Below are 144179 nucleotides of genomic sequence, written 5' to 3'. Positions count from 1 at the left end.
GTGCCTAGAGCACAGGTTGTTGACATATCATAGTTTTCAATTTTTCAAATGCTTCTTGACAAGGCACTGTCCACACAAACTTATCATTCTTCTTCAAGAGGTTAGTTAATGGAAGGGCAACATCAGCAAAATTCTTACAAAATTTTTGGTAATATCCTACCATTCCCAGGAATCTTCTGAGAGTCTTTTTTCCAGTTGGAGTGGGGATCTCTAAAATTGCCTGAACTTTTGCCTGAACAGGAGCTACCTTACCTTGACCCACAACATAACCAAGGTAAGTCACAGTGGCACGTCCAAATTCACTTTTAGCTAAGTTAATAGTTAAGTTAGCTTTTGAAAGCCTTTCAAATAATTCCTCTACCACAGTAATGTGTGCTTCCCAAGTATCATTTCCTGTCACCAAATCGTCAATATAAGCATCTGTATCTTTTAATCCCTGAATCACAGAGTTAATCATGTGCTGCAAAGTATCTGGAACATTCTTCATCCCAAATGGAAGAACATTATATTCATATAATCCAGGTGGAGTTACAAATGCAGAAATCTCTCTACCTCTATCCGTTAATGGAACACACCAATACCCTTTCAATAAATCAATCTTGGTAAGGAATTTTGCTTTTCCGACTTTATCTACACAATCATCTACTCTAGGAATTGGATAGGCATCTGTTTTCGTCACAGCATTCACCTTCCTGTAGTCCGTACAAAACCTAATACTACTGTCTGACTTAGGCCATAACACAAGGTGAACTCCAATTCGAGTTAGAAGGTCGAATAATATTATTCTCTAACATATATTTTCAAACCCTTCAAATCCCTGGAGGAGGAATTCAAAGTTACAAGAGCCAGAGAAGTGATACAGTACAGGGACTCAAGTGATCCGAAGGTGGCTAATGAACCACTGGTTCATTATGCAATACCCAATCCAGTACAGCCAATCCCCTAGTGGGCTCAACAACAAGCTGTTCTAAAAAGCCATCTCATAGACATTCTACAAACTCTCTCTCTTGAGATCCAGTGCCGACCTGATTTTCCCAATCCACTCGCACGTTAAAATCCCCCACAATTATCATAACACTGCCCTTCTGGCAAGTCTTTTCAATTTCCTGTTGTAATTTGTAGTCCACATCACTGTAGCTGTTAGGAGGCCTGTATATAACTGCCATCAGTGTCCTTTTACCCCTGCGATTTCTTAGCTCAACCCATAAAGATTCTGCACCTTCTGATCCTATGTCACCTCCTTCTAATGATTTAATATCACTTCTTACCAATGAAGCCACGCCATCCCCTCTGCCTACCTGCCTATCCTTCTGATACACAGTGTATCCTTGGACGTTCAACTCCCAGAGACATGCATCCTTTAGCCACAACATCATACCTGTCAATCTGTAACTGTACGACAAGATCATCCACCTTATTCCTTATGCTGCGTGCATTTAATTATAACACCTTAAAACCAGTATTTGGTACTTTTTGCTTTGATTGCCCTGCAACTCACCCCAATGGTTGCAAATTTGCCCCACCATCTGCCTGTCTTTCCTGACATCTTTACTGCTTATTATCTTAGATTTATTTCTGTTTTCCCCCTCCTCTGCTCTATCATTCCCGATCCCATCCCCCTGTCAAATTAGTTTAAACCCTCCCTAACAGCTCTATTAAACCTTCCCGCCAGGATATTGGTCCCCTTCGGGTTCAAGTGTAACCTGTCCTCTTTGAACAGGTCATACCTCCCCCTGAAGAGATCCCAATGATCCAAGAATCTGAAGCCCTGCCCCCTGCACCAGTCTCTCAGCCATGCAATTATCTGCCTGATCCTTCTATTCTTGCCCTCGCTAGCACGTGGCGCAGGTAGCAATCCTGAGATTACTACCCTGCAGGTCCTGCTTCTCAGCTTCCTTCCTAACTCCCAGAAATCTCTCTTCAGGTCCTCCTCCCTTTTCCTCCCTATGTCATTGGTACCAACATGTACCAAGACAGCTGGCTGCTCGCCCTCTCCCTTCAGAATATTCTGGACCCAATCCGAGACATCCCGTACCCTGGCACCTGGGAGGTAACACACCATGTGAGTATCTCTATCAGGCTCACAGAATCTCCTGTCTGTTCCCCTGACTATGGAATCCCCTATGACTACCGCATTCCTCTTCTCCCTCCTTCCCTCCTGCACAACAGCGCCAGGCTCAGTGCCAGAGACCTGGTCACCGTGGCCGTCCCCTGTCAGGTCATCCCCCTCAACAGCATCCAAAACGATATACTTGTTGCTGAGGGGGGCAGCCACAGGGGTGCTCTCCACTATCCGGGCATTTTCCTTCCCTCTCCTGACAGTCACCCGGTTTTCTGACCCCTGTAGCCTAGGGATGGCTACCTCCCTGTAGCTCCTGTCTGTCACCTCTTCACTTTCCCTAATAAGCAGTGAGTCATCAAGCTGCAGCTCCAGATCCCTAACACGGTCTCCGAGGAGCAGCAGCTCGGAATATGCATACAAAATGCATGCTGTGTTTGTAGTTCAGAGCCCCCACCCCACCCGTATCATCTGATAACTCCCTCCCATACGCTAGCTGGAGCCACCACAGCTTTTGAGGTCTAGTGTGCATTACAAGCACATACAGAATATTAGTAACTCCCCCGATAGTAGTTCCCCCAATATATGTGGGTTTCTGCTGGGTGTTCCTATTTCCTCCGACATTCCAAAGATGTATAAGTTAGAGTTAGTAAGTTGCGGGCATGCTCTGCTGGTGCCAGAATCATGGTGACATTTGTGAGCTGCCCCCAGCTCATCCTCAGACAATGTTGGTCATTGACACAAAAATGGTGTCTCTCACTGTATGTTTCGATATACATGTGACAAATGAAACTAACCTCCCTATCTAAGGGGTTCCCAACCTGGGATGCACGGACCCTTCGGTTAATGGTAAGGCTCCATAACATAAAAAAGGTTGGGAACCTATCTCTATTCTTAATATATTTATAAAGAAAGTACATTTCACATATTCCACTCTGTCCGCTCCACCAAAGCAGTATTATAGAATTTTAAATCTCTCACTAATACTATCCTATTATGTTTACAAGTAGTTGCAATCTCTCTACATACCTGCTCCTCTGATTCCCAATAGCTCATGGGGGTGCCTACAGTACAATCAGGAGTGACCATCCTCTTCCCATTCCTATCCATGTACCTTCACTGGATGATCCCCAGTAATATCCTCTATAATGAAGACAATTACCCCTCCTCTCTTACCCGCACCTCTGGTACGCCTGTAGCATCTGTATCCTGGAATATTGAGCTGCCAGTCCTTCTCCTCACCTGCCCGTCACCTCCTTTTGGTTCCTCTCCTCCTTCCCTTTCTTCCATAGTCCATTACCCTCTCCTGTTAGATTCCTTCTTCTTCTGCATCTAGCCTCAACTGGGCCGTGTAGATGAGCAGGTGCCTCTGTGTCTTTTTGCACTAATGTCTTCCACAGTCTTTTTTTTCACTGCTTTGTACAACTTTATATTCTCTGTGTGTTGTATGCACCCACATACCTGCACTGCAACTGCAAGCAGATTTTTCACTGTACAATAAACTCGAATTGACTTGGCATTTCCAGAAAAGTTTCCACCGATTGGAAGCAGTATAAGTGTGTATCGTGACCCATTGACACGATGACAAAGCATTTCAGTCTGCACCTTTCGTTATATTCATGTGCCAACTGCAAAGTGGTGTTGGCTTACCACATGATTCTTCTCCTAGCGAGGAGTCCTGTGGCGATTGCCTGGTTTCTATAGCCACCTGTTCAGCAGGGGAGAAACCTGATACACACTGACTGAACCCAATCATCTGCCGGCTCTTGACTGTCATAGCTCCTCTCACAGGGACTACCAGGCGATTGTAGCTGTCCTTACGATTCTCTGCTGGATAAAGTCATGCATTGATCCTGAACCTGTTCATTAAGAAATGTCTTCCACAGAGGTGAGTGAACATTTTGTGATCAGGAGTATAAAAAGGAGCTTCTTTTGAAAACGTTTTGTGCCATGTGTGTGCTTTTAGATTGTTCAAATTTTTCATGATTTTTAATTCAGACTGCTGCAAGGATGAAGAAAAGTTTTCATATGCACTGAAAGCCAAGAATTCCTTGTGCTTTCTAATTGTTAAAGAATTTCTAAAGCATAGTTGTAGTTTTACTGTGGGGAAACCCAGTCGCCAATATGAACTGAGAAACTCACCTGAGTACCTTTGCCTGAGGCAATCCTTTGTGATTAAGGGCGATTTGCTGTCCTTGTGCCTTCTGAGGTGGCTGATAAGCCCAATGTGGGAATCGCAGAAGACTTTGAGCCACATCCTTGACAGAAGTTGGAATAAAGTGTATCTTTTGGGAATTTGATGCAGAATATTGTCACAATCAAGAGAAAATCTGCATATGCTGGAAATCAACCTTGCCTCCGACTTCTACCCTGCCCTCAAATTTAACTGGTCAGTTTCCAACACCACCCTCCCCTTTCTCAATTTCTCTGTCTCTATCTCTGAAGACACCCTGTCACTTGTAAAAAATGTCATCACCTTCTCTCAATTCTTCCGTCTCCGTCACATCTGCTCTCAGGATGAAGCTTTTCATTCCAGAATTAATGAGACTCCCTTTCTTCAAAGAAAGGGGCTTTCCTTCCTCTACAAACAATGCTGCTCTCACCAAACATTTCTTCCATTTCATGCACATCTGCCCTCACCCCATCCTCCTGCCATCCTACTAGCCTCCACGTCCAGCACATAATTCTCCAGAATCTCCACCACCTCCAACGGAATCCCACCACCAAGTACATCTTTCTTCTTACCCTTCCCCACCCCACTTACTGCTTTCTGCAGGGATCGCTCCCAATGCAACTCACTTATCCATTCGTCTCTCCTCACTGATCTCACTCCTGGTACTTATCCTCGCAAGCCGAACAAGTGCCACACCGGCCCCTACACCTTCTTCCTCACTACCATTCAAGACCCCAAATAGTCCTTCCAACTGAGGTGACATGTCACATGTGAGTGTGTTGGGTTCATATAATGTACCTGGTGCACCTGGTGTGGCCTCCTGTACATCGATGAGATCCAACATAGACTGGGAGACCACTTTTCCACGCACCTTCACTCCATCCGCCAGAAAAAGTGAGATCTCCTGCTGGCCACCCATTTCAATTCTACTTCCTATTCCCCCCATTCCCACATGTCAGTCCATGGCCTCCTTTACTGTCATTATGAGGACATACTCAGGTTGGAGGAGCAACACCTCATATTCCTTCTGGGTAGCCTCCATCATGTTGGCATGAACATCAATTTCTTGAAGTTCCAGTAATGTTCCCCCTCACCATTCTCCATTCCATTTTCCTCTCTTTCCTTATCTCCTTACCTGCCTATCATCTCCATCTAGTGCCCCTCCTCCTTCCCTTTCCGCTATGATATTCTATCGTCTCCTATCAGATTACCGCTCCTCCATCCCTTTTATCTCTTTCACCAATCAACTTCCCAGCTCTGCACTTCCCCCCTCCCCCCTCCTGGTTTCACCATCACCAACTACTTTCCTCCCCTGCTTCCACCTTCTTACACTGATTTCTCATCTTTTTCCAGTCCTAGTGAAGGGTCTTGGCCTGAAACATCAACCGTTTACTCTTTTCCATAGGTGCTGCCTGGCCTGTTGAGTTCCTCCCGCATTTTGTGTGTGTACTGCACAGATCTGGCCACCTCATTATATGGAGGACGTGGAAGCATTAGAGAGGCTGCAGAGGAGATTTATCAGGACGCTGGCTGGATTAGAGCGTATGTCTTATGAAGAGAGGATGAGCAACCTAGTGTTTTATTTCCTTTGGAGCAAAGGAGGACAAGAGGTGACTTGATAGTGGTATACAAAATAATAAGAGGAATGGATAGAGAGAACAAACAGACTTTTTTTCCCCCAAAATGGAAATGGCTAGCACAAGTGGGCATAATTTTAAAGTGATGAGAGGAAAGGCTGGGGGGATGGCAGTGGTAAGTTCTTTACACAGAGATTGGTGAGTGCATGAAGCACCCTGTCAGGTGTGGTGGTAGACATAGATACATTTGGACCATTTTAGAAACTCTTACATGGATGATAGAAAAATGGAGGACTATTTAAGAGGGGAGGGTTAGATTTATCTTAGAGTAGGTTATAAGGTCGACACAACACTGTGGGCTGAAGGGTCTGTACTGTGTGCTGTAGTGATTATGGTCTAATAAGTGAAAGACTCAGCCTACCTAAAAGTAGTTATGGTCTCAGTGTTGGAGATGTTGGATTGAGTGATGACAGGGACGTTGGTTTAGCCAGAGGGCATGCATGAATGCTACTTGGCAAACTGCGTTGTGTGTGCTGGTGAGCTGGTAATAGGGGACAAATAAATGACAGATAAACTGAATGGGTACTTTGCATCTGTCTTCACTGTAGAAGATACTGGCAGTGTGCCATAGTTCCGTGAGTGTCAGGGAGCAGGAGTGAGCGCCAGGGAAACTGAAAGGTCTGAAGGTGCATATGTCACCTGGACAAGATGGACTATATCCTAGACTCCTGAGAGAGGTTGCTGAAGAGATAATGAATGCATCGGTCATGATCTTTCAAAAATCACTTGATTCTGGCATGGTGCCAGAGACTGAAAGATTGCAAGTGACACTGCACTCTTTAAGAAGAGAAGAAGGCAAAAGAAAGGAAATTATAGGCTGGTTAGCCTAACCTCAGTGGTTAGGAAAGTGTTGGAGTCTATTATTAAGGATGAGGTTTCGGGGTGCTTGAAGACTAATGATAAAATAAGTCAAAGTCAGCATGATTTCTGTGAAGGGATATCTTGTCAGACAAATATATTAGAGTTCTTTGAGGAAGTGACAAGCAGGGTGGACAAAGGAGGGGCAGTGGATGTCATTTACTTGGATTTTCAGAAGGCATTTGATAAGGTGCCACACATGAGGCTGCTTAACAAGATAAAATCCTATGGCATTACTGGAAAGATACTGGCATGGATAGAGGAATGGCTGACAGGCAGGACGCAGCAAGTGGGAATAAAAGAGGCCTTTTCTGGTTGCTGCTGGTGACTAGTGGTGTTCCTCAGCGGTCAATATTGGGATCACCACTTTTCACATTGTTTGTCAATGATTTGGATAATGGAATTGATGGCTTTTTGGCAAAGTTTGTGGATGATACAAACATAGGTGGAGGGGTAGGTAGTGCTGAGGAAGCAATGAGGTTGCAGCAGGACTTAGACAAGTTGGAAGAATGGGCAAAAAAGTGGCAGACGGAATACAGTTTTGGGAAATATATAATAATGCATTTTGGTAGAAGGAACAATAGTGCGGACTATTATCTAAATGAGGTGAAAAATTAAACGGCTGAGTTGCAAAGGGAATTGGGAGTCCTTGTGCAAGACTTTCAGAAGGTTAATTCAGAGGTTGAGTCTGTGGTAAAGAAGGAAAATGCAATGTTGGCATTTATTTCAAGGGGAATAGAAAATAAAAGCAAGGAGCTAATACTGAAGCTTTATAAGATATTAATCAGGCTGTACTTGGAGTATTGTCAACAGTTTTGGGCCCCTTATCTCAGAAAAGATGTGCTGTCATCGGAGAGAGTCCAGAGGAGGTTCATGAGGATGATTTCAGGAATGAAGGGGTTAACATATGAGGAGTGTTTGGCTGCTTTGGATCTGTACTCGCTGGAGTTTAGAAGAATGCAGGGGGATCTCATTGAAACCTACCAAATATTGAAAGGACTAGATAGGGTTATTGTGGAGAAGATGTTTCCTATGGTGGGGCTATCCAGAAATAGGGGAAACAAAACTGAGGGGCAACCATTTAGAACAGAAGTAAGGAGGATTTTTTTAGCCAGAGAGTAGTGAATCTGTGGAATACTCTGTCACAGACTGTGGTGGAGGACAAGTCAATGTGCATATTTAAAGCAGAAGTTGATCATTTCCTGATCAGTCAGGGCATCAAAGGATATGGGGAGAAGGCAGGTGTATGGAGTTGAGTGGGATAGAATGACAGAGCAGACTCAATGGGCTGAATGGCTGAATTCTGCTCCAATGTTTTATGGTCTTATGGTCTTGATCTTGATCTTCAAGCACTGCACTCACTGAAGACTTGTGAAATGTTAAATCCTAGATGAGAGGCCACGTGACAGGCCAAAGTCATAAGTAGATGCCATTTCCCCTTCTCTTCCATTAATAAGAATGGGAATCAGGTTTACTATCAGGAAATTTGTTGCATTCTAGCGGCAGTAGAGTACAAACATTAAACATTACTATAAGTTACAAAATAACCAAATATTGCTAAAGATAAATAGTGGGATAGTGGGATGAACCATTCAGAAATCTGATAGTGGAGGGAAAGAAGCTGTTCTTGAAAATCTGAGCCTCCTGTAGTTCCTTCCCAGTGGTAGCAGTGTCAGGTTTAATATCACTGACATGCGTTGTGAAGTTTATTGCTTTGGGGCAGCTGTACAATCAAAAAAACTACTATACGTTACAATAAAATATTTTTAAAAATAAGCAAGTAGTACAAAAATAGAGTGAGATAGTGTGTTTTCATGGGTTCATGAATTGTTTGGAAATCTGATGGCAGAGGGGAAGAAGCTGTTGCTGAAACATTGAGTGTGCATTCTCAGACTCCTCTACCTCCTTCCTGATGGTAACAATGAAAAGGAGGGATGCCCCGAGTGATGGCAGTCCTTCATGACGGATGCCCTCCTCTTGAAGCATTGCATTTTGAAGATGTCCTTGATGGAGGGGAGGCTGGAGCCCATGGTAGAGCTGGCTGGAGTTTACAAACCCCGCAGCTTTTTCTGATTCTGTGCAGTGGCAGCTCCATACCAGACGATGATGCCCCCAGGCAAAGCAAAGTAATGCAGAGCGGGTATGTCCGAGATGGTAAGGGTCTTTAATGATAGCAAAACATAAGTTCTGATGCAAATTTCAACAATTCATTTGCTTCCACAAATGTTGCTCAATCTGCTGAGTTCAAATAGATTGTTTGATGTTCTTTCTGATTCCATTAACAATACCTTCAGTAAACATCTATTCTGGATTTCCTTAGACCAGAGGAACATAACACATAATCATTATTATCATCATTACGTGCTGTGTCGTATGACTTGGGCGATCATGGTCTATCCATGAGCATGATTGTTCTTGTAAATTTTTCTGCAGAAGTGGTTTGTCATTGCCTTCTTCAGGCTAGTACCTTTACTAGACATGAGACCCCAGCCATTATCAATATGCCTGCCTGGCATCAGTGGTCACGTAACCAGGACTTGTGATGTGCACCACCTGCTCCCATGATGTCATGTGACCCTGATCGGGAAGGGAGCTAAGCAGGTGTTAAACCTTGCGAATGGTGACCGGTAGGCTAGTGGAGGGAAGCGGCACCGTTCTCCTCCTTCGGTAGAGATGCATCTCCACCCTGCCACCCACCATAAGACACAGGAGCAGAATTAGGCCATTCGCCCCATTGAGTCTATTCCACCATTCCATCATGGCTGATTTATTATCCCTCCCAACCCCATAACAGGCCTTTTGGACCATCATGTCCATACGGACCATCAAACAACCCTGTAAACTTTGAAATCCTTACTTATTAAGAACCTATCAACCTCTGCTTTAAATATACTTAATGACTTGGCCTCTGTAGCTATCTGTGGCAATAAATTCCACTGCTTCACCAGCCTCTGGCTAAATACATTCCGCTTGATCTCCTTTCTAAGGGATGTCCTTCTACTCTGAGTTTGTGCCCTTTTGTCCTAGACTTCCACACTATAAGAAACATCCTCTTCACGTCAACTCTATCACTTTCTGTCCTTTCAATATTCAACAGGATTCAATGAGATTTAGCTACTTAATTTTGAACTTCTGACATCCACAGTGGATTTGAAACGGTGTCTCAGGATCACTGGTCAACATTGCCGATATGCTCCCAGTACAGGTCACTACATTCCCACTCCCTGTTGGCAGTAGTGCTGTGGCAATATCAATAATTATTTTTTCTGTCAGGCACAGGCTGAGCCAAAAAAGAAAGCAGATGATGGTGCAAGAATTGAAATCGTGTCAGTGACAGAAGATGAACTGCCCACCATCGAACTGCCCAGCTCCACACAGAGGGTCCCCAACATCCTTGAAGCAAAAGTGTTGCCTGTTGAGGCAGGTAATTGGATTTCTCTGTTTACTGCTCTGCTGTTTGAGGTCTGAACGAAACGTATGGTGTGTTCTCAGAAGGGAAACTCTCTCCCGAGAATGATTCTGGGAATGAAAGGACTAATGTATGAGGAGCTTTTGATGGCTGTGGGCTTGTACTCCCTGGAGTATAGAAGAATGAGGGGGGTTCTTGTTGAAACCAATCGAAAATTGAAAGGCTTAAATAGGGTGGATGTGGAGAGAATATTTCCTATAGTGGGGGAGTCTAGGACCAGAGGGTACAGCCTCAGAATACAAGGATATCCCTTTAGAACTGAGGTGAGGAAGAATTCCTTTAGCCGGAGAATGGTGAATCTGTGGAATCCATTGCTACAGATGGCTGTCGAGGCCTGATCTTTGATACGTTTAAGGTGCTGGTAGATGACTTCTTTATTAGCAGGGCGTCAAAGGTTGTGGGGGAAAGGCAGGGGAATGGTGTTTAAAGGGGAAAAATTCAGGCAGGTGTAGCAGGCTCAATGGGTCGAATGGCCTCATTCTGCTCCTATGTCTTATCACCTTATGAGAACACAGACTGTCACAGCAAATGGAGACACAAAAGACAGCAGCAGCTGGAATCTGGAACAACAAACAATCTGCTGGAGGAAACCAGCAGGTTGAGCAGTGGACAGAGGAACTATCACCCCTGCAAGTCAAAACGCTGTATTGGGACTAAGTGGAGAAGTGAGAGAGCCAGTATAAAGTGGGGAGGAGAGTGGTAAGACAGGGCATAGATATAACTGGTGGAGTAAGTGATGAAGGATGCCGGGCAGATGGATCGAGGTAGGGGAGAGAGACAGGTGAAACTGGGTTGCCGGACCAACGTAACATGTCCACAACGTCCAGCTGAACAACACAGGCAGCAACAACAATGGAACGAACTACAACAACAGAACAAGCCCCTTTTACCCGCTACCCACCCACTCAGATAAACAGATATCCAACCACAGGACAGGTCACCCTGACACGCTCATAGACATTGGACATCTGACTTCCACTGTGGACTTGTATTCCCAGGGCTTTGGCCATCGGGCAGAGATTTCTTCAAGCTAGATTCAATAATATTTCGCACCTCAGAGTGACACGTGCCGGGGTACACTCCTTCATTCTTATTGATCACAGCATTTAGTTCAAGTGCTAGCTCAATGTCTACCCAGGGTAAGAAATAGACTATAGTCAGGATGATGATGGAGAATTCCTTCAGCAAGGGGATTGGTTGAAACTTGCCATCAATCCACACCCAGGCCATGCTCACTTTTCACAGCTACCATCAGACAAAAGGTTCAGGAACCTCAGGACCCACACCACCAGGTTCAGGAACAGTTATTACCCCTCAGCCATCAGGCTCCTGAACCAAAGGGTGTAACTTCACTCAACCCATCACTGAGCTAATCTCACAACCCCTGGACTCTCACTTTCAAGGACTCTTCATCTCATGTTCTTGATGTTTATTGCTTATTTATTAATATTGCTGTTATTTCCTTTTTCTTATTTTTTGTATTTGCACTGTTTGTTGTCTTTTGCACACTGGTTGGTTATCCATCTTGTTGGGTATGGCTTTTTATTGATTCTATTGTGTTTCTTGGATTTACTGTGAATGCCCGCAAGAAAATTAATCTCAAAGTAGTATATGATGACATATATGTACTTTGATAATAAATTTACTTTGAATTTTGATTTCCGCTGTCTGATATTCCAGCTTGGAGAAGGAGGAATGGGTCAAAACTGCCAAGTCCAAGCACCACAATGAGTTCTGGTAATTTCTCCCCTTCCCCCCACCTTCTCTCTATTTCCATTCCCCATTCTAACTTCCCTCTTACCTCTTCTATTTTTCCTCACCTGCCCATCACCTCTGGTGCCTCTCCTCCTTCCCTTTCTCCCATGGTCCACTCTCCTCTCCTATTTGATTCCTTCTTCTTCAGCCCTTTACCTTTTCCACGTATCATCTCCCAGCTTCTTATTCCTTTCCTTCTCCTCCCTCACACTCATGATCCCTCCACCACCTCCATCTGTTTCTCTATGTCCCTCCCACTGACCTCTCCTAATGGATTCCCTCTACTTCAACCCTTTACAACTTCTACCATCACTTCCCACCTTCCTATTTCATCCTCTCCTTCAATCACCCACCCACCTGCCCCTCATCTGGTCTCACCTAACAACTGCTAGCATGTACTCCTTTCCCTCTACTCCCACCTTCTTATTCTGGCTTCTCCCCACTTCCTTTGAAGTTCTGATGAAGAGTTCAGTCCAGAGCATGGACTGGTTATTCCCCTCCATTGATGCTGCCAGACTTGATGAGTTCCTCTGGCATTTTGTGTATGTTTATCATAAAGCAGACACCTCCTGATGAAGGGTTTCGGCCCAAAACGTCGTCACTACCTCCTCCCATAGATGCTGTTTGGCCTGCTGAGTTCTGCCAGCATTTTGTGTTTTTGTTTATTTCCAGCATCTGCAGATTCACTTCTGTTACCTCTGGTCATCCCTTATGTAACGTTGTTGTCTAGTCCATGTGGTGAATCGTGAAGCCCTCATGCTAGAGCACTATATTAGTAGTGTTGGGAATGAGCCTTTGTGGAAATAAAAGAACACCACAGTTCTTCATGTCTCTCTGATAAAGCAAACTTGCTCTGAGGTTGTCAGTCGTGTTTTCTAATGACTACACATTAGTCATGAGGATGTTGGAGAGGGAGATAGTGGAGAGCCTTTGGGCCCAGCACTTCAGTCTTACTAGAGACCTCCCTGAGTTTTCAACTACTCACCGTCTCGGTGGTCTGCTCTGAGTCTGTCTTGGGTCCTAGCATTACTAATACACAGACATGTGGATGAAAGAAAATTGGAGCGTTAGGCAGTGTAGGAGGGAATGGCTAGATCGATCATGAAATGGGTTTTAAAGCTTTTAAAACATTAGCTTTATTGCCATATGTACATTAAAAAAACATCGAAACAGACAATAAAATGCGTCATTTTTGTCAATCAAATATTGAGCCATTCAGTAGTTTATTAACAAAAGGTTGAGGATATCCTTGAGCCTGGTGATAAGGCTTTTGTATCTTCTGCCTAATGGGAATGGAAGAAGAGAGAGTGTCCATGCTGGATGGGATCTTTGAATATGGCTGACTGCTTTACTGAGCCAGCGAGAAGTGTAAACGGAGTCCATGGAGGGGAGAATGATTACCATGATGTGTTGAATTGTGTCCACAACTCTCTGCAGTTTCTTGTAGTCATGGGAAAAGTCACTGAAAATTTAAAACAGCTGAGGGCGTGCATTGACTAAAAATAACCAGTGTGTTATGCAACTATAAAGAAGGCAAGGCAGCGGCTATATTTCATTAGGATTTTGCAGGGATTTGGCATGTCAACAAATACACTCAAAAACTTCTATAGTTATTCCATGGAGAGCATTCTGATAGGCTCCATCACTGTCTGGTATGGGGGGGTGGGTCGTTACTGCACATGACCGGAAGAAGCGGCAGAGGGTTGCAAATCTAGTCAGCTTCATCTTGGGTACTAGCCAACAAAGTACCCAGAACATTTGCAGAGAGTGGTGTCTCAGAAAGGCAGTGTTCATTGTTAAGGACCTCCAGCACCCAGGGCATGCCCTTTTCTCACTGTTACCATCAGGTAGGAGATACAGAAGCCTGAAGGCACACACTCAGCGATTCAGGAACAGCTTCTTCCACTCTGCCATCCGATTCCTAAGTGGACATTGAACCTTTGGACACTGCCTTACTTTTTTAATGTACAGTATTTCTGTTTTTTGCACGTTGTTTAATCTATTCAATAAATGTATACTGTAATCGATTTACTTATTTATTATTATTCTTATTTTATTTTTTTCTCTCTTGCATATTGTGTACTGCATTGAACTGCTGCTGCTAAGTTAACAAATTTCATGTCACATGTCGGTGATAATAAACCTGATTCTGATTCTGATTCAGAACTATTCTTCATTCAAATAATCGGCTGAGTCCACCTGTGCCAAGCCAATGCAGTCTCATTATTAGGCTGGGACAGCCTAGGAAGCTGATCATTTCACCTTCTATTGGTGGAATCCACTGGGAGTCCAATGTCAAAGCAAATTCTAGAAATATACGGAGGTTCACCCAGCTTCATTGTAAGACTCCCACGTTATGGTGGAAACCCTGGAGTTGCTGTCCGTTGGGGAGATCGGTTTCTACAAGCCCTCCCAGTATTTGAGCCATTCTGGTCAAGTAAAACAGCGAAAATGGTGGAAGCTAGTTTGATTACATCATTTAAGTGAAATTCGGATAGGTACCTGTATGAGACAGATGAGGTCCAAATGTGGGTCGATGGAACTATGTGGTGCAACAGTTTGACGTGGAATAAAGGATCTGTGTCAATGCCTCTGAAGGAATCTTTTTCCAACTTTTTTTTAGGAAAACATGACAGAACCACTTCAAAGTGCCACATTTTCACCTCCAAGAAGTTCCTGATCGTAGTTATGGCTGGAGTGGTAGTCACCTCTGTATTAGTTATAATAGCCATTACTGTGGGCGGTAAGTACACTCCCTGTACTCCAACCTGAAAAAAAGTATACGTGTTCGGCTCTATTTGAAATCCTCATCCATTTTGTTGGTTTCAAATCCCTGTTTAACATTTTCAGTTTTACCAGGGTTGGACATGGGATGGGGAAGGTAGAACTGTCTCCTACAACTACCTGGAGGTGATGTTAATTAGTGTTGTAGCAAATTAAACTGTATTTCGAAATTCAAGTAGCTAAATTAATTTCCTCTCAGAATGCTCTCTGCTCATAAGCTAGGGTAATGGTTACCCACCCCACCTGTAAAATACAGGAGGCTGGGTGACCATTACCCCCATTTATGAGCAGAGACCATTCTGATTGGTTGCATCATTGTAATGAGATCTAGTGCATTGAATCAGAAAAAGTCAGCTCCATCATTAGTACTAGCCTCCCAACATCCTAAGGCCATCTTCATCCTAAAGAAGGCAGCATCCATCACTAAAAACTCTCACCTCCAGGACATGTCTTCTCCTCATTGCTATCTTCAAGGAGGAAGTACAGGAGCCCAAAGACACACACCCAATGTTTTAGGAACAGCTTCTTCCCCTCGGTCATCAGATTTCTGAATGGACTATGAACACTACTTTACTTTTTACTCTTTTTTTGCCCTATTTATCTATATTTAATATATTTCTTATTGTAACTTACGGTATTTGTCGTGGTTGCAATTGAACAGCAATAGGCATCCAAGTTTTGATGCTCCAGTTCCCTGGAGTACGTTTAGCTGTTGCTGTCCCTTTAAAACTTGGATTGTCAATTATTGCTTGCCACATTCCTTCATGAAAAGTTTGTACTTAAAGGCCTGTGCTGAGCACTCAGTACTCAATCATAAGAGTTCCATTCCTAGTAATACTGTTTGTGATTTCACCATCATTTTCATGTGTGTGGTCTTGTTATTTCTGAGTCCGAGTTAATTCTAAACCTTCCTCTCCACTTGGATTCGCCACCATCCATAGCCCTCTCATTACAGTATTTTGTAATGTACTGTATTGCACTGCACTACTGCTGCGTAACAGCAAATTTCATGACCTGCGTCAGTGATAATAAACTTGAGTCTGATTCTGAGCAGATATGTGGTGGTCTTCCTGCAGAATATGTCTGTGATTAGGATGCATGAATGTCAAGTTCAGTCAGATACTAGATAGGATTAGGAATGCTACAAAGAAGAAGAACAAAGCATATGTTAGTTGAATTTCAAAATGAGCCCTTTGCTTGATATTAGGTTGCTTTATAATGAAAAGGTAAACTTGATCTGTTTATCTCACTGGAGGAGCTTATCATCTAGCTGTTGTATATAGTATTATCCTGGCTAGTATTACTCACTCTCTGTCACTCATGTTTCAGGAAAAGCTCCATTGGCTTACATTCAAGGCATTTATGGGATTTATAAAATATATTAGTTATTATTTCAAAGTTTACAATGCATCAATTATCAATGTATACTGTATACAGCCTTGAGATTCTTCTTCTTGCAGACAGCCGCAACGAAATACAATAGAACCCATTAAAAAAACTCACACAGCAAAGACTGTCAAGCACCCAATGTGCGATTAAAAAGAGCAAATTGTGCAAATGATAAAAATGAAAACAAATAGCATACAGAACGTTAATCACAGAGTTCCCGAAAGTGAGTCCGCAGCCACGGAGCCAGTTCTGCGCTGAGGCGATTTAAAGTGATCCAGGAGCCTGATGGCTCAGGGCCATAGTCATGGAGCCAGTTCTGCGCTGAGGCGAGTTAAAGTGATCCAGGAGCCTGATGGCTCCGGGCCATAGTCACGGAGCCAGTTCTGCGCTGAGGCGAGTTAAAGTGATTCAGGAGCTGATGGCTCCAGGCCATAGTCATGGAGCCAGTTCTGCGCTGAGGCGAGTTAAAGTGATCCAGGAGCCTGATGGCTCCGGGCCATAGTCACGGAGCCAGTTCTGCGCTGAGGCGAGTTAAAGTGATTCAGGAGCTGATGGCTCCAGGCCATAGTCATGGAGCCAGTTCTGCGCTGAGGCGAGTTAAAGTGATCCAGGAGCCTGATGGCTCCGGGCCATAGTCACGGAGCCAGTTCTGCGCTGAGGCGAGTTAAAGTGATTCAGGAGCTGATGGCTCCGGGCCATAGTCATGGAGCCAGTTCTGCGCTGAGGCGAGTTAAAGTGATCCAGGAGCCTGATGGCTGCAGGCCATACCACCCATGGAGCCAGGTTTAGTGCAGAGGTGGTTAAAGTGATCCAGGAACAAAATGGCTACAGGTCATAGTCACAGAGCCAGTTCTACGCTGAGGTAAGTGCCAATGGCTACAGGCCACAGCTGCAGATTCAGTTATTTGTTGTACTTTATATGTTTGATACTTTCAATGAATTCATTCATTTTAACAGTTAACTCCAGCCACCCTGCCTATCTATACTAATCCCACCCATCTGCATTAATTCCACATCCTTCTAAACTAGGGGTTCCCAACCTGGGATCCACAGAACCCTCTGTTAATGGTATGGGTTGAGAACCCCTGATCTATTCTCTCCTCATTCAAGTACCTGCCAGGATACCTCTTAAAATATAGTTATTGTTCTTGCTTCCACCACCACCTCTGTCAGTTCCTTCTTAATACCTGTTACTCTTTGTGTAGATGTTTTTCTCTTAGATCGCCTTGAAACCTTCTCCCTCTCACCTTAAACCTGTGGCCTCCAGTTTTCGGTTCATCCCACCATGGAAAACAAAGCCTAGCAACCTCTATTCTGTACACTCAGTGGTTATTTTATTAGGTATATCTGTACACCTCGTTTATGCAAATATCTAATCGGCCAATCATGTGGCAGCAACTCAATGCATAAAAGCATGCAGACATGGTCAAGAGGTTCAGGCCAAACATCAGAACAGGGATCAAATGTGATCTAAGTGACTTTGGCAATGGAATGATTGTTGGTCCCAGAAACAGGGTGGTTTAAGTATTTCAGAAAATGCTGATCCCCTGGGACACACACGGCAATCTCTAGATTACAGAGAATAGTGCAAAAAAACAACATTCGGTGAGCAGCAGTTCTATGGGTGAACATGCTTTGTTAATGAGAGAGGTCAAAGGAGAATGGTCAGACTGGTTCTAGCTAACAGGAAGGCACCAGTAGCACAAACAAGCAATTGTGTTACAACAGAAGAGCATCTCTGAAAGTACAACACGTTGAACCTTGAAATAGAATGATTACATCAGCAGGAGACTACCAACATCATCGATAGATGTATGGGGGAGAGTACATGGACTAGATGGTTGCATCACAGCCTGAAATGGAAACTCCAATGTTCTTCAACAAAAAGGTCCTCAAAATAGTGGATATGGCCCTAAACAGCATGGGTAAAGCTCCTCCACCACCACCAATGAGCACCATTGAGAGCATCCTGACAACCCACAACCTATGGTCTCACTTTTAAAGACTTGTCATTTCATGTTCATGATATTTATTGCTTATTTATTTATTATTATTATTATTACTTAGCTTTTTTCTTTCTGTTTTTGCACATTGGTTGTTTGTTCATCCTTTTGGTTATAGTCTTTCATTGTTCTTATTATGTTTAATGTGAGTGCCCACAAGAGTCTCGGTGTAGTATATGGTGGCATATATGTGCATTGAGAATGAAGTCACTTTGAGTTTTGATCTCTGAACATACTTTGAACTCAGTGGCAACTTTATTAGGTACCTTAGAAAGTCAACACGGAGTATAAATCTCTAATTAAATCAAACTTGAACATATATTTGGCCTATAAGCAGCCTACTCAAGTTTGGACATCTCCAATCAGACCTTTCATTAATACTGCATACAAAAACGTCAAAGGTCAAGTCAAGTTAAGCTTATTGTCATTTAACTATATACATGTATACCATCAAATGAGACAATGAACCAGGGTGTAAAGCACGGTAGTAAACATAACAACATATGAAAGTAAAGATGAAATCTGCAGATACACATAAATAACCTAACTAAAGTGAATAAATTAAATATTGTAGGGTACAGAACAGATTAACTGGTGATACTTTGAATGCGATGTGGCAGGGAGTTCAGAAGTCTAATGGCCTGAGGGAAGGAACTGTTTCCCCTCCTGACTGTTCTTGTTTTTATGCATCGGAGTCTCCTGGTTGATGGTGGAAAGTCAGAGAAGATGCTGGATGGATGGGTGGGGTCCTTGATCATTCTAAAGGCCCTGCGTACACAGCACTCTTGATAAATGGCCCCAATTGCTGCTGGGGAGATCCTTGCGATTCTCTCAGCCATTGTCACTGTCCTTTGTAGGGACGCCATGTCCGATGCTCGGCTGCACCCATACCAGATTCGGAGGCAACTTGTCAGGGTGCTGTCAATGGTGCTTCTATAAAATGCAGTTCATATGGGGGTGGGGGAGCCTCGCTTTCCTTAATCTCCCTGTAAAGTGGAGATACTGTTGTGCCTTCTTGTTCAGGGAGGTGATATTAAGGGACCAGGTGAGGTCATCCATGATGTGAACTCCCAGGAACGGAGCCATGTATCCACTGAGAGGGATGGTTCACCTGCATCTTCCTGATGTACACGATGACTTCCTTGGTCTTCTCCATGTTCAGACTTAGGGGAGTTTGTTGAGTTTGTTGAATTTATTGTCATACACACAAGTGCGTGATTGGATTATTGCAATGAAAAACTTACTTGCAGCAGAATCATACACATAGCATTATATTAGCAGCATTCACAAGAAAATGATACATTTCTACAAGGAAGGACACAATTAGAACAAAAAAGGGATAAAATCCCCTTTTGTATAAGTTGTCATAGTGTGGCTGTATTGGGTTTTTCTGGTTGGTTCGAGGACCAAAGGGTTGAAGGGAAGGACTGTTCCTGAACCTGGTGGTGTGTGACTTCAAGCTTCTCTATCTCCTGACTGATAGGAGCTGTGAGAAGATGGCAGTGAATGTTTGATGGTTGATGCTCTGTCATGTACAAATGTGACTCAATTCTTCACTTTCAGAGGATGGAAAGCAAAGTTGACGCTTACAGTATCTTAGTTCATGCTATTCTTTAGATTTTATTTCTCTGTAAGAGCATAGAAAATTAAACTCTCTAATGAATATCCCACCATTTAAAATCTTTTCAGTGACCTACAGCTGCATCGGTAAATTCCAGTGCTCGGCATCTTCTCTGTGTCTCTGGTACTCAGCCCGGTGTGACGGTGTCAAAGACTGTCCTTCAGGGGAAGACGAGCTGGGATGTGGTAAAGTAGTGAATTAACTTCCTTACATATGGTACCTTCCAAAGTAAAATAACAATTCTTCAATAAGGGAAACGCCACACCTATTGTATAACTAGATATGCTGGGACTGGGTCTAATGCTGAGTCATAAGGAAAGATTGAATAGGTTAGGACCTTATTCCTTGAAATGTAGAAGACTGAGAGGAGATTTGAGACAGGTATGCAAAATTATGAGAGGTACAGACAGGCTGAAGACAAGCAGGCTTTTTCTTCTGAAGTTGGGTGGGAGTACAACCAGAGGTCATGGGTGAAGGGTGAAAGGTGAGAAATGTAAGGGGAACATGAGGGAAATTTCTTCATTCAGAGGGTCATGAGAGTGTAGAACCAAGTTGCCAGTGCAAGTGGTGCACACAAGCTCAATTTCAGCGTTTAAGAGAAGATTGGATAGACACCTGGATGGCAGGGTGGTTGAGGGCTATGGCCCAGGTGCCGGTTGATGAGATTATGTAGCTTAAATGGTTTGGCATGGACTAGATGGGCCAAAGGGCCTGTTTCTCTGCTGTATTTTTCTATGACTCTATGACATTAAATGGTCATTACACAAATTGCCTCATCGGTTCTCCACATATACAGTATATGAGCTACAAAATCCACTGACCAGAACAATTGCAAAGATAAACTTAAATCATTGTTCTATTTTAATACTTATTTTATTTTTTTATTTTACTGAGATGCAGCACAGAACAGGCCCTTCTGGCCCTTCGAGCTGCACTGCCCAGTGACCCCCAATTAAATCAGCCTAATCACAGAAAAATTTACAATGACAATTAAACTGCCATCCAGTATGTCTTCGGACTATGGGAGGAAACCAGAGCACCCAGAGGAAACCCATGCGGTCACGGGGAGAACATGCAAACTCCTTACAGGCAGCAGTGGGAACTGAACCCAGGTCGCTGGTACTGTGAAACGTGTGCTAACCACTACACCATCGTGCCACACCTATTATTTCTATTCTCTATTATTAGTGAACATAAATTAATAAATTTATAATTAGATTTATCATTGTCACATGCACTGAAGTATGGTGAAAAACTTCATTTTTATATGCCAACCATATAAACAGCACTTGGACCATAGAATAGTGCAGCACTGGAACAGGCCCTTCAGCCCACAACATTGTGCTGACCTAATTAGTTTCCTAGGGAAGAAAATATGGTGTGTGATTAACGCACAAGTTGCCACCAAATTCATCAGAAACTTTTAAGTGGTTTATTCTACTTCACTGTTGGTTCATGAAAATTGCATTTTGTCCTCAGTCTCCCTTTTATTTAAGTTAGTTGCTCTATTTGTGAATTAATTGGATTAAATTACTAGTACAGTACTAAGTATAGATATAAAAAATTGTGCCTAAGACTTTTGCACAGTACTGTATATTTACAACATGGAACAGACTGTGAGTTTGTAAATCTGGTGGGTATGGTGAGGGTGGAGCATCACAGGAGGGGTATGGGATGGGTGATAGAGAAGGAGAGTGGTGCGGGTGCAGACACACTCAGGTCTGAGACACAGGCAAGGTCATTTGATTCCAAACAAATGTTTCATTGATCATTACAGAATGTCTCTCTGGTGCTTCCCGCTCCCTCCCCTCTCCCTTCCCATTTTCCAACCATGATTCCCCTCTCCCTGCCCCCTTCCCACTCTCAGTCCACAATAGAGACCCATATCAGAATCAGGTTTATCATCACTTACATTTGCCTTGAAATTTGTTTGTTTTTGCTGCAGCAGCAGTACAGTGCATAAAATTACTACAGTAAAAAGCAGAAATCTTAGTCACCTTATGCTCTTTTGTTTTACTGCTTTACTGGTCTTGACCCTGTGATTCGTGACCCCTGGTTTGGACAGCACTGCCCATATATCTAGGCTCTTTAACCCTTATGAGTTCTGTGTACTTCAGTGAGATCACCATTCATCTTTCGAAACAAGACTTTTACAGCAGCTTGATGGAAGACATTAGCTACAGTACTTCCATCCAGGTGGAAAATAAGTCAGCCATGATCAGATATTGGCACAAACTCATTGGGCTGAATGGCCTAATTCTGTTCCCATGCCCATCTGCCACAGTAGGTGTGATTTCCTGCTGACTACTAATTTTATTTCTACTTCCCGTTCCAACATGTCGGTCCATGGCCAACTCTACTGCCACGATGAGGCTATTCTTGGGATGGAGGAGTGTAGCTTTACACAAATAAAATAGCGGAGGCATTTTATGTTTCAGAAAAGCCATAGCAACTCATTCATTGAACACCAAAAAACTGAACGCAAAGCGCGCAAAAAGTCCTTAACATGATTACATCATCATGTCAAACCAGACTCTTGAAGTGAAACCCCAACTCAATGTCAGTGATTGTGAATTCTGTACGTTTCCTATTACATTACCGTACAGGACCAACAACCCATATTCCATCTGGGTAGCATGATGGCATTCAACCTGATGGCATGAACATCGATTTCTTGAACTTCTGTTGACTTTCTTCTCCCTCCCCTGCTCTTTTTTTCATTCCACATTCTAACTCCTTGCTTATCCTTTCCTTTCTCTGCAGCTTCCAATCCCCTCCCTCTGGTATAGTTCCTATCTCAGCCCTTTACCTATCCCATCCTATGTTCTCACTTTACCTCCACCCCCCTGGTCTCACCTATCCCCAGCCACCTTGTACTCCTTCCCCTGTTCCCCCACCTTCTTATTCTGGCTTCCTTCCCCTTCCTTTCCCGTCCTGATGAAGGGTCTCGGCTTGAAACGTCAACTGTTTCTAAACCTCAGCTTTGTTAGTTTAAGCACCTTTGAAAGCTTTGTTGTGTTATTTATTTATTTGAATATCATTCCCATGGAACTTGGCAGAGTACAACATATAACCTTTGGTCCACAGAGTTTGAGTTAACCATGATGCACACTGGACACTTGGTTCAAGAACCTACTGATTTAGGGGTAGTAACTGATCCTGAACCTGGTGGTGCAAGTCCTGAGGCTCCTGTACCGGATGGACTGCCAAGAATGAAAGGGTTAACATGATGTATGATCAGAGTTTGATGTTTCTGGGTCTGTACTTGCTGGAGTTTAAAAAAATGAGTGGGGAATCTCATTGAAATCTATCAAATATCTAAAGGCCTAGATAGAGTGGATGTGGAAAGGATGTTTCTTAAAGTGGGTGTAGTCTAGGACCAGAGGGCACAGCCTCAGTATAGAGGGATGTCCATTTAGAACAGAGATGATGAGGAGCAATGTCTTTAGCCAAAGGGTAGTGAATCTATGGAATTCATTGCCACAGATGGCTCTGGAAGCATAGTCATCGGGTCTATATAAAAAGGAGATTGATTGGCTCTTGTTTAGTCAGGGTGTCAGAAGTTACAGAGAAAAGTAGAAGAATGGGCTTGAGAGGATAATAAATCAGCCCTGATGGAATGGTAGAACAGACTTAATGGGCTAAATGGCCTAATTCTTCTCCTATGTTTTATAGTCTTAACTGTCTATGTAAAAAGACTTGCCTTGTATATCCCCTTTAAACTTTTGACAAAGTCTATCTTATTAACAGCATCACTTCTATCCAGTTTGATTTTTCCAATCAATTTTCTTTTGGGTTACTTTATCACTCTCTGTAGTCATCTTATTAGGTATACCTGTACACCTGATTGTTAATCCAAATATCTAGTCAGTTAATCACTCAATGTATAAAAGCATGCAGACATGGTCAAAAGGCTCAGCTGCTGTTCAAACCAAACAGCAGAATGGGGAGAAATGTGATCTAAGTGATGCTGACTGTGAAATGATTGGTGGTGCCAGATGGGGAGGTTTGAGTATCTCAGAAATTGCTCATCTTCTGGGATTTTCACACATAAGTGTCTCGAGTTTACAGAGAATAGTGCGAAGAACAAAAGTCATCCTGTAAGCAGTAGTTCTGTGGTTGAAAATGTCTTGTTAATGAGAGATGTCAGAAGAGAATGGCCAGACTGTTTCAAGCTGACAGGAAGGGTACAGTAACTCAAATAATTACACGTTACAGCAGTGGTGTGCAGAAGAGCTTCTCTGAGCACAGAACAGGTTAAACCTTGAAGTGAATGGGCTACAGCAGCCGAAGAGCATGAACATACAATCAGTGGCCACTTCATTAGCTGCAGGAGGTAGCTAATAAAGTCGGCACTGAGTGTATTTTAAACTATTATTTTAACATGACTAAAACCAGCAGCCTTTATGCGTTAATGGGTTGTCTGTTTTCTGTGATATGATGGTGTTACATCTGGTTCAAATACCATAAACTCTTTTTCTCTTCAACTAAGAAGATTACACATATCCACAAGGATTCTCTTGAAATCCGCTACAGAGAGTATCCCAATGGATGGCATCTCAAGTTGGTATGGCAACTACTCTGCTCTGCACTGAGGGAACCCGCAGAGTGTGGTAAACGCTTCCTCGACTATCACAGGCACATCATTCCTTCCATCCAGTCCCTCTTCATGGTACACTGTTTCGGGAAGACAAGCAGTATCGTCAAGGATTCCTGCCACCCTGGCCAGTCCCTATTCTCAATTCTGCTTTCTAGGAGGAGATACAGGAGCTTGAAAGCCCCGACAACCAGAGTCAAGAACAGCTTCTTCGCAATTGCTCTCAGAATTCTGAACCAGCCACTTTTCACATCCTGTTCCTAATAGTGCTACCACGTTCTCAGGCACCTAATTCTACCTTTCACTATTGACTAAACAGATACACCCAATTCTACCTTTCATGGCAGCATTAAATATCTGTGCTTTAGATAACATGTCTTCAGTAGTTTTATTGGGAATAGAATAACTATTAGTCAACATTTAAGAGAAGTCAGGAAGGAGTTACAGAAGCCTGAAGGCACACACTCAGCGATTCAGGAACAGCTTCTTCCCCTCTGCCATCCGATTCCTAAATGGACATTGAACCCATGAACTCTACCTCATTACTTCTTTATTTGTTATTTTGAACTACTTATTTTAAGTTAACTATTTAATAGACTATATATATATAAACTTAATGCAACTCTTTTTTTCTCTATAGTTATTTATCATGTATTTCATTGTACTGCTGGCAAAAAGTTGACAATTTTCATGACATATACCAATGATATTAAATCTGATTCTGAAGTAGATGTTCTTCCATCCAGGGAGATCCTGGAGCCAAGTTAGAACTCAGACCATGGAGCCTAGAACATTACAACACAGTGCAGGCCCGATGGACCTTTGAACTGACTCTAAGATCAATCTACCCTTTCCCTCCTACAAAGCCCTCCATTTTCCTATCATCCAGGTGCCTATCCATACAAATATCTAAAAGTTTCTTAAAAATGCCCTTGTGTATCTCCCTCTACTATCACCTCTGGCAATGCATTCCATGCACCTGCCGCTGTCTGTTTTTTAAACTTCATATTTGCAGATACAGCACATTAACAGGCCCTTCCTGTCCAATGAGCCCACACCACCCAATTACACCCATGTGTTACCAATTACCTATTTACCGGTACATCTGGGAATGTGGGAGGAAACCAGAGCACCTAGAGGAAACCCATGTGGGCAAGTTCCTTACAGACAATGCTGGGAATCAAACTCGGCCATTGGCACTGTAATAGCATTATGCTGCTATGTTACCATGCCAACCCAATCTTCTTGTTTCTTTTTGTGTTTGTAAAAAAAAATCTTAAATCTGTGATCACAAGTTATTACTTTATCATTTCTTTTTGAATTATTTCAGATTGCAGTACATTCTATTCACCATTGCACATTGTGGGACCTGGTGATTTTTCATTTCCCAGGTTCTTTTAGGAGTCCGTGAATGAGTGAAAACTTGTTGCTTCATGATCGTTTATTTGAAGTTTAAAGAAAGGAACAGAGTCAGGGCATGTGAAACTGAGAGAAGAAACCCAAAGCAAAGACAAAGAAAAGATGGTGATTTTTGCAGAGTCTGACAATTTGTACAGAATTAAGGCAAATTCCTAAGATAAATAAAGGGCAAAGTAAAAGATTTACGGTCCCAGCACGCGTCCTGAGCCAATACAAAATGAAAAGGTGGTGTGAGTGTTATATTGCTTTACCACCAGTAGGTGGAGACAAACGCCACATAGCGTGAAAATATACAAGTTAAAAATGTTGGTAACTACAATTTTATTATGCTTTTAATAAGGTATTAGTTGAATTAATAAGGTTTCTAGCAAGACTAAGGAGAAACCGTTTCCCCAGAGAGTGGTGAATCTGTGGAATTCTCTGCCCAATGAAGCAGTGAAGGCTACTTCAATAAATATATTTGAGACAAGGTTGGAGAGATTTTTGTATAGTAGGGGAATTAAGTGTTACGGGGAAAAGGCAGGTGGGGATGAAGCCATGGCCAGAGCAGCCTTGATCTTATTGAATGGCGGAGCAGGCTTGATAGGCCAAATGGCCCACTCCTGCTCCTATTTCTTTATAAAAGAAATGGATATGTTTTTATAAAAAAAATCGATTGAAACATGTTGTCTTTTGTCTGTTGCTGAGTTTAATAGTAGTACATGTAATGTTTATTCTGTGAGCTTCATGTAGTCAAAGAATTTCATTATACCCTGGTGTATATAATAACTTATAGCCAAAAACAAACTCTCTGTCTAACAATCTTGTCCCACGTCAGTGCGAGTGAGCGGGAAGAATTCTGTGGTGCAGATCTATGCAGGTGGTGTGTGGAGGACAGTGTGCTGGGAGGGATGGAACTCCCTGCACGGGACTGCAGCCTGTAAACAGCTGGGATACAGCAGGTAATCTTAAATCACAACCATCTTTCAGCCCTAACCCTCCTCTGCCCGGTTAGTCTACAGCTTTCACCCTGCTATACCAGACTCTTGAAAGGACGTCTCACATACTAAAAAAAATGTTTGATCTCACTCAGAACACACACAAAATTCTGGAGGAATACACCAGGTAAGGCAGCATCTATGGAAAGGAATAAAGAATCAGTGTTTCAGGTTGAGATGTCAACTCTTTACTCCCCTCCATAGATGCTGACTGACTTGCTGAGTTCGTCCAGTACTTTGTGCGTGTTGCTCAAGATTTCCAGCATCTGCAGAACATCTTATGTTTATGCTTTATTTTTTTCTGCCTGTTCTGTACTTGATTTGTGACTGTAACACTTCATTCTGCATTCTGTTTTCTTTCTCTCCTACCTTGATATAATAATAATTTGGTTCATTGTTTAGAGGGGAGGTGATTTATTGGTGAGTACTTCTCCTCAAAACTTAACGCCTTTAACTCTGTCCCAAGCTTGTGAGAGGCGACAGCATCTTGGAGTGGGTCATTGAGAGGTACTTGGGCCCTTGGAATCACTGAATCCACTCCAAAGATGAACCACCCACTTACACCCACAAACAAAAGAGGTCCTGCAGATGCTGGAAATCTCGAGAAAAATACACAAAATGCTGGAGGGGCTCAGCAGGTCCAGCAGCATCTACGAAGGGGAGTAAACAATTGACATTTGGGGCCGAGACCCTTGATCAGAATGTAGTACCCGTCCTTTCATACAAGGCTTCAGAGGTAGGTCTTTTACACAAGACTCTGTAATGCACTGCAGAGTGTGACGGTACAGGCTGATACATCAGGGACATTAGATAAGCAGATGGATGATTGAAAAACAGAGGATTATGGGGCTGATGAAGGGTCTGAGCCTGAAACATCAAGTATTTACTCCCCAGGGGAAATGTTGAGACCGGCACACTAACAACATTTAAATGTACATGAGCAGGAATCGTTTAGAGCAGGAGTTGCCAACCAGAGGTCTATGGACTCCTTAGTTAATGGCAGGGATCCATGGCATTAAAAAAAAAAGGTTGGGAACCCCTGGTTTAGAGGGAAATGGGCCAAATGCAGGTGGATGGGACTAGCTGAGTTGTGAATAACTCCACCATGGATGGTCCCAAATTTGGCTTCAAAAGGAGGAGGGTTGGCAACGCCTTCTCATAAAAACCCAGAGCTATAGGAACTCCAACAGAGACTCCAAAGACCTTATTCCTGGGAGAGATGGGCTACACCTGGGATAACATGAAAGATTGGCCCTGGATGGAGGATTCTGACAAGCTGCTGTTCGTGGCCCCATAGCCCTAAGTAAACGAGTTTGATGGGAATTGACCAGTTGGGCCAAGGGGCCTGTTTCTATGCAGTTTGACTCTATGACTCTATGGTCATCTGTTAACTTTCCTGCCCTCTCCCTTTGTCTTCCCAGCTACATAAGATCCACAGAGCTTCCTGTCGCATCCATCGAGGAAACACTGAGGCACAACTTTGTGGAAGTAAATTTCAGCCGACGTGTTATCCGAGTCCAAATGGTGGTCTCCCTCAGGTACATTTTCACGCTCAGTTGGATTTGCAGTGTGTCTTTATTTCATAACATTTGTATAAGTTGCTTCAAATTGTACAACAAGGAAATCACTTAGATCACAGTCTCCATATCAATAAGCTACCACAACAACTTAATCAGTCCCACTCCACAGCTTTGCAAATCTTTCCTCACACGTAATATCCTGTTCCCTCCTGAGGTGCTGGAGGATTGGATCATAGTTAATATTGTTTTGTTGTTTACAAAAGGCTCTAAGAATGAACTGAGAAATTATAGGCCAGGGAGCCTGAAGTCAGAGGTGGGTACATTATTGGAAGGTATTCTAAATGACACAAGAAAATCTGCAGCTGCTGGAAATCCAGAGCAGCACACACAGAATACTAGAGGAACTGAGCAGGCCAGGCACCATCTATGGAAAAGAGTGTAGCTGACGTTTCAGGCTGAGATCCTTCATCAGGACTCAAACAATCAAATCAGGAACTGATTAGAGTTAGTCAATGTACATGTTAGATCATGTCAAACCAATCTTATTGAGTTTTTCAAGAAGGTTACCAGAAGAAAAGGCAGTGGACGTATCCACAAGGACTTTAGCAAGGCCTTTAATGATGTCTCACATGGGAGGATTGTCACAAGGGCTCAGTTGCTTGACATTCAGGATGAGGCAGTAAACGGAAATAGACATTGGCTTCATGGTAGAAAACATAGATGGTTGCCTCTCTGACTGAAGACCTCTGACTAATGGAGTGTCTCAGGGATCGGTGCTGGGCCCATTCTTGTTTGTCATCTATATGAACAGTCTGGATGATATTGTGGTTAACTGGATCAGCAAATTGTAGGTTAAGGGAGAAAGGTGAAATGTTTAAGGGGAATGTGAGAGGCATCATCTTCACTCAGGGGATGGAACGAGCTGTCAGCAGAACTGGACAATGCAGGTTTTGTTTCAAGATTTAAGAGAAATTAAAGAGATAGTTTGTTGTCTTTTGCACACTGGTTGAATACCCAAGTTGTTGTGGTCATTCATTGATTCTATTGTGGTTATTATTCGACAGATTTGTAGAGCATGCCTGCAAGAAACTAAATCTCAGGGTTGTATGTGGTGCTGTATATCTACCTTGATAATAAATTTACTTTGTGCTTTGGACCTTCTAAAGACGGATGGGATAGGGTAAGTAAATTGTAAGTTGGTGCTGGAAGCATGGCAATATTATGGGTTGCCCCCACCCCTGCACAACCTCAGACTGTGTTGGTCATTGACGCAAACAATGCATTTCACTGTATGTTGCAATGTTCTGATACACGTGATAAATAAAGCTCATCTTAATCTTATTTTAGATATGGACGTGTTTAGGTAGTCTCGAATTACTGCAAAACTCCTCAATGTTCATTTCCTTTGGGATAATAGAAACTTCGGAGAAACTCAATTATTTCTGACTGCGGTGTTATTTCTAATCTTGATGTCTTAATATATTTTCTGTTCTTTTAATCTCCCTGCAGTGACTGTAACTCGGGGAGGGTGACTTCACTGAAATGTTTGGGTAAGTCATTTTAATTTTAAGGGTTGTTTTATCACTAAGAACGATTTGCATTGATATGGTGCTTTTAACATTGAACAGAAAAATGCCCCCACCCCACACTAAATAGCCAGTGGGCCATGGATAACTGAAACCAAGAGACAGAGCCTCAGAGTGGCACAGTTAGTGGAGCTGCTGCATCACTGTTCCAGTGATTCAGCTTTCCGGTGCTGTCTTTGTGGAGTCAGCATGTTCTTCCCGTGTGGCTTTCCCTCCGGTATCACTGTGGCATAACACTTTACAACATCGGCAAATAGGGTTCAAGTTTTCCTGCTGTCTGTATGGATCTTGTATGTTCTCCTTGTAATCACGTGGGTTTCTTCCGAGTACTCTGGTCTCCTCCCACATTGCAAAGACGTATATGTTAGGGTTAGCAAGTTGTGGGCATACTATGTTGGCACTGGAAACGTGGCAATACTTGCAGGTTTTGGCAGCCGGTTCAAGAACCGAGTGGTTGAAGAGATGTAGTTGCCCTTGAACCTGGTGGCAAGAGAACTGGGGCTTTTGTATCTTCTGCCCAATGGTAGCTGCAAGAAGAGGCGTGGCCCAGAGATGGTAGGGATCTTTGATGTTCATCACTGCCTTCTTGAGACAATGCCTCCTGTAGATAGTACTAAACAGTAGAGAAGTTGAGAAGTGATGGTGAAGGAGATGCAGTATAAAGTTCTGGAAGTGTAGTCCTACTTCCTATAACCACTATGACTTTGAGAACCCCAGTGCAGTCATCACAGGGTCAACTTAACAATGGACAGACCACAACTAAAACAACAGATGGTGCTTGCATCATATTTACACAATGAGACTATTATTTTGTATGTCCTTATGATATATTTACATTGATACACCAATTGTTCAAGAGCCTAAGGGTAATAAATCATTCAAAGAGGAAAGTGGCAACTTAGTACAAGGGCATGATGAATGGCCCTCTGACATGTCTTGGTCAATGATTATTGGTTATTATTGATTAATTATTGGTTTATCATAGATTTATTATTGGTGTATGATTGACTTATCATTATGAATCTGCAGTTTCTTGGACTGAGTTGTTCCACGGGCAGGTGAGCTTTTTTCACAGAGGAAGGATCTGCCCCGACTGGAGGCTGCTGAGCATTTCATTTCACTTTAGAAAAGGCTGAGAAGGTTAAGGACCAAGTGCTGTCAAATGGGACCAGCTTTGACGGTATTGGTTTATTATTGTTACATTTAACAAGATAGGGTGGCACGTCAGCATATTGGTTAGCACACTTTACAGGACCAACAACCTGAGTCCAATTCCCGCCACTGTCTGTAAGGAGTTTTATATATTTTCCCTATGACCGCCTGGGTTTCCTTCCGTCCAGAGACATACCAGTTGGTAGGTTAATTGGTCATTGTAAATTGTCCGGTGATTAGAGTAGGGTTAAACTGGGGCTGCTGAGTGGTGCAGCTCTAAGGACCAGAAGGGCCTTAATTAATCAATTCGTAAATAGATAGATAGAGTGAAAACCAAGAGAAAGTCTGCGGATGCTGGAAATCTGAGCGACACACACAAAATGCTGGAGGAACTCAGCAGGCCAGGCAGCATTTATGAAAAAAAACTACAGTTGACGTTTCGGATTGAGTCCTGCTGAAGGTTTTCGGCTCAAAACCTCGACTGTACCTTTTTCTATAGATGCTGCCTGGCCTGCTGAGTTTCTCCAGCATTTTGTGTGTGTTGAAATAGAAGTGAAAAGATTGTCTTGCATACTGTTCATATACTAAAAGTCAAATGTATGGTCAAACCAGACTGGAAAAATAGAGATTAGACTAGGCTCACTGAAAATGTAGAGAGAGTTGGTAGGGCAGACATGCCTGTGATACTGGAAGATGAATTTGCAGCTGAACATTCAGAAAGAATTAAGATCCATTATTACTGGTCTTGGTTTATTATTGACCCGTGTACCAAGATCCAGTGAAGAGCTTTTCCTGTGCAGTATACTGTTCTTACCTAATGCCCTTCTCTTGGACAACGTCGGTGGCATGGAGAGGGGAGACTTGCAGCTTGGGCAACTGCCGGTCTCCCATACAACCCTGCCCAGGCTTGCGCCCTGGAAAACTTTGCAAGGCGCAAATCCATGGTCTATGGAGAGTAGCGGAGGCCTACTACTGTTCTTACAGTGCACGGAGGTAGAAGGCGGTAAAACAATAACAATGCAGATGAAAGTGTGAAAGCTGCTGAAAGAGAGCAGTGATGGTGCCAATAAAGCGCAAGATCATAACGAGGTAGTTCGGGAGACGGGCTGATACACGGCAGCTGGATTTTAACAGGTAAGTGTGAGATGCATTTTGGTCATACGGGGGGTAGGATTTACACAGTGAGTGGCAGGGCACTGGCAAGCATTGTGGAACAGATGGTGTACAAGTGCACAGATCACTGGAAGCATCTGTGCAAGCAGACAGGGTAGTGAGAGGCGTTTAGTGTGCTGGCCGTCATTAGTCACAACATCGAGGTCAGGGTAGAGACATTGCTGTGAGACCGCATTTGGAGTATTCTGGACAGTATTTGTCACCCTGTTATAGGAAAGACATTGTCAAGCTGCAAAGGGTGCAGAAGAGATTTACAGGTATGCTGCCTAGGCTAGAGAGCCTGAGTTTATGGAGAGGTTGGCCACACTGGATTTTAATTCCCTAATTCCCTAAAGTACAGGACAATAAATCCATAAGATATAGGGGCAGAATTAGGCCATTTAGATCATTGAGTTTGCTTCACCATTTCATCATGACTGATCCGCTTTCCCTCTAAGCCCCAATCTTCTGCCTTCTCCTCATATCCCTTCATGCCCTGACTAATCAATAACTTGGCCTCTACAGCCGCCTGTGGCAACAAATTCCACAGATTCGTCACTCTCTGGAAAAAGAAATTCCTCTTCATCTCCATTCTAGACGGACATCCCTCTATCCCTGAGGCTGTGTTCTCTGGTCTTAGACTCCCCCACTATAGGAAACATCCGCTCTACATCCAACCTACTGAGGTCTTTCAACATTCCATAGGTTTCAATGAGATCCAGTGAGTACAGGCCCAGTGCTAACATATGACAAGCCTTTTAATCCCAGAATCATTTTTGTCAAACTGCTTTGAACAGTAGCCTAGCAGTTAGCATGGCGCTATTACAGTTTGGGCTGTCTGGAGTTCAGAGTTCAATCACGGCATCTTCTGTAAGGAGTTTGCACTTCTTCTCCGTGAATGTATGGGTTTCCTCCAGATGTTCTGGTTTCCTACCAAAGACGTACCGGTTAGTAGGTTAATTGGTCATTGGAAAATGTCCTGACATTAAGCTAGGATTAGATAGATGGGTTGCTGGGTCATATGGCTCTTTGGACCAGATGGGCCTGTTCGGTGCTGTATGTCCAAGTATATTAATGTTTATCCCATTGAATGAACCTGGATTCAGTACCACTTATTGACTCTGAGTGGCGCTGTTGAGACTTTTGACAATGGTGGAACATAAGTGCCGTCTACTGGGATGTGGGGGAAATAGATGGCAGACTAGGGAGCGGGGAGAACCAAAGCAAATGGACTGAGGAAGGGAGAGAAGAGGAGAATTGAAGGGAAGACTTTGTCCTAAATCATTTTTTGTCTTCCCTTGTGCAGAGTGTGGCTCCAGACCCAGATACTCACCTCGGATTGTGGGTGGGAATGTCTCGGTGGCCGGTCAGTGGCCTTGGCAAGTTAGCCTCCACTTGGACGGGCAACACCTGTGTGGAGGATCCATCATATCCCCAGTGTGGATCGCAACTGCTGCGCACTGTGTTGTTGAGTAAGTCTCTGCCTCGCAAATCCAGCCCAACGGACAGGGACCTGATCTGGTGTATGAGCGTGGGACCAGTGGCTTTTGTAATATTTAGAGCAGGGGCCTTCAATGATTAGTGTATTGAGTATAAAAGTCGAAACGTTAAGTTGCAGCTATATAAAACGTTGGTTGGACCACACCTGGATTGTGTGCAGTTCTGGTATCCCCATTACACGGCTTTGGAGAGGTTCCCCAGAATTCAAAGATTCAAAGTACATTTATTATCAAAGTATGCACACAGCATACAACCCTGAAATGTGTCTTCTGCACAGACAGCCACGAAACCAAGAAGAACCATAGAACCAACCCGTTCAAAGAAAAACATCAAACCTGCCACCCACGTGCCAAAGAATTGCGTAAACAGCAAGAAAAAGCCACAGAATATAAGACACAAAATCAAAAGGCATATTGCAATTCACAACAACTCAGTGTCCATGCCACCTTGATTGAAAAATCACCCAAAAGCCGTAATTAAAAAAAAGAGTGACAAGAACCAGAACTGGAAACTAAACACATTATAACCCTGAATTAGACTCTAAATCTGCAACTGAACCTTGCTCTGGCACCATCCGCCGACCGCAACGAGGGAGGAAGCGGTCACTCAAACTCCAGGACCTTCCTTCAGGAGCGAGGAGCGAGCGACTACCTCATGCTGACTCCTTCCTTCAGCAGCAGTGAAAGAAAGGCTAGTAGAAGGTGCCAAAACCTCGCTCGCCTTCCACAAATGCTTGGATTATTTCAATCTTCCTGATGCCTATATTAGAGATTATGTATTATAATGAGAGTTTGGACAAACTTGTGCTGTTTCATTTGGAATATCAGAAGCTGAGGGGAGCCCTGATGCAATTTATGAAGTTTTGGACAAACAGATATAGGGTAGATGGTCAGTCTTTTTCCAAGGGTAGAAATGTCAAATTCAAGAAGGAAGGCATTTAAGGTGAGAGACAGCAAGTACAAAGGACTCAATTGACACATTTCACTGTATCTTTCAAAGTACAAAGCAGAGGTCATGACTGGCAATTCTGCTCATTCATAGAACATCGAACAGAACAGGAAAAGCCCACAATGCCTATGTTGAACACAATACCAGATTAAACTAAATCTCTTCCGCCATTTCCTGCATTTTCACACGTTATTCTAAAAGCTTCTTAAACACCACCATTGTATTTCCCTCTCACACTGCCCCCACCGACAGTCTGTTCCTGGCACTCACCCATCATTCTGTGTGTTTAAAAAAAAGTTGCCCAGCACATCTCCTTCAGATTCGGGTTTATCACATGAACACTGAAACATAGAGTGAAACACGTGTTTGCAGCTTCCCTCTTTCAGCATAAATGCTTCTCTTCTGGTGTTTGAAAGGTTGGGAAGCCCTGGCCTACCCTATCTATGCGTCCATAATTTTATCAAAGTTGTCAGGTCTCCCCTCAGAAGACAACCCAAGAATGTCCAATCTCTCCTTGAGGACAAGCCCTCTAATCCTCTGCAACTTCTACCTTCCTTAAAGGGATCTGACTACCAAACATATCTTTACCTCCCTCCCTCTCTGCTTTCCACAGGGTTGACTCCTTAATTCCTTTGTTCGTTCACCCCTCCCCACTAATCTCCCTCCAGGTGCTTATCCCTGCAAGCAGCCCACGTGTTGTCCCTGCCCATTCACCTCCTCTCTCACCTCCATTCAGGGCCCAAACATTCCTTCCAGAATCATTCTTGTGAACCTCGTCTGGACCATCACCAATGCCTGCACATCTTAGATGTGCTGATACTAGGCTGAAATAAAAATTACTGCTGACTCCACCTACCCGAGCGGTCAATTCAGCAAATTGCCACCAGGGAGACTCCACAAATCCACCTTCACCAAGACTACACATAATGTCTGAAGTTTCTTTCCTGTAGCTATCATACTTCTCAACAAAATTTATTCAGGTGTAATACCCTAACTGTCCCTGCACAATATCTGTTAAACTATCTTTCCTGCTTTCCTTGTCCTGTTGATAATTATTGAGTCTGTTCATATGTTAACATATATTTAAATTTGATTGCTGACATCCCATAATTCACCATTCTGCTAATTGTTGATCGCTCATGGCTGTTTGTACTGTTGTCTTGTAAATTGTTTGTTCCGATTGTGTTTCCTGTAATGGTATTATCCTGAGCTTTATGATTGGCGCCGAACCACAATCAGTTCTGCTATATTTCACACATTGGCAATAAAGTGATTCTGAATCTGATAAGGGACCCAGAACTGCTCATAGTACTCCAAGTGGCTCATAAATCCACAGTATTACACAATATTTTTATATTCTAGTCCTCTTGAAATTCACGCTAACATTGCATTTGCCTTCCTCACCACTGACTCAACCTGCAAGTTAACCTTTAGGGAATCCTACACAAAGTCCCTTTGCAGCTCAGATTTTTGAAATTTCTCGCCATTTATAAAATTATCTACTCCTTTATTCCTGCTACCAAAGTGCATGACCACACATTTCCCTACTCTGTATTCCACCTGTCCATTCTCTTCATCTGTCTAAATCCTCGTACAGACTCCCTGGTTCCACTACACTACTTGCCTTCATATCATCCACAAGCTTGATCACAAAGCTATTAATTCCACCATCCAAATCACTGACATATAACGTTTAGAAGAAGTGGTCCCAACACTGACCCCTGCAGCATACCACTAATCACCAGCAGCCAACCAGAAAAGGCCCCCTTTTACTCCCACTCTTTGCCTCCTGCTAATCAGTCATGCTAATATCTTTCCTGCAATACCATGGGGTCTTATTTTATTAAGCAGCCTCAGGTGTGGCACTTGTCAAATGCCTTCTGAAAATCCAAATAAACAACATCCACTGATTCTCCTTTGTCGACCCTGCTTGTTAATTCCTCAAGGAATTCCAACCAATGTGTCAGGCAAGATTTTCCCTTAAGAAACCATGGTGACTTTGGCCTATTTTGTCAGGTGCCTCCAAGTAACCCAGAACAGCATCTTTAATGATCGACTCAAACAGCTCCACAGTCACTGCTGTCCCGATTCCAACCCCTGCAGAACTCTACTAGTCATCGTTATTGCCACATACACTGAGATACAATTAAATAGTTTTTTTTGTATGCTGTGCATAAAGAAATCATCACATCGGTACATTGAGGTAGCAGAATGCTCAATAAAATGGTAGAGTTAAGAGAAAGTGCTCTGCAAGGCCTTAACGAGGTAGACTGTGAGGTCAGGAGTCCATCTTATTATACTAGGGGTATGTTCAATAGTCCTAGAACAAAAGCTGGAAGCCGTCCTTGAGCTTGCTTGTAGGTGAATTCAAGCTTTTGTATCTTATGCCCTATGGAAAAGAGAGAATGTCTAGTAGTTTTTTTTCCAGGAATTAAATAGTTAACGCATGAGTTGTGTTTGATGGCTCTAGGCCTGTACCCACTGAAGTTTAGAATTATGAGGGGGATCTCATTAAGACCTATCAATTATTGAATGGCCTAGAGAGAGTAGATGTGGGGAGATGTTTCCTATAGTGGGGGAGTCTAGGACCATAGAGCACTGCCTCATATCTGGAGGATCATCCATTTAGAACAGAGATGAGGAGGAAGTTCTTTAGCCAGAGGGTGGAGAATCTGTGGAATTCATTGCCCTGCAGGCCAAGTTATTGAGTATATTTAAAGGAGAGGTTGTTAGGTTTTTGATTAGTCAGCATATTAAAGGTTGTGGGGAAAAAGGCAGGAGAAAAGGATTAAGAGGAATAATAAATCAGCCATGATGGAATGGTGGAACAGGCTTGAAGGGCTGAATGGCCTAATTCTGCTCCTGTGTCCTATAGTCATGGTTTTATGGGTGGGGTCTTTGATTATGCTGGCTGCTTTACTGAGGCAGTGAGAAGCGCAGACTGAGTCTATGGATGGGAGGCAGGTTTCCCTGATGTTAAGGGTGATGCATGTATGAACAGCAGAATCATTGGATTCCCCAGAGACCACTGATGCTGGGATCTGAAACAAAAATTAACCGAGTTTGTGGGAACTCAGTGGACTGAGCAGCCTCTTGGATCAAACGGATAGTTATCCATTCAGGTCGAGGCCCTGCACCGGTGACACAAGAGTTTCTGAAGTTACTGGAAATCCAGAACAACATGTACAAAATTCTAGAGAATCTAACTTAGCAGTTCAGGCAGCATCTATGAAGAGAATAAAGAGTCAACAGTTCAGGACGAGACCCCTCATCAGGACTAGAAAGGAAGGGATTGGAAGCTTAACTCTGGGGGAGGGGGAGGAGAAGGAGTGCACACTTACAACTGATGGGTGAGACCAGGTGAAGGAGAAGTGTGGGTGGTGGAGGGTAGATGAAGTGAGAAGCTGAAAGAGGTAAAGGGCTAAAGACGAAGGAATATAATAGATCCTGCATCAGGACTGAAATCATTGAATTCACTAATTTATCAAATACTCAAGCCACCCCATCTGGCACCAGTAATCATCCCACAGTAAAAGTTGCTTAAATTACATTTCTTCCCCATTCTGATGTTTGGTCTGAACAACAACTGAACTGCTCAACCATGTCTGCATGTTTTTATACATTGACTTCTATAGGCTTGATATTTTCCCTGAATTCAAGAGAAACCCTTGCTGAACTTAACGTTTTATTTAAATTCTGCCTGTTGCTTTCAGGTTTTTATTTCTCTCCTCGTGGAAAGTATATGTGGGCATCATAGAACAGCCTCTGACGGAAAGCTCGTCATACGCTGTGGAAAGGATCGTGCACCACAAGAAGTACAAAGGCCACACTTACGATTACGACATTGCACTCATAAAGCTGGAAACACCACTGACGTTTAATGGTAATTTTACACACGTGGAAAGTACCTCGAGCTTCACTGGGTTCCTTCCTAAATTTATATCCAAAGCACAATTATGTTATGGAACAACATATGCAAAATGCCGGGGAAACTCTGCAAGTCAGGCAGCATCTATGAATAAACAATTGCTACTTTGGGCAGTGACATTTCCCAATGAGAATGTTATGGAGTGTGTCAGCAATTTGTTTTTTCTCATTAGTAATTGAGATCAGGGATTTAGAGGTCTGCATCAGAGATTTAGCCATCTGGAGTAGAGATTTACTCTTCTGGATCGTGGATTTAACCACCTGGATCAAGGATTGGTAGTCTCAAACAGGGATTTGGCCATTTCATTTGGGGATTTGGTCATCTGGATTGGGGATTTGGCAGTCTGGACCAGCAACTGAACAGTGATTTATCCCATTTGTGAAAAGTAGTTGTAACTTTGTTGGATTCTTTCTGAAATTTATACCTAAAACCCAATTATGTCATGGAGTGCATTAGCAATCTGTATATTTCTCATTGGTAGTCTGGATCAAGGAGTGAAAAAGGATGAGCAATGACTTGATAAAGGTGTACAAAATGATAAGAGACATAGATCGAGTGGACAGCCAGAGACTTTCTCCCCAAGACAGAAATGGCTAATATGAGGGGAGATAATTTTAAGGTGATTGGAGGAAAGTACAGGTGAATGTCAGAGGTCGGTATTTTACACACAGAGTGTTGAGTTTTGTCAATGGAAATGATAGTGGCCAATACATTAGAGGCATTTAAGAAACTCTAAGATAGGCGGGAGGATGATAGATAAATGGACGGTTATGTAGGAGGGAAGGGTTAGATAGATTTTAGAGTTGGTTAAAAAGTCGGCACAGCATTGTGGGCAGAAGGGTATGTGCTGTGCTGTAATGTTCTATGTTCTAAAACTGATTTGATCACCAGAGCCAAGTTTTTAAGTGTCTTGGAACAAAACTAAAATACAGCAGATACTAGAAATTCAAAATTAAAAAGGAACATGTCAGGATTAGTGATAGGTCAAGCAGCAAGTGCAGAGCAAGAAACAAGAGTCAAAATTACAGGTTGAAGGTATTTTATCTGAACAGTAAATGTACTTCTCCCTCCACAGATGCTGCCTGACTGGGGAGTACTTAGACCATAAGTCTGTAAAAGCAGAATTAGGCCATTCAACCCATCGAGTCTTCTCCGCTATTCCAGCATGGCTGATCCCACGTCCCACTCAACCCTGTACACCTGCCTTCTCGCCATTTCCTTTCATGTCCTGACTGATCAGGAAACTCTCAACTTCCGCCTTAGATATACCCACGGACTTGACCTCCACCAAAGTCTGTGGCAGAGCATTCCACAGATTCACTACTCTCTGTTCTAAAAGGTCACTCCTCAATTTTGAGGGTCTGCCAGAATATTCCGTGCAACACCATAGGATTGTATCACATTAAGCAGCCTCATGTGTGGCACCTTATCAAACATCTTCTGAAAGTCCAAGTAAATGACATGAACTGCCTCTCCTTTGTTCACCCTGCGTGTTACTTCCTTGGAAAACTCTAACAGATTTGTCAGGCAAGATTTCCCTTTACAGAAACCAAGTTGCCTTTGACTTATTTTATCATCAGTCTCCAAGTACCTCAAAACCTCATCCTTAATAATAGACTCCAACACTTTCCCAGCCATGGAGGTTAGACTAACTAGCCTATAATTTCCTTTCTTCTGCCTTCCTCCCTTCTTAAAGAGTGGAGTGACATTTGCAATTTTCCAGTCCTCCGGGACCATGCCAGAATCACGTATCCTTCTCCAGTCCACCTGGGCAAGCTCCTCTCTCATGCCTCTGTAATTCCCTTTATTTCATTGTGATATTGATACATCTGATCTCTGCTTCTCCCTCTCAAATTGCAGTATGAATTCAATCATATTGTGATCACTGCTTCCTAAGGGTTCCTTTATATTAAGCTCCTTAATGAGATCTGGGTTATTACACAACACCCAGTCTTAGAATAGCCTTTCCTTGAGTAGGCTCAAGCACAAGCTGCTCCAGAAAGCCACCTAACAATCCATTCAACAAATTCCCTCCCTTGCCATCTGACACCAGCCTGTTTTTCTGAATATTGAAGTCCCCCATTACAATTGCAACATTACCCTTATTACATGCCTTTCCCATCTTACTTTGCAATCTCAGCCCCACATCTTGGCTACTGTTTGGAGGCCTATATATGATTCACATATAGAACATAGAATAGTACAGCACAGTACAGGCCCTTCAGCCCACAATTCTGTGCCAACCCTTAAACCCTGCCTCCCATATAACCCCCCACTTTAAATTCCTCCATATACTTCCAGCATTCTTTGTATTATTTGAGAGAAGTGGTTATTGACTGTACTCTCTTCATGAAATATAACACTGTTAATTAGTAATGGTTTATTATTGTCATATATACCAAGATCATGAAAAAAATGTTTGTGTACTGTCCAGGCAGGTAATTGCATACAGAGGTGAATCAAGGAAGTAAAAATGTAAAACAGAATGTAGAATATACACTCAGTTTTCACTTTATTAGCGGCGTGTGTACAGCTGATCATTAATCAAATATCCAATCAACCAATCACGTGACAGCAACTCAATGCAGAAAAGCAAGCAGACATGGTCAAGAGGTTCAGTTGTTGTTCAGACCAAACATCAGAATGGGGATGAAGTGTGATTTAATTGGCTTTGACTGTGGAATGATTGTTGGTGCCAGATCCGGTGGTTTGAGTATTTTAGAAACTACTGATCTTCCGGTATTTTCACACAGCACAGTCTCTAGCCTTTACAGAGAAAGGTGCCAAAAAAACAGCCAGTTCAATGGGGGAAAAAACATCTTATTTTCATGCACAACAATCTTTGGAGCTTACAGAGAATGGCGTGAAAAACAAAAATAAACATCCAGTGAGTGGCAGTTCTGTGAGTGAAAACACCCTGTTAATGAGAGGTCAGAGGAGAATGGCCAGACTGGATCAAGCTGACAGGAAATTGACGGAAACACACTCACCATGCTTTGCAATACTGGTGTGCAGAAGGGCTGTGTTGAACCCGGAAGTGGATGGGCTACAGCAGCAGATGACCACAAACACACACTCAGTGGTCACTTCATTAGGTTCCGGCAGTAAGTATTAAAATGACCACACAGTCTTGTTAGAGAAAGAGTGCAGGGCAGGCAAGCAACATTCAGTGGTCACAAAGAGGTGGATTGGGAGATCAAAAGTCTCTCGTAGTGAGAGGTCCATTCAAGAATTTGATAACAGCAGCATAGAAGTTGTCCTTGAGTGTAGCAGTACGTGCTCCTGGGTTTTTGTATCTTCTGGCTGATGGGAGAGGGGGGAAGAGAATAAGACTTCCACCACTACCTTAACATGCTCCAAGCATATATCACTCTCTGTCTAAATAGAAAAATTGCACTGTGCATTCCAAGAGTCAAAGAGCAGTACAGCGCAGAAACCTTTGGCCCATCTAGTCTGTGCCGATCTGTTATTCTGTGGCTGAACCCCTCTCCCACTTTAAATCACTGCCCTCTAACATTTAACATTTCTATCCTGAGAAAAGGACTCTCTTTACCCTATGACTCGGTGCTGGGTTCTATTAGAGCTTCCCTCAGTCACCGGTGCTCCAGAAGAACAACCAGAGTTTGTCCAGCCTCTCCTTATAGTTAACACCCTCTACTCCAGGGACCATCTGGGCGAACCTCTTCTGAGCCCTCTCCAGAGCCTCCACACCTTTCTCGTAAAGGCTATATACAATACACCAGGCAAAGTCCTCATCCATCTCAGTAACCTCCCTCAGAACTGGCATCTCTCTGGCATCCTTCAGTGCCAATTTCCATGCCTCCACCATTGACAACTTTACCCTCAACTGCTCCAATGTGTCTCTTCTCCAGCTGTCTCATTGTGCTGCGAGACTCCAGCTCCCCGGAAAATGATCTCCACGTCTTGTTTCAGATTGGATCCAGCCCATCTGTCTCCCAAATTCTGGGCAGGAATTTCCGGATGGCAAAGCCTGCTGGATCTCGGGCTGGGGTCTGACCAATGAAGGAGGTAAGGAGAGTTATGGAGGTGGGTATGTGTCAAAACCAGTGGTCTTGGGGTCGTAGGAGAAAGGTCAGCTGGACATAGCAATACAATCATTCCGCTAAGGTTGTCATTGTTAGGGATGGGGAGGAAGTGGGGATAAGTTCCCACGACCTATTAAATGCTCCTAATGTTGTGCATCTCCAGTAGCCTCTAACAACCAGTTCCAGCTCCTGGCCTTCACGTGTGGCTTAGTAACTAAGGCTGGAGGAACCGTTTCTACAGACAGGAGAAGGGGCGAAGGCAGCTTACTGGCACCTTAACACCACTGGGGTTGGGCACGTGGGGCTTGTCAGCTGTGGTTGGCAGCTCACCTAGGAGAAGGAAAACTCTGATCTCAAACCTACACTTCTTGCAGCTAGACCCACTCAGGTGGAGGGCTTGGGAGTAACCCCCAAGGAAAAGTCTGGAGCTGGAGTCCCAGAGGCAGTCCGACATTGAATTAGACCATAAGAGCAGAATTGGGTCATTCACTCCATCGAGTTTGCTCCGCCATTTCATCATGGCTGATTTATTATCCCTCTCAACCCCATTTTCCTGCCTTCTCGCCATAACTTTTGATGGCTGATTCCAGTTTAAATATACTCATTGATTTGGCCTCCACAGCCGTCCATTGCAATTAATTCCACAGAGCCACCACTCTCTGGCAAATGAAATTCCTTCTCATCTCTGTTTAAAGTGGATGTTCCTCTACTGAGGCTAACTCCCTCTATTCTGATCCTCGACTCCCCAAACATCCTCTCCACATCCACTCTATCGAGTCCTTTCAATATTCCATAGGTTTCATTGAGATCTCCTATCATTCTTCTAAACTCCAGTGAATATAGCTACAGAGCCAAGCAACACTCCTCATATGTTAACCCTTTCATTCCCAGAATCATTTTTGTGGAACTCCTCTGGACACTCCGATGCTAGCACGTCTTTTCTTCGAAAAGGGACCCAAAGCTGCTTACAAAGCTCAAAGTGTGTTCTGACCAATTCCTTATAAAGCCTCAACATCACATCCTTGCACTCATATTCTAGTTCACTTGAAGTGAATGCTAACATTGCATTTGCCTTCCCCACCACCAACTCAACCTGCAAGCTAACCTTTTGGGAATCCTGCACAAGGACTCCCAAGTCCCTTTGCGCCTCTGTCTTCAGAATTCAATGTTGACTGGCAATTTCTGCAACACCAAACTGTTTCGGTCTCTGCCATTCCTTTTGATTTATCTGCGGCGTGGAGAGGGGGAGTCTGCTACATGGAACACAACTTGTCCATATTTTACTGTCCTGGCTTGTGTGTGACAGCTAGGCTGCAACATCCATGGTCGTACCCTCCCCTCCACGTGCTCAGTGACTGACACTGTAGAGCTGCTGCCTTCAGCTGCAGTGACCTCTGTGCATTCCCAGTCTTCCTGAAACCAAATGGACAATCAAAGATCAAGGATCAGCATTATTCACTGTATGGATTTACACGTATTAGGAATTTGCTGTGGTGTGTTGGTCAACAAGAAACAACAACATTCACCAATTGTAAAAAATAAATATATATAAATGAAGTTTGATGTTACAGTATGGACATGGAATAAGATATGCACAAATGTAAACAGCGTTAAAAACAGTGGTTTCAAGTGTTTGCAATGCCGTGGAGCGACTGAGATTAAAGACAGAGGGGGCGGGGTGGCTAAGTAGAATATTTGATCAGATTAATTACCTGGGGGAAGAAACTTTTAAAAAGGACTGAAATCTAAATGGATCGCTCACTATGTCAATCCGGAAGATCAATAGTGATCCAATGAGGGACAGCAGATGAAGACACACTCTAAGCAACTGTACGAGACTATCTGTGTGCTTAAGTGTTCATTCTTTTAGCTGTAGTCAGGACTGTATGTGTGCACAGGCGTTATAGAGGCATACAATGTGGAAACAAGCACTTTGGCCCAATTCGCCTATAACAACCAAGTTGCTTTCCTGAGCTAGTCTGACTTGTCTGTGTTTGTCCCGTATCCCTCTAAACTTTTCACACCCCTGGCCCTGTCCAAGTATCTTTCAAGCACTGCATTTGTACCCATTACCACCTTCCTCTGGCAGCTCATTTCAATTGCCTGCTATCTGGAGGAAACCCATGTGGTCATGGGGAGAATGTACATACTCCTCACAGACAGCAGTGGGAATTAAACCCAGGTTGTTGTTCACTAATGCTTTAATAATTTTATGCTAACTGGTACACTATCTGCCCACCCCGTTTTCATTGGCCAGTGTCCAAATGCAGCGGCTTTGTAAAACTTCTTCAGGAGTTACTTGTGCTAATTTACAAGACATGGGAGTAGCCAATTGCTACTGACGAACTCAAAGAATCAGATACAACTCCAGGATTAAAATCTAAGACAATGGCTCTGATGCTGGGTTCCATCATGTGAACTATCATAACAGCGTGCTTTTGTCATCCAGCAGAGGAAATTTCTCTCAGTCTAAGAGAGGCCAAGGTCCCCCTGATTCCCAATCACATCTGCAGCCGGCCTGGCATTTACCACAAGAGAATAAGCTCCCGGATGATCTGTGCCGGCTATCTGCAGGGAGGTGTTGATACTTGTCAGGTAAGGTCCCAGCCCGCACAGGGCATCTGTTCAAAGATCATAGAGTCATGGAGCCATCAAGGATCAAGCATCAACTTTATTCACCTTGCCTGTTGTCTCAGGGCTGGATGTGTCTGCACCCATGCCACCCCCTGCCCCTGGAACTTGTTCTCTGCCACCTGTCCCACACCTCTCCCATGGCACTCCACCCTCACCATTTCCAACATCCATTCTTTCCACCAGATTTACAAACTCATTCTCGGCTCCATGTTGACAAATGCAGTACTGTGCAAAAGTCTTAGCCCGCAAGCCATATTGTGTATGTGTGCCTTAGACCCTTTGCACAGTACTGTACATAAATATCAACATGCACTTACAATGTAAACAACATTATAAAAAGTGGTTTCAAGTGTTTACAGAGCAGAGCGGTAATGGATATAGTGGGTTGGATGAGGGGAGGCTAACTACAATAGTTGATCAGATTAACTGCCTGGGGGAAAATCTTTTAAAATGGTGTGAACTTTTTGTTTTGATAGCCCTATAGTGCTTTCCTGAAGGGACAGCTGGAAAAAGGCAGTTTGCAGGGTGGGTCATGTCCGCAATGCTTTCTTCCTACCTGATTCTTTGTCCTGGATACATACGAGTCCTGCAGTGATGTAGACTGCAGCCAATAACCTTTTCTTCTGTCCTGACAGTTCACCATAGTTTTTGTATATAGTGAGAAGAAACTGCACTAAACCAGACAGGAATGGTTGATGTGAGGATAATCTCTATGATGGCAAGGTAGAATTACACTGGGATGTTATGGGGAAGATGGAATTTTACCAACTGCTCTGAGAACATCCTTTGCCCTACAGAACAAAAACAGGCCTTTTGGTCCATCTAGTCATTACCAACCTGTTGCTCTGACTAGTCCCATCTACCTACATCAGAACCATACATTAAAGATTAGCTTTATTAGTCACATGTACATCAGAACATCAAAACATAGAGTGAAATGTGTTGTTTGCATCAATGACTGGTACTGCCCAAAGATGTGCTGGGGGCAGCCCGCAGGTGCTCCAGTGCTTCTTGCACCAAAACAGCATGCCCACAGCTCACTAACCCTAAACCGTGCGTCATCTGGAACGTTGGGGAAGACTGGAACGGAGCACCCAGAGGAAACCCACATGGGCACAGGGAGAAAGTACAAACTCCTTACCGTCAGTGGTGGAACTGAACCTGGGTCGCTAGAACAGTAACAGTGTTCCATTAACCCCTGTGCTGCCCTGCCTCCTTTGGATGCAGCCTGACTTGCTGAGTTCCTCCCCTCCAGCACTTTGTCTGTGTTGCTTTAGGTCGCACGTGTTTAAACCAGTTTCCGGTTGTAACAGTGTTCCCGTTCCATGGATTTTCCCTTGACCTTGGAGATTTTCACTTGGGTTTCACACAGGGAGACAGCGGGGGACCTCTCGCCTGCGGTGAAGAGAATGGATGGCAATTAGTCGGCATCACGAGCTGGGGAGCGGGCTGCGCGAACCAGAACAAACCCGGGGTGTACGCGAGGGTCACCGAGTACCTGGACTGGATCCATGAGCAAATGGAGGTACTGCTGCCACTGTACGCCAGCCTTGTGTTGTCTTTGCCCTGTGATAGAAGCCAGGAGGTGAGTGGGCGGGAGTGCCAAGGGGAGGAGTTGCGGGTCAGGAAACTCGGATTTCCTGAAAGCTCTGTGGAATTTTTAACTGCAGGGCCCCTTTAAGTGGGATTCGGCCACCAGGACGTCTGGGGCTTTGTGAGACTGAAAATCTTCACTGAGCCAAAGTCCACTAGATGTATGACAGGAGTGGAAGGGTTATGGGTGAGAGCTTCACAGCACCAACAACAGCCAGGTAGGGGAGCAGCCAGGATCTTATTAAATGCCCAAAAAGATACCAAATTATAAATGTTCTTATGACCTCCCTGTTTTTACATTTCCCATCTCAGCCATAATGACAAGTTCTGCTTTCAGATCGGGTTGGCCTGCTTCTTCACGAAGAACATAGAGCATAAATTCCTCCCCACCAACTCAACCTACAAGTTAACCTTAAGACTTTTGCACAGTCTCTCAAATGTCCTTAACCCGTATCTAACTCTAATACCTCCCTGGCAGTTCATTCCAGTCACCCACCGCTCTCTGTATAAAATTCCTACTTCTGACTTCTTCCCTTATATCCTCCAATCACCGAAAGTTAAGTCCCAATGAAAGGTCTCGGCCCGAAACACCGAATGTTTATTCATTTCCATAGGTGCTGCCTGGCCTGCAGAGTTCCTCCAGCATTTTGTGTGCCTAACGACGACATTAGTGCAAGTTAAAGGAAGCTTGTCTGAGGAGGAATGAGGGCTTTTCAGGTCATTTCAGGAACCTGATGGCAGAGGGGAAGACACTGTTTCTGGCACCAGCTTTAGACAATAGACAATAGGTGCAGAAGTAGACCATTCGGCCCTTCAAGCCTGCACCGCCATTTTGAGATCATGGCTGATCAATTCCTATCAATACCCGGTTCCTGCCTTGTCCCCATATCCCTTGATTCCCCTATCCATAAGATACATATCTAGCTCCTTCTTGAAAGCATCCAGAGAATTGGCCTCCACTACCTTCCGAGGCAGTGCATTCCAGACCCCCACAACTCTCTGGGAGAAGAAGTTTTTCCTTAACTCTGTCCTAAATGACCTACCCCTTATTCTCAAACCATGCCCTCTGATACTGGACTCTCCCAGCATCTGGAACATATTTCCTGCCTCTATCTTGTCCAATCCCTTAATAATCTTATATGTTTCAATCAGATCCCCTCTCAATCTCCTTAATTCCAGTGTGTACAAGCCCAGTCTCTCTAGCCTCTCTGCGTAAGACAGTCCAGACATCCCAGGAATTAACCTCGTGAATCTACGCTGCACTTCCTCTACAGCCAGGATGTCCTTCCTTAACCTTGGAGACCAAAACTGTACACAATACTCCAGGTGTGGTCTCACCAGGGCTCTGTACAAATGCAAGAGGATTTCCTTGCTCTTGTACTCAATTCCCTTTGTAATAAAGGCCAATATTCCATTAGCCTTCTTCACTGCCTGCTGCACTTGCTCATTCACCTTCAGTGACTGATGAACAAGAACTCCGAGATCTCTTTGTATTACTCCCTTACCCAACTCTATACTGTTCAGATAATAATCTGCCTTCCTGTTCTTACTCCCAAAGTGGATAACCTCACACTTATTCACATTAAACGCCATCTGCCAAGTATCTGCCCACTCACCCAGCCTATCCAAGTCACCCTGAATTCTCCTAACATCCTCATCACATGTCATACTGCCACCCAGCTTAGCATCATCAGCAAATTTGCTGATGTTATTTTCTATGCCTTCATCCAAATCATTAACATAAATGGTAAACAGCTGTGGTCCCAATCCCGAGCCCTGTGGCACCCCACTAGTCACCACCTGCCATTCCAAGAAACACCCATTCACCGCTACCCTTTGCTTTCTATCTGCCAACCAGTTTTCTATCTATGTCAATGCCTTCTCCCCAATGCCCTGAGCTTTGATTTTACCCACCAATCTTCTATGTGGGACCTTATCAAATGCCTTCTGAAAATCGAGGTACACTACATCCACTGGATCTCCCCCGTCTAACTTCCTGGTTACATCCTCAAAAAACTCCAACAGATTAGTCAAGCATGATTTACCCTTGATAAATCCATGCTGGCTTGGCCCAATCCTGTCACTGCTATCTAGATATGCCACTATTTCATCCTTAATAATGGACTCTAGCATCTTTCCCACCACCGATGTCAGGCTGACAGGTCGATAGTTCTCTGTTTTCTCCCTCCCTCCTTTCTTAAAAAGTGGGATAACATTAGCCATTCTCCAATGCTCAGGAACTGATCCTGAATCTAAGGAACATTGGAAAATGATTACCAATGCATCCGCAATTTTCAGGGCCACCTCCTTTAGTACCCTAGGGTGCAGACCATCTGGACCTGGGGATTTGTCAGCCTTCAGTCCCATCAGTCTTCTCATCACCGTTTCCTTCCAAATGTCAATCTGTTTCATTTCCTCTGTTACCCTATGTCCTTGGCCCATCCATACATCTGGGAGATTGCTTGTGTCTTCCTTAGTGAAAACAGATCTAAAGTACTCATTAAATTCTTCTGCCATTTCTCTGTTTCCCATAACAATTTCACCCAATTCATTCTTCAAGGGCCCAACATTGTTCTTAACTATCTTCTTTCTCTTCACATACCTAAAAAAGCCTTTGCTATCTTCCTTTATATTCCTGGCTAGCTTGCGTTCGTACCTCATTTTTTCTCCCCGTATTGTCTTTTTAGTTAAGTTCTGTTGTTCCTTAAAAACTTCCCAATCATCTGTCCTCCCACTCACCTTAGCTCTGTCATATTTCCTTTTTTTTTAATGCTATGCAATCTCTAACTTCCTTTGTCAACCACTGTGGCCCCTTTCCCCCCTTTGAATCCTTCCTTCTCTGGGGGATGAACTGATTTTGCACCTTGTGCATTATTCCCAAGAATACCTGCCATTGCTGTTCCACTGTCTTTTCTGCTAGGCTATCCGTCCAGTCAACATTGGCCAGCTCCTCCCTCATGGCTCCATAGTTTCCCCTGTTCAACTGCAACACTGACACCTCCGAGCTGCCCTTATCCTTCTCAAATTGCAGATAAAAGCTTATCATATTGTGATCACTACCTCCTAATGGCTCCTTTACTGTGAGATCGCTTATCAAATCCTGTTCATTACATAACACTAAATCCAGAATAGTCTTGTCCCTGGTAGGCTCTCGTACAAGCTGTTCCAAGAATGCATCCCGTAGGCACTCTACAAACTCCCTATCCTGTGGTCCAGCACCAACCTAATTCTCCCAGTTCACCTGCATGTTGAAATCCCCCATAACTACTGCGACATTACCTTTGCCACATGCCAATGTTAGCTCCCTATTCAACTTGCACCCAATATCCATGCTACTGTTTGGTGGCCTGTAGACAACACCCATTTGGGTCCTTTTGCCCTTACTGTTCCTCAGTTCTATCCACACAGACTCTACTTCTCCTGACCCTATGTCCCCCCTTGCAAAGGACTGAATCTCATTCCTCACCAACAGGGCCACCCCACCCCCTCTGCCCACATTTCTGTCCCTACGATAGCACGTATACCCTTGTACATTCATTTCCCAGGGCTGATCTCCCTGCAGCCATGTCTCCATTATCCCAACAACATCACAGTTACCCATTCGCACCTGGGCTTCAAGCTCATCCGCCTTATTCCTGACACTTCGTGCATTCAGATATAGAATTTTTAACCCATTTCTCCTCTCTCTGTTTGAATCGCTGCCTATTGTGCTTATCCCAGCTCCCCGAACTCCCATCAGGCTATACGCCCCTAGAATTTTGTTGTCCTTCCTACATTTACTTATTCTTTCAACACATTTAACTCCATGTTCCGTCAAACCATCCCTCTGTACACGAGTCCTCCTTATCACTTGTTCCGCCCCACCTTCCTCTACTACACACTTAATATTCCGGAACCATGTAGTCCCCACCTGTCCTTTATTCTTCCTCTCGCTATCCTCTCTCACATTCTGGATCCCCGCCCCCTGCAAATTTAGATTAAACCCCCCCCCCCCCCAAGAAGCTCTAGCAAACTTCCCTGCAAGAATGTTAGTACCGCTCCAGTTCAGGTGTAAACCGTCCCCTCGGAACAGATCTCACCTTCCCTGGAACAAGGCCCAATTATCTACAAACCTGAAGCCCTCCCTCCTGCACCATCCTCTCAGCCACGTATTAATCTTTATAATCCTCCTGTTCCTTCCCTCACTCGCACGTAGCACAGGTAGCAATCCTGAGATTGTTACCCTGGAGGTCCTGCTCTTCAGCTTCGCACCTAACTCCCTGAACTCTCTACGCAGGACCCCCTCACTCATCCTGCCCACGTCATTGGTCCCTACATGGACCACAACATCTGGATTCTTGCCCTCCCTCTCGAGAATAACCTGCACCCGATCTGAGATGTCTCGGACCCCGGCACCAGGGAAGCAACATACCATCCGAGACTCCCGATCTTCCCCACAAAATCTCCTATTTGCCCCCCTGACTATAGAATCCCCTATCACTACCGCTCTCTTCTCTTCCCTCCTCCCCTTCCTAGTCGCGGGTCCAACCTCAGTGCCAGAGACAGGACCACTGCAGATTGTTCCTGGTAGGTCATCCCCACCAACAGTATCCAAAACGGTATACTTATTTTTGATGGGAACAGCCACAGGGGTGCTCTTCTCTCTCTGTCTGCTCCCCCTGCCTCTCTTGACTGTCACCCATTTGCCTACCTCCTGTCTTTTCGATGTGACTGCCTCCCGATAACTCTTATCTATCTCTGCCTCTGCCTCCCGAATGATCCGTAGTTCATCCAGCTCCTGCTTCAATTCCCTAACTCGGTCTGATAGGAGCTGCAGCTGGATGCACCTATTGCAGGTGTAGTCATCAGGGACAACTGTGTTGACCCTGACCTCCCACATACTGCATACGGAGCACACCACTGCTCTAATTCAGCTTTATTCAACAATACAAGCACAAGTGCTTCAATAAATGTCGTACATATATATTGTAGACACTACACGTTTACTGCTTTCTCCATTTTTGAAACAAAAGATTCATTCTTATATTCCGGGTTCCATGCATACAAAGCAGGTACTCTCCCATTGAACCACGTCCCCGAGATATCCACAATCTTATTGCCATAGAGCTTTTCTCTCTATAGGATTTTGCAAGAATGTCCCTTCAGTCAAGAAATGACACCACCAGGGATTCATGACCTTGACCTGGCTGAGGATCTCTGCCTCAGCCAGCACATTACTGTATTAGTTAGTGTAACACTATTATTTTTTATTAAACAAAATATACTTTATTCAAAAATAAAATTATATACAATAAACTATTCAATGACTCTCAATCCTTTACAACTTCTTCCATTACGACCTTTAAATTTCCATACATTTTGCCACCCAGGTGGCACTCTGTTATTCCATATTTACATTCCCTTGTTGAGGGGTATACACCCCACCCCCCACTACCCCTCAACTCCCATGGGAGAAGAACCCTAGACTGTGGTCCTTCCCCACCGGGCCCTTGCGGTTGCTGCACCGAGTTTGAGTGTGTCCCTCAGCATGTACTCCTGCAGCCGAGAATGTGCCAGTCGGCAGCATTCCCCCACGGACATCTCCATGTGCTGGTAGACCATCAAGTTTCGGGCCGACCAAAGAGTGTCTTTCACCGAGTTGATGATCTGCCAGCAGCACCGGATGTTGGTCTCGGTGTGTGTCCCCATGAACAGCCCGTAGATCAGAGAGTCCTCTGTTACACAGCTGCTGGGGATGAACCTCTACACTGTCCCTTCCATCCTCCTCCACACCTTCTCCGCGAACCCACAGTGTGCAAAGAGGTGTGCGACAGCCAATGCTCAGGTTCAATTCCCATAAGGAGTTTGTACGTTCTTCCTGTGACTGTGTAGGTTTCTTCCGCATTTCCTCCCACATTCCAAACACGTGTGGGTTAGGGTGAGTTAGGTGTGGGCATATTGTTTTGATGCTGGAAACATAACGATCCTTGCAGACTGCCCCCGGCACTTCCTCAAACTGTGTTAGCTTTTAACACAAAGACACATCTCACTGTATGTTTTGATGTACATGTGATAAATAAAACTAATCTCTTTAATCTCCCTTTCTCCTGACCATTAACTCAGTTGCTGCCTTGAATCTTAGTGTGCAGTGGGGGGAGGGAGGTGTTCCATTACACCCACATACAGGTCTGCAGCAGTCTTGAACAGCTGCTTTAGCTGATCGTGAATTGTGGCCATTCACCAAGTGACAGTGAATTGCTGTCATATCTGTAACAGATATGTACTGGCTAACATTCTTCAGAACCTCTCTGTATCATCTCAACAGATATCACACTCTCATACACACAGGATCAAATATAAGATCCTGTGCCTTCAATAATTTTGAATTTGCTTGTCGATTAAGGCACAAACAGCATCATGCAATGCATGGCTAAAAATATTGAAGTCACAGAGGTGAAACTGGCCCTTCTAAGAAACAATACATCTGCTGACCTATGATTATTAGTTCTATGGTGGCAGTCCCTACAATCAGAGAGCACTTAGGACTGAAATGTTCTGGTAATCTTCATGAAGCTAAACACCTTTTCTCTTTCTGTGCTGAGTAAAGATTTATTGGTGCACTAAAAGATTTGGAGCTCACTTTGTAGAAAATAGAACATTACAGAATAGTACAAACCCTTCAGCCCACAATGTTGTGCTAACCTTTTAACCTACTGTAAGATCAATCTAACCCTCCCTTCCTGCATCATTATCATCATCTTCATTATTTGCCATGCCGTGTGACGTGAACGATCTTGGTCTTATCCATGACCATGATTGCTCTTGGCAAATTTTTCTGTACAAGTGTACAAGTGGTTTGCCATTGCCTTCTTCTGGGCAGTGTCTTTACAAGAGGGGTGACCCCAGCCATTATCAATACTCTTCAGAGATTGTCTGCCTGGTGTCAGTGGTCGCATAACCAGGACTTGTGATATGCACCAGCTGCTCATATGACCATCCACCACCTGCTCCACTGGCTTCAAGTGACCCCGAGTTATTAAAATCAGGTGCTACACCTTTCCCAAGAGTAACCTAAAAGCTAGCGGAGGGAAGGCGCACCTTACACCTCTTTGGTAGAAACATATCTCTGCCCTGTCACCCACCTCCAACCTATCCCTCCATTTTTCTATCATCCATCTAGCTATCTAAGAGTCTCTTAAAGGTCCCTAATGTATCTGTCTCTACCACCACCCCTGGCAGTGTGTTCTATGTACTCACCACTCTCTAGAGTGAAAAATCTTACCTTTGATATCCACCTATACTTTCCTCTAATCACCTTAAAATTATAACCTTTGATATTAGCCATTTCTAACCCAGGAAAAGTTCCCTGGGTGTCATTCATTCTGTGTATTTTATCATCGTGTGTACCTTTATCAATGTAGTTAATCATGATTTTAATGTACTTTTATTTTACAGAAGGAAGAGTCAAGTGACAGAAGACAATAAGATTAAAATATTTTAATAAAATCTTGCCCAAGTTTTATTCCTAATTATAAAATGAGTCATGTCTCAGTATAAATATTTCATTTTAGTCTCTCTACATGCTTCTCGCTGCAGAAAGGGTGTGAATTAGCTATCTGTTCACATGCTGTCAGCTGGCCAGCCTGACGTTCAGTACACTTCTACACTGAGAATCTCACACACAAAATTTTAGAGGAACTCAGCAGGTCAGGAGGCATCAGTGGAGAGGAATAAAGAGTCAACATTTTGGGCCGAGACCCTTCATCAGTACTGTAAAGGTAGGGGGAGAAACCAGAATAAAGTGGGGGGAGGGGAAGGAGTTCAAGCTACAAGGTGATAGGAGAAGCCCGGTGAGGGGGAAGGCGGATGGGTGGGGAAGGGGGTGTTTGAGAATCATCTCTATACCAGTCAGTGGTCCTTGAAAGTGGAAGGATGTTGCAGTCTGGAGTCTGGAGGCCTGTCTTGGGATTAAAATGCTGTGTATGTGTGTGGGTGAGAGGGAGGATCAAAAAAAGGTTCGAAAATTAATTTTATTGTCAAAGTATGCATGCACACTTTGTCATCTGGTGGTGTAGTGGCATCAGCACTGGACTTCAAGGCAGATGGTCCTGAGTTCAAGCCCAGCCGGGTCCCAACCCGGGCAGCAGCAGTATTTGTGCAGAAGAAAGGCCTGGCAACCTACTTCCGTATCTAGCCTTGAAAACCCCATGGTCATGAAGAGTCAGACTCCACTGAACAACAAATGCATGCACAATGCAACTCTGATATTCATGTTCTCTGACAGCCTTTAAATAGAGAAAGACCATGTGTGTTGATGAAAGAACTCATCAACTCCCCCTCACAAAAGTCACAGAAAGAAAAGAAACAAAACTCGCAGACCCCAAAATCACCCCTTCGCCTGCAGCAAAAAAAAACAGCCACAATAATAATCAACACCTACAGATAACAATTCCCAACCCCCTTACTTGTACCAAGCCCCAATTGCACCCTCCACACATACACAAAAAAAATTAATAGGTCACCCACCCCCCAATCGTCTACAAGAAAGAAAACACTGAAGGAAACCAATCAGGGCTTGTGTTGCTGTCGTTATTTTGTTGACTCTGCTCTCCATTGTTCTGCTGGGCATTGTGGGCATGCTATGTTGGCGTTGCGATGTGTGGCAACACTTGCAGACTGCTCCCAGCATGCCCTTAGGTGTGTTGGTTGTTTAAAGTAAATTTATTATCAAACTACATATATATCACTATATACAGTACAAACCTGAGACTCATTTCCTTGCAAGTATACTCAATAAATAGTGTTGGCGTGTGGCCAAGTGGTTAAGGCGCTTGTCTAGTTATCTGAAGGTTGCCAGTTCGAGCCTTGGCTGAGGCTGCATGTGTGTCCTTGAGCAAGGCACTTAACCACACTTTGCTCTGCGACGACACCGGTGCCAAGCTGCATGGGTCCTAATGCCCTTCCCCAGGACAAATGAGGACCACAATGGAGTGGACTGGTATATCAGAAGTTCATCACTGAGCAAATGAAAAGATAAAATAATCAGATCAAAACATCGGCATTAAGATCGAGGGCCAACACTGTGCTGTACTGTGAAATGTAGAACATTACAGCATGTTGTTGTGATCGTCCATCATGTCCAACAATGACAGAAAACCTGTGCGGGAGAGTTCTCAAGGTGGAAAAGCTGGTGTACTGGGGCAGTTCCACTCTCTTGCCTGGTTCCAGTGGTATGACCAATCGTCACAAACTGTGGTCTTCCTTGGTTGTAGTGGATGACCACGACGCCTTCTGTGCCTTTTCATGTCCTTCACTCTCCATAGAGCATTGCAGTATCATCTTCCTGGTGGTTGGATCTCACTGTAGATCTTATTCATCCAGCCCGCTGCTGCTGACTTTGCATGCTAGGACAGTCATGTCCTTATTGCACCAGGGTATAAGACCACTGGCTACTCTTACCTGGTTTAGGCCATCTGCCAAAGTGGTTTACTAGGGTGTGGCAGCTGACACATGCAAACAACTTCTTGGAGCCACAGGTGAGAGCTGAATGTCCAACGGGAAGCATAGGTGACTGAGCTACCCCGGAATGGACATCACATGCCCCTCTGTCACAGGTGTTACTCCTTTTCTGGACACCCGAGACCACCCCACTGCATGTTGTACTGGCCTTTTAAGATATAGGAGAAGAATTAGGCCATTTAGCCCATTGAGTCTGCTCCACCATTTCATCATGGCTGATCCATTTCCCTTTCAGCCCCAGTCTCCTGCCTCCTCCCTGTATCCCTTCATGCCCTAACTAACTAAGAAGCTATCAACCTCTGCCTTAAATATACCCAGTAACTTGACCTCCACAGGTGTCTGTAGCAATGAATTCCACAGAAACAGCCCTTTTTGGCTATAGAAATTCCATCTTGTTTCTGTTCAAAATGGGTGTCCCACTATTCTGAGGTGGTACTCCCTGATCTTAGACTCCCCCACCATTGGAAACATCCTCTGTACATCCACTTTGTCCAAGCCTTTCAATATTCAATAGGTTTCAATGAAGTCTCTCTTCATTCTGCTGAATTCCAGAGAGCAGAGACCCAGAGCCATCACACGCCCCTCAATGACAAGCTGTTCAATACAGGAATCATTTTCATGAACCTCCTTTGAACTCTCTCCAATGTCAGCACATCCTTTCTTAGATAAGAGTCCCAAACTGCTCACAGTATTCCATGTGATCCTCACCAAGTCTCAACATTACATCCTTGCTTTTATATTCTAGTCTTGTTAAAATGAATGCTAAATTTGGCCTGTCCCCTAAAACCCTCACTAATTTTTATAGATGCACCGTAGAAAGCATTCCTCTAGGGTGCATCACAACCTGGTATGGAAGTTGTCCTTTCCAAGACTGGAAGAAGCTGCAGAAGATTGTGAGCACAGCCCAGCACATCACACAAACCAATCTTCCATCCTTGGACACACTTTACACCACACACTGTCGGAGCAGTGCTGCCAGGATAATCAAGGATAAGACCCACCCAGCCAACACACTTTTTATCCCTCTTCCCTCCGGGAGAAGGTTCAGGAGCTTGAAGATTTGTACGGCCAGATTTGGGAACAGCTTCTTTCCAACTGTGATAAGATTGCTGAACGGATCCTGACCCGGATCTGGGCCGTACCTTCCAAATATCTGGACCTGACTTGCACTACCTTACTTTCCCTTTTCTTTTTTTTATTTATGATTTATAATTTAAATTTTTATTATAGTTACTATTGATTTGTACTCCAGGGAGCACGGAGCACAGAATCAAATATCGCTGTGATGATTGTACGCTCTAGTATCAATTGTTTGGTGACGGTAAAGTAAAGTAAGTAAGTAAATTGCATTTACCTTTCTCACCACGACTCAACTTGAAAATTTACGTTTACGGAATCCTGCACAAGGACTCCCAAGTTCCCTTGTACCCCAGGTTTTTGAATTTTCTCTCCAGTTAGAAAATAGCCTTTTAATCTGCTCTAAGATCTAACTATACCTTCCCACCAAATTTTCTATCGCAGCACATTTGAGTATCTAAGAGTCTCTTCAATGTTGCTAATCTACCTACCTCTGCTACCATGGCAGTGCATCCAAGTGGTTCTTGAACTCAGTCCCCCAACTAACAAAGGCCAACACAATGTGTGCTTTCTTAACAACTCTATCAGCTTCAGCGGCAACTTTGAGGGATCTATGGAGGTGAACCCCAAAATCACTGTTTAATGTTCTATAGGTTCATTCTGTGGCCATTTTCATGTATCTTATTAAAAATAAAGATGTAAATTTGTAATATTGAATTATTTTAAAATCTGCAATGCTGCTGTCAATACAGTAGCAATGAGGAAATACTCTGTAGGTCAGGAAGCATCTGTGGAAAGGGAAACAGAGACAGGGTTTCACATCAAAGATCCTTGATAAGAACACTTGATTTGAAATGAATGTAAAGATGCTGCCTGACTAGTTAAGTATTTTCTCAACATTTTTAACCTCTAGAATTTGCAGTATTTTGATTTTCACACTAAATAGAAATTGCTTGATGTGAATGATAACAAACAGTTTGCATTCTCCAAATCTGGTGGTCCCACAGTACAAAAGGGGAGTGTTTGAACAATCAAAAGCAATGATGCACTTCACTCCATCTCCATCTGTTGAAGTTTAAATATGTTGTCATCTTCCTGTACATATATACAACCAAACAACACAACATTTCTCCGGACCACAGTGCATCAACAAAACATATATCACACACAGCACATAGAACAAACTATTATCACAAATAAATAAATAATGTATAATTTAAATACATGCAGTACACATCACAGGTAAACAGTAAACAACTTGCTGCCCTGGTGACGAGATTTCTGTGGCGACAGGGTATTCATTAGTCCCACAGCCTGAGGGAAGAAGCTGTTATCCAATCTGACAGTCCTAGTCTCGATGACGTCCTTCTTGACAGTAGTGGGTCAAAGAGATTGTGGTGCTTCAAAAGTGCTTTGGGTCCTTTGTCTACAATGCTCCCGGTAAATGGCGGGGGAGGGTTGGAAGACCCAGGTGATCCTCCTGGAGGATTTTACTATGATCTGTAGCGTCTTGTGGTCCAATGACCATAAGATATAGGAGCAAAGAAAGCCATTCGGCCCATTGAGTCTGCTCCGCCATTCAATCATGGGCTGATCCAATACTTCCAGTCATCTCCACTTCCCTGCTTTTACCCCCTACCCTTTGATGCCCTGGCTAACTGATGCTTTTGAGGATACTGACCTCTTTTAATGCTTACTGCTTTACTTTAGGGCATTAGGGTCAATGGAGGGAAATATACAGTTGACTTTTCAGCCAAGGTATTTCATCAGTCCGCAGGGGTCCTTGGCTGCTTGATCGAAGTAGCAGGAGCGTAGAACAGCACAACATAAGAACAGGCCCTTCGGCCCACAATGTCGTCCCAAACCAAATAAATTAGTATTCAAATGGCCAGCTAAACCAATCCCCTCTTCATACACAATATCCATAATCTTCTATTTCCCTCACATTCATCTGCCTATCTAAATGTCTCTAAAATGTCCTCAATATATCTGCCTCTACCACTGCACCAGGCAGCACATTCCAGGCACCCATCACTCTCTGAGTAAAATCTTGCTCCTCCCATCTCCTTTGAAATCACACCCTCTCATTTTAACTGCATGCCCTTTGGTATTTCATATTTCAACTACAGTTGGCCCTCCTTATCCGCGGATTCTGTATGCGCAGATTCAACCAACCGCAGATCGGGGAAACCCGGAAGTTTTCTCTCCAGCACTCGTTGCTTGAGCACGTACAGACTATTTTTTCTTGTCATTATTCCCTAAACAATACAGTATAACAACTATTTACATAGCATTTACATTGTATTAGGTATTGTAAGTAATCTAGGAATGACTAAAAAGTACAGGTAGTCCCCGGGTTATGAATGAGTTCCATTCTTGAGTCCATCTTTAAGTCTGATTTGAAGTCGGAACAGGTACATCCGGTATTATTTAGTGTCAGTTAGTCAAACGTTTTTCTTAGTGTATAGTACATATTTTACCTTTCTATGCATATAAAACACGTAAGAAACATACGTATTTCAATAATTTAACCACTGCGTTGCTTAGTAATAATCGTAGCTTTCATCGGGGCAGGGCCTTTCACATTCTCCATTAAATTGTTCCGCTCATTGACCAATTTAGCCTAACGCTTTTCCAATGACCAATGGCGTTTCACCTCTTTCTGATCGCTTTATTACTTCCACCTTATTTTCAATTGCGATCATGATTATTTTCGTGAACAGAAACACTGCAGATTCAGAGCTTGCCGCCAGGTCTTAATGTCAACCGCACGTAGACATGTTAAATAAAGCCCGGGGTTCCGCTGGGTCCTAAAGACCACCACCGCGCTGATTCATGTTAAATAAGGGACTTGAGCATCCGCGAATTTTGGTATCCGCAGGGTCCCAGAAACAATCCCCCGCGGATAAGGAGGGCCAACTGTATCTGGCTACTCTATCTATACCTCTCACATTCGTATACACCTCTATCAGATCTCCCCTCAGCCCCTGCCACTCCAGATAAAACAAGCCTAGTTTGGCAATCTCTTGCTATAGCGCATGCTCTCTAAGCCAGGCAGCATCCTAGTAAACCTCTTCTGCACCCTCACCAAAGCCTCGATGTCCTTTCTGTAACGGGGCGACCAGAACTGTATGCAATACTCCAGAAGTGGCCTATCAGGGAAGGTGTGAGAGGGACATAAGAACATGGAATTGTGAAGGACTTCATGGTATGTTTTGATGTATATATGTCAAATAAGCTAATCTTCATCTTTATCTTTATAAGATGTCTGGGAGTAAGTTTATGTAGAGTGAACAGAATAAATTTTCCATTGTGGTAGCGAACAAATGAGATCTAATAGAGATTTATAAGATTATGATAGGCATTGATAGAGTGGACACAGTGTATCTGTTTCCCAGGCTGGAAATGTCTAATATCAGAGGGTATGCATGAAAGATTCAAAGGGGGTGTGAGGGGTAAGTTTTTTACTCAGGGAGTCGTGGATTCCTGGAATGCACTGCCTGGAATGGTGGTAGAGGTGAATATATTAGAGCCTTATAAGAAATGTGTGGATAGGCACATGCATGTAAGGAAGATGGAGGAAAATGAACATAGTGTCAGCAGGAGGAATTAGTATTTGGGTGTTTTTGATTTGCTTTTTAGCTGGTTCAGCAGAATACTGTGGGCTGAATGGCCTATTCCTGTGATGTACTATTCTATATTCTATAACAAATGTAGGACTAATTGATAACAAGAGCAGTTATGACTAAGAGAAGCAGAATAACACCAGAACCATCCTTTCTATATGATAATTGGGCATGGATTTTCAGATAATACCATCTGTATTGTGTTTACACCTGAGCACCAGCTCATTAATACAAATATCAAGATTGACCAATCGCAGGACTGCAACACACAGCTTAAAAGCATATAGACATGGTCAAGAGGTTCAGTTGTTCTTCAGACCAAATAGTAGAATGGGGAAGAAATGTGATCTAAGTGACTTTGACCGTGGAATGATCGTTAGTTTGAGTATCTCAGAAACTGCTGATCTCTTGGGATTTTCACACACAATGGTCTCTAGGGTTTACAGAGAATGGTGCAAAAAAAACCATAAAGCATCCAGCGAGCTGCAGTTTTGTGGGCAGAACTGCCTGGTTAATGAGGGAGGTCAGGGGAGAATGGCCAGACTGGTTCAAGCTGAGAGGAAGATGACAGTAACTCAAAGAACCATGCATCGCAACAGTGCTGCGCAGACGTGGCCCTGTTAACGCACAGCATGTCAAACCTTGCAGTGGATGGACTACAGCAGCAGAAGACCATAAACATACACTCAGTGGCCACTTTATTAAGTACCTTCTGTTCAGGAGAATCATGTGAAAAATAATGAATGTTAGGAGTCTGTTAGATTTATTTAATTTATACTACTTATTAAAGTGATGTATCTCATTGGCAATGGTTTTGCTTTTATCAGGTACTTGTGTAGAAACCTTCACCTTTGGAAATGTGTTTATTATCTAACAGTTCACAATTCTTTCCCCCAGAATTGTGTTGCTTCACTCTCCCTTCAGCTTTGTCTAACGGAAAGTTGTCATGGTAACAAAGCATTCTGGCAAACAATTATACCTTGACAATATCACCCACCGAGTTCAAAGCACCTTATTGTTATATTAGAGCAGCTCACATGGACAAGAAATAGGAGGAGGATTAGGTCCTGCAGTTCCTCATTCCTGGTTTGCCACTCAATCACTGATCTGATAGATGGCCTTGGCTGCACTTCTCAAAGATTCAAAGTGTGTATGCAGTCTACAACTCTGAGATTCATCTTCCCACAGACAGCCATGAAACAAAGAAACACTGTGGAACCTGTTCAAATAAAACATGAAACATCCAACACAGAAAAAAAAAGTTGCTCAAACGGCAAAACATGAGCAGAAAAAAAAACCCAAAATATAAGACATCAAGCGACAGTCTTTGAAAGAGCCTAGGAATGCTCAGTTTGCATCAGCTCAATTCAATTTAGCACTGTGTCATTGCAGAGCCATTCTGCCTGTCTAAACTGCACAAAATAGCAATAAAAACAGGAGTAACCAGGAACACAGTTAACCTGAACTGCTGAGTCCAATCCACAAACTGCATCGATTAAACCTTGTCCAAGACCCAAGCCCCATCCTCCAACAGCATCGAGCGAGGGACTGGTCAAAAGCAGAGATCTTCCTTCGGGAGCAGCTTGTGAGAGAGAGACCAGTCAACTGCAAGCAGACAGCGCTGAGCTCCTGCTCGCATTCCGCTCTCGTCCTCGTTCATTTTGATCTTACTCAACGCTTTAATCAACGTTGGCGCGAAATGGGCTTGCGCCTTGTCTCCAGGATGCACGCTCTGCTCAAAAACTCACTGAACTCCTTCAGAGAGAGCAAGGTGACAGGGCGCTCAATTGGCCCAAAAAGCTCACCATCAGAATGTAAATCACAGGTTTTAATTGCACTTGACTTAGTAGTAAAGAAGATGAAGGAAAATAACTAGTTTTGTCAACTGTCTGCAGGATGTTGCCTTGTTCACTGGCACCATCTTCCACTTTCATCTATCTCTATCCATTCCTCTCCGTACCACCCTTGTAGAGTTGACCATCCAGTTTTGGATGGCTCCTATAGTACAGCTTTATCCAAATTTGAACACAGGACATTCTGCAGATGCTGGAAATCTTCAGTAACACACACAAAATGCTGACGGAACTCAGCAGGTCAGGTGGCATTCACAGAGGGGAATAAACACTCAATATTTCAGGCCGAGCCTGTTCATCAGGAATGGCTAGGAAGGGGGCAGAAACCAGATTAAGGCAGAGGGTGGAGACTGCAAAGGAGAACAAGCTGGCAGGTTATATGTGAGACCAAGTGTGTGAGGAACGAGGAGGGTGGATGAGGCAGGAGGAATGATGTGAGAAGCCTGGAATCCCGTTTTTTTTAAGAGTCTCAGCATAAAACATTGAATGTCTATTTTCCTCCCTAGATCTGCCTGAGCTGATGAGTTCCTCCAGCATTTGAGGTGTATTTATCAAAATTTGTTTTGGCTGCCTTTGGAGCATTGAGTGGAATTCTAATTACTCCATCACAATATGGATGTGGAGGCTTTGGAAATAATGCAGAAGAGGTTCTCAAGGATGTTGTCTGGTTGAAAGAGGAGAGGTTGGACAATCTTGGCTTGTTTTCTCTGGAGCGGTGGAAGCTGAGGGGAGATCAGACAGATGTTTATAAAATTATGAATAAACGGTCAGAGTCTTTTTCCCAGAGTACAACTGCCAAAATCTAGAGGACATAGTTTTAAGGTGTAGGTAGGGGTGGGGGGAGATAAATTTAAAGGAGGTATCATACAGTCATAGAACAGCACAGTAACAGCCTCTTCAGCCCATCTAGTTAGTGCTGAGCTATTTAAACTGCCTACTCTCATCAACCTGTAGTGTATATGGGTTTCATTAAGGCATTTGATAAGGTTCCCCATGCCAGACTCCTTCAGAAAGTAATGAGGCATTGGATCCAAGGAGACCTTGCTTTGTGGATCCAGAATCGACTTGCCCACAGAAGGCAAAGGGAGGTTGTGGATGTTTTGTACTCTGCATGGAGGCCAGTGACCAGCTGGTGTTCCACAGGGATCTGTTCTGGGACCCCTCCTCTTTGTAATTTTTATAAATGACTTGGATGAGGAAGTGGAAGGGCGGGTTAGTAAGTTTGCTGATGATACAAAAGTTGGAGGTGTTGTGGATAGTCTGGAGGGTTGTCAGAGGTTACAGTGGGACATCAATAGGATGCAGAACTGGGCTGAGAAGTGACAGATGGAGTTCAACCCAGATAAGTGTGAAGTGGTTCAATTCAATAGGTCAAATTTGAAGACAGAATATAATATTAATGGTAAGACTCTTGGCAGTGTGGATAATCAGTGAGATCTTGTGGTCCACGTCCATAGGACACTCAAAGCTGCTGTGCAGGTTAACAGTGTTGTTAAGAAGGTGAATGGTGTGTTGGCTTTCATCAGCTATGGGACTGAGTAATGTTACAGCTATATAAGACCTTAGTTAGACCCCACTTGGAGTACTGTGTTCAGTTCTGGTCACCTCACTACAGGAAGGATGTGGATACTATAGAGAGAGTGCAGAGGAGATTTCCAAGGATGTTGCCTGGATTGGGGAGCATGCTTTATGAGAATAGGTTGAATCAACTTGGCCATTTCTCCTTGGATTAACAGAGGATGAGAGGTGACCTGATAGAGGTGTAAATGATGAGAGGCATTGATCTTGTGGATAGCCTGAGGCTTTTCCCAGGGCTGAAATAGCTAACAGGAGGAGGCATAGTTTTAAGGAGCTTGGAAGTTGGTACAAGGGGGGATGCTAGGGGTAAGTTTTTCACACAGAGAATGGTGGGTGTGTGGAACGCACTGCCAACAATGGTGGTGGAGGTGGATACAATATGGTCTTTTAAGAGCCTCTTAGATAGGTTCATGGAGCTCAAAAAAAAAACAGAAGGACGTGCGGTAGGGAAATTCTAGGCAGCTTCTAGAGTAGATTTCATAGTTGGCACAATATTGTGGGCCAAAGGGCCTGTAATGTGCTGTAGATTTTCTATTTTTCTATGTTAACTTGCACCAGGACCTTAGCCCTCCATACCACTATCATCCATATAGCTATCCAAACTTCTCTTAAATGCTGAAATCGAACTTGTATGCACCATTTGCACTAGCAGCATATTCCATGCTCTCATGACCCTCTCAGTGAAGTAGTGTCTCCTCATGTTCCCCTTAAATTTGTCACCTTTTACCCTTAACCCATGACCTCTAGTTGTTGTCCCACCCAACCTCATTGGAAAAAGCCCACTTGCATTTACCCTATCTATACCCCTCATAATTTTGTATACCTCTATCAAATCTCACCTCAGTCTTCTATGTTCCCCTTTCCATAGCAGAGCAATATCACCAGCGGTCAAAATGCCTCTATCTCTCATACCGCAGAGACTTCAGAGCACTGAAACACCAAATGATCTCCAAATTGTAACTCACAGGCTCCAACAGTTACAGAATCACATTCAAGATGAAAAGCAAACATAAAGAACCTAAAAGAAGTGAAATATATGGTTTCATGGCCTACACAAGTAGGTGTCAATCATGGGAGGTTGTACGCAGGGGCCATCTTGACTGAAAATATACAAGTTTTATATTTAGTCTGTCATATTAAATGACTGTCCATAACACGTGCTTATTACCTGATTTTCTGAAAACAGGCTAGGTGTTATAGAAAAGATGTGGATGAAATGGAGCGGGTGCAGAATGGATTTACAAGGATGCTGCCTGGACTAGAGGGCCTGAGTTATCGGGAGAAGTTGACTACACAGTTTCTTTATTCTTTGGAGTGCAGGAGGATGAGGGTTTACCTCACAGAGGTTTATAAAATCAAGAGGGTTATTGATAAGGTGAACAGTCATCATCTTTTCTACATGTTTGTGTGGTCCAAAACTCAATGGCACGGAGAAGGGGAGAGAGATTTAAAAGAGATCTAAGAGGTTACATTTTTTTACACAGAAGTCAGAGAGTACCTGCAGTGATCTGCCAGAGGAAGTTAGGACAAGTACAATTGCAGCGTTCAAGTGGCATTTGGAGGGGAGGGGCTGAACAGGGGCAACTGGGACTAGCAGGGAGGATGCTGTGGTTGGGATAGGTCCATTGGGCTGAAGGGTCTGTTTTCATCCAGTATGACACTGACCTAGATTCGGCTCTGAATCGGGGATTCAGCTGCACAGGGGTGTGGAGGAAGAGTGTGACAGGGGCACAAGCTAACCGTCTCAGTGGCAGAGAGGATATGAGTCTGATCAAATACCATTCCACAGCTTGACAGATTGACTAAATGAGGCCTGATTCCCAAAACCAATCAGGTCCCACACTTCAAATCTGCCCAGGGTGACTCCTCTGCAACTCTGTTCCCCGGCAGGCTAAACCACAGATAAAGACCCTCAAGATTTCATCCCATATTCCAATGACAGCGGGTTAGGGTTAATTGTGGGAATGTTACGTTGGCAGCAGAAGCTCATCCTTGGACTGTAATGGCTATTGACGCAAACAATGTCACAGTTCATTGTATGTTTCAATGTACATGTGACGAATAAAGCTAATCTTTAATCTTTTTCTTTAGTAATGGAAGAAGGCTGTTTGTATGGGCACAATGCAGCCTCATTAAACCAGATGTCCACCTTTCACCTGGAAGAGTGGCTCTGGGTAAACAAACAGATGGCCATTACATTACACAGAGTAACACTTCCTCCCGATGGGACATCATGTTCTCTAACGGTGACTAACACTTGCGGCCTGTGGAATGGTTCCACATACATTTTTATGAAGGAAGGGTTATTAATGAGCTATGTCACTGCCCCTCAGCTCCCTTTTAATGCAAATTAAAGATAACAGGAAAGTATCATCCATCCTGAAACTAAACCATATCGTACTCCCTGTCTCCTGATGATTCAATTCACAGCTTGTCTTGTCCATGGCCAGTACTGAGAATAAGAGTGCTGAATTTCACAGAACTAGGATGTTATTCAATTTATTTCCTTATTATGGCAAAAGTGGAGGCCATGAAGGCAATTGGATTGATGCTAGTTTTGGGCACAAACCCCTCACTCTCTTTCTCAGCCTGTATTTCCATGTACTGTGGTAACTAATTCTTTCTTGCAGTTATTATACACTCAGTGACCACTTTATCAGACACCTCCTGTATCTAATAAAGTGGTCACTGAGTCTATGTTTGTGATCTTCTGCTGCTGTAGCCCATCCACTTCAACATTCGATGTGTTGTGCATTAACATCAGGATGCTTTTTAATCGATTACAGCTCAACATTTAACACCATCTTCCTCTCAAAACTAATCAGTAAATTCCAAGACCTGGGTCTCAATACCCCCTTGTGCAATTGGATCCTGGATTTCCTCACTTGCAGAACCCAGTCAGTTCAGACTGGAAAAAATATCTGCTCCATAATCTCCATCAGCACAGGAGCACCACAGGGATGTGTACTTAGCCCCCTGCTCTACTCGCTTTACACCTGTGACTGTGTGGCTAGGTACAGCTCCAACACTATATACCAGCTTGTTGATGACACCACTGTTGTGGGCTGTATCAAAGGTGGTAAGGAATCAGCATACAGGAGGGGGAATGAAAATTTGGCTGAGTGGTGTATTAACAACAACCTCTCACTCAATGTCAATAAGACCAAGGAACTGGCAGTAGACTTCAGGGAGGAAGAAACCAGAGGTCCATGAGCCAGTGATCATCACAGGATCAAAGGTGGAGAGGGCCAGTAACATTAAATTCTTGAGTGTCACTATCTCAAAGGACCTGTCCTGGACCTAATATATAAGTATAATTGCAAAGAAAGCCCACAGCGCTTCTGCTTCCTCAGGAGTCTGTGGAGATTTGGCATGTCATCAAAAACCTTAGCAAATTTCTATCGATATGTGGTGGAAAATGTGTTGACTGGCTGCACAACAGCCTGGAATGGGAACACCAAAACCTTTGAGCGGAAAATCCTACAAAAGGTAGTGGATTCGGCCCAGTACATCATGGGTAAAGCCCTCCCAACCACTGAGCACATCTACATGAAACGTTGCCGTAGAAAAGCAGTATTCATCATCAATGACCCTCACCACCCAGGTCATGCTCTTTTCTCACTGCTGCCATCAGGTAGAAAGTACAAGAGCTTCAGGACTCACCACCAGATTCTGGAACAGTTACTACTCTTCAACCATCAGGCTCTTGAATAAAAGGGGATAACTACACTCATTCTATTTATGACATTCCCACAACCAATGATCTCACTGTAAGGACTCTTTATTTTGTAATTTCATACTCGTTATTTATTGCGGTTTATTTATTTTTGCATTTGCACAGTCTTTTGCTCATTGATCCCATTTACAGTTACTGTTCTATAGATTTGCTGAATATGCTCACAGGAAAAAAATCTCAAGGTTGTATGCGGTGACATGTATGTACTCTGATAATCAATTTTACTTTGAATTTTGAGATGCCTTTTTGCACACCACTGTTGTACTGCCTAGTTATTTGAGTTACTTCCTCCTTCCTGTCAGCTTGAACCAGTCTGGCCATTCCCCTCTGAGCTCTCTCATTAACAAGGCATTTTACATGCACAGAACTACTGGCTGTTGTTCTTGGGGGTTTTTTTTGCATCATTCTCTGTAAACTGTAAAATCACAAGAGATCAGCAGTTTCTGAGATACTCAGACATTTGGCATTCCACGGTCACAGTCCTTTCCCCATTCTGATGTTTGGTCTGGACAACAACTGAACCTCTTGACCATGTCTGTGTGCTTTCATGCATTGAGCTGCTGTCACGTGATTGGCTGATTAAATGTCTGTATTAACAAGCAGGTGTACTGGTGTAAAGAGGCCACTTATTTATAAGAGAGTAACTCATTCTCTTCTCCCAGGCATTTAATCTGATCATCCATTTTTGTTGTCCATCTCACCCCATCTATCTATTACTGCACTGCACCATAAACATTTTAAACTACTTTTTAAAATGCTGTTTACATTGAAAATATGTGCTTCAGAAACAGAATTAGAATCAGGTTTAGTATCACTGGCATAAGCTCTGAACTTACTGTTTTGAGGCAGCAGTACATTGCAATGCATAATAATAAAAACTATAAATTACAATAAGAAATATATATATAATTAGATAAGTAGTCCAAAGAGAGACAAAAGAGTGAGCTAGTGTATATGGGTTGAATGTCCATTCAGAAATCTGATGGTGGAGGGGAAGAATCTGTTCCTGAAATGTTGAGTGTGTGTCTTCAGCCTCCTACATCCTCCATGATGAGAAGAGGGCATATCCTGGATGACAGAGGTTCTTCATGATAAATGTCGTCTTTTTGAGGCATCACCTTTTGAAGATGTCCTGGACACTGGGGAGGCTAGTGAGCATGATGAAGCTGGATGAGTTTACAACTTCCTGCAGTTTTTTCTGATCCTGTGTAGTGACCCCTTCATACCAGACGGTGATGCAACCAGTTGGAATTCTCTGCACGGAACATCTAGACATCCGTGAGTGTCTTTGTTGACATATCAATTCTTTTCAAACTCCTAATGAAATGTAACTATTAGCATGCCATGCCTTCTTAGTAATTGTATCAGTATGTTGAGCCCAGGATAGATCCTCAGAGATGTTAACAACCACGAACTTGAAACTTTTCATCCCTTCCACTTCTCATTTCTCGACAAGGTTCCCTCGACTTCCTGTTCCTGAAGTCCATAGATAATTCCTTGGTCTTACTGATGTTGACTGCAAGGTTGCTGCTGCAACATCATTCAGTTGATCTACCTTGTTCCTGTACGCCTCCGCATCATCATCTGAATTCTGCCAACAATATCTGTGCCATTGGCAAATTTATAGAAGGCATTTGAACTGTGTCTAGCCACCCAGTTGTGGGTTTTGAGACAGCGGAGCAGTGGGCAAAGCATACGTAATTGATGTGCACCAGTGTTGGTTATCAGTGAGGAGGAGATGCTATTGCACATCCACACATACTGTTGCAGAGGGAGGTAGAGAGGCCCAGATTTTGGAGCTTGTATATTAGAACTGAGGGTACGATTGTGTTGAATGCTGAGGTATAATCAATGAATTGCAGCCTCACATAGTTATTACTGTTGTTCAGGTGAAGCATAGCCAAGTGAAGATTCCATGAGATCACATCCACTGTAGATCTTTCGTGGCAATTGGCAAATACAGTGGGTCCAGGTCCTTGCTTAGACAGGAATTGATTCTGACCATGGCCAACCTCTTAAAGCACTTCATCACATTAGATGTGAGAGCCAGTCTGTAATACTCCTGGAGGCAGCTCACCCTGCTCTTCTTGGGCACTGGTATGAATGTTGCCCTTTTGAAGAGGTGGAAACCTTTGACTGCAGCAATGAGGGATAGAAAATGACATTAAACACTTCTGCCAGGTGGTTGGCAAGGATTTCAGTGCCCTATCAATACACCATCAAGGCCTGACTCCTTGTGAGCACTCACCCCCTTTAAGGATAGGCACAAGGTGTCCTGATGAAGGGTCTCAGCCTGAAAAATCGACTGTTTATTCCCATCCATGGATGCTGCCTGACCTGCTGAGATCCTCTAGCTCAATGTGTGTATCTTTCTTGAAATATGTTCTGACATCGGCCTCCAGGACGAGGTCACAGGATCACCAGATGCTGCAGGGATTTGGACAGGTGTAGTTTTATTCTCCCTTTCAAAGCATGTATAAAATGAGTTGAGCTCACCTGGGTGAAGCATCACTGCCGATCATGATGTTAGATCTCCCTTTGTAGGAAGTAATGGCTGCAAACCCAGCCAGCGATGACATGCATCCAATTCCATCTCTAACTTTAAATTGAATTATTTATTCACTCTTAAAATACCTGGACTTCTTGTATAGTTCTGGATCTCCAGTTTTGAATGCCACAGGTCTATCCCTCAGCAGACTATGAATTTACTGTTTTATCCATGACTTTTGGTTTGGGTATGTCCAGTATGTCTGCATCCACACAACTCTTGATGAAGTCAGTATCATGGTGGTCAATTCATTCAGATTCGAAGATGAATCCCAGAATAATGTCCAGTCTACCAAAGCAGTCCTGTAAGCACTCCTCCATCCTCCTTCACCAAACCTTCTTCATTTTCATCACTGTTGCTGTAGTCTTTAGTCTCTACCAATACATTGGGAGTAGAAGCACAGCCAGGTGATTGGACTTTCTAAATGTGGATGGGGAATGGCATTGGAAGCATTTTTGATGGTGATCTAATGGTGGTCAAGTATGTTGGCTCCTCTAGGTCCACAGTTGATATGATGGTGCTAGTTGTTCAGAAATTTCTTCAAGGTTGAAATCTCTTGCAAGAAGCCGAGCACTGTTATATGACTGCTGATCACAGTGCTCAGCATCTCCAGTGCAAGTCTGACATTGGGCTAAGTTGAAGTTTCACCGCTACCAGGGTGATGGTAGTGGTGAAAAAAAAGGATGATAACTTAGCCGTGAGATGTTCCAGGCAGGGTGAGAAGGACTGAGACAGAACTAGAACTTCCACATCTATAGAACACGACGAATTAATCATAATTTATACAACACTTCCTCTGCCTTTAAAAGGCTGTTGCCCTGTCTTTGTGGAGAATACAAGATGGTGAGTGTGAGCCATGTTTCCATGAAGCAAAGTACAGAGCAATCACTGATGTCCCCTGATTCAGCAATCATGATCTGAGGTACTCAGTTTTATTTTCCAGAGACTGTACATTAGCCAGCAAGATTGTTGGGGGTGGGGGATCTAAGGCTTCTGCATCCCAGTTATACCTGAAGACCAACTCATCTTCCGTACTCCTTCGCTTCCTTTTTCTTAAAGGGGTTATACATGATGGTAATTTATACATGTGATAGATACATGCTGATATTTATGTACTTATGCACATTTTATTTCATATCCATACTTTAACCTTTAAGTTTACTTTATATATTTTTATAGTCATATAATTTTGAAATGTGTTTTTGATACATGTCATGCCCTGACCAACACACCACACCAAATTCCTGTAAAATGTAAATATATATGGTGAATAAAGTTGATCCTTGACCCTGACATGTCCATCAGTTCCCCATTGATTCACCTTCCATTTGCCTGCATGAACACCTGAGAATAGTTGGGATGTGAGAGAAAAATGGAGAGTCAAACAGTAATCCACACAGTCACAGGAAGAATGTACAAATTTGATGAATACAGCTGCCATGGTACATCAAGTAAATCAGAGCCCCTCTCTATTGATTCCGTCTCTACTTCCTGGTTGGACAAACTTGGGTTGTTCTTCTCTGCAGCAGCAGAGGCTGAGGGGAGATCTGATAGAGGTTTATAAGACTATCAGAGGCATAGTTAGAGTTAGACAGGCAGTATATTTTTCCTAGTGTTGAAATGTCTAATACCTGAGGGCATGCATTTGAGGTGACGGGGGTAATTTCAAAGGAGAGGTGAGGGGCAAGTTTTTCCCCATAGAAAGAGGTGGGTGCCTAGGGTGGTGATTGATGCTGATATATCAGGGACTTATAAGAGATGTTTAAACAGACACAGTTCTGTTATGGTTATTATTCTATAGATTTATTGAGTATGCTCACAAGAAAGTGAATCTCATGGTTGTATATTGTGACTTTTGATAATAAAATTTACTCAGAACTTTAAACTTTGAACATGAAGAAAACGGAGGGATATGGCCATGGTGCAGACAAAAGGATTCAGTTTAGTTGGCCATTTGATTACTAATTTAATTGGTTCAGCACAACATTGTGGGCCGAAGGGCCTGTTCCTGTGCTGTACTGTTCCATGTTCCTGCTAACTCGGTAAGGCAGCCAACATAATCAAGGACCCCGCCCATTATGGACATTCTCTCTTCTTCTCCCTCCCATTGGGAACAAGGTACAAATGCTTGACAACATATAGCACCAAGCTCAAGGACAGCTTCTATCCTGTAAGCAAATTGGTGCTGGAGTGTGTTGATGTGCAGGCTGCTCTCAGCAGATCTACCTTGTATTACCTCAATGCACGGTTGTTATGAAATGATCTGTGTGAAGAGTATCACTGTATATTCACTGTACCTCAGTACATGTGACAATAAACCAATTTACCAACTTATCTTACTATTATAAGACTGTTGAATGGACACCCTAGAGATGAACTCTTGATCTCTCCATTGAACTTGTCAGGACCTTTGCACCTTATTTATCTACTGGTATTGCACTTTCTCTGTGACTGTAATACGATGATTCTTTGACATTTTGTGCAACCTTAATGCACTTACTAGTAGAAGGTCCTGTCTGAGTAGCATGGAAACAAAAGCTTTTCATGAAATCTAAGCTTTGGGCCTCTACTTGCCAGAATTTAGAAGAATGGGGGGGGGGGGGGGGCAGGTGATCACATTGAAACCTATTGAATGTTGAAAGGCCAAGACAGAGTGGATGCGGAGAGGACTGTTTCCTATAGTGGGGAGAGTCTAGGATCAGAGGCCACCAGCCTCAGGAATGAGGGACATCTATTTAGAACAGAGAGGAGGAATTTCTTTAGCCAGAGGGTGACGAATCTGTGGAATTCATTGCCACAGGCAGCTGTGGAGGCCGGGTCATTGGGTATATTTAAGGCAGAGGTTGATAGATTCTTCATTAGTCAGGGCTTGAAGGGTTACAGGGAGAAGGCAGAAGAATGGGGTTCAGAGAGATATAGATCAGCCATGATTAAATAATGGGGCAGACTCAATGGGCTGAATGGCCTAATTCTGCTCCAATGTCTTATGATCTTATAGATTTGAGTGAGTGAGGCCTCCTTCAGTCAGGGTCAACCATGGACATTGCGTCCTAGCTGTCTAGATTCACAATCCTGGGCAGTATGATATGGAGGGCAAGCTGTTGCCCATATAACAATCTCCCCTTCTCCACACATCTGATGAACCTGAAGGAACAGCAGAGACTGATACAGTTTAGTACCTGCAGTGTTGCAGGAGTTGCCAGTCAGCATTGAACTCAACGTAGGACTGCATTAGGGACTCCAGCTCCAGATTTTTCCCTTGGGGTTTACTCTTGAAGCCTTCCCCATGAGTGGGTATAGCTGCAAGGCAGCTGAGGGTTGAGATCAGAATTTTCCTTCTCCTAGATGAGCTGCCAACCACGGCTGATGACAATGTTTAGCCCACAATGTTGCACCAACATCAACAAATTTCTCCATACCTTTCCCTCCTACTCAACCCAGAACACTTCATTTTCTCATACCTATGTGCCCATCTAAGAGACTTCTAAATGTCCTGATAGTATCCTCTCTACCACTACCCCTGAAAGTGCATCACAGGTGCCCATCTCTGTGTGTAAAATACCTATCTCTGACATCTTCCGTATACTTTCCCCCACTCACATTAAACAGGGGATCCCAACCTTTTTTATGCCATGGACCCCTACCATTAAATGAGAGGTCCATAGACCCCAAGTTGTGAACCCCTGCATTAGAAAGATGTTCAAAGTTTGAAGCAAATTTATTATCAAAGTACATATATATCACCATATACAATGCTGAGATTCATTTTTTGCAGGCAAACTCAGTAAATCCAAGAACCAAAATGGAATCAATGAAGGACCACACCCAACCAATGCAAAAGACAACAAACTGTGCAACTACAAGAGAAAAATTAAAATAAATAAATAAATAAGCAATATGACCAATCAGCATATAGATGGGAAAATCTGGCCAAGTGGTACCACGACAATCACCTTAGTCAATGTCAGCAAGATCAAGGAGCTGATTATTGACTTCAGGGAGACAAAAGCAGATATCCATAAGCCAGTACTCATCATGGGAGCAGAGGTGGCGAAGTAACAAATTTAAATTCCTTCGTGATATCATTTCGGAAGCCCAATTGTGAAGAAAGCACAGCAGCAACTTTTTGCAAAGTTTGCAAAGATTTGGCATGATATCTAAAAGTTGGACAAACTTCTATAGGTGCCTGGTGGAGAATATATTGACTGGCTGCATGAGAGCCTGGAATGGAAACACCTACGTCCTTGAATGGAAAATCCTACAAAAAGTGGTGAATATGGCGCAGCCCATCACGGGTAAAGCCTTCCCAATAATAGAGCACAATTACACGGAGCATTGTCACAAGATTCAACTTCTCATGTTTTTTTTTATTTATTGCTTATTTATTTATTATTATTATTTCTTTTTGTATTGAACAGTTTGTTGTCTTTTTTACATTGCTTGAATGCATGAGCAAGTGCAGTCTTTCACTGATTTATTATGGCTATTATCCCATTATGAACTTATTGAGTATGCCCACAAGACAATGAATCTCAGGGTGGTATATGGTGAAATATTTGCACTTTGATAATAAATGTCCTTTGAACTTTGATTGTCTTGATAGCATGCAAGGGCATTTACTTTGAATTTTGAATAAATATTGAGAACTTAAGAGTTCTTGAAAGTGAGTTCATAGTTTGTGGGAACAGTTCAGTAATGGGACAAGTGAAGTTATCCCCTTTGGTTCAAGAGCCTGATGGTTCAGGGGTATAAATGATCCTGAACTTGGTGGTGTGAGTTATGAGTCTCTTGTATGTTCTTCCTTATGGTAGCAGCGAGAGGAGAGCATGTCCTGGGTGGTGGGGTCCCTGATGATGGATGCTGCTTTTCTGCGACAGCTCTCCGTGCAGATGTGCTCAATTGCAGGGATGGACTGGGTGCACAGTATCTATTACTTTTTGTGGGATGTCCTCTGGTATTAGACTTTGCAGCCTGGGGAAAAGTTGCTGGCTGTCCACTCTATCTATGCCTCCCATGGTTCTACCATTTCCCCATATATCCGCCATAATGAAAGTTCACTCAAGGCGGGGAGATGCAGGATAATATTTAGATTCAACTTTTTTCACGCGTACATCGAAAATACAGTGAAAGGTGTCGCTTGCGTTAACAAATGTCAACACAGTGAAATGTCTCAACAGCCTACACCTGACACCACATATTCTGGTGCCAACATAGCATGCCCACAATGTTCAGCAGAACAACATAAACAACAGCAACAAAACAAGCCCTATTCTTCCCTCTCACATTCACAGACAGTCCTCCAGCTCCAGGACAGGTTGCCTTTGGGCCTCCAGCTTCCTGTGGACTCGTGGATACGCAGACATTGGGCCTTCTCCTATCACAGTGAACTTCCATACTCATGGACTTTCAGAACCAGGGCTCTGGCCATTGGGTCTTGGCCTCCGACTGAATTTCAGGCTTTGATTTTCAGTATTGCTCCCAGGACTTGCCAATGACAATGAATGAAGACCCTGGATGAAGACCCCAAACTCCAGGCCTCAAAGCATAAGAATATGGATAAATGTGAGAGAGACAACAATGTAATGCTCAGCAATTGTTGCACTAACATTCCCAAATTAGTCACACATAACACTGAATAAAACACTTGGAAGAGGAGCAAATTTAAATCTTGTGTGGCGTGCAGAAATCACAGATACAAATTGTGAAATAAGATGGTAGACCAAGTGTAATGTGAACAAAAATAGGAATAGTAAGGAGGAAAGGTTGGGAGCAGGATTTTCTCTGATGACACACAGCCATGAGGAGTATGCAGAGAGACTTCATGAGAATCTGGTAAGGAAAGGACACAGCTGATAGAATATGAGAAGGAAACATTGTGAAGTTAACCACTGATAGAAAAAGCAATGCTGTCTATCTAATACTATGTGCCCATGATGCTACTGCAAGCAAGTTTGTCATTGCAACTGTGCATATACATACAATATGTACTTGTGCAGATGGCAATGAACTTGACGTTAACTTAAATTGTCCAGATTTCACTTGAACCACTTGAAGACAGAAAGGTCCTTAAAAGAAGTTCAAAGTTCATTTATTAACAAAGTATGTATACATAATACAACCTTGAGATTCATCTCCTTCCAGACGGCCACAAGACAAAGAAATGCTGGGCGTCACAGTTGCATGATGGTTGGTGTAACACTATTACAGTGCCAGTGATCCAGGTTCAATTCCCCTGATGTCTGCAAAGAGTTTGTTCGTTCTCCATGACTGTGTGGGTTTCCTCTGGGTGCTCTGGTTTCCTACTACTTTCCAAAGATGTAGAGGCTAGTTGGTTAATTGGTACCATGAGTGTATTTGGTGGGCACATGGGCTGGTAGGGCCAATACCACACCGTATAAGTGTAAACTCAGCCGGCTCTATCATGGAAACTAGCCTGCCCACCATGAAGCACATCTTCAAAAGACAACGCTTCATGAATGTGGCATCCATCATTAAGGACCCTCACCATCCAAGGTGTGTCCTCCTCTTATTACTTCCAGCACAGAGAAGGTACAGGAGCCTGAAGATACACACTCAATGACTCAGGGACCTCTTCCTCCCCTCTGCCATCAGATTTGTTTTGCGTTATTTCTTTTTGGCAACATATAGCAATTTTTTTAGGTATTGCACTGTATTGCTGACCACAAAACAACAAATCTCATGATATATGTCAGTAATAATAAACCTGATTCTGATTCTGTGGAGATTCAGCTGCTGAATTTATTTAACTGATTGATTTTAAAGGTAGTCGTATAGGGTTATTGTAGAAAAGAGGCACGTGGGTAAATAACTAGATGTGGTCTTATTGAATGTGAAGCTGCCTAGAAGGCTGAATGGTCTCTTGTGCTCTTTGTTTTTTTTCCAGTGGTAAGAGTAACGGCCAACAATTGCCAACACCTACTGAGACAAGTACAATCAATGGCTGGTGCCCACTTTCACTGGATTAAAGTCAAGTTTTTCCTCAGTAACATTAAACAAAGCCACAGTTTTGGACGTTGGCCATATATGCCCAGGAACAGAAAATACTACCAGAAAGAAATGGATACAACACCTCCGTCACAGGCAAAGTCTTCTTCGCCGTCAAGTTCATTTAAAGGATACTGCATTCTAGTGACAGTGCTCCATCATTAAAGACCCCGAACATTCTGACCATGCTCGCTTCTCGCTACTACCATCAGGCAGGAGGTACAGAAGCCTTAGATCCCACACTATCAGGCTGAAGAACAGTTCTTATCTACAAACATCAGGCTGTTGAACAGGAGTGGGTAACTTCATTCGCACAAACCTGAACTGATTCCACAACTTTCAAAGGACTCTTTACAACTCATGTACTCAGTATTTTTTTAAATTTGCACATTGGTTGTTTGTCAGTCTTTAGTTATGTATGGTATATCATAGATTCTATTGTATTTCTTTATTTTCCAGAAAAAGCCTGCAAGGAAATGAATCTCAAGGATAGTATATGGTAACATAGATGTACTTAGATTTAAAATTTACTTTGAACTATGAAGGACAACATCACCCAATACATGATACCTTTGAAGACAAAAAAGACAAGTTTCTTAAAAATATTTTTTATTTAACTGATCCTATTATAAGCAAAGAAAATAAAACTGACCAGTATCAGCACATACATTCATTCCCAGCAGCCTGTTTTATACTGACAGTAATACACACAAAATGCTGGAGGAACTCAGCAGGTCAGGTAGCATCCATGGAAAAGGATAAACATTCGATATTTTAGGCCGAGACCCTTCATCAGGCCTGAAAAGGAAGGGGGAAACAGTCAGAGTAAGAAGGTGAGGGGGCAAGGGCAGGATTACAAGCTGGAAGGTGATAGGCAACACCAGGGTGAGGGGGAAGATAGGTGGTTAGAGGGTGATCTGAGAACCTGGGAGGTGACAGGTGGAAAAAGTAAAGAACTGAAGAAAGAATCCAACAGGAGATAACAGAGGACCGTGGGAGAAAGGTAAGGAGGGTGGGCACCAGAAGGAGGTGATGGGTAGGGGAGGAGAAGAAGGGGTAAAAGGGGAACCAGAATGGGGAATGGAAAAGGGGAGAAGGGGAAGGGGAGAAAATACAGGAAGCTGGAGAAGTCATTGCTCACGCATTCAGTTGGAGGCTAACCTAACAGAATACGAGGTGTTGCTCCTCCAACCTGAGAGTGGCTCATCATAGTGAACCAATATACTAAAACTTTGACATCTCAAAGAGCATTAAGACATTATATTGTACAGAAATACTGCCTAATAATAGGGTGCAATTTGTAGCTGGGTTGATGCCAGCTGATTGGTGACACAATGCAAATTTTTAAATAACTCTAAACACCTGTACATTTCTGAAAGTCTAGCTTATTATTTAAAGGAGCAAGCATAATCTCTCTATACTGTTCATGCTGCCCCGTTTTCAGTGCAAGGCCTGTGGATGAGGAAGGTGGTTCAACTCTCAAATGCAGTTGTAAACCCATCAGCTTTCAAAGAATTAAGCTACCGTTGTGATAGTATCGGTGGACTGAATTGGCAGCAATAATATGGTGCATACTACATGGATAATGAGTCACACTGGGACAGCTAATGCTCCCTGCTAGTCCAGGAAGTGAAGATTAATTATTGCATCAAGGACCTCAAAGATAATGAGGCTCTAGAAGGCATTGGTCAGACTGGACTTTCAGCATTGTGAGCAGTTTTGGGCCCCTTATCTAAGAAAGGATGTGATGGCCTTGGAGAGGGTCCAGAGGAGGCTCACAGGAATGAAAGTGTTAATGTATGAGGAGCGTTTGATGCCTCTGTGCCTGTACTCATTGGAGTTCAGAAGACTGAGGGTGGATCTCATTGAAATCTATTGAATAATAAAAGGTCTAGAGTGGATGTTTCCTACAGTGGGAGAGTCTAGAACCAAGGGGTACAGCCTCAGAATAGAAGCATGTCTTTTTAGAATAGAGATGGAGGAATTTCTTTAGTCAGGTGGCCTCTCTGTGGAATTCATCACCACAGACATCTGTGGAGGCCAAGTCATCGGCTATATTTAAAGTGGAAGTTGACAGATTCTTGATTAGTCAGGTCGTCAAAAGTTATAGGGAAAATGAGGGAAAATGAAGGATAATGGGGTTTTCAGGGATAATAAATCAGCCATGATGGAATGGCACAGTAGTCTTGATGGGCCAAATGATCTAATTCTGCTCTGATGTCTTTTGATTCACAGAAACATACAGTACAATAACAGGTTCTTTCAGTCCATCCTGTCCATGCCAGCTAGTGTTAATCCCATTATTTGCATTAAGCCAAATGGCCGCATTCTGCACCTATGTCTTATGGTCGCTTGGTCTATTGGTTTGGGAAATCAGATTCTTCAGCTAATCTAATAGCTATATCTTCTAGGACTAAAGAGCAGAGCCCAAGAATTCAAGGGTGTTCCTTCAGAACAGAGATGAGATGGAATTTCTTCAGCCAGAGGGTGGTAAATTTGTGGAATTCATTGCCACAAATGGTTGTGGGGGCCAAATTATTGAATATATTCTTATTGTCTTATAATTGTCTCTTCAGTTTAAGGGTATTTAGGGAAAGACAGAAGAACATTGAATATTAAGAGGAGATTTAATAGAGCTATGCAAAATTATGAGGAGTATCGACAGGGTAAATGAAAGCAGGCTTTTCCCACTGAGGTCAGATGGCATTACAACTGGAGGTCATGGGTTCAGAGGAACATGAGAGTAAACTTCCTCACACAAAGGGTAGTGAGAGTGTGGAATGAGCTGCCAGCACAAGCAGTGCAGGTGAACTCGATTACAGGAAGTTTGGATACACACGTGATTTGCTAGGGGTCCGGAGGCCCATGTTCCCAGTGCGTTGGTGAGAGTGGGCTGTTTAAATGTTTTGTCGTAGTCTAGAGGGGCCGAAGAACCTGTTTCTGTGTTGTATGTTTCTATGACTCTATGAGAACAAATGCTGGTTTTATCAGTGATGACCATATCCTGTAAACATAAATAAACAATAGAAGATGAAGACCATTGACAAAGATAAGATCATTAAATACCTGACACTGCAACATCTTTATTTAGTGTCTAAGCCTTATTGCTCCTTATTAAAGAAGATGTCAACCACACACTGTCGGTTCTGGAGTCACATTTTCACCAGAAGAAGAAAGATGGTAGACTCCCCCGTCCACATCCCCCACCTCCTAAAGATGAGTAACCAACCCCTTGCAAGAGAATGCTACGTTTATGTTTCACAACTGCATTGGAGCGTGCAACAGATTCAAGTACGTTGAATTGTACTATTTGAACTATTTACAATAACTTAAAAATGCCTTCCCCTCACTCTTCAAAGGAGGAGACATGGCAAAGAACATTTCTGTAGCATAGTTGTTTAACAGAAAGTAGGTTTCAAATTTAATGTTTAGTTTGCATTGATCGTTGCTTCTATCTTACCGACTGGTAAACATTCTTGAAGAAGATTCCATGTGAGGAGACATGGCAGCTGAGAGAAAATTATGGCAGTACACCCTGGCTATGGGTTTTGACTGTGAGAATCCACTCCATCCAATTATCTTGGTTCCACAACCATCAAGGATACGGCTGAGATCAGAGAGAAATCTGGAAACTGTCTGAATTCACAACATTCTTCCAACTGAAGAGCTCCTGTATCCCATGTGGCCACGGTTAATCACCTTCTGGAGAGGGCGCCTTAAATCCAGACAGGGCATCAGTCAGAATGACCAGAGTCCTGTGCAAATGTTTGGCAAGACTGGAACAAATTTAATGAGGGAAATACAGTGGGTGGAAGAGTGGACCAGGGAAGTTGTGGAAATGAGGGGTTCTTGATGGCAGCCAATCAGATATTGTTGCTCTAATTGCTGTTAAGTAAGCCCCCTGTAGCTTGACACTGAGATCATATAGGATGCATGGAGAATATTACATTATCCCCACTTCCACCACCTTAACCTGTAGCCTGCTCTGCTCAAAAGCTTTGCAGCCCAAGACTGTCTGGAACCTGCCCAATCCCGCACCCTGAGCCTGCGGTAGGAAGCAGGACAGAAAACACAAGCGGCCCAGCTTGGATCCTTTTGTACAGCAAGCATGTGGGATGGTGAGTGAGGAAGGTGGGAAATGGATAGTTTGACCTCACTGGCTCTGACATACAGCCTCAATGCACCCAGATTGTCCACGTGGAAAACAAAAGGCCTATTCAGCCCACTTCTATGGGTCTGGAGGGAAGTAATTTTAACCCAGTTTGGAAAAACTTCCAACAAATGGTCAAGATAATAAAATCAAATTTGTGGGGCTGTTTTTCCATAAAAACTATTCTCCCACTTGTTTCTGCTGCCTCCCATGTCCATTAACTCCTCAGCCCACCACCCTAGTTTCCCAGTTACTTAACTAACAACAGGGACAACTCCCCGTTGCCGGTTAACCTACCCACAGCACCTTTCATATGTGAGAGGAAATAGTGAACCCAAGCTTTTTTGAGGATAGGTTGAGCGAGATAGGACTTTTCTCTTTGGAGCAAAGGAGGATGAGATGTGACTTGATTGAGATGTACAGGATGATAAGAGGCATAGACTGAATTATATCCAGGTGCAGGTCAGTGGGACTAGGCAGAAAAATGGTTTGGCACAGCCAAGAAGGGCCAAAAGGCCTGTTTCTGTGCTGTAATGTCTATGGGTAGCCAGAGACTTTTCCCAGGAAATGGCTAATACCAGAGGGCATAATTTTAAGGTGATTGAACAAAAGTATGAGAGGGAATGTCAGAGGTAGGTTTTTTTTTTGCACAGAGAATGGTGGTTGTGTGAAACCCCCTATAGAGTAGAGGCAGATATATTCAGGACACTTAAGAAACTCTTAAATAGGCACATTGATGATAGAAAAATTGAGAGTAATGTAGGAGGGAAGGGTTAGATTGACCTCAGTGTAAGTTGTAAGTTTGGCACAACATCATGGGACAAAGAACCTGTACTGTGCTGGAGTGTTCTATATTCTCTGAAGGGCAAACCCAGGTGGCCACGGGGAAGAGGTGCAAACTTCACATCGATCATCACAATTGAACCTAGGTCACTGGAGCTGTAGACAGCAGCACTAACTGCTACACCATTCTGTCACCAGCATCTCCCCATCTCCCAGGTTGGCAAAGTCAAGTGGGATACTTCAACTCAATCCAACAGGATGAGGCCATCTATTGGATTTATTCTTGAACTTCAAGCCTTCAATCTGACATAGGAACTGAGGAGCAAGGGTTCCCCACTTGGTACCAAGTCAGTCTTCCCAAGGGCTGGAGCAAACCTCCGAGACAACTCAGTACAAATTCTAAACATGGATGCACAAGAGACTGCAGACACTGGAATCCGAACAACAAATAATCTGCAGAAGGAACTCAGTAAGTCGATCAGCATCTGTTGGAGGGGAAATGGATTTATCAATGTTTCGGGTAGAAATCCTTCATCAGGAGAGGGAAGGAAGCCAGTATAAGGAGGAGAGGGGGGCCAGTAAGTGATAGGTGGACTGAGAAGGGGTGAAGGATGATGGGGAAAATGAGTCATTTAGGGGAGGGGAAGGGGTGAAGTTTCAGAACAGAGGCACATAGGTGATAGGTGGAGGAGGAAGACAAATGGAAAAATAAAGGGAGATGGAGACAGGAAGAGGAAGGTAAGGGTGATGATGGAGACAGCTAATAACTATTCTAAATGAGGTTCACTCCTGAGTCCATAAATAACAGACACAATCTTCAAGGCTCCAAGTACCTTCTGAGAGAGCCAACACCCTCTGTTGGAGCACCAAATAACCTACAGGAGGAACTCAATAGGCCATCTGTGAGGGGGTGGGGGGGCAGAAGTACTGTTAACATTTTGGGCCCAAACCTGGCATAAGGGCCTTTTGAATTCATTGCCAGAGAGGGCTGTGGAGGCCAAATCATTGGGTGGTTTTAGGGTGGGGAGTGATAGGTTCTTGATTGCTACAGGGGTTAAGAGGTACTGAGAGGAGGCAAAAAATGGGGTTGAAATAAAATTAACTATGTGGTGCCATGGTAGCATAGTGGATAGCACAACATGATTACCATTTGAAGGTCAAAGTTTGGAGTTCAATCCCAGCAAACCCCTTAAAGAAGTTGTAATGGAGTGCATGGGTTTTCTCCAATTTCCTCCCACAGCTGAAAAATGTCCAAAAAAGGTTAATTGGTCATTGTAAATTCTCCCACGATTAGGCTAGGCTTAAATCGGGGGTTGCTGGGTGGTGTGGCTCAATGGGTCGGGATGGCCCATTCACTGCTGTATCTCAATAAATAAATAAATGATTGAATAGTGGGACTGACTCACTGGGCTGAATAGCCTAATTCTTCCCTCCCTCTGATCTGCTGAATTCCTCCAGCTACTAGTATGTTGCTCCAGATTCCAGTGTCAGCCATCTCCTTTGTTAAAGCACATTCAAAATGCAACTGTAACTTGCTGCTGTTACAGAGTGAGGCAGAAATTCTGGAAAGAAATGTTACTCTAATATCCTCTCTTTCCCACCACCTGTCCATCCAATCCACTCTCAAAGCTGCCAGCAGCCTTCCTCCTGAATAACCCCATCCTTCCTCTGAATACACAGTAACAGGAATAAGTTTGCTCTATCTTTTGACACTGTGAGATGCGTCTGTGTGGCATGGTTGTCCCATTCAGAGGGGAAAACTGACTTGTGATGAAGACATCTTAACATTTGGACGGGGAAGCTTTGCCAGCCGGGTGAATTTTTTTGACCAAGTTGCCAGATCCCACACTCAGAGCTCAGCACCAGAGATTTTACCTTCTACTCCCATGGCAAAGCATGCCTGAGATCCAATGTCATGGCAGTGAGACAGACAGAACTGCCTACCATTACTGACCAACTGTGTGGCCGGGCTTTATCTCTCAGCCCGGATCTTATACCGTAACACAAAGTAGGCAATGAGTCGGAGGGAGACGAAGAAGATTCCCAGGACGATGAAATCGAGGTAGAGCTTGGCATTTTCCACGTCGAGCTCTTTCAAGATGGCCTCTGACTTCTGGAAGTGGCAGGTCTCATCCTTCTCGCAGTGAAGGTCCTCGCGATCTAGACCATAGATGGATAGGATGACACCCTCAAAGCCGTATCTGTGGAGAGGCAATGAGTTTCTGTCAGTGCCCAAGTCCAAAATTCAAACTAGTACAGGCCATTCAGCCTTCAACAACAGTGCTGGGTATCAACCACCCAACTACACTGGTCCTACACTAGTCTCCATTTTATTTTCCCCAAATTCTCATCAATTCCATCCCCTTTGACTCTATCACTCACCTACACAATACAGATGTTAACCATAAACACAAGAGATTCTGTAGATGGAAATCCAGGGCAACACATAAAGTCTGCTGGAGGAACTCAGCAGATCAGGCAACATCAAAGAGAGGAATAAACTGTCGACTTTTTGTGTTGAGATGTCAACCTTTTTATTTCTATCCATAGATGTTGAAATGTTTACTGTCCATTTAGCACCACAAATGATGTCCTAATGAATGGACTCAGCCAAAAGGTCAACTGTTTATTCCTCTCTATAGATCAGGGATTCTTCTTCTTTTTTCTTCTTCGGCTGTCCATCGATTTCGATGTTGACTGAGGCCTGAGCAAGGCTGTATGGAAGACTAGCAGTTGCCCATGGTGATCAGGGATTACCAACATGGCATCCATGGACCCCTTGGTTAATGGCAGGGGTCCACGGCGTAAACAAGTTTGGGAACCCCTGATGCAGATGCTGACTGACTTTCTGAGTTCCTCCAGAATTCTGTGTGTGTTGCACAGAAATATGCCAAAAGACCTAAAATATACTGAACCAAGACAGAGAAGTTAAAGAACCAGAATGCAATATTGAGCTACTATGTTACACGTTCGGTGCCTGTCACAGCAGAACCCTCACCCATCAACACTTCACCACCATGTCCCAAAAGTAGACTATAAGTCTTCTTCTTGGAGCACCTGCCCAAAAGGATACAACTGTAAGGTACTGGAGCACAATTAGGCCAGTTGACCCATTGAATCCACTCTGCCATTTCATCATGGCTGATTCCAATTTCCTGTCAGCCCCAATCTCCTGACTTCGCCCCATAGCATTTCATGCCCTAAGGGACATGGTCAACATCAGGCTTAGTCTTCATTTATATTGTCAAAGGGGGTGGTCCTTTGATACAGAAAGCCCCTTTATGTATGGATGCGTTGAGGTACCTGACATAAGATATGTACGACATCCACTGGAGATATTTGGGGATGGTGTCAAAGCTGACAAAGAATCCAGAGAACAGCAGTACCGGGATGGCAGTGACTGGACCCACAAAGGTGGCCACCTGAGGGTGGAAAGGAAAGGGTTAATTTACATCAGGGAGCAAAACAGACTATGTTTCTAAAAAGAGAAGAGAGAGAGACAAACAGAGGAGACAGAGAAAGAGAGAGAGAGAAGAAAGAGAGAAAAAAGAAGGGAGAGAGAAATGAATAGAGAAGAATGCAAGAGAGAAAAAACAGAGAGAGTGAGTAAAAAGAAAGAGAGAGAGAGATGACAAAGAGAGCGAGAGGCAAAGAATGAGATGGACAGAGAGAGAGAGAAAGAGGGAAGTGAGAAAAAATAGTGAGGAAGAATCGAGAGAGAGAGAGAGAGAGAAAGAAAATAGAGAGTTAAAATAAAAAATATGGAGAGAGGTGGAAAGGAATGGTGAGAGAGGAAGTGATTGAAGAGGCCTGACAATTTGACCTCTAACCTGAAGGGATGTGGATGCTGCTCCAATCAGGAGGCCCAAGGACTGGGCCACCAGTGATGTCATTGTCCCCAGAGCAGCGAAGAGAATAAAGCGGAGAGCGTCGCAGGGCTGAGAGGTCATCCAGTACACGATACTGCAGTAGGCCACAGGGAACATCACCTACACACAGAACAAGCAAAACCTGATCATTCCCAATGCTGCTCCATTAGGTCAGGCCCCTGCACTATCCAAAATCACCATCTACCTGCCTGCCCTGGTCCAGAACATTAGATACAGTGAGATGCCTCCATGGGGAGTCCAAACCCATGGATGAGTGTCAGTGCAAGTTGTCTGATGCACTCACACAATGGTTCTGATAGGCCGTGAAGTCCTGCCCCTCCACCCTCCATCAACCACTGCTAAAGATGCTGGTGAAAGCAAGTTTTTCATTGTAACAGTACTGTGCCTCACTTGTGCACATTGTAACAAACTTGGCTTGAATTGCTCCACCAATTCAGCGTACTGTTATGCTCCAATTGTGAGCAGTTTTGGGCCCTATATCTAACAAAACGATATGCTGGCATTGGAGAGGGTCCAGAGGAGGTTCATGAGAATGATTCTGGGATTGAAGTGGTGATGTACCATCAATAACTCTCGGAGACGTGAGGCGAGATATAGGCTTTTATTGGCTGGAAGAAAGAACAAGCAGCAATTGACCACCACACTACATCCTGGAGACTGAGGCCTGGGCTGTGTCTCCAATCGCCTTTATACCGGGGTCTGTGGGAGGAGCCACAGTCAGTGGGAGGAGCCACAGGAGCAGTCAGCAGTGGGGGGGGGGGGGGGCGTGTCCAGACAGGTATATGTAGTGTACCACAAGTGGTTAAAGTATGAGGAGCGTTTGATGGCTCTGGGCCTATACTCATTGGAGTTTAGATGAATGAGGGGAGATCTCATTAAAACCTACCAAAAATTGAAAGGCCTATGCAGAGTGGACGTAGAAAGGATGGTTCCAGAAGTGGGAGACTCTAGGATGAGAGGGGACAAACTCAGAACAGGAGGAGGTCCCTTTAAAACAGAGATGAGAAAGAATTTCTTAAGGTAGAAGGTGGTGAATTTTTTGAATTCATTGCCACACACAGCTGTGGAGGCCCTCAGATATATTTAAATTGGAGGTTGTTAGGCTTTTGATTAGTAAGGGTGTCAAAAGTTACAGGGAGAAGGCATGAGGACTGGGTTGAGAGGGATAATAAACCAGCCATGTTGGAATGGTGGAGCAGACTCGATGAGCAGAATTGCCTAATTCTGATCCTACGTCCCATGAGTTTACAATACCTGGAAAGGAACATCAGCCATTGTCTTTGCCATATAGTAGGCCTTTAGGCTGTACCAGTAGTTCAGATGCTCCCGGAGAAAGACTCCCATCTCCAGAGGAACTGCAAGGAAGAAAGAAACAACACACGGCTCAGAAGAGGAGTTGGGATGACCCGAATATCACTCACAGGCGCAAGCTCTACAGCACGTGGCTAATCTGCCACAATATAATGTCCATCTTGTGGTTATCAGCCACTGGGCTCTGGATCACAAAGCTGGTGAAAAGGGCATCCACTTTTTGACCCATTGGGCAGTCACCCAGTAGTGTGTGAGGAAATCTACACTCAGTCGGTACTTCATTAGGTACCTCCTGTACCTAGTAATGTGGCCAATGCTGCTGCTGTAGACCAACCATGTCAAGGTTCAATGTGGTGTATATTCAGAGATGCATTTCTGCACACCACTATTGTAATGCATGGTCACCTTCCTGAAGGAGTCTGGCTATTCTACTCTGACCTTTCTCATTAACACAGCATTTTGTCCACAGAAATGCAGCCCACTGGATTTCTTTTTTGTTTGTCGCACCATTCTCTTTAAATCTAGAGACTGTTGTGCTTGAAAATCACAGGAGATCAATAATTTCTGAGATACTCAAAACACCCATCTGGCATCAAAGTCACTTAGATCACATTACTTCCCCATTCTGATGTTTGGTCTGAACAACAACTAAACCTCTTGACCGTGTCTGCATGCTTTTACACATTGAGTTGCTGCCACATGATTGGCTGATTAGCTATTTGCATTGGTGTACAGGTGTACCTAATAAAGTGAGTGTACATCTGGGGTTATGATTTTGTCACCTGTCACTAGCTGCAGATGAGGAGGTTATTCAGCAATAAATTGGCAAATAGCTTTCAATTCGGGTAAGTATGAGATGATGCATTTTCAGAAGTCACACCAGGACTGGCCTGAAACATTTAGGTTCCTGGGCATCGTCGTTTTCCTGACCTCATGCAGGAGAACCACATCTCTTTCACTAATAAAGAAGTCTCAGCAGATGATGTATTTCTAGCAGTAGATGAGAAAGCTCCATCTTCCCCAGGACATGCTGGTGGAGTTCTACACTGCATCATAGACAGAATCCTCACATCAGCCATAACTGTGGGTTTTGGTGTAGTGTGCTGTCACAATATATGAAGACTGTATCAAACTGTCAGGTCAGCAGAAAAGGTCATAGGCTGCAGCCTACCATTACTGTAGGACTTGTACAGTAATGAAACGGGCAGGAAAAATCATTGTGGACACTGCCCATCCCAGAAAACTGCCTTTTCCAAGAGTTCTCTTCTGGAAAGCATTATAGGGCTATTAAAAAAAGACAAAAAATTACTTGGTCATCTTAAATTTTCTTCATTCAGTCAGTTAATCCATCATTCGAGTGATGAACTAACATAGTTAGCCATCCCCTCTCTATCTATTAACTCAACCACTGAATGCATTGTAAACACTTTAAACCACTAATCCTGCTTACATTGTAAATAACTCCACTATGGATGGTCCTAAACCCAGTTAAGAAAGGGGAGGGTCGGGCATGGGGCTAGCAACCACATCCTGTAAAAATCTAATGCTACAGTAACAACACAGAAGCCCTAAAGACCTCATTCCTGGATCTTCGAAGATAGATTACACTTGGGGACGATTTGAAAGACTGGCACAGGATAGAGAACTCTGGTGAGCTGCTGTTGATGGCCTATGCCCCAGTAGGGGTTATAGGCTTAAGGAAGTAAATACGTTACATTGTAAATACACGTTGATATCTACGTCTATATGCACAATTTATTCTATGCCTGTAATTTAACCTCCAAGTTTAATTTTTATATAATTCTTTATTTTTATAATTGTTGAATATTGTTGTTTTGTTGCATGTTGTGCCTTGACCAAAACACTACAGCAAGTTCCCAAAATATATAAAAGCAACAGCAAGGTGGTGCCAGCACCCAACAGCGACATCCTGCAGAGAGCTGACAAAACTACTAGATACTCTTCTTCTTTTAAATATACTTCTGACTGCGATAGATTGCAGCCCATGAGTTCCATTTTAAGGATGTATTTTTCAGCCAACAAAACAATTTGATACTTTTGCAATCTCCTAGGGGATTTGGCAAGTTTGAGAACGGGGTGTGCAGGGGCATCCACAGTGGAATGCCACCCATGGTCCGCTCCATTATTCCGAGCTGATTTAAGCGGTCGAGTAAGATTTAAATTGATGAGGACAAGAGTGGAAAGTGAGTGGGTGTTCAGCGCTATCTGCCTGCATTTGACCACTCTCCCTCTTGATGCTGCCAGCAGAAGGTGCAGGAGTCTTGGGTCCCACAGTGAAAAGTTCCATCACCTCTGCAGCTTGGGGCTGTAGACTCATTTTTGGAGGATTCTGCAGTTTGATGTTTAATGTCCTCAGCGCTCAACGCGCTCTGCAACTGTGGACTCACTTTTGGGGACTCTGCAGTTCATGCTCCGTGTGCTTCAGTTTACAAATTTTACTATTTGCACAACTTTATCGACGTGCTTGTTTATCTGCGCATTGTGTCCAGCAGCCATCGATACAGCGCTGAACCGCCTGGCCCAATGGCGGTGGCTCCTGATCCATTTCAGAGACTCTGCGGTTGGATGTTTAAATATTCTGTGTGCTATTTGCTCCCCTTTTGCTGTTTACATGATTTGTTCTTCTTTTTGCACATCGGGTGTTTAATGGTCCTTGTTGTACGGTGTTTTTCTCTATGGGTTCTATGATGTTTCTTTGATTCGTGGCTGTCTGTGGGAAGATGAATCTCAGTGTTGTATACTGTATGCAAACTTCAATAATAAATGCACTTTGAATCTTTGAAACTACATGGTGAATAAAGTTGATCCTTGGAAAGTCAAACCAGGGTAGGATTAAATTAGCGAATGGTCAGGCCCTGAGGAGAGTTGTGGAACAGAGTCCCTTGGAGTATAAATGCACAGTTCTCTTATGGTCACAAGTATGTAGGATGGTTAAGAAGGCATCTGGCACATTGGGGCTTTAATAAAGACACTATATATAGAAGTTGGGATACAGCTATACATGTTACAGCTATACAAGATATTGCTGAGCAGATTGAATAGTCTCTAAGAACAGTAAGGTGGACTCTTTATCTCATAATCTACCTTGTTATGCATTGCATCACACTGTCTGTCTGCACCGCATTTCTCAATGCCTCAACCACACTCAATGTCCATTTTACACCAACTCAGCCATTCATGTGGCAGCAACTCAATGGATACAAGCCTGCAGACATGGTCAAGAGGTTCAGACCAAACACCAGAATGGGGAAGCAATGTGGTCTAAGTGACTTTGAACATGGATTTAAGTGACTTTGGTGCCAGGCGGGTAGCTTGAGTATCTCAGAAATTGCTGATCTCCTGGGATTTTCATGCACAACCGTCTCTAGAATTTACAGAAAAACAACAAAAAACATCCAGTTAAGTGGTAGTTCCATGGACAAAAGAACCTTATAAATGAGAGAGGTCAGAGGAGAATGGTCAGACTGGTTCAAGCCAACAGTAACTCAAATAACTATGCACTACAACAGTGGTGTGATCAGTTTCTCTGATCACACGTTTTGGATCCTGAAATGGATGGGTCAGAGCAGCAGGAAACCACAAGCGTACACACAGTGGCCACTTTATTTGATACAGGAGTTACTTGTTAAAGTGGCCACTGAGCGTATAACACATCATTCTACTTTCTGTTAATGATTTTACATTTTACTACTTCAGTGAATGGTTGTAATGAAATGATCTGTACGAATATCATGGAAAGCAAAGATTTTCACTGTACTTAGGTACATGGGACAGCAACAAACCAATTACTGATCACTCCAATTGGAGTACTGTGTAAAGTTTTGGTTTAATTGCCGCTGCTTACTGTAAGGAGTCTGCATGTCCTCTCTATGATCACTTATATTCCTTGTACATTCCAAAGGTATACGGGTTTGGGTTTTAAGTTCTGGGCGTGCTATTTTGGCGCTGGAAGTATGCTGACTCATGTGGGCTGCCCCCAGCACATCCTCAGACTGTGTTGGTCTTTGGCACAAATGACACATTCACTGTAAGTTTTGATGTTTCAATGTACAGGTGACAAATAAAACTAATCTTTAAAATAGTTTCTTTCTGAAGGTCAGCATGGGGGAGTTGTGGCAAAGGGCTTGTTTCTGGGTTATTTTAACTCTATGACCTTAATAGTCAGAGGTGCAGGGTTCAACAAATTCCCTGCAGACAAGGTCCAAGGGACGAACGAACATAGTGGGTGCAAACATTTTCCCCTTGCAATGCGAGATAATTCGGCTCTCGCCCCATGCAGAAAGGACGCAGTATATCGCGAAGATGTAACAGTGTGCCACGTAGTGGTGTGGACCAGACGGAACGTTAGTGGGGGTGGTGCACGTAGTGTGGGGTGACCCACCCCGAGCCGTGCGGAAGCACTCACAAGTGAGGACCGTCGGCATCAGAGCTGCAAACATCAGGAAGAGCATGGAGAAGAAGAGGAAGCCCGAGTTGCTCAGCACTTTCTTCGCCTCGTTGCCGATGCCCAGGTAGAGCAAACCAATCAGCAAGCCGATCCCAATGTGTGAGGTGATGCGTAGGTGAGTCAGGACCTGGCAAGATAAAAAGGCAGGCCGAAGCTCTATTTAAAAACTATAAGGTCATAAGACATAGCAGCAGAATTAGGCTATTCTGCCCATCAGATCTGCTCTGCTCTTCGATCAAGGCTGATTTATTATCCTTCTCAACTCAGTTCTCCTGCTTTCTCCCTGTAACCTTTGATGCTCTTTCTAATAAAGAATCTATCAATCTTGGCTTTAAATATACCCAGTGACCTGGCCTCCACAGCCATCTGTGGCAATGAATTTCACAGTTTCACTACCTTCTGGCAAAAGAAATTCCTCCTCATCTGTTTTAACAGGATATCCTTTAATTCCGAGGTTATGCCCTCTGGTCCTAGACTCCACAACTATTGGAAACATCCTCTCCATGTGCACTCAATGTAGGCCTTTCAAGTATTTGAAACATGTCCAGTGTATCGATGGGCTCAATTCCACCGCTGCCTGTAAGGAGTTTGTACGCTCTCCTTGTGCATGTGTGGTTCCCCTGGGTGCTCCAGTTTCAAAGATGTACGGGTTAGGGTTAGTAAGTTGTGGGCATGCTATGTTGGTGCTGTAAGTGCAGTGATTCGCTCCCACTGTATGCTTTAATACTTAGACGTATGTGCGACAAATAAAGCTAAACCTCACCATGCAGGACACATCCTCTTCCCATTACTGTTATTCAGATATAGGTGTCTGAAGATGAACACTCAACGTTTCAGCAAATCTTCTTCCCATCCGATGGCATGGCCCAGATTAAGGGGAACCATGATGGATGAACAATCTCTCATTTGAATGAATTCAAAGACTAAGTGTCTGTAGTTTTCTGGATGGAGAATTGCAAAGGTTTATCTTCACAATAGGGTGGCAGGGTGGAGATACATCTCTACCAAAGGTGGTGTAAGGCGCCCCTTCCCTTCACTAGCTTGTAGGTCACCCTAAGGTCCTCACCCCACCCTGATCAAGAACGTGAACATGAAATTGTGGGAGCAGGGGGTGGATGGTCATGTGAGCAACTGGTGCATACTACAAGTGCTGGTTATGCGATCACTGACACCAGGCAGACGATTATCGAAGCGTATTGATAATGACTGGGGTTTACCCAGCTTGTAAAGACACTGTCCAGGAGAAGGCAATGGCAAAACTCCTATGTAGAAAATTTGCCAGGAACAATCATGATCATGGGACCATGATCACCCACATTATACGACACGTCACATAATGATGATGATGATGATGATGATGATCTTCTCTAAGTGAAGTAATTTCTCCTCATTTCAGCCCTAATGTCCTGAATCTTGACTCTTGACTGTAACACTTGGTTCTGGACTCCCCAACCAGGGAAACTGGATTATAGAGTGACTAAAAAGTACAGCACAGAAACAGGGCCTTTAGCCCATCCAGTCCATACCAAACTACTTAAACTGCCAAGTCCCATCGACCTGCACCAGGACCATAACACTTAAAAACCACTATTATCTATATGCCTATCCAAACTTCTCTTAAATGTTGAACTCGAGCTTGCATGCACCACTTGCGCTAGCATATCGTTTCACACTCTCATGACCCTCTAAGTCAAGAAGTTTATCCTCATGTCCCCTTAAACATTCACCTTTCGCCCTTACCCCATGACCTCTGGTTCCAGTTCCACCCAATCTCAGTGTAAAAAGCCTGCTTGCATTTGCCCTATCTATACCCCTCAACATTTTGCATGCCCCTATCAAATCTTCTCTCAACCTTCTACATCCAAATAAATATTCAGTCTTTCCTTATAACTCAGCTCCTCCAGACTTGGCAACATCCTTGTAAATTTTCTCTGTACTCTTTCAACCTTAGTTACACATCCTTCCTGCAGGTAGATGACCAAAACTGCACACAATACTCCAAATTAGGCCTCTCTAACATTTTACACAACTTCAACATAACAGTACTCAATACTTTGATTTATAAAGGCCAATGTGCCAAAACTTTCTTTACAACCCTGTCTGCCTGTGGCAGCACTTTCAATGAATTATGGAACTGTATTCCCCGATCACCTTGTTCTAACACATTCCTCAGTGCCCTACCATTCACTGCGTAAGACCTACCCTTGTTGGTCCTTCCAAAGTGCAAAACTTCACACCTGTCTGCATTAAATTCCATCTGCCATTTTTCAACTCTCCGTCATCTTCCTTGAATCCTCTATCTACTTTGAGTGTCTCAGTGATGTTACCTTTTAATCTTACAACATAGAATGGAGCAGGAGCAGACTCTTCAGCTTATGATGTCTGTGACAAACTAATCTAAAGCTCTTCAGCCCATACGTCATCCATACCCTACATTTCCCTGCATATTCATGAGTCTAAGAGCCTCTTAAATATCGCTATTATTTCTGATTTCACTACAGTTCCTAGCAGCCCGTTCCAAGCACCTACCGCTCTCTGTGGGTAAGAAAAAATACAACTTTCCCCATAGCTCTCCTTTAAACATCCCCCCTCCCCCCCATATTAAAGCTACGCTCTCCAGAATCGAACATTTCTACCCTGGGGAGAAAAGATTCTGGCTGTCTAGTCTATCTCATGATAATGTTGTTAATGTATGTTTCTCTTGTGAAAGCTGCTTATACACTCTAGTTCCTAGTTAATTTTATTCTTGTGTTCTAACAATACATCAAAGTGTGCAGACATGGTCAAGAGCTTCAATTGTTGTTCAGACCAAACATCAGAATGAGGAAGAAATGATCCCAGTGACTTTGACCATTAAATGACTGCTGGTGCCAGATGGGGTGGTTTGAGTATCTCAGAATGTGCTAATCTCCTGAGGTTTTCATGTGCAGCAGTCTCTAGAGTTTACAGAGAATGGTGCGAAAAGCAAACACATCAGCTAGTGAGTGGCAGTTGTGTGGGAGAAAACACTTTGATAGTGAGAGATGTCAGAGGAGAATGGTCAGACAGTTTCAAGCTGACAGGAAGGGTACTCTAACACAAATTACATCTGAGGTGTGCAGAAGAGTATCTCTGCATAGCACATCAAACCTTGAAGTGGATGGGCTACAGCAACAGAAGATCACCTGCATACGTTCAGTAGCTGCTTTATTAGGTACAAAAGGTACATAATAACGTGACCACTGAGTGCAGGTGTGATAAATTACTCTGCATCTGAATTGCACACATTTTGGGTCAAAAAGCTGTATTAGGGATCTGCACTAGGTTCCAGAATTCCTAATTGAATTTCAGTTTATTGTCATTTAGAAACCACAAATGCAATGCAGTTAAAAAATGAGACAACATTCCTCCAGAATGATATCACAAAAGCACATGACAAAACAGACTACACCAGAAAATCCACATAACGTTTGGCAATCCCCAAATCCAGAGTCCGGAGAGGCTGCTGCGTATTAATATCGCGCTACCATCAGCGCATTCCCCGGAAAGGAGCTCCAGACCTGTGGTGAACTACATGTACCTGTCTGGACACGCCCCTCCCGCTGACTGCTCCTGTGGGTCCTCCCACAGACCCCGGTATAAAGGCAATTGGGGCCTGAGACCTGCCTCTCAGTCTCCAGGATGTAGCATGGTGGTCAATTGCTGCTTGTTCTTTCTTCCAGTCAATAAAATCCTATATCTCGCCTCACATCTCAGAGAGTTATTGATGGTGCATCAAGACCCACCAGACAAAACAAGACTACCCAGACACACCAAGTCAAGAGACCAACTCTACCACCCAATAAACCAAAAACTAAAGCTACAAGACCTACACAAAACCACATAGTTACATATAGTTATAGTTAACATATAGTTACAACAGTGCAGACAATACCATAATTGATAAAAAAAAAACAGACCATGGGCACAGTAAAAAATAGTCCAAAGATGTTAAAAGACCGTAAGTTCGAAAGAAACTTGCACAAGTTCTCAGGGTCCCGATAGACTCATCATCCCACGCCAGCGGCAGAAGGAATAAAGCAGCTAAAGGAGCCAAGAGCCATGTTTACTGATAGCAGTAGGGGAGATCACACAGTAACGGTGCAGCTGGGAGCAGAAAGTTTGTGAAATAGGTTGTGAGAGAAAAAAATCCTCAGCTCGTGGAGATCAGTTGGAAGCATGTGAGGCCACATTTGCCCAGTGGTGTTAAAACACACTATAAACCATACTGGATTGATCACAAGGACTTGCCAAGTGCTCTTGTGGCCAATTGATGACTCAGTGAATTGAATGGACACAGAGACACCTTTCTTAATTCGCAGGCTTTCAAGTGTGTGCATGGTTTTGTCTCAGCTGGCTTGGTTCATCACTCCCATACTGAGTAACCCATTGCTGACATAACTCAGTAAAAACATTTAATCCTACTGCTCCACACATACGCGACCCATTATTAACCAGTTATTGCCCACAATTATTACCGAGTCTCTCATGATGCTGAGGAAGGTCCTTTTGAAGAGAATACAGAACTGAGTCAGGCAACTAGCTGAGAAACTGTGGCAACCTTCTGATGGCGATGGATCCTGAAAAAGATTAAAACAATGTCAGCAAGCTGTATGAAGGAACTCCTGCCCATCCCAGGATCAGAGACAGCCAGGTTGCTTAGCCGTAGTCAAGGAGCATGCAGTTAGCGTAACGCTTCATAGCGACAACTAACTGAGACTAATTCCCACAAATGTCTGTAAGGAGTTCGTACATTCTCCCCGTGACCGCGCAGGTTTCCCCCGGGTGCTCCAGTTTCCACCCACATTTCAAAGACATACAGGTTAGGTTTAGTGAATTGTGGGCATGCTATGCTGGTGATGAAAATCTGGCGACACTTGCCACATTGGTCCCCAGCACATCCTTGCACTGACGCAAATGACACATTTCGATATACATGCACCAAATAAAGCTAGTCTTCAAAACTATACCATATTCAGTTTTTCTATATCTCGTTAGAACACAGTTGTAAGATAGTTGTCTCAATAAGTCGACTCTGGCTTACTGACCAGCCCCATTCTCCCACTTACAGGACATCCTTTTAGAATGAAGATGAGGAGGAATTTCTTTAGCCAGAGAGTGGTGAAGCTGTGGAATTCATTGCCATAAGCAGCTGTGCAGGCCAAGTCATTGGGTATATTTATGGCAGAGATTGAAAGATTTTTGATTAGTCAGAGCGTAAAGGGTCTCCTTAATCTCACTGATGTCTCAGCCTCTACCACCACCCCACCCACCACTCTGTGTAAAATAACTACCTCTGACACCTCTATATTTTCCTCCAGACACATCATAGTTATGTCCCCGGGTATAATCTTAAAGTTACCCCCTGCACCCAAGAGAAACCCACTCAGTCACAGGGACAGTGTTTATGTAAACTCTGTATGATGCAGCAATGGACATCAGGATTGAAACTGGGTTACAGGAGCTCTGAGGAGCATCTATGTAACCCTATATGGTGTAATCTTGTGATGTATTCCATTAGTTTCCAAGTTCATGTCCTGTCCTGCTTCAGGCCAGCATTCACTGAACAACACACACAAAATGCTGGTGGAACACAGCAGGCCAGGCAGCATCTATAAGGAGAAGCACTGTCGAAGTTTTGGGCCGAGACCCTTCGTCACTGAAGGATTCAGTTCTTAGAACACAGTTCGGTGCAATATTTTCTCAAAAAATACAAGAACTACAGCAAACTGTTAGGTCAGCAGAAACAGTCATTGGCTGCAGTGTAGCACCACTGCAGAACTTGTATGTGTCCAGGACAAAGATTCAGGCAGGAAAAGTCATTGTGGACACTACCCATCCTGCAACATGGCCTTTTACAGAAGCTCCGTTCTGAAAAGTGCAATGGGGCTATTAAAACATAAATTACATGCCATCTTAAAAGTTTCAAGAATTCAGAGGTATCCCTCAGGATCACAAGGAGAACATACAATCTCCTTACAGACTGCGGCAAGAACCGAACTCTGATCTTTTGATCACTTGCGCTGTAAAGCGTTACAATAACCGCTATGCCCCCATGTCGCACCTCACTATGATGGGGCCAGCCTACCTCAATGGATGGCCGGTGCCAGAGCATGTGGTTTAGCTCCTTGTCTTCGCTCCCTCGAGCCTTGCAGTCACCATCGCACAGCCCATCCTGCACGGCTTTCACCAGTCTGGGGTTCTGATCTCCGTGCTCGCCAGACGCAATCTCCATCACTGCAGAAGCAAGTATGATGCATTAGACTGGGTGCCCGGTCACCTCACACGAGGGAGTCCGTTGCTGCAGGCTAGCATGCAGATGCAGCACTTCATCAGGAAAATACATGCTGGGTTGCCTTTAATAAAGATGATTTACTCGGACCGTGTGGGGTCACGCTTGAAGTAGCATGTAAAGCACTGGTCTCCAAGAGAAGGGGAAGGATGTCACAGAGGGAATACAAACTAGTTTCCAAGATGGTAGGTCTGTCATACAAGGAAAACTTGAGTATGGAAGGCCCCTAGTATCTCAGGTTTAGAAGAGTCAAAGTCAAAGTGAAATTTATTACAGGTATAATTTTAAGGTGACTGGAGGTAAGTATAGGGCAGATGTCAAAGGTAAATATTTTACACAGCGTGTCAGGTGTGTGGATTGACCTGCCAGGGGTGGCGCTAGAGGCAAATACATGAGTGAGATTGAACCACATGAGTGAGATGGTACAATATTGGAGGGCTATGTAGGAGGGAAGAGTTAAATGAAATGAAAAACATACTTGCAGCAGCACCACAGGCACATAGCTTTCTGTACAGAGCATTCACAAGAAAATACATTCACAACATAAATCATGAGAGGCTAGAAACACCCAGAATCTTTTTCCAAGAGTAGAAATATTGAATATTAAAGGGCACAAATTTAAAGAGGAGAGAGGGAAAGTTTAGAGGAGAAGTGTGGGCCATTTTGTTCTTTTTTTTTACACACAGAGAGGGGTGGATGCAAGAACAAGCTGCCAGGGGCAGTAGTAGAAGCAGATATATATTTATTTATGTACAATTTATACCATATACGTCTCTTAATCTCTAACTTTATTGCTTCTTGATTGTATATAATTCTTTATTTTAATAGTTGTTCAGTGTTTTTATTTTCCTTGCATGGCATGCTATGATCAAACCACCACAGCAAATTTCTAACACATATACAGCACGTGCAAAAGTCTTTGGCACTTACATGAATATAGCTAGGCTGCCTAAGACTTTGGCACAGTACTGTAGTAATTTTGATTTGCACTGCATTACTGCCAGAAAAAAAATTCATGACATATGTGAGTGATGATGAACCTGATTCTGATGTGGGTCTCTACTGAGGACTGAGAGTGGGAAGGGGGCAGGGAGAGGGGAATCATGGTTCGGAAAAGGGGAAGGAAGCAGGACATACCAGACAGACCTGCTGTAATGATCAATGAATCAATTGTTTGGAATCAAATTACCTTGCCTGGTTTCTCAGGGCTGGGTGTGTCTGTGCCCATGCCACCACTGGCACTCCTCTGCGACCTCTCCCACACTCCTCCTGTGGTGCTCCACCCTCACCATTCCCAATATTCTTTGCTTGCCCCAGATTTACAAACTCGCTCTCTCCTCCACATTCACAAATACAATACTGTGCAAAAGCCTTTGGCACTCTAGTCTTTGGCAGAGAAGGAGTCCCAGGGTGGGAAGTGGTGTGTGCACAGACACATCCAGCCCTGAGACACCAGGCAAGGTCAATTGATTCTAAACAATCGGTTCATTATCATTACAGAATGCTTCTTTGGTGCTTCCCGCTCCCTCCCCTCTCCTTCCTCTTTTCCAAACTATGATTTCCCCCTCCCTGCCCCCTTCCCACTCTCAGTCCACAATAAAGACCCATATCAGAATTAGATTTATCATCACTCACATTTGTCATGAATTTTTTTAGTGGCAGCAGTACAGCGCGATGCATAAAATTATGACAGTACTGTGCAAAAGTCTAAGGCACCCTAGCTATATTTGAGTAACACACACAAAATACTGGAGGAACCCAGCAGGCCAGGCAGCATCTATGGAAAAAAGTACAGTCAACGTTTCGGACTGAAACCTTTTTTGCAGGACTCATGCCTGGCCTGCTGAGCTCCTCCACCATTTTGTGTGTGTTGCTTGGATTTCCAGCATCTGCAGGTTTTCTCTTGTTTCTAGCAATTATTTGTGTATGTGCCAAAGACTTTTGTACAGTAGTGTATATATTGTTCCCGCATGTTGGTCTTGGCATGCCATGCAAGAAGAAAAAACACTGAATAATTATTAAAATAAAGAATTATATACAATAAAGAAGTGATAAAGTTAGAGGTTAAAAGATGTATATGGAATAAATTGTACATAAATAAATAGTTATCTGTTTCTGCTACTGCCCCAGCAGCTTGTTCATCCATATGTGTATATATATGTGTTTAAGTATTGTAAATGTATACGACAAATAAAGTTGATCCTTGATAAACGATAGTGGTGATTAAGAGGCTTTTAGACAGACACACAAATATGCAGGGATGACAGGATATGGATTATGTGCAGGCAGAAGAGGTTTAGTTTAATTTGGCATCAGGCTCAGCACAAACATCGCAGGCTGAAGGCCTTTTCCTCTACTGTTCCAGATTGTATGATCAAAATGTAACAGCATTAAGAAAATAAATAGAGGGTTCGGGAAAGAAGATGTAGGAAAAATGTCTCCCAGGACTAGAGGGCCTGTGTTAAAGGGAAAGGTTGGGCGGGCTAGCTCTTTAATGCTTGGCATGTAGGAGACCAAGGGGTGATCTTATACAAACTTCTATAGATGCGAGGAGGAGAACATCCTGACTGGCTGCATCATGAGCTGGTATGGAAACACCAATGCCTTTAGGCAGAAAACCCTACAAGCGGTAGTGGATTTCTGCCCAGTACAGCACAGCTAAAACCCCCCCAACTATTGAGCACTTCCATAAGTAATGCTGTTGTAGGAAAGCAGCGCCCATGATCAGAGATCCTCACCACCCAGGACATGCTCTTTCCTCGTTGCTGCCATCAGATAGAAGGTACAAGAGCCTCAGGACTCACAACACCAGGTTCAAGAACAGTAAATACCCTCAGTCATCAGGGTCTTGAACAAAAGGGGATAGCTACACTCACTTACCCATCCCTTAAGATGTCCCCATAACCAATGATCTCACTTTAAGCATTCTTTATTTTGTTATTTTATGGTCTCATTATTCATTGTTACTTATTTATATTTGCATTGCACATTTGTTATCTTCTGCACTGTGGTTGATCTTTTATTGATCCTGTTAAAGTTACTATTTTATAGATTTGCTGAGTATTCCTGCAGGAAAATGAACCCTAGGGTTGGTTATATGTGGCAATATGTATGCACTTTGATAATAAATTTACTTTGAATTTTAATATCATGAGGGCTATAGATAAGGTGACCACAGACGGTCTTTTTCTCCAGGGAAAGGCAACTAAAATCCAGACGGCATCGACTTACGGTGAGAGGGGCCACATTCACACAGAGTATGTTCGACATATGGAATGAGCTGCCAGAGAAGATGATTAAGGCAGGTACATTAACAACATTTAAAAGACACAAGAACAGATACAAGAATGGGAAAGGCATAGAGCAGGAATTCCCAACCAGGGGTCCACCCCTCGGTTTAATGGTAAGGGGTCTATCACATAAAAAAGGTTGTAAACCCCTGCTTTAGAGGGATATGGGCCAAATTCAAGCAAATGGGACTAACTTCAATAGGCACCTTGGTCAGTATAGATGAGATGGGCTGATGGGCCTGTTTCCATTCTGTATTACTCTATGGTTGGGCATCCATTTTCCAGTGGATTCATCCCGCATTCCGAAAGAACTGACCACAATAGCCCCTGGGGGTGCTGCAGTTTAGCAGCAAGGGAATCTGTACCTGGGGTCCCACCAATGTCTCACCCATTCTCTCAGGGGTACACCACACTGTTCATGGCAAAATATCACCCACCGCTCGCAGCGTCAGTTCTTACCGAAGTCGGCCGGGTTGTGGTAAGTGGGACAAAGGAGGCCGATCGCTTTGAGATATGGAACGAGACTGCAGACATTTCCACGGTAAATGCACTGCCCCTGGCTCAGGACATACAGCTGGACAAAAAGGAAGGAACAATATACAGATAAATGGCAATTCACCCCCTTCACAGTCCCACTCACCCTGCTGAGAGTCAGCACTAAGAGCTGGGTGTTGCACTGAAGAAAGCAACCTGTTGTGTTTCACCTGGTTCATTTGTGCAAGTGGACTCAAAACCGTATTGCTCCTTACACTTCAAATAACCCACTGATATCTAATCACTAATAACCATATAACAATTACAGCACGGAAAAAGGCCATCTTGGCCCTTCTAGTCCGTGCCGAATGCTTACTCTCACCTAGTCCCATCGACCTGCACTCAGCCCATAACCCTCCCTTCCTTTCCTGTCCATATACCTATCCAATTTTTTTTTAATGACAAAATCAAACCAGCCTCTACCACTTCTACTGGAAGTTCGTTCCACACAGCTACCACTCTCTGAGTAAAGAAGTTCCCCCTCATGTTACCCCTAAACTTTTGCCCCTTAACTCTCAATTCATGTCCTCTTGTTTGAATCTCCCCTACTCTCAATGGAAAAAGCCTATCCACGTCAACTCTATCTATCCCCCTCATAATTTGAAATACCTCTATCAAGTCCCCCCTTAACCTTCTATGCTTCAAAGAATAAAGACCTAACTTGTTCAACCTTTCTCTGTAACTTAGGTGCCGAAACCCAGGTAACATTCTAGTAAATCTCCTTTGTACTCTCTCTAATTTGTTGACATCTTTCCTATAATTCGGTGACCAGAACTGTACACAATACTCCAAATTAGGCCTTACCAATGCCTTGTATAATTTTAACATTACATCCCAACTCCTATATTCAATGCTCTGATTTATAAAGGCCAGCATACCAAAAGCTTTCTTCACCACCCTATCCACATGAGATTCCACCTTCAGGGAACTATGCACCATTATTCCTAGATCACTCTGTTCTACTGCATTCTTCAATGCACAACCATTTACCATGTATGTCCTATTTTGAGTATTCCTATCAAAATGTAGCACCTCACACTTATCAGCATTAAACTCCATCTGCCATCGTTCAGCCCACTCTTCTAACTGGCCTAAATCTCTCTTCAAGCTTTGAAAACCTACTTCATTATCCACAACGCCACCTATCTTAGTATCATCTGCATACTTACTAATCCAATTTACCAACCCATCATCCAGATCATTAATGTATATGACAAATAACATTGGACCCAGTACAGATTAATGAACTAGAGTATTCCTCTCCTGTCTTTCTCAGTCGATCCTAAAACTCACTCGTAAAAACTTTTGAGGTAGAGCTGGAAGGACAGACGGAGTAACACCAGCGTACTGGAGAAGGCAAATATGAAGTGCAGTCTGACCAATGCCTTATAAACCCTCAGCATTACATCCCTTGCTTTTATATTGTAGTCCTCTCAAAATGAATGCTAACACTGTATTTGCCTTCCTTACCACAGACTCGAACTGGAAGTTAATCTTTACGGAATTCTGCAGGAAGACTCCCAAGTCTTTTTGCATCTCTGATTTTTAAATTTTTTCCCCACTCAGAAAATAGTCCACGCCTTAATTCCTTTTACCAAAGTGTATTATGATGCACATCCCTACTCTACATTCCATCTGCCCCCCCCCCCCCCAATCTGACTAGGTCCTCCTGCAAACACCATGCTTCCTCCCCTCCCCACATATCTGCATCATTCGCAAACTTACATCAATCCCTTCATCCATGTCATTCACATATAATGTGAAAAGAAGCGGTCCCAACACTGACCTCTGTGGCACGCCACCAGTCACTGGCAGCTAACCAGTTCTCCTCCTGCCAGTCAGACTTCTGTCAAATCGATGTCACCTGGAGTACCAACCTTTCTACCAGTGGGAAGCATTCTCTCTCTCTCTCTGCTCTCTCCAGAGAGGGACAGACACCTTCAATCTTTAAAAGCATCCTTCCTGGCATCCTTTGTCTTACTCTGGATGAGTGACTCTCACACACAGACACTGGTGAAGGGCAATGGGAAGCAGCTGAGCTGGAGGAGAAGCACCAGCCAACCTACCTTGTCAAACAGCTCGAAGAGTTTAGCGCTGGGCTGGTGTATGGTACAGATTACAGTCCTCCCACCCTGGGCCAGCGATTTCATCTGGGAAAGAACTTGGAAACATGAGGAACTGTCCAGGCCACTGCAACCAAACAAATGCACGGTGAAGTTAGCAAAAATGCAAGCAATAAGAGCAGCTGACCAGGCAGCCCATCGAACTTGCTCACCCGTTTAACAATCTGTGACATCGGAGCAGAATTTGGCCAATCCGTCCATTGAGTCTGCTCCACCATTCCATCATGGCTGATTTATTTATCCCTCTCAACCCCATTCTCCTGCCTTCCCCTCATAACCTTTGACACCCTTATTAATCAACAAACTATCAAACTCCACATTAAAAATACACAATAACTTGGTCTCCACAGCCATCTGTGCAATGAATTCCACAGATCCATCACTCTTTGGCTAAAGAAATTCCTCCGTTCTAAAGGTTTATTTTTTATATTCTGAGGCCCTTTTACTGGAAATTATCTCCAGGTTCACTCTATCTGGGCCTTTCAAAGTTTGATAGGTTTCAATGAGATTCCCCCTCATTCTTCTAAACTCCAGCATGTACAGGCCCAGAGCCATCAAACACTCCTCATACTTTCATTCTCATGAACTTCCTCTGGACCCTATCCAAAGCCAGCACATCTTTTCTTAGATGTGGGACCCCACAACTGCTCACAATATTCCAAATGTAGTCTGACCAATGGCTTATAAAGGCTCACTTTCATTGTTGCTCTGATTTCTCAACTCTACATTCTTGTGGAAGAATCTAGACACAGGGGTCACATAGGGGGCTCTTCCAGCATGATGGCAGTGTGACTGGTCGCACCATGGTGCTACCATTCTACTGAAACACACGTCTAATGTTTGTAAGATCCTGCTATACGTTAATACTCAAAGGACGGCAGATCTACACCATGAGTGAGTTGCTTGCTGGCCGAGATAATGAAGGAGCTGAGCAACGTGCTGCACCCTGAGTCGATGGAGGCTTACAGCCAAATAGTGAGTGGCCATCATAGTTGCTTTTCTTGTGGTTGCACAACCCCTTTGTGCATCGGTAATCTGGTATGCCACAAATTCGATTCGCTGACTAGTTGGATGTGAGCAGGTGTAGATGGAGGGGGCCTAGTCCTCGGTTGTAGCAAGGTCTAGGCCTGAAGCCTTGGTGTTGCCTGTTTGCAGCCGTCTGGAGAGAGGGTCGAAGCTGTTGTGCTTCACCCAGGGCAGAGCTGCCCTCCCGGGGTTCCGCTCGGCCAAAGACAAGCTCTGTTGTGGTTGACTGCAGATGTTTAGATGGCATTCAGAGGACTTGGGCCTCAAGCTGTGGGGTTGCTTGCTTTCCAACTACTGGGGGAGAGGCAGCCAAGCCATCGTGCTCTACTGGGGGCAGCCTAGTGCATTTGTGGCAACTGATGATTTAAAGGTGGACTGAGGGGTCTGTACTGTATATATATATTTGTCTGTTTGTGTTTTTACTAATATTCTATGTGCTTGTATCTGCAAGGATTGGGCCTCAAAGCCACGGATTACGTGATTGTGTTCTTGGGCTTACTGTGTGTGACTGTTGCTAATGTGTCTTTGCACTTCAATCGAATAGTAACACTGCCTCGTTTGGCTGTATTCATCAGTAAACATTTATGGTTAAATTTCAATTAAACTTGAATTGAACTGAGTACTCAAAAGATTCTGCAGATTCTAGAAATCTTGAGACACACACACACACACACACACACACACACACACACACACACACACACACACACACACACACACACACACACACACACACACACACACACACACACACACACACACACACACACACACACACACACACACAATGCCAGAGGAACTCTGCAGGTCAGGTAGCATCTATGGAGGGGAATAAACAGTTCACGTTTTAGATGGAATCACTGTTTTAAAAAAAAGGCGTATGCAACTAAGCCAGAGATGAGACTGGAGCTTTTATCACAGATGAGCCTTTAGAATTCTCTTCCTCAAAGCCAAGATTTTGATGTCTTGTTAAGACAGAGAAAGATGCCTTACAGGGCGATAGGGGAAAGTTTAAAGGTGTATCAACAGGAACATGAAAGGTTTCGTGGGACTGGGGTCAAGTGTAGGCAAATGGGACAAGCTCAGGTAGGCCCACAGGTCAGCATGGGTGAGATAAGCCGAAAGGTCTATTTCTATGCAGAATAACTCTGTGACTCTATTATTTAATAAGGTGAGCGGTTATGGTGAGTATTTATTTATTTATTTGGAGACACAGCGTGGAAGAGGGCTTTCATGCCCAACATGCCACACCACCAAGAAACCTACCTTTTTAATCCTAGCCTAGTCACGGGACAATTTACAATGACCAATTAACTAACTAACCAGTACGTCTTTGGGCTTGGGAGGAAACTGGAGCTCCCAGAAGAAACACACGCACACACACACACACACACACACACACACAGGAAGAATGAAGAGATTTTTTTACAGAGCACGTCAGAATTAAACTTCGAACTCTGACCCTCCACTGAGCTGTCATAGTGTCATGCCAACTGCTACACTACCATGGTGCCTGGTAGATGGGAATTCTTAGATGAAGTCACAAACAGATCAAATACGATCTTACTAAATGGTGCAGCAGGGTGGATGGGCGGAGTGGCCTACTCCTGCTCTTCATATATCGTGTTTGATGAAATCTCCTTACTTTCATTCAGTGCCATCACCTTAAAGTTAAAATAGCTGCACTCATTTAAATCTCCATCTTCCAAAGTGTTTTGCACATCACGAAGTCCTTCATCGTTACTGGGTCTGAATCCAAAACTGAGGACCCAATAGCATTACAAACTCTTCCAGTTTAAGGCAGCAACTCAACAACGCAGCAACTTATTTATTTATTTATTTAGTGATACAGCACAGAGTAGGAGGTTCCAGCCACGCTGCCCCAGCATTCCCACAACCCCGATCGACTCTAACCTAATCATCAGACAATTTATAATGACCAGCTGTAATAGCGTTGCACTAACCGCTGCGCTAACGTAGCTTTCAAGGATAACTGGGGATGAGCAGTAAATGATACCCAAATCCTAAAAATTGATAATAAAAGGATAAACACAAAAGATTCTCCAGATGAGGAAATCCAGAGCAACACATACAAATGATGGAGGAACTCAGCAGGTCAGTCAGCATCTATGGAAAGGACTAAACTGTTGGAGGGCTTTAAACAGTTGACGTTTCATCTGGATGAAGATTCAGAACCAAAACACTGACAGCCTATTTCCCCCTGTAGATAGTTCCTCCAGCAACTTGTGCGTTGTGTCAGATTCCAACATCTGCAGTCTCTTGGGAATTATTTCAACTAAAGCTTGTTCCAAAATCTACAAAATGCACCTCCGTCCCTGACCCATGTTATGCACATTCTGTAACGCGAGTGGGAAGATTTATACTCAACAGCAAAACCTACCTGGTGGGCTCATCAAAAAACATCACAGGAGGGTTGTTCACTAGCTCAAGGGCGATGGCGAGACGCTTGCGCTGGCCTCCAGAAAGGCTACCTGTCCGAATATTGGCACACTCCAGCAGTCCAAGAGCAGTGAGAATCTCCTTCACCTAACAAGATGTGAGATCATAAGGTCATATTGGAAGGGCTGTTGGCATTGCACCACCTACTTGTACAACCATCCACTACCTGCCTCCATGGCTTCACGTGAACCTGATCGGGTGGGGGGGCGGGGGGCTAAACAGGTGCTACACCTTGTCCAAGGGTGACTTACAGGCTGCCCGAGGGAAGTAGTGTCTTACATCTCTTTTGGTAGAGGTGTATCTCCACCACACCACCCAAAGACAACAGTAACACACACAAAAAGCTGGAGCAACTCAGCAGGTCAGGCAGCATCTATGGAGAGAAATGAACAATCGATGTTTCAAGCCAAGACCCTTTATCATAAATGATCCAGACCAGGTGAACTTCTGGTCAAGCTGGCGCTTGCGTACAATGCTCCTTTGGTCGACATCTTCTGGATAGATCATAAAACCATATATTTCACTTTTTAAATGACTTTTATAGTTGCTTTTTGTTTTGAATGTTATTCTGGAACAGCTGAATCCTGTAATTTGCAGTTTCAGTGACCTGCAGTCTCTAAGAGGATCCTGGGAGGCAGGGGCAGTCAGTATGCATGAACCACATGGCGAGAAGGCTGCGGGATGGGGTGCAGGCCGATGTTCGACTCCACTTTGCTGATTAAAACTTCCATTGTTCACCGATTAAAGCAATGAGGGAGAATGAAACATTGAGGCAAGAGCAGAAGATGAATGCTGACTGTCTGCCTTTTGATTGCTGGGAGACGTGTGTGCCATTGGAGAGGAGAGAATGCCTTCTGATTGTTGGGAGATCACTCTGCTATGGAGAGGAGAGACTGCCTTTTGATCACTGCGGGATCCGTCTGTTATTGGAGAGGAGAGAATGCCTTTTGATCACTGCGGGATCCGTCTGTTATTGGAGAGGAGAGACTGCCTTTTGATCACTGGGGGATCTGTCTGTTATTGGAGAGGGGAGACTGCCTTTTGATCACTGGGAGATCTGTCTGTTATTGGAGAGGAGAGACTCCCTTTTGATTGTTGGGAGATCACTCTGTTATTGGAGAGGAGAGACTGCCTTTTGATCACTGGGAGATCTGTCTGTTACTGGAGAGGAGAGACTGCCTTTTGATTGTTGGGAGATCACTCTGTTATTGGAGAGGAGAGACTGCCTTTTGATCACTGGGGGATCTGTCTGTTATTGGAGAGGGGAGACTGCCTTTTGATCACTGGGAGATCTGTCTGTTATTGGAGAGGAGAGACTGCCTTTTGATCACTGGGGGATCTGTCTGTTATTGGAGAGGAGAGACTGCCTTTTGATTGTTGGGAGATCCGTCTGTTATTGGAGAGGAGAGACTGCCTTTTGATTGTTGGGAGATCTGTCTGTTACTGGAGAGGAGAGACTGCCTTTTGATCACTGGGAGATCTGTCTGTTACTGGAGAGGAGAGACTGCCTTTTGATTGTTGGGAGATCCGTCTGTTATTGGAGAGGAGAGACTGCCTTTTGATTATTGGGAGATCTGTCTGTTATTGGAGAGGAGAGACTGCCTTTTGATCGCTGGGGGATCTGTCTGTTATTGGAGAGGAGAGACTGCCTTTTGATTGTTGGGAGATCCGTCTGTTATTGGAGAGGAGAGACTGCCTTTTGATTATTGGGAGATCTGTCTGTTATTGGAGAGGAGAGACTGCCTTTTGATTATTGGGAGATCTGTCTGTTATTGGAGAGGAGAGACTGCCTTTTGATCGCTGGGGGATCTGTCTGTTATTGGAGAGGAGAGACTGCCTTTTGATTGTTGGGAGATCCGTCTGTTATTGGAGAGGAGAGACTGCCTTTTGATCACTGGGAGATCTGTCTGTTATTGGAGAGGAGAGACTGCCTTTTGATCGCTGGGGTATCTGTCTGTTATTGGAGAGGAGAGACTGCCTTTTGATTGTTGGGAGATCTGTCTGTTATTGGAGAGGAGAGACTGCCTTTTGATCACTGGGGGATCTGTCTGTTATTGGAGAGGAGAGACTGCCTTTTGATCACTGGGGGAAATCATTCTGCCTTAGCAGAGATGGTGGGGGAAGTCGCTCTGCAGCTGGAGAGGGAAAGGCCTGCTGCCGTGGCCAGAGATGTTACCCAGGTTTTCTGCATTTTGGATATGGACTTGGACGATAGACTTATAGTTTTTTTCTAATATTCTGTGTTTCTTACCCGATCTTGTATTTTTTTGTGTGTGTGGGGGGGGGGGGGGGGAGGGGTTGGGATTTGGGCCTGTTCTGTTTTTGTTCATTTTTTTGTGCTGGGAGGAGGGGTTTGGGGGTTAATGATCGTGCTACCATTCTTTTCTTTCTTGGTTTTGTGGCTATCTGGAGAAGAAGTTGTATGCATTTTCAGAGTTGTATACTTTGATAATAAATGGAACTTTGTACCTTTAATCCACTTCATGTTCAAAGTTCTAAGTAAAGTTACTATCAAAGTACATAAATGTTACCAGGTACTACTTTGAGATCCTTCTTCCTACAAGCATTTACAGGAAAAAAGAAGAAATACAATAGAGTTTTTTGAAAAATGATACATTAATATTGCACTTAAGAGCAATGTTGCAGCTCTATAAAACACTAGTTAGACCACAGTTGGAATATTGTGTTCAGTTCTGGTCACCTCATAATAAGAAGGATGAGGAAACTTTAGGGAGGGTGCAGAGGAGATTTACCAGAATGATGCCTGGATTAGAGAGCATGTCTGATAGCAAGAAGGTTTGACTGAGCTAGGGCTTTTCTCTTTGCAGTGAAGGCAGACGAGAGATGGCTTGACAGAGGTGCGCAAGATGATAAGAGGCAAACTGTATATCCAGTGGACACAGCCAGAGACTTTTTTCCAGGGCAGACATAGCTATTTTGAGGAGAAATAATCATAGGATTATTGAAAGAAAGTTTTGGGCAGATGTGCAAGTTAGTTTTGTTTTTACACAGAGAGTGGTAGGTGCAGGGAATGCACAGCCAGGGGTGAGTCAGGGCAGATACAGCAAGGGCATTTAGGTGATTCTTAGATAGGGACATAGATGATAGGAAAATGGAGTTCTATGTAGGAGGGAAGGAATAGGTTGATCTTGGCACAACATCGTGTGCAAAGGGCATGCACAGTGCTATAGTTTCTATACTCTGTGTTCCATGTTCTAAACACCAGTGCTCAAAAAGACCAACTGTGCAAATAAAAGTATAGTGAGAAGATGAGTTGTAAAGAGTCCTTGGAAGTGGGTCTGTAGGTTGTAGAATCAGTTCAGAGTTGTGATGAGTAAGGTTATCCAGGCCAATTCAGGAGCTTGGTTTATAATGTATTAACCTAGATAATGCAGGGATAAGAGAAGAGACAGATCCAGGTCAAGCCCAAGACAGGACTCACCATTTCTCTCCGGCCTTCGTCTTTCTCCTGGAGTTTTAGGTTTGCTGAGACCTGAAATACAACAAACACTACGTTACAAAGAGGCTCAGGTATCAGCTACCATTTTCATTCCACTCCCCATTCCAATTCCGACATGTCTCTACTGCCACAATGAGGTTGGAGGAGCAACTCACCTCATATTCCATCTGGAAAGACTCCAACCTGATACCATGAACATTGATTTCTCCAACTTAGTAATTTTATCCCCATCACCCCTCCCCTGCTCTCTTTTTCCATTCTCCATTTTGACTCCCTTCTTACCCCTGCTCTTCTTCTCGCCTGCCCATCACCTCACTCTGGCTCGCCTCCTCCTTCCATTTCTCCCAAGGTCCACTGTCCTCTATCAGATTCTTCCTTCGCCAACCCTTTACTTTTCCCACCTATCACCTCCCAAGCTTTGTACTTCATTCCCTCTCCTCACACACCGACCTCTCCCTCACCCAGTCTCACCTATTCCCTACTAACTTGTACTCCTTCCACCGTCCCCACATTATTCCAGCTCCTTCCCTCTTCCTTTCCAGTGCTGACGAAGGATCTCTGCCTGAAATATTGATCGTTTATTCTTTTCCATAGATGTTGCCTAATGTGCTGAGCTCCTCCAGCATTTTGTGTGTGCTACTCTCTCGTCAGTTCCTGTGCACAGATCCTACAGCAGTAACTGGAGAGAACAGAAACTTAGCCCAATGTTAGACCGTCTCATTATACAGCATCCCAGCTCAACAATCATCTGCCAAAACCACAGTTACATTGGCACCCTAATCCACTGGATTACTCCCTGTAACATCACAATGTACCTGACCCTGATTGGGGGTCTAAGCAGGTGCTACAGGGTGACTTGCAGGCTAGTGGAGAGAAGGAGCGTCTCACACCTCCTTTGGTAGAGATGTATCTCTATCCCGCCACCCAATGTTTCAACAAACATGAAATAAATAAACTTGAATCTTAAACCTGCTGTCTGCTATGTCTCTGAGAGAAATCTGTGGTTGGTGCCATACAAAGCACCTAATGGCATCGACCTACCATCATTGCTTCCTGAACAGTGAGGTGGGGGAGCAACATGTCATCCTGCATGATGTAACAGGACACTTTGCGGAAGGATCGCAGATCCCGAGGCCGTCCATTAATCAGGACCTGTCCTTTCATTCCTGTCTCTCTAGAATCACAAAAGCAAGGCGGATCAGTAAAGAGAAATGATGAGGGTTTTCTTAACTCCAAAAACATGGATTTCCAATGAACTGCTGATGTCCAAAATTTAAAAAAAAAACAGAAACCTCTATCATTTCCAGTAAACATTTCTATTAAGATCTGATGCACAAAGGGATCTTTCTACATAGGACAGTTCTGCAAACATTCTCCAAACCACCTCTGAGGCACATTACTTGTTTTACACAACCCCAGATAAAGCAGTGCTTACACAGCTTGAGGTGCTGAAGTTCCAAATTAAATTCCGGCACGCTCTGTAAGGAGTTTGTACACTCTCCCCGTGACTGTGTGGGTTTCCACTGGGAGCTCTGGTTTCCTTCCACGGACCACAGACGTACGGATTTGTAGGTTAATAAATCATTGTAAATTGTCCTGTGATTAGGCCAGTATTAAATCAGTGGGTTTTTGCACAGGGTGGCTCATTTGGCTGGAAGGGCTTGTACCTCTAAATGAACAAATAACTAAAATGAAGCAATTAGAATGCTCTTGGACAAATTGGGAGGCAAATCGAGCAAGGTTAGTCTCCTGTGCACAACATGCATCCACATTGTACTTTCCCATCTGATTCCACATTGGATTTTATTTATTGTGCTGTTGTTAAATGTACAGCTACTAGGAGAATGTGGGAATATTACAGGCGATTTTGGCCATTCCCAGAACCTGTACCCTTACGAAAGACAGCAATCAAGGAGGGTCAGAGCTCAAACAGCCAGTGAGGACCGACTTGATATTCTTCTACCTACAGGAAAGCATTCCAGAGTCCTTACTTTAAAGAAGATTAAGGAGATTCAGCTTGTCACAAGCATTCTAACAAAACTTCTGCAGATGTATTGCTGAAAGTGACTCCCTGCATCATGGTCTGGTATGGCAAACCGGGTGTGTCAGAACATGAGAAGCTGCAGTGTAGTGGGATTTAATTTCCACAGCTTTTCAACAGTATGAAATTATGTGATCAAGTCGTGTATGTGCCCAGTACAACATGGACACATCCCTCCCCACATCGGCAGTACCTACTGGAGGCACTGCGTCAAGAAGACAACATCCATCGTCAAAATCTGGACTATCCCATCTGCTCACTGCTACCACTAGGCAGGAGTAAGAAAAGTCTGTAATCTCACACCACCAGGTTCAAAAGTCAAGAGGTTATAGAGCAACTTTATCAAACTCTGGTTAGGCCACATCCGGAGTATCGCATACAGTTCTGGTCGCCCCGCTATCGGAAGGATGTTGAGGCTTTGGAGAGGGTGCAGAAGAGGTTTACCAAGCTGTTGCTTGGTTTAGAGGGCATGTGCTATCATGAGAGGCTGGATAAACTTGGGTTGTTTTCTTTAGAGAAGTGGAGGATGAGGGGAGATTTGATCGAGGTTTATAAAATTATGAGAGGCATAGATAAATTAGACAGGGAGTACATTTTTCCCAGGATAGAAATGTCTCACATCAGAGGGCATGCACTGAAGGTGAGAGGGGATAGGTTCAAAGGGGATGTGAGGGGTAAGTTTTTTTTATTCGGGGTGGTGAATGCTTGGAATGCGCTGCCTGGCTTGGTGGCAAAGGCAAATTCATTAGAGGCTTTTAAAAGACATTTAGATAGGCATGTGAATGTGAGGAAGATGGAGGGGTATGGACACTGCGTAGGTAGGAGGGATTCATTTTTGTTATTTTTTATTTACTTTTTAGCTAGTACGGCACAAAACTGTGAGCAGACGGGTCTGTTCCTGTGCTGTACTGCTCAATGTACTATGTTCTAACAGCTATTTCCCTTCAACCATGCGGCTCTTAAACCAGCCTACACAACTTTAATCTAGAGTTTAGCAAGACTGTGACGGCATTGCACTAAAATGGATATTTTTTTGTTACAATTATGTTTTCTGTTGTAAAAACTGTGTTTAATTTATGTTTCGTTCAGGTCTTCCTTGTGAAAGCTGGTTTTCTTTTTGTATTTGCCCAGTTTGTTGTCTTTTGCACACTGGTTGGAAGTCCAAGTTGGTGCGGTCTTTCATTGATTCTGTTGTGGTTATTATTCAATAGATTTATTGAGAATGTCAGCAAAGAAATTAATTTCAGGGTTGTATATGATGACTTATGTGTACTTTGATAATAAACTGACTTTGAACTTTTACCTGATGCCTTGTGCCAGAGATACTGCTGCAAATAAGGTTTTCATTGCACCTGAGTATGTATGCACTGTAATTCTGCACACGACAGTAAACTCGACCTTGATAATAATGTAGTTTACTTTGACTGTGCGGTGAAGGGTGGCACAGTGGTGTAGCAGTCAGCACAGCGCTTCACAGTGCCTAGTCACCGACTGGGGGTTTAATTCCTGCATCTCCACCGACACACAAGGATGGTGTTCACAGTGCGTGTATATTATGGAGACTATGGCAGCTGTGCTGGTGAGCTGTTCTCTGGCCTAGATTCCGCTTACCTGTATCCAGCCAGAATATTCATGAGTGTCGACTTCCCAGCTCCCGAGGGACCCATGATAGCGATGAGCTCTCCGCTGCTAAACTTGCCCGAGATGCCCTTCAGTAAAGTCTTGTAACCTTGAAAAATAGAAACACGGAATGTGAAAGGTAATAAACACAAAAAGAAATGTCCATTTTCAAGGTTATAGATGCCAGAGGTGACATATATTACATCAATGGTAATATCTCCCCTTGTTCTTCAGTTTATACAGGAACAAGATTTTTTCCATTATGTGGAAAATAGATAACTTTCCTAAGAATGTGACTGCAAGATCAGATTAGCTTTATTTGTTACATGTATATACAGAATTGTGCAAAAACCTGAGGTACGTATGTACAGCTAGGGTGCACAAGACTTTTGCACAGCACTGCATTTGTCAATGTGGAGTGGAGAGCAAGCCGGTAAATCTATCATTAGCAAAGGATGTTGGAATGGTGAGGGTGCAGCGCTGTGGGAAGGGTGTGGACAGGTGGAAGAGAAGGAGTGAAAGGGGTGGGGGCATTGACAAGGGGAAGACACACCCAGCTCTGAGACACAAGGTAAGGTAATTTAATTCCACACAATTGGTTACAGAATGTCTCTCTGGTGCTTCCCGCTTCCTCACCTCTCCCTTCCCCTTTTCCCAACCATGATTCCCCTCTCCCTGCTCCCTTCCCACTTTCAGTCCACAATAGAGACCCAGATCAGAGTAAGGTTTATCATCACTCACGTATGTCATGAAATTTGTTTTTTTTTTGTGGTAGCAGTACAGCACAAGACATAAAATTACTACACTACTATGCAAAAGTCTTAGGCACCCTAGCTATATATGTATATGTGTGTCTAAGGCAGAATCTTGTACATCATAATATAGAGTGAAAAGTGTTGTTTGCATCAGTAAAGATGTTTGACAGTCTGACGATGCACTGGGGCATTCTCAAGCATCGTCATGCCTCTGGCGCATAACTTAACCCGCACGTCATTGGGTTGTGGGAATATACCAGAGGACAGGGAAAAACTATAAAACCTTTACAGACCTGACCCCTGATAGCTGGCACTGGAAAGCATTGTGCTGACCATTATGACACCACCCAAAAAAAAACAGAAAAATTGTCAAGCTTTATCATGGTCTTAGTATCTCCTTGGCTAATTTATAGTCAATGATATACTTTGGATGTGTTTTTACTGTTGTAATATAATAATATAGTGATCATTCGTTTGTTTTGTGCTCTGTCACCTGACATGGGCAATCATGGTCATTCCATGACTGTGATTATTCTTGGCAAATTTTCTAATAAAGTGGTTTGCTATTGCCTTCTTCTGGCCAGTGTCTTTACAGGACACGTGAACCCAGCCATTATCAATACCCTTTAGAGATTGTCTGCCTGGCATCAGTGTTCACATAACCAGGACTTGTGATATGCACCAGCTGCTCATACGACCATCCACCACCTGCTTCCATGCTTCACATGACTGATTGGGCTACAATCAAGTGCTACACCTTGCCCAAGGGTGACCTGCAGGCTAGCGGAGGAAAGGAGGGCCTCACAACTCCTTTGAGGAGGCATATCTCCACCCCACCATCATATCAGACCCACAAAATGCTGGAGGAACTCAACAGGTCAGGCAGCATCTGTGGGGAGGAATAAACAGTCAATGTTTCAGGCTGTTTACTGGAACGTGGGAGGAAATGGAGTACATGGAGGAAATCCACAGTCATGGGGAGAATGTCCAAACTCCTTACCGTGAGCAGCAGGAATTGAACCCTGATCACTGATACTGTTATAATGTAACCATAATTGCGACATTATTTTTTGAGTAAATTGACTCCATTTGATATGCTGGAGATTGGTTTTCTGTGAGTCATGCACTCAGTCTGTACCTTCAAGTTTCTTGGCCTTATCAATTCCCCTAATATTCTGAAAACTTCCATCAGCTTGCCCTGAATCCTTTACATTCCAAGGAACAAAATGTGGATTTTCCTGGACATGGATAATAGAGAAATGGAGGGCTATGTGGGAAGGAAGAGTTAGATTGATCTTAGAGTAGGTTAAAGTCTTGGCACAACACCTGTACTGTGCTGTAATGTTCTATGTTCTACATTTTATTTTGGTAAATGTGAATCGTCCTCTCACCAAAGTCAAAATCAGAAATCATAATCCAGTTTATTAATACAGACCTATGTCATGAAATTTGTTTTATAGCAGCAGTACAGTACAATACATAAAGTTACTATAAACTATAGTTAAAAAGTAAAACTAATGATAATAATATTGTATTTATTTAGAGTGTTTGGTGAAGAGTAATTTGGCAGGTTATATCACAGCCTGGAATAGAGTTTCTAATACAGAAGATTGCCAGAGGTTGCAGATGGTTGTAGACTCAGCCAGCTCCATCACGGACACATCGCTCCATACATCTTCATCTTCAATGGGCAGTGCCTCAAGAAGGCAGCACTCCTTACCATGAACAGTACCCATCATACTATCTTTATTCTGCACTCTTTGCTTTTGTAACTTGGAGCGATTTTATGCCTTTGCAATATTCTGCTACCCTACAGAGGACAGTAAAAACACCAAGTGAATCACTGGGGTCTCCCTCCCCTACTCTTTGTGGCATTTGCTGTGAGTGTTACATACAAAGGGCCTGAAGCATTGTCGAGAATCCCTACTACCATCCCATAATCTCTTTGACCCACCACCATCAGGAAGGAGATACAGGATCATCAGGACTAGGACTGCCAGACTGGGGAACAGATTCTTCCCTCAGCCTGTGAGACTAATGAATTCCCTGCCACCACCAAGGTCTCATCACTAGGACAGCAAGCTGTTACCTGCTTACCTGTGCTGTCCACTACATGCACTTTCTATTATATTTTATTAATTTATTTGTGATAACATTTTGGGTTATGTGCTGTGTGTGATATATGTCTTGTGGGTGCCCAATTGTCTGGAGGAATGTTGTTTCATTTGGCTGTGTCATGTGACAATAAAGAGTCAGATGATAATAAACTTGAACTTGAAAAGAACAAATTTCACGTCACACAAGTCATGATAATAAATCTGATATGGATTTGTATGGAGGCAGTGTCATTTCCTTCTACTCCAGTCCTCCAGATGTAAGGCCAATATCCCATTGTTAGATTAGGCTTTTATCTAATTTTGATTAGATTTTTCTTGTATTTTATTAATTTTTATCCTTTTTTTTTAAAAAAGATTTTTCGGTATCTCACCATGACTTTAAATTTCAGGGAATGAAACTCAGATTTTCTTGGCCACGCAGGTAAAAATGAATCACCCTCTCTCCAAGGTCAGCATCAGAAACCATAATCATGTTTGTTATCTCAGACACACGTTGTGAAACTCGTTATTTTTGTGACAGCACCCATTATCGAGAGCACAGTCTCATCATACCATTTTTATTGCACCATTTATTTTTGTAATTTAGAATAATTTCATCAGTTCTCATGGATCCCTTCACCAAATTCTTGGGGCAGCCAGCGAACCAGATCAACACACAGTCTGGCTATGCCGACACTGGGCTGTGGATTATACACAAAATCCATTTAAACCTTATCATTCCTTAAACTCTTGGCTTTATTCAGGCAGATGGAAGTCACTGCTGGTCACTGACCTATTTACGTACAGCGTACTCTGTGCGCTAACTGCTTCTTAGTGCATACTTAAGGGATGGTTTGCTGACTCACAGTTTATGAACTCTATGATTATGTCATGCAGTTTAATAAAGTCCCAGTTTTCAACTAATGGCTATTGGCTAATCTATCGATAAGATTTATTTTTATTTAGAGATACAGTGTGGAATAGACCCTCCAGCCCAACAAACAGCTTGGCCTAGCAAACCACCTGTTCAGCACTAGCCTAATCACAGGACAACTTACAATGACCAGTTAATCTACTAACTGGTACGTCTTTGGACTGTGGGAAGAAAGTGGAGGGAAGAATGCACAAAGCCCTTGCAGGTGATGTTGGAATTGAACTCTGAACTTTGATGCCTTCAGCTGTAATATCGTTGCGCTATCTGCTACACAACCATGGTGCCCACTATCTTTTGATATAATTTATTAGCTGATCGATAGATACACCTCGAGTAAGAGTCATAGAAAAGTACAGCACAGAAACTGGTCCTTTGACCTATTTAGCCCATGCAAAAACCACTTAAAAGCTGCCTAGTCCCTTCGACCTGCATGGAGATCATAGCCATCCATACCCCTACCTATCCAGACTTCGCTTAAATGTTGAAAGCGAGCTTTCCTGCACCACTTGTTCTTCCTTTCCATATCTTGTGGTGCATCAGGCAGCAACCTTGTCATTTCTTTAGTATTTTGTCTGGTTTTTTTAAAATGAAGCAGTGTTGCCAGCTCAATGCTCAAACCAGCAAGGGTTGCAAAGCGTGCAAGGAGCCAGCCAGATATGACCCGCGACCACTTCCTAAAGTTCAGTGCGGATGCCACTACACCACTAATGCACCACTTACATTGGCAGCACACTCCACACTCTCATGACCCTCTGAGTGAAGAAGTTCCCCTCAAATTCCTATTAAACATTTCACTTTTCACCCTTAACTCATGATCTCTAGTTCTAGTCTCACCCAACCTCAGTGGAAAAAGCTTGCTTGTACTTACCCTATCTATACCCCTCATAATTTTGTATACCTCTACCAAATCTCCTCTCAATCTTCTACATTCCAAGGAATAACATCGTGACGTATTCAGTCTTTCCCTACAACACAGGTGCTCCAAACACAGCAACATCCTTGTAAAATTTTCAGTACTCTTTCAACCTTATTTACATTTTTCCTGTAGGTAGGTGACCAAAACTACACACAATACTCCAAATTAGACCTCACCAATGTCTTATACAACTTCAACATAACATCTCATCTCCTCTACTCAATAGCTTGATTTATGAAGGCTAATGTGGCAAAAACATTCTTTATGACCCAATCTACCTGTGACACCACTTGTGCGGTGGGTGCATGGAACGTACTGCCAGGGTTGATGATAAAGGCAGATTCATTAGAGATTTTTAAAAGACTCTTCAATGGGCACATGGATGACAGAAAAACAGAGGATTATGTGGGAGGGAAGGGTTAGATTGAGCTTAGAGCAAGTTAAAAGTAAGTTAACTTGCTTTATCCTTCAGGATTATTGAGTCATAGAACACTACAGCTCAGAAACAGGCCCTTTGGCCCATCTAATTCATGCCAAGCTATTATTCTGCCTAGTCCCATCGACCTACATCTGGGCTATAGCCTCCATACCACTCCCATCTATGTACTTATCCAAATTTCTCTTAAATGTTGAAATCAAGCCCGCATCTACCAATTCCACTGGCAGCTCATTCCACCCTCTCACAATCCTCTGAGTGAAGAAGTTTCCTCTCATCTTCCCCTTAAACATTCCACCTTTTACACCTAACTCATGACTGCTAGTTCTAGTCTCACCCAACATCAGCAGAAAAAGCCACTTTGCATTTACCCTATCTATACCCCTCATAATTTTGTATACATCTATCAAATCCTCCCTCAATCTTCTACATTCTAGAGCATATATGTCAAACTCAAGGCCCGAGGGCCAAATCCGGCCCGCGGTGGAATTAACTTTGGCCCGCGAGATAATATCTAATTACTATTAAAGCTGGCCCCAGTAATCGAAGCGCCTATGGCGTATGATATGGCTAATGCTGAGTTTATTCAGGTACCAGGTTTTCAGGGTTTTTAGTGTTTATTCGGCAGTCTTGCTCGGCAGTCTTCTTCATAAGAAACGGAATGTGTAAAGTGAAACACCTTGTAGTTATAGCAGAGACTGAGACACATGAGAGCAGGCTGAAAAAACGGAGGCAACGAAAGCTGCGTTCGCACGCGTCCGACTGATCCGGCCCGCATGAAGCTGCATTTTGCTCAATCTGGCCCGTGACCTAAAATGAGTTTGACACCCCTGTCCTAGAGAATAAAGTCCTAATCTATTCAATCTTTCTCTATAACTCAGATCCTCAAGTCTTGGCAACATCTTTGTAAATTTTCCTGCAGGAAGGTGGCCAGAACTCACACTTCACTCCAAATTTGGCCTCAGCAATGCTTTATTGAGGGTGATTTGCTTCCACTCAAGTCTTGTGGATTCTGAGGTGACTGAGGAAGCTGACATCATCTTGCCACAGTAAGTTCCTGAGATCCCAAGGGTGACATCACCTGATGCTTAGTTCCCGGTAGGGTCACCCAGTGTGGGAAGATCTAGGGAGAGGTTCCAGACACAAGGGCAATCCAACCAAGACCTCAGCGGTGGAGCTGGCAGAGCATGATGACACATCACAATGTCAGTGAAGGGAGAGTAAGACTGAAGCAGTGAAGGGTCCCCAGTTGCTTTTCATTCCATGCCACTGGACCCTGAGCCTGATCTGTCGAGGACAGTCTGATGACGGCCTTTGTTTCAGCATCCACGCATAACGAAGTCATGCACAAGTGTTATCAATTCACCCCCAACATCCCAGATTAAGTCCCATGGTAATCAGCAAGTGGAAGGGGGCATAATTCTGACATGAGGAAGCTGCTAGTGACCAAAATATGTAGATCTACAGCAACCCTCAGACCCACCAAGACAATCCCTTAGGAGAACCTTATACTTGACCTGAGTGATCACACTGCAACTACTGACGAAGTCTTGGATCATCTATCTGCATCCACCCTATATCTGCCCCTCATGACTTTACACCCCTTTTTAAAGATCACCCCTCAGTCTCCTATGGTCCAAGGAATAAAGTCTCAGCATATCCCACTTCTCTCTCCCTGTAATTCAGGTCCTCACGTCCTAGAAAGAAACTTCCAAACCTTTGATACGAGAAAGACTGCAAATGCTGGAAATCCAAAGCAACACACACAAAATGCTGGAGGAACTCAGCAGGTCAGGCAGCATGAATGGATATAAATAAACAGTCAGTGCTTTGGGTCAAGACGCTTCTTCAGAATGGAGAAAATCTTTGCTCTGTTTTCAGCTTAATGGTGTCTTTCATTTAACCAAGACTATACAGAGAACTCCAAGTGTCGCCTCCTCGAAGCTCAAGTAGAAAATTAAGGAGGAAATAAATGGGATGCCAGGGAAGACAATTAAAAGGAAGGGTGATGGTACAAGAATTTCATGTCCCCATTTAAAAGTAGCATGATCTGTCACATGTACATCAAAACATACAGTGAGATGCATTGTTTTATGTCAATGACCAATACAGTCTGAGGATGTGCTGGGGGCTGCCCGCAAGTGTCACCATGCTTCTGACACCAACATAACAACAAGTGTACAATTTACTAAGCCTAATCCGTACGTCTTTGGAATGTGGGAGGAAACTAGAACACTTGGAAGAAACCCATGATGTCATCAGGAGAACGTACAAACTCCTTACAGACAGTAGCAGGAATTAAACCCAAATTGCAATCATTGGTGTTGTATATTATCATAGAACATCACAGACAGAACAGGCCCTTTGGTTCACAATGTTGTGACAACCTTAACCTACTCTAAGATCAATTGAACCCTTCTCTTCTCCATATTTCTCCATATAAAACCCTAAGACTCATTTCCTTGTGGGCATACTAACAGCCATAACAGAATTGATGAAACATCACTCCAACTTGGGTGTTCAGCCAGTGTGCAAAAGAAAACAAACTGTTCAAATACAAAAAAGAAATAAGTAATAACAAGTGAATAAATAAAGCAATAAATATTGAAAACATGAGATGAAGAGCCATTGGAAGTGAGTCAATAGGTTGTGGAAACATTTCAATGACGAGCAAGTGAAGTTACCTCAATTGGTTCAACAGCCTGATGGTTAAGGTCCATATGCCTATCTAAGAGTTTCTTAAATGTCCCTAATGTATTTGTCTCTACCATCACCTGTTGGAGGATGTTCCACACACCTACCACTCTGTGTAAAAAAAACGTAACTCACCCCGATACTTTCCTCCTTATATCAGCTATTCCTACCCTGGACAAGGTCTCTGCTTATGCTACCATGCTGTTTATTTCATGCTGTTAACTACCTCAAAGTTTCGAAGTTTTATACATTAACTCTACAAGCCTACTGCACAACCAGATTTCCCACCCAGGTCTGTAAGCATGTTGTGTATAAATTAACACATGGCCTCAATAGAACCTTCAATTTAATTAATCAGATTTAACTGGCTGTCTCTCGACTTAGTTTTGATGCCGAGCAGAACAGATGGTTACTTAAACTTTCACCTATTTCTCTAATAGGTTACTGATCCTGCTGAACTTTGCCTGGGATGCCCTCTGTTCAAGAAGCAGAGAGGGCAAGGGAAAAGTTAGAACCAGGCTCTTCAAGAATCAGGTTTGAAAATAGTTTTGCATACAAAGACAGGTAAAATTTTAAAAAACTACACCCGAACAAAGACTGACAACCAATCAATGTGCAACAGAAGATGAACTGTGCAAATACAATAAAAACATGATAGATAGATAGATAGATAGATAGATAGATAGACAGACAGATAATATTGAGAACATGAGTTGTAGTATCCTTGAAAGTGAGTCCATAGGTTGTGGACTCCTGCCAAAGAATTTCGGCCCGAAATATTGCCTGTACTCTTTTCCTAGATTCTGCCCAGCCTGCTGAGTTCCTCCAGCATGCTGTGTGTGTGTTGCCATAGGCTGTGGAATCAGTTAAGTGTTGAGTTGAGTGAAATTGTCGACGATGGTTCAGAAGCCTGATGGTTAAAGGATAATAATTGTTCCTAAACCTAGTGGTATGGGAACACACCACTATATATGCCAATCATAATTTTATATGCCTCTATAAGGTCACCACTCAACCTCCTTCACTTCAGAAAGAACAGTCCCAGTTGACTGAATCTCTCCCTACAATGTAAGCCGTCAGAGCTGTTACATAACTTGAGAAGCAGCCCCATTACATCAGTCTGCTCGCTAATAGGTTTCTGACATGAACACACAGACAAAAAATACCTTCCATGTTTAAAGATACATGAACAAATCTCAAATAGTATTGCCATGGATGGAGAGTCTAGACATGTCAACAATTCTTGATCCATTTTGCCATGGGTGGAAAGTTAAGACATGTTAAGATGTTAAGACAAATTAGGAGTGGGGTGGGGGCTAGTTGTTAGGTTATGGAATGAAATATTGAAATGAATGAAGCAGACCGCAAGATGAATCTCATAAATAATTATACAGGCTGGGACAGAAAACCTTCAATTCACCTGGAACAGAGCAAGGTTGTTCAAAATTCAAAATAAATTTATAATCAAAGTACATATATGTCACCATATACAACCCTGAGATTTGTCTTCTTGCAGGCATTCACAGTAAATACGAGAACCACAGTAGAATCAATGAAAGCCTGCACACAACAGGTCAGAGGACAGCCAATATGCAAACTGTGCAAATACCAAAAGAGAAAAAAAATAATTATAATCAATAAATACTGAGTACATGAGATTAAGAGTCCTTGAGGTTGAGTCCATAGGTGTGGGAACAGTTCAGTGAAGGGCAAGTGAAGTTGAGTGAAGCTAACCCCTCTGGAGACTGTCACACATGTGGATAGTTATCTCTTACAAGTCTATTACGAACGGTTGAGTATGATAGCTGCTCTCTAAACAGTAATTCTACATAATTCTGCAAGTTCTGAATTGGTGGTAGACTCATTACATCAGGACAATTCCATCCTTGTCATCTGTAGCAACTCAAGAAGGCAACATCAATCAAAAACCCTTAACAACCGGGCCATGCCATCTTCTCACAGCTACCATTGGGCAGAAGGTAAAGAAGCCTGAAGTCCCACACAAACACATTCAAGAAGTGCAACTTCCTTTCAAACATTCAGTTCCTAATATAACTAGCAAAATCCCAATCATTACACTTTAGCAACATTATGACCATCTTGCCACAAACTGGACTTTTTGGTTCTAATTACGTTCTCCTGTTAAAAAAAAAGATTCATTTATTGAGTTTGTTGTTTATATGAGACTCTATTCTTGTGATGCTGCTGCAAGTAAGATTTTCATTGCACCTGTGCATACATGTACTTGTGCAGATAACAAGACACTGTCAGCTTGTACTCCTTCCACTCCCCCCATCTTCTTATTCTGGCTTCTTCCCTTCTTTTCCAGTTCCGATGAAACATCACAGCCCAAAATGTCAACTGCTTATTCCCCTCCCTAGATGCTACCTGACCTGCTGAGTTCTTCCAGCATTTTGCATGTGCTGCTCTGGATTTCCAACATGCAGAGGGAGATTACAATATCTTACTCATTGTCAGCAAGACCAGGGAGCTGTTTATTGTCTTTAAAAGGAGGAAACCAGAGGTCCATCAGCAAGTCATCATCAGAGGATCAGAGGTGGAGAAGGTCAGCGTCAATGTTATCATTTCAGAGGACCTGTCCTCTGGGCCCAGCATGTAAGTGCAATTATGACGAAAGCATGGCAGTACCTCTACTTCCTCAGAAGTTTCTAAAGATTCATGACATCTACAACTTTGACAAACTTCTACAGATACGTGGAGGAGAATATATTGACTGACTCCATCTTTGCCTGGTATTGAAATACCAATGCCCTTGAATGGAAAATCCTACAAAAAGCAGTGGATATGGCCCAGTCCATCGCATGTAAAACCCTCCCCACTATTGAGAGCATCCACAACCAGTGGACTCACTTTCAAGGACTCATCATCTATATTCTCAATACTTATTGCTTATTAATTTAATATTATTATTTCTTTCTTTTTCTATTTGAATAGTTTGTTGTCTTTTGCACACTGGTTGAACTCCCAAGCTGGTGTGGTCTCTCATTGATTCTATTACAGTTACTATTCTATTATGGATTAACTGAGTATGCCTGCAAGAAAATGAATCTCAGGGTTGTATATGGTGACATATGTATTTTGATTATAAATTTACTTTGAACTTAGTGGAACCCCTTGTGTTTATGCCCAGCCTATCTGATCTCTGTTTGTAGCTCAAGCCATCCAAACCACCCAGCATCCTCACTGGTTTAATCACATATTTCCTGTAGTCTAGTGACTAGAACCACACACAATGCTTCAAGTATAGCCTAACAATAGTTTTGTATATTTGTAACATGATGTTCCAGCTCTTGTACTCGATAACTCATCTCAAAAGCATTCTGCTTTCAAGAATGCACATCAACAAGGACATGAGGCCATAGGGGGAGACTGATTAAATGTTTCCAACATCAGGACACTTTTTTTTGCAGCAAGCTGTGGATGCATGGAATAAACTACCTATTTGTGTAGTTGAGAGTAGTACCTTAGAGACTTTCAAATCAAAACTCAATAGTTATTTCAACACACTATGTGAATAGGAATTTGGCAAGCTTTGTTGGGCCAAATGGTCTGTTCTTGTCAAAAACTTTCCAATATTCCATATCCTGTACCATCTAAGTCTCTCTGTTCATTAACTGTGTATGTCCTGCCCTGGTGTAACTTCCCACTAATTACCTCAGCTTTATTTGACACAAGTACATCGAAATATCGAAACATACAGTGAAATGCATTGTCTGCTTCAAGTCAAGTCAGCCTGGATGGTGCTAGGCAACTGAAACATCAACTGCTTATTCACTTTGATAGAAACTGTGTGACCTGCTGAGTTCCTCCAGCATTTTGTGTGTGTTAGATAGATAGATAGATACTTTATTCATCCCCATGGGGAAATTCAACTTTTTTCCAATGTCCCATACACTTGTTGTAGCAAAACTAATTACATACAATACTTAACTCAGTAAAAAATATGATATGCATCTAAATCACTATCTCAAAAAGCATTAATAATAGCTTTTAAAAAGTTCTTAAGTCCTGGCGGTAGAATTGTAAAGCCTAATGGCATTGGGGAGTATTGACCTCTTCATCCTGTCTGAGGAGCATTGCATCGATAGTAACCTGTCGCTGAAACTGCTTCTCTGTCTCTGGATGGTGCTATGTAGAGGATGTTCAGAGTTATCCATAATTGACCGTAGCCTACTCAGCGCCCTTCACTCAGCTACCGATGTTAAACTCTCCAGTACTTTGCCCACGACAGAGTTGCTCTGGATTTCCAGCATCTGTAGAATCTCTTGTGTTTATGACAATAAACTTGCCTTTTGATTGATTAGCCTGTCATGCAGCAGACTTTCCAAGTCTGCGATGAAAGTGGATTTCAAAATGGGGGGGTATAAGTAATAAAAACTGCCCCATGACAGATGAAAGAGAGTGATCTGATGAGGAGAGAGTTTGGACTGCTTTGTCTCTTGTCGAGAAAGAAAATTTAGAAAAGGTTTTGAAAGTCATAAAGGTGAGAATATTTTTACCCAATTGGTGACAAGGGCAAAAATTATTTTAAAACAATGAAAATGGATTTGAGGATTCTAGTAATGAATCCAAACTTTAAAGTTTGTGAAATGCAAAGATAGAAGTAGGCTTTAAATTATGGGCAGACACATGACAGATGAAATTTAACAGGGGAGTGTGAAGTGTTACTCTCTGCAAGAAAGAGTGGGGATTAGCAATGTAAATTAGAGGACACGGCTCTAACAGGCATACAGAGAGATCTGGGACATATGCTGAGAAATGATTTAAGAAGACAAGGCACGTTGAGAAAGGCTTAGCTGATTCTATGATTTACAGAGAAGGAATGTAACAGCAAGCTTTATAAAATGTTGACGGTCACATTTGTAAACACAAAAGGTTCTGTAGATGCTGGAAATCCAGAGCCACACACGCAAAATGCAGGAGGGACTCACCAGGTCAGGCAGCATCAATGGAAATGAATGAACAGATGATGTTTCAGGCTGAGATCCTTCATCAGGACTGGAAAGGAAAGGGGAAGATGCCAGAAGAAGAAGATGAGGGTGGTGGGAGGAGGACAAGCTCGAAGGTGATAGGTCAGGGGATGCCAGCATTTTTTATTCCATGAACCCCTACCATTAACCGAGGGGTCCATGGACTCCAGGTTGGGAACCCTTGTGGTGAAGCCAGGTGGGTGGGGGAGGAAGGGATGAGGTAAGAGCTGGGAGGTGATAAGTGAAAAAGACGAAGGGCTGGAGAAGAGAGAATCTGATAGAAAAGGAGAGTGAATCATGGGAGAGAGGGAAAGAGGAGGGCTACCAGGGGAAAGTGATAAGGTGGTAGGTAGGTGAGAAGAGGTAAGAAGGGTGCCACAGTGTAAAAATGAAGAGGAGGGAAGGGGAACCTGAGGGGGAATTTCTTCACTTAGGGGTTGGTGAGAATGTGGAATGAACTGCCAGCAGAAGTGTGGGTACAGATTTGAATTCAACATTTAAGAGAAATTTGGGAGGGTTATGGCAGGCTATGGTCCAGGTGCAGGTTGATGGAAGTAAGCAGAATAATAGCTTGGCATGGACTAGATGTGTTCTGTTTTGTAACTTAAGAACTTTTTTTTTATAGCTATTATTAATGCTTTTTGAGTTAGTGATTTAGATGCATATCATATTATTACTGAGATAAGTATTGTATGTAATGAGTTTTTGCTACAACAAGTGTATGGGACATTGGAAAAAATGTTGAATTTCCCCATGGGGATGAATAAAGTATCTATCTATCTATCTATCTATCTAAACTAATTCAAAGGAAGATATTGGAGTCCAAAATGTGAGTCTATCTTCATGTTTACTTTAAGCGAGGCACACACATATCATGTGATGACGTACAGAATTTGTTTACATATACACACACACACACACACACACACACACACACACACACACACACACACACACACACACACACACACACACACACACACACACACACACACACACACACACACACACACAAGAATAATCAAGTATTACAGAAATGTTAAATATACAAGATGGCTGAAAGGCCTGTTTCTATGCTGTAGTGTTCAATGACTCCATAACATGGAAACAGGGTCTTCGGCCCCATCCGTCTATGTCAACACTGTTGTCCAGCAACCTAACCCATCTTTGGCCCACAGCCCTCTAAGCCTCTCCTGTCCATGTATCTTTTAAATGTTGCTCATGTGCCCACCTCAACCAGTATTTCTGGCAGCTCGTTCTGAAAACACACTACTTTTTTTGCATGAAGAAGCTGCCCCTGATGTCCTTTTTAAATCTCTCACCTCTAAGTCTGAAACCGACGCTTCTTGCTTTTAGAATTAGAATTGGTTCATTGTTGTCACCAAGGGACAGTGTGAAGCTGGTCTTGCATATTGTTCTGCAGATCAAACTATTACACAATGCATTGAGATAGAACAAGGTAAAACAATAACAGAATGAAGAATAAACTGTCGGGAAGGAGGTACAGAAGCCTGAAGGCACGCACTCGGAGATTCAGGAACAGCTTCTTCCCCTCTGCCATCTGATTTCTGAATGAACATTGAACCCATGAACACTACCTCACTACTTTTTTATCTGTTATTTTGCACCACTTATTTTAACTAATACGTAAACTAAGACTGACAACCAACGTACAAAAGACAAAATTGTGCAGATAAAGAAATAAAAAAATTAATACTGAGAACATGTCAGACACAATCTCTTTCAAGAACTCAATAACTTACAGAGTCATGGAAAACTACAACACAGAACCAGGCCCCTCATCCCATCTAGTTCATGCTGAGCCATTTAAACTGCCTAGGTTGATGGGACTAGACAGTTTAAATGGTTAGGCATGGACTGGATGGGCTGAAGGGCTTGCTTCTGTGCTGCAGTTTTCTATGAGTCTATAAGGCTCCGGTAAAATGGCAGCACACTCCATGCACAATCAAAGGTGTATTTGTTCATCCTATGCTTTTTTTATTAAGATCTCAAGTTCCTTCCAGATATTAAGAACATTGAGTACTGCAGGACTCTTCCATCAGCAAGTTGATCAACGTGATGGATTTGGTGCGTACCATTGCTGCGTTATCGCCTGGACTTGGTGATAGTGCACCGTTGTGCCATCATGGCGCATGGTGCAAGTGATCGTATTGGGATTGCAAGACCCTGTCGAACCTTGGTAACGTAGAATGCTGCAAGTTTTCGCTGCCTGTGCACCGCCGGTACCCAGATGCAGCTGGGAACCCGTTACAGCCAGCTGTTCATTAATGCCTCCCAGGTCAATACAAAACCAGTGAGAGATAATGAATAGACAAAGGTCTTGGGTGCTTGAATCAGAGATTCAGAGGTGGCAGATGGCTGTCGGAACTGTAGGTTGACACCCATCACACAGTCGGGGGTGACATCCAGCTTTAATGCAACCCACTCATTCGCCTTACTGTGATCTCAATGATTACAATTACTGCACAATTAAGAGATCTGTTTTTATTACAAAGGACCGTATGCCAATCCTCTGCCTGTAGTTCCCCAGCCCTTTAAAGTACACTGCTGTGTTTGTGGAACAAATATCCAGGGAAACGTGCTTGTCTGTGTTAGAAAATGCCAACAAAGATATCAGCAGTCAACTCTGAACAGTGTTATCTGTTTAGCCCCCTACCCATGATCTCTGTGTGGCTGTGCCCTGCCTGAATGACTCACAATGACCAAGTTAAATCATTATCAGTACAACGACGTGGGCCGAAGAGAGGGCCATCATCCAGGTGCAGGTCGATGGGACTAGGCAGATTAATAATTCAGTGTGGGATTGATGGGCTGATGGGCCCCTTCCTTTGCTGTAGTGTTCTATGACTCTACGAAAACAAAAACCAAAAAACTGCAGTTGGTGTAAATTGGAAACTGTAATCAGATTCAGAATCAGAACAAGTTTACTATCACTGACATATGTCATGAAATCTGTTCTTTTTGTGGCAGCAGTTCAGTGCACTATATAAAAACATACAATAAATTACAAGAAGGAAAACATTCAGTTGCCACTTTATGAACATCCTATAATTCAGGTCTTTATCACAGATTTTACATACAATTGTTGACAAGATACTGTGTAAAGGTATTTTCGCCCACAGAAGTGCCGCTCACTGGATCTTTTTCATTTTTCACACCATTCTCTATAAATTCCAGAGACTGTGTGTGAAAACCCCAGATCATCAGCACATTCTGAAATACTCAAACCACCACCCCGTTTGGCACCAACAACCATTCCACTGTCAAAGTCACTCAGATCACAATTCTTCCCCATTCTGATCAACAGCTGAACTTCTTGACCACGTCTGAGTGCTTTCATGCATTGAGTTGCTGCCACACGGTTGACAGATTAGATATTTGCATTAATGAGCAGGTGAACGGGTGTACCTAATGAAGTGACCACTGAATGCAAAAAGAGAGCCAAATAAATAATGAGATCGTATCTGTTCAGAAATCCGATGGTGGGGGAAGAAGCTGTTCCTAAAGCATCGCGTGTGTGTCTTCAGGCTCCTGTACCTCTCTCTGATGGTAGTAATGAGAAGAGGCAATGTACTGGGTGACAGGTGTCCTTAATAATGCATACAACCTGTTTGAGGCATTGCTTTTTAAAGATGCCCTCAATGGTAGGGAGGCTAGTACCCATGATGGAAATGGCTGAGTTTACAATCCTCTGCAGATTACAAAATACAAAAATATCAGAAGATACACAGGTAAGAAAGTTTTGGAGGGATACAGAAGAGTGCAAAAGTCTTAGACACCCTTGCTGTGTACTGTATTTTTATGTAATGCACTGCCATAAAGAAAAATAAATAAATTTCATGATATATGTGAGTGATGATAAACCTGATTTTGATATTGTGGACAGAGAGTGGGAAGGAAGCAGAGAGAGGGGAATCATGGCTGGGAAAAGGGTAAGGGAGAGGGGAGGGAGCAGGAAGCATCTGAGATAGATTCCATAATGATCAATAAACAAATTGTTTAGAATCAAATGACCTTGCCTGATGTCTCAGGGCTGGGTGTGTCTGTGCTTGTGCCAACCCCCACCCCTAGCACTCCATCTTTGCAACCCGTTTCACACCCGTCCCTCAGCACTCCACTCTCCAACATCCTTTGCTCCTGCCAGATTTACAAACTCGCTCACCACTCAACGTTGACAAATACAGTACTGTACAAAAGCCTTAGGCACTTTATATATGTGCCTAAGACTTCTGCACAGCACCTTAAGTGCACACAAATTGATCTGGCCTATATATGAGTCTTGGTCAGCATGAGTCCATTGGGCCTATGAACTATTCAGTAAGTCAAGATGTAAAGAGGGAAGCAAAGTTAAAGACTTTATTCATCCCTCCATAGATGGGAAACTAATTGGCCTTATGTTCATCGTCCTTCTCTCACTGTCTCCATTTTCTTCCCATCATCCTTTCACGATCCTACTAGTAGACTTCATCAACTCCACAGTTATCGGTTTTGTCAGGAGGGCTCAAATGAAAGTTTCCCTGTTACTTCTAGGTTCTACTTGAATTTTCCAGAAAACTATATTCTCTGACTGACCTACAGCAATTCATGTGCAGTGCAGAAAACGAAAAATAGCAATCTAAGAGTCGAGTCACTTGAAACCTGACTGAATCTCTTCAGTACTAACATGGAGGCGTCAGGGTTCAATGTAACGAAAACTGAGAGGCTTTATTCCTCTTAATGGTCTTCAACCCATCTTCTGACCCAGTGGATTAAACCATCCTTCACCAGTCTTCTCTAGCTACCGTGCTGGGAGGAATCACACCCTTTCACCACAGGATGGCATGATTGCGTAGCAGTTAGCATAATGCATAATGCTTTTCAGTGAAAGATAGGCACTCAATTTCCACCTCTGTAAATAAGGAATTTGTACGTTCTCCCCATGACCACATGGGTTTCCTTGGGGTGTTCCAGTTTCCTCCCACATTCCAAAAATGTACGGATTAGTATGCTGTTGGTGCCAACAGTGTGGCAACACTGGCAGCACATCCTCAGACTGTGATGCATTTCACTGCATGTTTTGACATACAAGCTAATCTTTAATGGATCTTCTAAGGATACAGTCCTCAGCGGCAAATCGGAGATGGAGAGGATGAGCGATTCCTTGGCATTATCATTTCAAAGGATCTCTCCTGGGCCCAGCACATAAGTGCAATTACTGAGAAAGCACGGCATCACCTCAACTTCCTTAGGAATTTGCAAAGATTCCACATGGCATCTAAAACTTTGACAAACTTATAAAGATATATGATGGAGATTGTATTGACCGGCTGCATCACAACCTGGCACGGAAACACCAATGCCCTTGAAATGAAAATTCTACAAAAAGAAGTAGATACAGCCCTCCCCATTATTGAGAGCATCCACACCGAGCATTGACGCAGGAAAGCAGCGCCTATCATCAGGGACACCATGCTCTCTTCTTTCTGTGCCATCAGGAAGGTGGTTCAGGAGCCTCAGGACTCACACCTCCAGGTTCAGGAACCATAACTACCATCAGGCAGGTGAGGAGAAGAGAGTGGGTAATAGGGGAACCAGAATGGGGAATGGAAAAAGAGAGAAGGGGGAGGGGGTTGTTCATTCCATTAGAAATTAGAAATTGACAATAAAAAAGGCAAGTTGTATATTGTTTTATATTCCTACAAGAAAAGTCAACATTTTGATTGCCTTCCAATGTGCCTCTTACACCTACAAGCTGGCTTTCAATGGTTTTTGTGGAAGTATCCCAAGTTCCTCTGAACATATCTGCATCTCTGTACATTATTCCTGCAATTCTATAACTCATCTTCACTGCATTTCCGACAACTAAATATTAGTGGTCACATTGCCAGAACAATTAGTGATTTTTGTACACTAGTGTAATTAAATTTCCAGTAATTTGAGAGACAGCCACCATGAGTGAATTAGTAAATTAAGTGAATCAGAATTTGAATTAATAAAGGTTAGGAGCGTGGTGGTAAATTTGTGCCGCACCCTTAATGCATGAACAAATGGCCTGATAAGGGAAGCGTGCAGGATAAAACTCCAATTAATCTCTGACCTGGACTGTTGTAAAGGTAATAGGGTTGGCAGGTGCAACCATTCAATCCCATTCATACTGTGGGTGGTAATGGCACCTATCTCTAACCCTATCCATATTTTATATTTTATAAAACCCTATCCATATTTTATATTTTTAGAATTTTCATATTCTAGAGTTAAGATTGGATCAGCCATGATCTTGTTGAATGGCGGAGCAGGCTTGAGGGGCCGATTGGCCTACTCCTGCTCCTATCTCTTATGTTCTTATGTTCTTATACAAGTGTCACACCTCTCCTGCAGAGCTACATCATTTCTAATCCCAACATCCTTGGCTTCCAGTGGGAGAATGAGGGGGGTGGTGGGGTTGGGGTTATGTGGGGGGGGTGAGCGTGTGTGGGGTGAAAAAGAGGAGGGTGGGGAGGGAGAGAGGGGAGGGGACAAGACAGATATATACTGTATCACATCTATCACTCTCCATCTTTCACTCGCTCTCTCACATACAGGTATATCTTTCACCATCTATTTGCCAGACAGCAATACTGAGATATCCAGCTTGGAACCCTGCTGTAATACATCATTACTTTGTGTCACAGCAGATGAAAAGCACTGGCTTCTGAATTTGCACATGCACTTTCTTCAAACCCCACCCCTTTCACAGTACATCCCTGCATCTTGCTACCCTAGCAACAGCGAGACATAAAGCCAATCAGATCCTGGCTGCTTGCTGAGCACCAGCGAGAGGTTACTGTCGGACAATGACCGATGGTAACCAAGGATTACCAGTTAGAACGTTGCATTATGGTGCACTGCACCTGATTACTGCACAAATAGTGCCCATATTTTAAGATGTCTTTCATATGCAATGCTATTTTTAGAGAAGTCACTAATAGCAAGAGACCAGGGGAAATAAAATCTTGCAGAGAGAAAAATTCAAAACAGATATGTGTCTCTACCACAGTGAAGCATCCGTTATACCAACACAGTCTTTTCAAGGAGCAGAACGATGTGGATAAAAAAAATTTGGTTTATTTATAATTAAATATACAGACTAAAGTGCCATTCTTTATTAATCACTAGCTTGGTCTCAGCTGCAGGAAAGGTTTAATCAGGAATATTTTCATGTTTGAGTGACTTTAGCTACAAAAATAGAACCATTCTCTCAGAACAGAAAAGTCTCAAAGGCCTTGAGATAAAGAAAGCAGAAAGCCTGGGGAGAAATAAAATCAAAAATCTTTGATCTGAGGCCCTGAGGAGAAACAAGATTGATTGGGGGCGCACTCTGAACCCAGTTCATCGATCAATGATTAGGGTTCCATTCCTGCTGCTGTCTGCAAGGAGTTTTGCATGTCCTCCCACGATCATGTGGCCTTCCACCAGCTGCTCCAGTTTCCTCCCACATTCCTAAGACAGCCTGGTGAGTTATGTGCATGCTGTGCTGGTACTGGAAGCATGGCAACACTCACGGGCTGCCCAGCACAATCTCCAATGATATGATTTGATACAAACAATACATTTCACTGTATGTATCGATGTACATGTGACAGACAGGGGAATAGCAGAGAAGGGCCTGCTTCAGAAACAGTTCTTCTCCACCGTCACATTTCTGAATGAACGATGAACGCTACCTCTCTATATTTTCCTGTTGTTGCACGACTTATTTAATTTTTAATATGTACACTTCTTATTGTAATTGATAGAATTTAGTCTCATTATTATGTATTGTAATGTACTGCTGCTGCAAAACAACAAATTTCACAACATGTGCCGGTGATATTAAACTTACTCTTAAAGCTAATATTTCTTTGTTTATTTCACAGTATACATTTCTGGTCACCACGGTACAGGAAGGATATGACTGCACGGACAGGGTGATAAACTGGTAAATTGGTTTATTATTGTCACACATACCGAGGTACAGTAAAAAATGAGTCTTGCATACAAATCAATTTGTTACACAGTGCATTGGGGTAGTACAAAGCAAGACAATAAAACCCACAGTCTGGACTGACTCCAGCTTACTGCCCTCTACTGTGCCTATTGTCTTGTTTATTATTTATTGTAATGCCTGCACTGTTCTGTGTACTTTATGCAGTCCTGGGTAGGTCTGTAGTCTAGTGTAGTTTTTTGTTGTTTTACGTAGCTCAGTGTAGTTTTTGTACTGTTTCATTGTAGCACCATGGCCCTGAAAAACGTCGTCTCGTTTTTACTGTGCACTGTACCAGCAGTTATGGTTGAAATGACAATAAAAAGTGACTTGACTTGAGAATGGAAAGTAAAGTATTACAGTTACAGAAAAAGTGCAGTACAAGCAAACCACAACGAGCAACTTCCTGTACCTGATACAGTGCTGGAGGAACTCAGCAGGCCAGGCGGCATCCATGGACAAGAGTAAACAGTCGATGCTTTGGGCCGAGACATTTCATCAGGATACTGATGAAGCCCTGATGAACGGTCTCAGCCTGAAACGTCGACTGTTTACTCTTTTCTGTAGCTGCAGCCTGGCCTGCTGAGCTCCTCCTTTGTTTTGTGAGCATCACTCACTGGATGTTCCCTTTTTGTTTTTTGCACCGTCCTCTGTGAACTCTAGAGACCGTCGTGTGTGAAAATCCCAGGAGATCGGTGGTTTCTGAGTCAGTCACTTAGATTGCCTTTCTTCCCCATTCTGATGTTTAGTCTGAACAACTGTGCCTCTTGACCGTATCTGCATGTTTTTTTCTGCCTTGAGTTGCTCCCACATGACTGGCCGATTAGATATTTGCATTAATAAGCAGGCATACAAGTGTACTTAACAAAGTGAACACTCAGTGTAAGTGCATACAATTATGAGGGTCTTAGACAGAACAAATAGGAAGAACCATAGTAGAAAGATCAAAAACCTGGAGACGAGAGTTTAACAGAGGAGGTGGGGCTCTGGAAATCACCGCCTGGAAGAGGGTCAGAGGTAGAGACCCTGATCACATCTACTTGAAGAGTTATGCTCTGCAAGGTGATGTGGCAAGAGGAGACTGAGCTGCCAGCAGAAGTGGTCGATTGCAACATTTAGATCATAAGACAGAGGAGCAAGATTAGGTGATTCAGTTCATCTGCATTGCATCATGGCTGATTTATTTTTCTTTGCAACCACGTTCTCCTCATCGCTATTGAAACCCTTACTGATTAAGAACCTATCAACCTCCACTTTAAACATACCCAATGACTTGGCCTCCACAGCCACCTGGGGCAATGAAGTCCACAGATCCCCCCACACTCTGGCTAAAATTTGAAACGATTGAAACATGTAAGATTATTAAGGGATTGGACACGCTGGAGGCAGGAAGCATGTTCCCGCTGATGGGTGAGTCCAGAACTAGAGGCCACAGTTTAAGAATAAGGGGTAGGCCATTTAGAACTGAGATGCGGAAAAACTTTTTCACCCAGAGAGTGGTGGATATGTGGAATGCTCTGCCCCAGAAGGCAGTGGAGGTCAAGTCTCTGGATCCTTTCAAGAGAGAGTTAGATAGAGTTCTTATAGATAGCGGGGTCAAGGGATATGGGGAGAGGGCAGGAACGGGGTACCGATTGTGTATGATCAGCCATGATCACAGTGAATGGTGGTGCAGGCTAGAAGGGCCAAAATGCCTACTCCTGCACCTACTGTCTATTGTCTATTGTCTAAACCATCCTCCTCACCTCTGTTGTAAAGGGACATCCTCGTATTCTTAGGCTGTACTGCCTACTCCTAGAACTGATGGGTCCATGGACCCCGGGGTGGGAGCCCCTGTAGACTCTGCCACTGTTGGACACATCCTCTCAACATCCACTCTCTCTAAGCCTTTCAATATTCAGTAGGTTTAAGAGAAATTTGGATTAGAATATGGATGAGAGAGGAATGGACGGATATGGTCTACTTGCAGGTGGATGGGACTAGGTGAATTTTTTTTAATGCCCCTGACAGAGTGTTCCATACAACCTATCACCTCTGTTCCCGAAAAACTTACCTCTGACATCCCCCTGTACTTTCCACCAATCATCTTAAAATTACTCCTGTCATATTAATTATATCCACCCTGGGAAGAAGTCTGGCTGTCCACTAGGACTAGTGGGCACCATGGTTGGCATGGACTAGTTGACCGAAGGGCCTGTGTATTTGCTGTATTGTTCTAGAACTCTCTAATAGAGATCCACAAGACATCACACCTGATACGCTGGGGAGATGCTTCTGAGTGCTAAGGGTATGCTGCAAGCCTCTCCCAGCATACCCTTAGGTTGTGTTGGTTGATAACGCAAATGACACATGTATGATTTGATGTACGTGTGACAGATTAATCTGAATCAATGTTTTAGGGAGGGGTGTATAACATTAGATACACACTGGATAGCCACTCATCATCAGTTGAAAAAGGGGTGGGAATCTCTTGGCCAACATTCCTTCTTCCCTCTGTCATACCCTATTTAGCTGTAATCATCCAGCCTGATTACCCCTCTGATCTGAGAAGTTTCTGGGAGGCACACAGGGAATTATGAAGCAAATGCAAATGACGTCAACAGCAGTCCTATGGTTGGGAGACGTGTGGGAGTTTCAGCCATGATAGCAGTACAAGCTTTAGAATATTTTTATTGGGTAAATCAGTTTATTAGCGTTAAATGTGTCTAGACAGTGGGTAAAACTTTGTTTTACATACCATTCAGATACTTTCACCATATCAATGAATTGAGTGAGTACATGGGAAAACAATACCAGATTGAATAACAAAGTGTTACAGAGAAAAGGCAATACAAGCAGACAGTAGGGTTCAAGGCCATGGCGAGGTAGATCATGACGACAAGAGTCTGTCTTACTGTACAAGAAATCTGTTCAATAGTCTTATAACAACAGGATCAAAATTCTCCTTGAGCCTGGTGGTATGAAGAGACATAGCTCTCATAACATTAACACAGTGTCTTGTCTATGTGCACAATTTAACATTAACAGATAATATGAACATAAAACACCTTAATAATCAAAGACCCCACCTACCCTGAACATTCTTTATCTCTCCCCTCTCCCATCAACCTGGAAGCATGTACTACCATGCTTAAGGACAGCTTCTACCCCACTATTACCTGACTCTCGAAAGGCCCTCTTGAACGATAAGACTGGCCTCACAATTTATGACCTTATTGTTTACCTGCACTGCATTTTCTCAAGCTGTTACACTTTGTTGTGTGTTGTTATTGTTTTACCTTATTCAATGCACTGTGTAATGATTTGACCTCTACATCAAAATGCATGGCAAGACTTCCACTGTATCCTGGCAATAATAAATCGATACCGAAAACCAAAATGTACACACTATACCATTGATGGAGAATGATATCATAAACGCAAGAAATTCAGCAGATGCTAGAAATCCAGAACAACGCACACACCATGCTGCCTCTCAAAGTCCCCATGGGAAGAGGTGAAAAAGGGTAAGGCCGGCCAACGGGGCTCTGGAGAAGCTGCATAGGCCAGTCCCCTGAACAGTGGATTACAGAAACATTAATTAATTCCAACCATGACATCGACTTTTGATGATGGAGCCAGAAGGTCATTAACGGCCTAAAAGAAGACAACACACACAAGCTGTTGGAGGAACTCAGCAGGTCATGCAGCATCATGAAGAGGAATAAAGAAACGACATTTTGGGCCAAAACTCCTATCAGGTGTGCACACTATGAAATTTAAAGATAATTATATCAGTTATTCAGACTATAATGTTAACGGATCTTTACCATCGTGTGCACTGAGTATCCCAGTGGCAGTGCTGCTCGCTCACTGCCCGCAGCCCCCTCGCTCTCTTACCTGTTTTCCTCCACCACGGACCCTCGGAGACTGAGTACGACAAGTCCTTGAACTCAATGGTGACAGCAAGTCGCTTGGGCAGGTAGGAGAAGCGGTGAGGCTCCATCACCTTGTTCTCCACTTTCTTCAAGTGTGCCTGGAAAAGGGGATCCTGCCGGGCGGCCGCCCCGTTCGAGACCACCTCGTCGACCGAAACGCAAACAGACTTGGCGTCTGCCATGACTGCTAGAACGGCAAAGTTGTGGGCATACTCAATAAATCTAATAACCAGAATAGCATCAATGAAAAACTGCAACTACAGGGCAGACACCACTGTGCAAAAGACACCAAACTGTGCAAATACAAGAAGGAGGAAACAATAATAATAATAATAACTATAAATAAATAAGAAAAATATCCAGGACATGAAATAAAGAGAGCTTGAATGTTAAGATAGGTTGTGAGAAAATTTCAGTAATGGGGCAGGTGAAGTTGACTGAAGTTTTCCCTTTTGGTTCAAGAGCCTGATGGTTCTGTGGTAATAACTGTTCCTGAACCTGGTTATGTGAGTCCTGAGGCTCCTGTACCAGCTTCCTGATGGCAGCAGAGAAAATAGAGCATGACCCGGGTGCTGGGTGTCCCTGATTAGGTATGCAGTTGTCCCGCGACCAAGTTCCATGTAGATGCTCTCAACAGTGGGAAGGCTTTACTCATGATGGACCAGGCCATAACCATTACTTTTTGTAGGATTTTCCCATTCAAGGGCATTGGTATTTCTATACTAGGCTTTGGTACAGTCAATCAATATACTCTCCACCACATATCTATAGAAGGTCATCAAAGTTTTAGATGTCATGCCAAATCTTTGCACACTCCCTAAAGAAGCAAAGTTGCTGTCCTGTTTTCTTCATAATGGAACTTACATGCTGGACCCAGGACTCATCCTCTGAAATGATAACTCCGAGGAATTTAAAGCTGCTGACTCTCTCCACCTCTGGTTTTCCAATGAGGATTGGCTCATGGACCTCTGATTTCCTCTCCCTGAAGTCAATAATCAGCTCCTTGGTCTTACTAACATTGAGTTAGAAGTTATTGCTGTGGTACCACTCACTCAGATTTTCAATCTCCCTCCTATATGCTGATTCACCACCACCCTTGATTTGACCAATGACAATCCGCCTGCAAGAGGGCAGCCACCCTGTTCAAGACCACCTCATTGACTGAGAAACAAATATAAACGCAATGTTCTGAAAGGTCTCAGCTCAAAACGCCAATTGTTTTTTTCTTTTCCATTGATGCTGCCTGGCCTGCTGAGTTCCTCCAGCACTTTGTGTGTCTTGATCAAACTTAAATATGGCATTGGAGCTGTGCATAGCCTCAAGTATAGAGCAGGGAGCTGAGCACATGGCCTTGCAGACACACTGTACTGATGGAGAATGTGAATGAGATTTTGTGGTCAATCTAAACTGTCTGGGATCTGCAAGTGAGGAAATCAAGGATCCAGTTGCACAAGAAGGTACTGAGCCCAAGGTCTTGAAGCTTATTGATCAGTTTTGAGTGTTAGTATTGAATGGCAAGCTGTAGTCAATGAAGAGCATCCTGATGTATGCAGCTTCACTGTCCACATGTTCCAGGATTGAGTGAAATGGCATCCACTGTTGACCTGTTGTGGTGAAGGCAAATTTGAGCAGGCAGGAGTTGATAGGTTTCATTGATTGCTTCTCAGGCAGGAGTTGATAGGTTTCATCACCAACCTCTCAAAGCACTTCATCGTAATTGCTACTGGATGATCGACATTGACACGGGTTACCATGTTCTTCATAGGCACCGCGATAATCCAATCCATCCACCTGGCCAATTGGAAATCCAGGGTAACACAAACAACATACTGGAGAAATGCAGCAGGTCAGACAGCATCTACGGAGCATCTAAAGATCCAACATTTTAGGCTGAGCCCCTTTACAGATGTTCACATTATAATGTTAATAGGATCATCATCATCCCGTTCACAGCGTATCTCACTTCCAACTCTGCTCTCCGTATTAGAGACCACCTCATTGACTGAAATGCAAACATTTGGGGTCCACCATGCCTCCTAAAATGGCAAAAGGACCTTCCATTGGAATCATTTATCAAAGAGTGATGGATTTTGTTTTGACCTCTTGACTCAGGTAATGATTCAATTAGTCCAACATCATGAAACAGGCCCAAGGGCCCATCAAGTCAGTGTCCATTTACACTAATCCCATTTTCTCCCTTCCATCAACTTCACTCTCCCCACCACCTAGATTTTACCACTCAGATACACAGGAGGGCAAATTTACAATGGTGGCTAGCCTGTCAGCTCACACCTCCTTGCCACATGGAAGGGGGGAAAAAAGTGCAGAAGCAGATATGAAGGGCGAGTGATTTTTTTTAAACACACAGACAGTGGTGGGTGTCTGGAATGTCCCACCTGAGGCGATGGTAGAGACAGATACATTCGGGACTTTTCAGAGACGTTTAGATGGGCACATGGATTTGAGAAAAACGGAGTGACACGGATATTGTGCAGGCAAAAGAGATTAATTTAGTTAGCCATTTGATTACGAGTCTTTAATATTGTGGGCCGAACAGCCTGTTCTTGTACTGTACTGTTATACGTTCTAAAGGATTGAGCTACTTGTCACGTGTCCACGGGGTTCATAGCGCCATCACATTTACCTCTAAACCTCTTTAAAGACTTAAATAACAAATAACATACATAGCATTATATATTGTATTGCAATGTTGCGCCCCATTAAATGACTACTGTAAACATTACGTCACCGTCAATAACTTTTTTTTGGATTCCTCAAGTCTGCGATTAAACATGGAACAAAAATCCCCTCCTGGCGACGCATAAGCGAACAAGAGCGGGGTTACTGTCGGTCAAATCAAACCCAGTGAACGAGAGGGATGGAGAAGCGGCGGATCGCTTAACCTGTTCCAAATAATCAGAACGATTTTAACAAATCCAACTGATTATTCATTCTTAATGGTGCATTGAACAGAAATATTAATCTAAAAACTAGTGATCCCGAATGCATAATAATATTACAAAAACTGGAATGCAACAACTTAATGCTTTTAATTTTTAACAAAGCATTGTTAATTTTATCTATCAGTAGGGGTGCCCGCACTAATGAGAAACTCCCTTCAATTAATGACAATTAATACATTGCAATATATAATTTTATTGTTTTCGTTAGAAACTTTCTTATCAATAAACGATGCAGTCTCCGTCTACAACAGGGATATTCGGTACTAATTAAACGCCATCTCATCGATGCGTCACATAATGAAAAGCGTCCTTTGCTATATTTGCAAACCTTGCCAACCCTTCAATCGGCTACCTCCTTATTCTATATTACGCTAAGCGAGAGCTTGAGAAATTGTAAAACTCACCCACAGCCTGTTCAGAACCGACTGCAGTTTATTGAAACGCAATTGAAATATTTTTAGCAGTTGGTTAAACGATAACGTTTTGGGGGAGGAAAAACGATGCGCGTTTGCTCGAATGTCAGCAGAATTCGGGATGCAGGAACTCCGAGGTAGTACTGGTACCACAGAGCCTAAACATAGCAATCTCTCTCCAGGTCTGTTTACCCTCTGCAGCTGCCGGCAGTTTCCATCTGCTCCGACCAATCACCAGCTTCGAGAGGCGGAGACAAACTTCAATCCGCCTCGCCCCCACCACATCCCGGACTGATATCCTCCCCCACCACATCCCGGACTGATATCTCCTCGCCCCCACCACATCCCGGACTGCTATCCTCCCCCAGGACATCCCGGACTGATATCCTCCCCCATGACATCCCGGACTGATATCCTCCCCCACCACATCCCGGACTGCTATCCTCCCCCATGACATCCCGGACTGATATCCTCCCCCACCACATCCCGGACTGATATCCTCCCCCATGACATCCCGGACTGCTATCCTCCCCCATGACATCCCGGACTGATATCCTCCCCCACCACATCCCGGACTGATATCCTCCCCCATGACATCCCGGACTGCTATCCTCCCCCATGACATCCCGGACTGATATCCTCCCCCACCATATCCCGGACTGATATCCTCCCCCATGACATCCCGGACTGATATCCTCCCCCACCACATCCCGGACTGATATCTCCTCGCCCCCACCACATCCCGGACTGATATCTCCTCGCCCCCACCACATCCCGGACTGCTATCCTCCCCCATGTCATCCCGGACTGCTATCCTCCCCCACCACATCCCGGACTGCTATCCTCCCCCATGACATCCCGGACTGATATCCTCC

The 144179-nt window shown here is 43.4% G+C and overlaps 2 protein-coding genes across 4 annotated transcripts; one reads left to right on the top strand and one right to left on the bottom strand.

Annotated features, from left to right (window-relative positions):
* Positions 1–3858: 3858 nt before the first annotated feature.
* tmprss3a (transmembrane serine protease 3a) lies at positions 3859–54264 on the top strand. Its single transcript, XM_073044711.1, has 13 exons — positions 3859–3947; positions 10001–10151; positions 14575–14694; positions 19817–19933; positions 26582–26705; positions 28163–28279; positions 29771–29811; positions 33458–33623; positions 38313–38482; positions 42461–42556; positions 45023–45168; positions 46580–46732; positions 54235–54264. Exons 1-13 carry the CDS (start codon positions 3933–3935, stop codon positions 54262–54264), a joined length of 1446 nt encoding a protein of 481 aa, XP_072900812.1. The 5' UTR covers positions 3859–3932.
* Positions 54265–78313: 24049 nt separating this feature from the next.
* On the bottom strand, positions 78314–143498 carry LOC140727484 (ATP-binding cassette sub-family G member 1). 3 transcript variants are annotated; one of them, XM_073044822.1, is made up of 15 exons: positions 143296–143498; positions 139891–140115; positions 115179–115296; positions 112568–112700; positions 111509–111559; positions 108008–108153; positions 104524–104647; positions 102383–102497; positions 98430–98578; positions 96820–96921; positions 92282–92450; positions 87799–87899; positions 86485–86643; positions 85958–86076; positions 78314–84855 (listed from the first exon to the last, which is right to left on the bottom strand). In XM_073044822.1, the coding sequence occupies exons 2-15, from the start codon at positions 140108–140110 to the stop codon at positions 84627–84629; spliced, it is 1935 nt and encodes a 644-aa protein (XP_072900923.1). In that variant the 5' UTR covers positions 140111–140115; positions 143296–143498; the 3' UTR covers positions 78314–84626. The 3 variants fall into 3 exon arrangements, with proteins under 3 accessions (XP_072900923.1, XP_072900924.1, XP_072900928.1); XM_073044823.1 differs by having other exon boundaries at positions 139891–140112; XM_073044827.1 differs by lacking the exon at positions 139891–140115.
* Positions 143499–144179: the final 681 nt, after the last annotated feature.

Source organism: Hemitrygon akajei, chromosome 5, assembly GCF_048418815.1.
Source record: "Hemitrygon akajei chromosome 5, sHemAka1.3, whole genome shotgun sequence".
In the NCBI taxonomy this organism is placed as follows: domain Eukaryota; kingdom Metazoa; phylum Chordata; class Chondrichthyes; order Myliobatiformes; family Dasyatidae; genus Hemitrygon; species Hemitrygon akajei.
Note: the sequence above shows the minus strand (reverse complement) of the source record. Positions and strands in the feature narration are given on the sequence as shown.

Excerpts from the sequence above, each read along its gene's own strand:
- tmprss3a (XM_073044711.1), top strand. Across the intron at positions 28,280-29,770 it reads CAAATGGTGGTCTCCCTCAG|TGACTGTAACTCGGGGAGGG; the intron begins GTACATTTTCAC and ends ATCTCCCTGCAG. Across the intron at positions 29,812-33,457 it reads GACTTCACTGAAATGTTTGG|AGTGTGGCTCCAGACCCAGA; the intron begins GTAAGTCATTTT and ends TCCCTTGTGCAG.
- LOC140727484 (XM_073044822.1), bottom strand. The coding sequence starts at position 140,110 with ATGGCAGACGCCAAGTCTGTTTGCGTTTCGGTCGACGAGGTGGTCTCG. Across the intron at positions 92,451-96,819 it reads TCAGCATCATGAGAGACTCG|GTCCTGACTCACCTACGCAT; the intron begins GTAATAATTGTG and ends TTATCTTGCCAG. Across the intron at positions 86,077-86,484 it reads CAGCATCCACATCCCTTCAG|GTGGCCACCTTTGTGGGTCC; the intron begins GTTAGAGGTCAA and ends TTCCACCCTCAG.